This window comes from Carcharhinus amblyrhynchos, chromosome 14 (assembly GCF_965287045.1).
Source record: "Carcharhinus amblyrhynchos chromosome 14, sCarAmb.v2.hapA, whole genome shotgun sequence".
Taxonomy (NCBI): Eukaryota; Metazoa; Chordata; class Chondrichthyes; order Carcharhiniformes; family Carcharhinidae; genus Carcharhinus; species Carcharhinus amblyrhynchos.
Window position 1 is genome coordinate 28,271,752 of NC_137337.1, and position 124,214 is coordinate 28,395,965.

The 124,214-nt window shown below is 39.8% G+C and overlaps 2 protein-coding genes across 4 annotated transcripts; one reads left to right on the plus strand and one right to left on the minus strand.

Moving 5' to 3' along the window:
* Positions 1 to 5,117: 5,117 nt before the first annotated feature.
* On the minus strand, positions 5,118 to 66,291 carry wdr20a (WD repeat domain 20a). 3 transcript variants are annotated; one of them, XM_080202493.1, is made up of 4 exons: positions 66,023 to 66,291; positions 29,236 to 29,418; positions 16,385 to 17,668; positions 5,118 to 6,452 (listed from the first exon to the last, which is right to left on the minus strand). In XM_080202493.1, the coding sequence occupies exons 1-4, from the start codon at positions 66,269 to 66,271 to the stop codon at positions 6,399 to 6,401; spliced, it is 1,770 nt and encodes a 589-aa protein (XP_080058619.1). In that variant the 5' UTR covers positions 66,272 to 66,291; the 3' UTR covers positions 5,118 to 6,398. The 3 variants fall into 3 exon arrangements, with proteins under 3 accessions (XP_080058619.1, XP_080058620.1, XP_080058621.1); XM_080202494.1 differs by lacking the exon at positions 66,023 to 66,291 and adding an exon at positions 32,753 to 32,828; XM_080202495.1 differs by lacking the exons at positions 5,118 to 6,452; positions 16,385 to 17,668; positions 29,236 to 29,418 and adding an exon at positions 32,782 to 32,927.
* A 24,903-nt stretch (positions 66,292 to 91,194) lies between these two features.
* On the plus strand, positions 91,195 to 101,931 carry LOC145352527 (heat shock protein HSP 90-alpha). Its single transcript, XM_080202496.1, has 11 exons — positions 91,195 to 91,353; positions 91,836 to 92,000; positions 97,378 to 97,744; positions 97,970 to 98,103; positions 98,210 to 98,521; positions 98,605 to 98,770; positions 98,901 to 99,091; positions 99,767 to 99,914; positions 99,995 to 100,263; positions 101,120 to 101,453; positions 101,615 to 101,931. The coding sequence occupies exons 2-11, from the start codon at positions 91,836 to 91,838 to the stop codon at positions 101,725 to 101,727; spliced, it is 2,199 nt and encodes a 732-aa protein (XP_080058622.1). The 5' UTR covers positions 91,195 to 91,353; the 3' UTR covers positions 101,728 to 101,931.
* The last annotated feature ends 22,283 nt before the right edge of the window (positions 101,932 to 124,214 follow it).

Genomic DNA, 124,214 nt, shown 5'->3' on the forward strand with positions numbered 1-124,214 from the left:
GGGGGGAAAATTTTCAGACTGGAGGCCAGTTACCAGCGGTGTACTATACGGATCAGTGCTCGATCCTCTGCTACTTGTGATTTTTATCAATGACTTGGAAGAGGGTGGATTAGTAAATTTGCTGATGACACCAAGATTGGTGGAATGGTGGATGAGATGGAAGGCTCTTGTAGGCTGCAAAGAGATATTGATAGGATACAGAGCTGGGCCAAAAAGTGGCAGACGGAGTTTAACCCTGATAAGTGCAAGGTGATTCATTTTGGTAGGACAAACTTGAATGCGGATTACAGGGTCAACAGCAGGGTTCTGAGGAATATGGAAGAACAGAGATCTTGGGGTTCATATCCACAGATCTCTAAAAGTTGCCACTTAAGTGAATAGAGCCGTGAAGAAAGCTTAGTGTTTTAGCGTTTATTAACAGGGGGTTTTGAGTTTAAGAATCGTGGGGTTATGCTGCAACTATACAGGACCTTGGTGAGACCACATTTGGAATATTGTATGCAGTTCTGCTCACCTCACTAAGAAGGATGTGGAAGTATTGGAGAGAGCGCAGAGGAGATTTACCAGGATGCTGCCTTGCTTGGAGGGGTAGGTATTATGAGGAAAAGTTGAGGGAGCTAGGGCTTTTCTCTTTAGAGCAGAGGATGATGAGAAGCGACTTAGAGGTTTATAAGATGATAAGGGAGATTAGATAGAGTGGATGTTCAGAGACTAGTTCCTCGGGTGGATGTAGCTGTTACTAGGGGGCATAACTATAAGGATTGTGGTGGGAGATATAGGAGGGATGTCTGAGGTAGATTCTTTACTCAGAGTGGTTGCCGTGTGGAATGCACTGCCTGCTGTGATAGTGGAGTCGGACACACTCAAGCATTTATTGGATAGGCACATGGAACACATCAGAATGATAGGGAGTGGGATAGCTTGATCTTGGGTTTGGACGTAGCTCGGCACGACATTGACGGCCAAAGTGCCTGTACTGTGCTATACTGTTCTATGTTAAAATGGAGCAAGAGTTTTTTTTAATCAGTCCTATAAAATTATTCAGCTCGAGTGAAATTTCACTTTTCGTTTTATAAAATGTAACTTTTTATTGTTAGGTATTTTCAAAGAAATATTACAATATTTATAACTGTGCAAAAAGAGATTTTGCGTTTTCTTTAGGCTATAGTTCCTACATTGAGCGTTTTAATTGGCTTATTCCAGGCTGTGTTTGTGAAAAGAGCTACCTCCCTTAGTATTTCCAATATTTTCTCTCTTTAATAACACAATTTGTTGATCTGAAGAAAATGGCCACTTTGCATCTCAAATTTGGTACTTTAATTATGTACGCAGAAGTCAAGGCTGTAATTTTCAAAACCATGTTGCACCTGGTAAGATCCAGATAAGGATTAAACATTTTTAAAAATCTCAAGATAGACTCTCACCATTGTCAGGGCTAATGACAGTTATCCTGCAAATCCCTCCCAACTTACCTGGTAAATAAAGCAAATGGAAAGCACCAAGACCTGCACTAATCGAAAAAGAACAGTGAACTTTGAGGAAGTTAATTATAAAATCATAAATAAACCAAAGCATGACAACCATTGAAGGTAAGCTTGGTGCAATACAAATCATTAAAAACTACATCACAAGTTGTAAAAGAAATGTCGGGGAAGATTGATATTTTATAATTTACACTCAATAAGAATTTCCAATAATCTTGACATGGAAAAATCAGTCCACTGTTATAGCAATCTAATTGTCAACAGGGTTCAAATTGCAGAGACCAAAGCTCGAAGTCACAGAGGTTTAAGTACACTTAAAAAGAACAAGTTCAGCCATAACCATCTATAAACTGAACTACATATTTAATATATATATATAAAACAAAAGTAATGGGTGGACAGCCAGAGGACACATATTTAAGATAAATAAAGAACTAGAGGTAGCAATTTGTGATCAGCAGTTTTGGTAGCAATTGTCAAATTAGGGCAGTGTCACAGTTTTTGAATATTTTTAAAATACAAAGATAAATGTAGTTAAGTTTACAAAACTGAAGTCTTAAGTGTTTTCTTCCCTGTTGTATATGGTCTTAAATCTTCAGCTTTTTATTTGGATAATGTGTAATTATCAGTTATATATTTCAAAATAATATTGAATGTGTGATCATTTCTGCTTCAAAAATAGGATAAAAGTGAAATTTTGCTTCTGTTCAACTGTTCTCAAGTTCCTGTATACAGATAGATGAATTATTTTATCTTGTTTCTTCCTGTGGGTAGCAAGTTGGTTCAATAGTGATGCAATGATAAGTAGGAAAAAATCTGACAGAACTTCATTCTCAGAATTAAACTCTGTCCAATTATCAGACTTCATTTCCCATTTGCATTTCATAATAATTGGTCTCAAAGATTTTGCTGAATATAACAAGTCAAATTTTGACTTGATAGTTAATAAATATTAGTTGTATTGAAATCTGATTAGCAAGCTCTGTTTTACTTAATATGCACCAATCAAAATAAGACTGATAATGCATTTTGAGACTGTTTAAATTTAATGTGCAGATACTTGCAACTAGCAAAAAAATTCTCTGTACACACCTTTGCAAGGGCAAATTGTCAAATAAGGCAGCTTCTGGATTGCAGTGAACAAAATTTAAGAATCACTGCTATTAACATTTGAGATAGGTAGTCTTCTGTAAAATGCTGTACTCTCAATAAACAAAACAATGAGCAATAAAGTGTAGATAAGGGCTAGGTGTGCAGCGCTTCTATAATATTCTCTGTTTAGAAAATTGCTGTCAGGAAAGTATATTCAAAACACAGACTAGAGAATAATGCAACAATGGCCCACCCTACGAGCTAGCTAAACCATCATTGGTGGTCTATGATGACATTACACAGGATCACAGAATGGTTACAGGAGGTGGTCATTCAGCCCACCATGTCTGCGTCAGCTCTCTGAAGGAGCAATTCAGTTAGTGCCACTCCACTAACTTATCCTTGCAGGCATGCTCATTCTTTTTCATATAATCAGTTCCTTCTCAAATGCCTGGGCTCCATCACATTCTCAAGCAGTGCATCCCAGAAACAAACTACTCACTTTGTCAAAGATTCTCCTTGTGTCATCATTGATTCTTTTGCCAATTAATTTTAAGTTTGTGCCTTTTGATTCTCAATCCTTCCAATGAGAACCGTTCCTCCCTATCTACTCTGTCAAGACTCATGAATTTGAATACTCTTATCAAATCTTCATGCTGAAGGTCTCACATCTGTGCAAATAATGATCAATTTCTCTACCTGCACAGCAGTTTGAGTGTGTTAAATCAACAACAGATGTACTCAGCAAAGCTCAATGTTATTCAGGTGACTGGGCACGCCAAGTGTACATCTAGGTCATTTTCCACAAGAAATATTTAGACATGAATCTTGCACAGCTTCTAATATTCACTGAACAGACCATTAGTTTGTTAAAAATCTTTAAATCTCGTTAGCTATTCTTTGAATGTCTTGTGTCATGGGAAGAAATATATGAAGGCAGAAAGGAGGAAAGCTATACAGGAATAAGAAATAAATTAATACTAGGATTACCTAAACCAAGATAAAAGAACAGTGATTCAAACTCCATACTAATCTGTGGAAATCTGTAAGCTCAAATTCTGTATTCATAGCTTGATTGAGCTGCCACAATAATCTGTAGGCCTTATTTTGTGGACATCACTCAAGCACCAGACTGTTTACAGCTGTTACGATCAAGAATTACCATATAACAAAAGTTGTTTATCTGAAGATAGAAGAATTTAAGGGAAAAGGCACGGATGTGGAACAACTGAGTTCCTCTTGCAAAGCGCCGTCAAACATGACAGGCTGAATGTGATTGTAACCATTCTGTGATTCCAAGGATTGTGGTGTATGAGAAATCTAAATTAAATTTTGAATTCGGTTCTGCTGCTGGATGTGAAGGTCTTCCTGTTGTTTCTATGTACGGAAGTGAGGGGCTGCCTCAAAACTTTGAGGCTGGGGGGAGAAGAACTGACCTAAAACAAAGCTATAAAAAGTGAGTTTCCTTGACTGTAAATTTTCTTCCCTATAGGATTCAAGTAGTACCTATTTTTAGGGAAACTCTGAAGAACTTGCAAGGAATGAGAATGAACAACAGTAAGTAATTTGATACACACACACAATGATTTTAATTAGCAAATTCTGATTTTTTTTCCTCCTATGAAAACAATTACAATTTTGTTAAATATTGTATTGTCTTTCACCTCCCCCCACCCCCCGCCCCCCGCCAGTCCTTCGGCAGACGAAGCTAACTTTGCACAGCTCAACAGCCACAAGAGAATATCTGATGCAAGAGACACAAAGGTAGCATACTAACATTTCCTCACTAACTACAAATTCAACAACAATATGCAAGAAATAAAAAGAGAATCAGTTGGAGATCTACAGGATGAAATCAATGTAGCTTACCAGCCACACTGGTCTGTGGGCTGAGATATTACTAATTTAAGGCACACAGCACAAGTGCTGTGCTGGATGCTAATGAGGGCTGCTGTAAAAATTGCCAACATCTTACTTAAATAGATATGAATGTACAAAATAACTAATTAAAAGACATATATAGCAGTAATTTCAAATGAGTAGCTTTAAATTAATTTTGATATTTAAAAGGGATAGATTCAGAATTTGAAACAAACTGCAACAAAAAATTTAAACTTTAATGCTAATGTTCAGCAGCAAAGTACAAGATACTGTTTTCATATTTTTATTCCGCATGTCGAGTTTTCAAAGCCTGGCTATTGGAAAAAGCCATACTCTTTTTATGAAAGGGTTACTGCAGACCTTTATTGACAGCTAATTGCATATGTTCAAGCTTAAGTATGCGCCTCAAACTAAATGCATTTAACACCTCTATTTTTATCAAACTAGTCAATTAATACAATAATTTGTTGATTTTCACGGGTGCAAAGTTAGGACATTATAAATGGAACTGTGAAAACCAATGGTAGAAATCAGTGAGGTCATGATTTTCATACTCAACAGAAAAACAATGGCATGGCCTCAAAAACGTCTGGTCAGTTCTCATCACCGGAGACTTTAAAGTACATGTTAAATGGTCTACCAAGTGAAAAAAAACTGTCAAGTAGTATGCAGAGTATCATTTATTCAAGTTTTATCTGTCTTTTACATTCTTCCAAGAAATCAGCATTAATCTGTACAGCAAATTTATAATGTAGCATAACTCAACCCACAGTAATTCTGGGCTAGACTGCATGACAACTATAAAGTGTTTGGCACATCCTAAATTCTTTTACACTGATGAGGGTTATTATGACCTTGCAATTCTAACCCACAAGAAGTTGCCCCAACCAATTCCTCAATGCAACTGTTCCTAATCGGCATCTAATAAGGCCAGGTGTTAGTTTTTGGACCTTGGAGACGCATCAGCCACTGAAATACAAAGCTCAGAAACAAAAAAAATGCAATGCTCATGAGAACTCTACAGCTGAGATAACCTTAATTTTTCATGCAAAGATTATCTCTTGTACCAAACAGTTAATGCAAAGGATTAATTACAGTCAAATTTTTTTTTTACAACTGAAAATAAATGAACAGAAAAACTATATTCAAGATTTTATGTATATTTTCTGAATTAGAAGCCACTTTCATTAGAGGATTAAAATTCGACTAGTGTAAATGATTATTGCTCCGTGACAAACAGTATTTATACATATAGTACACAGTTGGTTTAATTTGAAACAATATTAAAATATGCTCAATAGAGAAGAAATATCTTCTTTGTCTACAAAATACTTCTTCTGGGAGTTCTTGCACATCCCATTTAAGTCATTCTCTACTTGCATTAAACTATTAAGTGCAACTCTTTCTTAATATAAATCTATGATTGCAACATCCACCTCCTGAATCACAAATTCAGGCCAGAAAGTAATGACTTAATTTCACTGAGTGCATTCCAGCTGCCTTTCAACCAGTTTCAATTTATAAATGAAAAACACAAAACAAAAATCAGTGCAAAATACACAATGAGATATTAATCTGCAGGACTATTTAATGTTTCAGTAATTTTCTTCATTATACATATGATCAAAATACACCAACAAAATTGAAAAGTTATGATTGATAAAATGGTTTTTGGTTTTTTTTACTGCTAATGCTGAAGAAATAAATTAGGATTCATGGAGTTAGCAGCCTTCTGATTTTACTTGAATAGATAAGCCCATGTCAAGAACTTACACTCAACATTGTTCCTCCAGTGTTAGCTCTACACAATACACAGCAGAATCCTGAACAAAAACACCACTATAATAAAACTGCTAAAGCTCTGTGGCTGAAGACCAGCTCCTGGCTCCAATGTCATTACTTCTTATCCTGTGACGAGGTTTGCTAGCAGTAGTGCGATGGCTATACTACAGTCCCACTCGGCGAATTGGCTTGGTTTTGGGACGACAATAAGCCCTGCAAATACAGCATTTCAAATTGTTATACCTTCTGTTATTTGGACTAAGTATTAGTTAATTTATCATTTATGACCCAAAAAATGTTTCAGGTTTTTCTGTTGATCCGTCATAAAGTATAGGTAAATTGGGAACCTTTTCAAAAGCAAGGAAATGTTGATAAATGCTTTTAGTAAATTACTTTGAATTCAAAATGAGATGAAATCTAAACTCATTCAATAGGTACAGCGCCAACAGAAAGGGCCAAAATATTAATATAGAAATTACTGAACCTCTGTTTTACAGATGACTCCAAATGAAATCAGATGGCTCAAGTATTTAGCACATAAAAGTAGATAATTGGAAAACATTTTATTTCAGGATGACAAACTATTATGACAAACGCAAAGCAGTTTGGAAAAGAAATACATTGTATGACTAAGCCAGGCAAAAAAGGCAAGCTCAAATTTTATATTTTCCAATTAGTTTACAAATACAAAAACGGATGTTTAAGTGGTATATTTCCAAAATGAATTAAAGGTGTTTGGCAATATTTACACCCTCTATACAGCCAAGTTACAAAGATTGTTCATTTCACTTAATGACTTCTAATACTGAAGCATCAAAAGGGCACAAAAATCGACACCATTATTTTGTGTGTGGTGTAAAAGAGATACGCACGTCCAAGAGAGATGTGTATAGTGCGTGGAAGAGAGAAAGATGGGGCGTGAGTGAGAAGGGGCGAAAGCGAGAAGGGATGAGACTGGGTTGCTGGGCACTGACATGCGAGATAGAGGGCACTCGAGATTGAGAGGGTGAGTGATAGTGGGTACTAGTGTGCGTGTATGTTAGTGAGCATCTGTGCAAGAGAGGAGCATGCATGAGAGACAGAGAGAGAGAGAAGGGAAGGTGCAAGAGAGAGGGGAAAATTCATGAAAGAGGTGGTTCCTGGGCACTGGCATGTGCAGATGTGCAAGTTAGAGGACACTGACATGAGAGTGAGTTAGAGGGCACGTGCACAGGAGAGAGTGGGGGGGTGTAAGAGAGATAGTTGGCACTGGTGCAGGTGCAGCAGAGTGTGTGATTTAGTGGGGACGAGAGAGAAAAATAGAGGGCACTCTGTGCAAGAAAGCTCACGTGGGCTAGAGAGCACTAAGGCAAGTGTGAGCACGGCCTCAAGGGCACTGTTGCACAAGAGGATGAGTTAGAGGACACTGGCGCAAGACAGAGTGAGCTAGAAGGTGCACGTGTGTGTGAGAGCACGAGCATGAGCTAAAGGGCGCTTGCACGAGAGCGAGCGAACTAGAGGTTATTTGAGTTCACATGCAAGCAAAAGGGTGCTTGTTTATGCATGAGTGTGTGTGCAAGCTAAGGGTGTTCGCATGCGTGAGACAGACAGCGAGCGAGCTAGAATGCACATGCATGGCTGCACATGCTACAGGGCATGAGCTATAAGGTGCTGGCGTGAGAAAGGGCTAGAGGGTATGTGCAAGAGAGAGCAAATTAATGGACCTACACAAGAGAAGGAGCTCGAGGGTGCTTTGTGTGCATGTGAGCGAACGAGCAAAAGTGCATTCACACAAAAGAGTGAACAAGCAATGAGCTACAGCATGAAAAGAGTGATCAAGTGAGCTTGAGGTGACTTACCCCTAAGAGACCGAGGGCATGAGCACACACCTGAGGGAGAGTAAGCTGGAGCGAGCATATGTTTGAGAGAGATAGCAAGCTGCACAAAAGTGAGTGCACTACAGGACATGATCTAACAAGCTTGAGGGCACTTGAATGAACGCAAGAGAGAATTAGGGAGTGTTTGAGTGATGCATGCATGCTATGAGAGAGAACAAATGAGCTAGAGGGGCCTGTGCATCAGAGAGAGAGAGAGAGACAGCAAGCAAGCCAGAGGAGACATGAGAAAACAAGCATGCTAGTGGGCACTTGCTTGTGCATGACAGACAGCAAGCAGGAGGGTGCTCACTCACTATAGTGAGTGCAAGTCAGAGGGTGCTCGCTTGCATGTGACAGTGCAAGCCAGAAGCTGCACAAAATCACAGTTGCACGTGCAAGAGATAGGGCTCAATCAAGACAACACGCAATTGTCAGGAGTATGCTCAGGAAGGGAGAGTGCGAGCACGTGGGCACTCGCATGCTACAAAGCACTCTTGTCCAGGAAAATGTGAAAGCCAGAGGGCACCAATGAGACTGACAGAGAGACAGAGTGTGAGTGAGTGAGTGAGCCAAAGAGCGTGCCCTCACTTATATGCAAAGCAGAGGATGATGGCGCAAGAGAGAGAGAACAAGCCAGCCAGAGGGAGAGAGATAATAAGCCATCCAGAGGCTGCTCACGCACAAAGGAGAGCCAGAGGGCACTTGTGCGCAATAGAGTGTCAGAGTGCACTTACATGCACATGAGAGCGCGCAAACCAGAGGGTGCTCACAAGAGGGACAGGGAGCAAGCTTGGGGCACTCACATGCATATGACAGCATGCCAGCCAGAGGGTGCTTGCATGAGAGAAAGGGAGGGGTGGATGGAGGGGGACATGTGAGTGAAACAAAGGGGGAGTAGGGTACGCGCGAAGGCGAAACAAGGGATGGCGTACGTGAGATAAAAATAAGGTGAAAGACAGTGTATGTGTATACCTGCATGTGTGAGGGATACATGCAAGTATCCCTGAGAAACAAGGGTGCATGTACATATGAAATACAGGTGTGTGCATGAGGACATCAGGCCTGAATGTGCACAGTATGAGAAAGAGGTGTATGTGTGCACACACATTGAGACAGCATGTGTGTGGGTGCATACATAAGATGCATGAGAGGGTGTTGTGCACGTGTGAGGGGAAAAGTGTGAAGGTAAGTGAGAGAGGGTTTGTGTGCCTAAGTGTGTCATTGTGAGCATGATGGTGCCTGTGTGTGCACGCGAGAGGGAGTGTGCTCGCATATCTATATGCATGAGTGAGCATGAGGGGCTGTGAAGAGTGTGTGTCTCTGTATTTCAGTGTGAGTGGATGTAAGTATGTCTGCACATGTGCACATTCCTGTGAGACAAAGGGTGTCAGTGTGTATGTGGGTGAGATTCTATGTGCACGTATGTTGGGTCTGTGCGCACAGTGTTGTTGGGGTTGTGTGCTGTGCACATGTTGGGATCCCATGTGTTTGGCATGTGCGAAGGCATGTGCAGGGTGCATGTGTTGTGTGCTGGGTCTCAGCACACATGCTGGTAATGTGCATGCATGCAAGAGGTTGCAAGCAAGGTCACGAGTGAGGGGGCCAAGGGTGGTTGAGAGGTCAGGTCAGTGTGTGGTGTGCAACAGATAGCGACCAGGGTTTTCCGACCTTGTTTTCAGGAATGGCAGAGGGGACTGAGAATCAAGCAGGAGTTCCAAAACAGCTTTTATGTCAGCAGGATTTCCCCACTAGATTGTCACTGCCCTCCCATCAATGATGTAAAGGTAGTCCCAACTTTAAAGTCAGATCCCCATTTACATCAATGTGAATTGCACTGTGTGGATTTTACACCTGATAGTTCTCCATGTTAAATTACCTAATGAATCACGACTGGTTCCCCATGACTGCAGCTGCTGAACAGGACTCACCAGAGGTGCACATGCTAGACAGTGAAAGTGTGCATGCATGCTGTGTAGGCAGGAGGTGCGAGGGCAGGACAGGGAATGAGCAGGGTGGGGGGGGGGGGGTGGCCACTTGAGAACAGTGTGCATGTATCCTGTGTGTTTGAGACAGAGGCTGGGATTTTCAGGCCCCATGTGGACTTGCTGTGGAAGATTTGGTGGCAGAGGTCCATTGACTTTCAGTGGGTCTGGACAATCCTGATTGCGGACCAGAGTGCATGAGCTAGTGCGTGAGACAGAGTTGGTAGCAGGCAGGCTTACAGTGTATTGGTAGTGCACAGTAGAAAATATGAGTGACATTTCACCAAAATTTATACTGTATCCCCAGACAATTAACACGGAGACTCATCCATAGAAGTTATCTTTCATTATCTATTCATCTAATATATGCACATTATACATATATACTACACACACCAGACTAAATTAAATCTAAACAATTTAATTAGCCACACACATTCCCAAATGACCATGAAGGATTGTGGAGGGCTTTCCAGAGGGGAAGGGTTAATGGACAGAAACAAAATCAGCCAAGTATAGAAGCAGACAATTATGGGACCAATCGTCTTATAGACACAAATATATTTACACACTACCGCAAGGATCTTAGCTCTTTCTTTGTGGAATCTAATGAGTTTCCCAAATTACCTAGACATGAGCATAAAATTACATAATTACAACATAAAATTTCCACATATACTCATCTACCGCATTTACTAACTAATCTGAGTATTTAGTCATATTTAGTCACAAAAGTAATGATTTTGCTTTCAAAGTTAATTTTCATTATAGTTTTCAGATTTAGTTTGAATTTACAATATTACACCAATATGAAATAAATAAATTTACATTAAATGTTAATGGAATTAGAAACTCATCACCTGATGCCAATAGGTGGGAGGATCTACTATTGGGTTTTCTCCAGGATTTCCTCAAGGTGTTGCTTAGCTAAATAAAGACTAAACACATCACGTGGTTAAAAATTCTTGGACTAAACCTTCCTACAGCAATGCAAGACTAACATATTACTTCCAAAAGCCAACCACAAAATTAAATGAATATTTCTGTAAAGCAACTTGAAAACAAAGTTTTCCAGGTATACCAATATGTATTGGTTAAATTAATCATTTTGAACTTGTGTTTGCGTGATTACTTTTTCAAAACATTAAATACTAAATTTATAACTCAAAATTGCAGTTATAATTTACGTTTTAGGTTCTAATCTGAGCCTCAATTAGCATTCATATTAAAATTTTCATTTACAAACAACTCTCGGTCAGTTATCAAATCTATCAGCACCAGGTCCATGTGCCATCCTGACTCAAGTCAGGCTGTTCCATTTTATGCCAAAAGAAAGAGCTGCTGCAACTGCTTCCATTCTTCAACAGTGCACAAAGTCTGCACAAGAAACAATGGCGAATCTTTACACGCACCTTCTCTTGTCTACGAAACTGTCTCCCGTGCAACCCAAGTTACCTCAAATGCTGTTCCCTGTACTTGACGTTGAAGAGGTGAACCATGGGTATCAGAATATTCATTAAGCCATAGAGAAACTTGTGAATTGCCCATGTCCTGTTTAAATTCTCCTAATCTGATCATTCCAACAAACACTTGCAGAAAACCTGTCCTTAAAGCACACTGGAGAGAAGGGCCAAAATCAAGTGCAAATCATTCACAGCAGCTTCCAACAATTGGATCAATGGCAGTGGATATCAATGTTAGCCTACTCACCAGCTTTTCTGCATGTTGAAGGATCAGCAGAGCATTTTATCTTTAGAAACTGCACACATACGCACAAAGCTTCAAAATGACTAAGCTTAAACATTTTAACAAATTGTTAATGTTTCACAGCAGTTTTAAATTAAAGATCAAATCATAATCATGAAAGCGTAGTGCAACAAAGCAATTAAGAGGAAAAAAACTGGGAAATTCCAATTAGTTACTCACCATTCATACTGTATTAACCACATTTTTTGTTCTATGCAATATCGGCGCACATTTCATCAAATTGTTGACTCGAACAGCTTTTGTTGTTTTGTTATATCTTGGAAAAAAGTATTTTGGAAGTGGCTCAAGATTTTTTTAAATGTCAAAAATTCAGCAAACCAACACTGCATGTAGTTCAGTGTTGAAAGTTGCGTCTCTCCATAATAAAGCAGTATGTATTGAGAGTAAAATGACAGATAGCTGCAGAATAACATTTTGAAAATTTACATTTTAAAAAATATTCATCAGATTTAGCTCTCCATTTCACATGCCTCAGATTGTGACTATCCAGTTCCATTTGTCAGTGTGAACTAAGTTATTTCTTTTCTGGACCACTAAGTAGAGCATTACCCTAGGGAGAAAACCAAATACCGGATCACTTTATTGAGACATGATCTTTTTTCTAACTAACAGCACCGGTGCCAAGAAATGAAAATACATGAGGCCCATACAGCTACGTAAACCCCCAGCTAAAATAATTATCGGCAGCATCTGCTATGGGGTTGAAGAGTAGAGAAAAGAGAATCAGATTTAAAATTTCCAGATCACCTTTAAAATTTATTTTATTGATGCAAGATGATTGCTAAGCAAGATAGATGGCTTTTACTTGAAAATTAGAATTATGTGCAGCTAAGAAGGAGTTTGTTCAGGTACTTTAGACCATTATTAAAAAGAATACCGCCACTTCTTTTAAGGTGGCAAAACCATGTCTGATGATGCAGCAAAGTTTTAGGGGAAATTAAATGCATAATTTAGCAGAAGGTGCACAGCACTACTAAATTTGTTAGTCCCAATTACACTTGTCAATTGAGAGGCAAATCATGAAATCAGAGTTCCAGCATTTCAAAAGAGATCAAGACTTGTTTTGATTTCTTCTCAATGATGGTCACTTGTTTTATGATGGACTAAAGCCCACTTCTTCTGTCAAGATTACAATATCTGAGCTTTAGCACGCCTCCAAAAAGTTTATTAAACTATGCAGTATTTTACTTCCTTTAACTGTAATTGACAATCCAAAACACATAGCATCCAACATTTTAGTGTTGTATTCAAAATGGATATTCACAGCCAGTTATGTAAACAATTTCCAGTCTCCTAGTGAAGAGAACGGTTTCTGTCTTGCCTCAATAAAAGGTGGCAACCTTTAGTGGGGCTGTCATCTCTTCTGCAATCACTGCTGATGTTGTTTACCACTGGCCTATTGAAAGCCTCCTTGAAAAGAAGAACGCTGACAATAGCACCTACTTTTAAAACTGAAACTACCTATGACCCCTGCATGGGGCGTACTTAGGACAATCTGACGGCAAGTAAGAGCGTCCATTGAAATTCACCATTTGAGACACTGGGTTATCAATTCCTGCCAGAACAACAGATCTGTGGTGCTCTGCATTATGTAAGCACATATGCCTCAGCAACCTCAGGTGCAGATAGATACATGGAAATGCAAAAGTTGCTGTCCAACTCAAACCTGTTCACTGTTAACTTCATAAAAATGGCATTTCGCTGTTTGCTTCCCTATTGAAATGCACTGAGCAGCAAAACATTGCAGTACTTGAGTAGGAGATATATACTAAATTTATCACAGAACATAAATATTTGTTCATTTCTGTCCACATATACTTTTGACAATGTGACAAGTGTCAATTACTGCTAAACCACTTCTCTAGCACTTAAAATTAACTATTGCAAATGTGGTGTCTCATTACTTCAGGTTTGAATTGATAGGAATATTAAAATACAAAAATATAAAACTTGTTTTTTCAAACACCTTTTCCTTAATCCAGTCTCTCTTGATATTTCTGTACCTGATTGAGGTGGAATTCAGAATCTAATTTACACTTTCTATTCTGTCTTTGTGTTGTTAATTTCACAATGCTTCAGTCTGATCCATTAGATATGTAGTTGCTTGTCTTGTTCACTCAGGTTACAAATGCCCAGTTTTCTTCATCGCAACATTATCAGCTCACACTCTAGCAGCTTGCGGATTAAAATATCCTACAAATTAAACGAGCCGTTCTAAGTAAAGACAGACACCATTTGATACCTTGCTACAGCAAATGACGATCTATTAAGATGCCTTTTTTCAAGTGAAAGAAACAAGGATGGATTGGTAATGGTATCAAATTTTACTTGTTTGGTCTTGCATGCAAATTGCTTATGGATGCAATTAGGTTACTGCCTAAAAACTGACTGTTCACCTAGAATAATCAATTTAGGAAACTGAAATGATTTCATAAAATGCAAGCTTCGCATTTACTTTGAAACTAGATTAAACATTTAAATATGTATATTTCAGACAACTTTATATTTGCATACATAATATATGCATCACCTATAAATAGTTTGTTGAATTCAATGTTCTTGTTAATCCATGAAATGATGAGAAATGTTAAATGTAGATTGGTACAGCCCGACTGTTTTGTGTTATAACAGATCACTGGTGCTACATTGCATGATTGCATGATAAAAAAAACTAAGAAATTCTTGCAGTATTTTCATGAATTCAGTTACAAATTACAAACATATTGCAATATAACACAATCAAAAACAATAGGAACTAGTTTCTCGTCTCGACTTTGTGAAAAACCTTAGAAAATAAAATGGGTCATGATATCGTGATGATGGTAACTCAACAATCAACGTAGATGGCAAGGTCAAAGAAGAATAGGTAAAAATTCCAGTTTTGTTTTTAAGAAACAAATATTTTCAGTCTGAAAGTAATGTTACAAAAACCTGAAGTAACTGTTGTTTAAGAACAAATAGTGAAAACAGTGCATAAAGCAAAAACATACAATTAAACAATCAATACTGCTGACACTTGTTCACCCACCAAAATTCACAGCATCAGAAAACACTTGTCGACAACAAATTGGGGATGACACATACTGGGTATTTCATAGGCTTTGTAGTAATGACTCGGATCGTGTAAGTTCTTTGGAAAATCAGTTTTAAAGAATTCAGATTTTGATTTAATATCTGTTCAAATTGTATAAGTTTTCATAATTTTCTCTAAATTTATCCATTGTGCCATTTTATTTATTAGTGAACATAAACAGTTAAATTATTGACAATTAAGATTTCTATGAAAAGCACTAGACCGTAAATCTATCTCAACATTTATTTAATTGTTTGTTACTGAATTTACTTAAATTGGAGAATTGTTGATTGCCAGCATGCTTCCAACACAAATAAAATTGAAACGGTGCAAAGTCATAATTCTATTTTGAGTTACAGGAAAAATAAATCTGAAATATTTACCTTTTAAAAGAGAAATAATTTTGCCAAGTATATTCTTCTCACTTTATGTACAGCAATACAAAGATTTCAAAACAAATAAAATGTACTTCTTAAAAAATGTGCCCAAAAGACTAGTGTTAATGATTGTATTGAGCTTGTTTTTTGATTCAAAAGCTTTCATTTTTAGATGTGACGACACTTATTGTAAATGAAATTGTGTTACCACAGTCAGAAAAACTGAAACAACAGCATTTATATACAGCATACATTCATTTAATATACACTAGCAGTATTCACTGGTCTCCTTGTCCAAACTGTGAATTAAAGAAATTGACATCTCACTGAATTCCACTGTAAAAATTGTGGACTGTTCTGGTACACACCAGATCATGAAAACATGCACAACTTTTTACAGAGATGTACAGTAGTAGTTAATACAGGACATGATAAATATACCCCATGTTTAAAGACATTATACACATTACTCCATTTAAAGAAGCACTTAATCTTCATTAGAAAAAAATTATCCTTTTATAAATGATGCTTTTCATATACAGAGATATATATCTCTATATTCACATACATATGTATATATACACATCTATAAATATATATATATACACACACACATACAACCATTTTGATACTTTATATTAGTGAAAGGGAAATATACCCTAATCACAAATTCTATTTGTGAAGGGAAATAAATCAAATGGGATACAATAATTCTGACAGACCACCCTAATGTTAATTAAAGGTGGTCAAATCTTTTCTGGAAATTATGTTGTAATCCCTCCACAATATGGACCTGAAATGGCAGGCCTGGCGAAAGAGATTACACCTTCTCATTTTGTAATTTAAAAAAATATATTTACTACATCTCATGGTTCATTAGTATTACGTCAGTGATTTTAGCATTGCTTTAAGAGCAAGTCGCTGCAGAACAATTAGTATCTATCAATATTTGGACTTAACAGTGGCTGTGAAAAGGAAATCATGATTTTGGTCAAAAAGCAGCTTTTTGAAAATAATTTATTTGCTCCAAAGAGGAATTGACTGAACTTAGATTTTTTTTTATAACTTAGGTCTAAGAGCTCAGACTTACCACTTTACCAGGCCTTGCCCATGTGCAAATAAATCCCTCTTGACAGGCAGTGACTATACAGTCTTCAAGAAATATTAACACAGTCAGCCTTTCATGTGCTATCTTTTTACAGATAAGAGGCTCTAACAAGGGCACATCATCCATTCTAGGGCAGAGAGAAGTTCCCAGAGTCTTAGCTGAGTCCATTTTAGTTTTGGTGACTAGGTTTAGTTTGTCGCTGCTTTTGCTGGAAATGTGACCCATGCTGTGGTTTCGTTTGTGATCCTTCTCATGGTGTCTTTCCTTGCGGTCGTGTAGTGATAAGGTTGCAAATTTACTGACTCCAGAAGCAATTGCGCCATCCATGACACTGCTTTTGTTATTGACATTTGTAACTGCTGAATGTGGAAGGCTATTCGATCGAGGAAGAGGAGGAGGTAAGGAGTTGCTAGGTGTTGTGATGCTGCTGTTACCATTGCTTCCAGTGCTGGTTGCAACATTTCCAGCTGATGGGCTTGTGGCATTCATCACATTTGTGTGTGTCCGAGCACGTGAAAGAGGTTGATGAGGGAATAGAATGTCTTCTGTCAGATCCCATAAACAGAGCTGCGTGTCTTGACCAACAGAGCCAAACCTATACGTGACACTTACAGGGCGACTGTCTGTAGAATTCCTTTTTGACAACCTAGATTGAGTACTATTTGCTCGATCTCTGCCAAAGTGTATTTGGTCTTGGAAGTCCTCATCACTCCCACTGAATTCCATAGGATCATTTTCTTCTACACTAGTGGTATAAGGATCAAATGCAACAACGCTGACCCATGACTTATGTCCATGTCCCCTGGCTATTACACGACAGTCTATAAAAGACCACACGGTCACCAGATCGTCCTCTCCACCTGTCACAATGTATTTTCCATCTGGACTCCAACACACACACAGCAGTCCTCCAAAGTAACTTTTCATTGTACCATGCAACTCCACCGAATCAAAATTAAACACACGGAGAAATCCATCCTGACTTACACAAGCAAGGTACTTCCCATCAGGAGAGAATGCAAACTCATTTAGGGCCCCCTCGCCAACTGTCCATTTGAGTAAAGGGTTTCTTGTAGATTTGCTTTTGCAGGTGTGAACTGCATAATTGTCTCCTTGTTTCAGTGGCTGATAATGTGGTGCTGTGGTACCACAAGAATGTTCCACATTATACAAGTACATATTGCCACTGGAATGAGATACTAAAAACAGGCTTTCTGAACCAGGCACCCATTTTACACAGGTTACTCGTGACTTGTCTATTAACCTCTGTTGAGGAAAAATACAAATCAATTAGTACTTCTGTACAATATCATTCAAAGTGCATTGAACCACATAATGGATAAACAGCTAACAAGGTTAAAACAAAATACATTAAAATTTTCTTTAGAGACAATTAAAGTTGTATTAAAAACGTATTAGCCTACTACAAAACAATGACAATGTTATTTTGATAACTAAAATAATGAGCCATATACTATTGAATGTTGAATAAAAAAGATCTAAATGATCAAAAATATATATCACAATAATGCCTGTTGAGTTAGTCATTTTGATCTTTTATAAATCAAATTGCATATACAGATAGTCACTGCATCATGTTTTAACGAGTGAATGGGACATCAAAGCAACATAATAGTGTAACTTCAGATCACAATGTCTTCAAGTTAACAATCCAATTTAGGAGTAACAAGTCAGACAAAAAAACTATTTGGCCCATGTCTAGTCAATAGTCTTCCATCTCATACATGGCACACTCCCTAGGCGACTTGTGCTACAGCCTAGATTTTGCTGTATTAATATTGGTGAGGCCAAGAGCACTTCCTACTATTACTGGACAAAACTGATTGCAGCCTCCAGCATTCATATATGCATGATTAAGTGTGGAAATCCGAAAGTGACTGAGTGATAACCCTGTTCTTTCAAAGTCTTTCCCAATGTAATTGATAAGAGTTCATGGTGTGAATTAAGGCTAATTATCCACTATTTTCACACTAAACATGATGAAAGGGCTAGGGCTTGCTCAATCAGGAGCAACTGAAATGTTAAAAAATATAGCAAAGAATAACTGAATAACCTTGTTGATCCTGAAAAAGTAATTTTAGAAGTGTGGAGTCTCATTCCCTCAGAAAAAAAAGTTGCAATATTTAAATAGTTTTTCTGTTCTTTATGTCTTTCACTTAATTCCATCTCTATGTCTCAATCTTATTTCACGTCATGATGCAATAATTTAAATACAATTTGCATGTCAAAGTTTTTATTTTAAAACAATTATTGTGTCTGCATATCTCAGTGAGAATTCTTTAATCTGACTAGTTGACAAGCCTCTGCGCTGCTTTCCCTGTTCACAGGTGCTATAAATTCCCAGTGAGTGAAATCTAAACCAGCATAGTTGAGTAAAGACTCCACACAAGCTCACTAAAAGTCTGTGAGCAACTGTACAAAGGATGAAGGACAAAAGCTGTTCCTTCATCAGTCACAGCAAAATGCAGACCACTGCCTTCAGTATTCCACTATTCTTAATTATTTTAAAGCATATTTAAGAATCATAGAATGGTTACAGTGTAACAGGGGATCATTTGGTCCATCAACTCGGCTAGTCCCATTCTCATACCTTTTCCATGCAGACCTGCAAATCTTCTCTCATCAGGTAATTATCTAATATCCCTTTTGGAAGTCACAACTGAATCTGCCTTCACCTTGTTCTCAGGCAGTGCATTACAGATCCTAATCGCTTGTTGCATAGAAAAGCTTTTCTTCACATTGCCTCTGGTTCTTTTACCAATTACTTTAAATTGGTGCTCTATGGTTCTCTTCCACCAATGGGAAAGTTCCTCCCTAAATATTGTCCAGATCCCTCATGATTTTGAATGCCTCTATAAAGTCTCCTCTTAACCTTCCACTTTATCGTGGTTTAATCTCTCTGCATCCAACTAAATTGCTTTAATTTTTTTTTCCTGATGAAAGCATAACATTCCAACTGTACAATTCCAACAGCAGTTGAATGAATTATTTCCATCTCCCGATCAATTAAAGTTTTAACATAATAAATCCATAGGCATTCACTGAGCATGAAAAAAAAAGTTTTGCAGAGGCTTTCAATCTGCCATCACAAATTTAGATGATGCCAAGTATTCAGCTGATTTCTCAAACATTGAAAGGAAAATGAAAATCTGTTACCTTTCCATATCATACATTAAATTATGCTTCAGAAGTCAATATGTTCCTGACATTAAGGGAATTTCACAGTAACTTAATTGTAGTGTTAATATAAGCCTTACTTGTGACTAATGAACTTTACTTTGACATTAAGGAACATAATTTCAGGTCAACTGGGAAAATTTCCTTTTCCTCAAATATAGCTCCAACGGGATACATGAATCTTCCATTACTACCCTTCTGTTATAAGTAATGGGTGAATGGAGAAGCAGGCCTTGAATAGCTCTTTTCTGTATTTGTGTGGGTGGGCAAACATCCTCAACTTGTACAATCATACGATATCCTGTACTTTCACAAAGTGGCTTGAGGATACTTAATGCCTTGTTGATGCAGAGAACAAGCAACATTTTCATCTCTACCTTAATACTTTGCTGTTACAGATTTCATCTGTTAACTTCCTAACAGAAGAAGTTGTAGTTTTATACCTGCATATATGTTTTTCCTATTATGAATTCCTAGCAGGATTTTTAAAAAAAGACCCTGAAAGCAAGATTATACATTTAAGATAGTTCCAGGCAATACAATGAAGATGATCCAATGGCTTGGAATGATATGGCCGCACTGGTGAATTGAAAGAGTACAATTAATTATGCAATTGGATGATTCATCTAGGTAGCAGTCAAAATTGCACTCCTTTGCAATCCAAAAGGATTGCACTCGATGCTTTGATTGAGCAGACGCAGCACAGATTCGTTAAGGGGAAGTCGTATTTGACGAATTTATTGGATTTCTATGAGGATGTGACTAGTGCAGTAGACAGGGGAACCAGTGGATGTGGTGTTTTTAGATTTCCAAAAGGCGTTTGATAAGGTGCCTCATAAAAAGTTGCTACAGAGGTTAGGGTGCACGGAGTTGGGGGTAAGGTGTTAGCATGGATACAGGATTGGCTGTCTAATAGGAAACAGCGTTGGTATCAATGGGTGCTATTCTGAGTGGCGGTTGGTGACTAATGGAGTGCCGCAGGGATCGGTGCTGGGGCCTCAACTATTTACCGTTTATATCGATGATCTGGAGGAGGGGGCTGAGTGTAGGGTGATGAAATTTGCTGATGACACGAAGATGAGTAGAAAAGCAAATTGTGTGGAGGGTGTGGAAAGTCTGCAGAGAGATCTGGATAGGCTGAGTGAGTGGGCGAGGACCTGGCTGATGGAGTATAATGTTAGCAAGTGGGAGGTTATCCACTTTGGCAGAAATAGTAGGAGGAATTATTATTTAAAAGGCGAAAAACTGCAGCATGCTACAGTGCAGAGGGACCTGGGGGTCCTTGTGCACAAGTCGCAAAAACTCAGTCTGTAGGTGCAGCAGGTGATCAAGAAGGCGAATGGAATGTTGGCCTTTATAGCGAGGGGGATAGAATATAAAAGGTAGGGAGGTCTTGCTGCAATTGTACAGGGTACTGGTGAGGCCGCAACTGGAATACTGTGTGCAGTTTTGGTGGCCACACTTGCGGAAGGATATACTGGCCTTGGAGGGAATGCAGGGGAGGTTCACTATGCTGATACCGGAGATGAGGGGGTTGGACTATGAAGAGAGACTAAATAGACTAGGTCTGTACTCGTTGGAGTTTAGAAGGCTGAGGGGGGATCTTGTAGAGACGTATAAGATAATAAAGGGGATGGATAGGGTAGAGGTAGAGAGATTCTTCCCACTTAGAAACGATAGCAAGACTAGAGGACACAGCCTTAAGATAAGGGGGGGTGGGGGGGGGGGAGCAGTTTAGATCAGAGTTGAGGAGGAACTTCTTCACTCAAAGGGTGGTGAATCTCTGAAATTCTCTGCCTGTTGAAGTGGTGGAGGCTACCTCACTAAATATATTTAAGTCACGGGTAGATAGGTTTTTGATAGACAGAGGAATTAAGGGTTATGGGGAGAAAGCGAGAAAGTGGAACTGATCCACTTCAGATCAGCCATGATCTTATTGAATGGTGGGGCAGGCTCGAAGGGCTAGATGGCCTACTCCTGCTCCCATTTCTTATGTTCTTATGTTCACTTCTGGGGAGATGGAAATAATCAATATGAATATAAGGTATCATTAAGAGAAGAGGGACATTTTATATCCAAGCCAAAATCTGTCATCTTTCTTATACAAGGGTATAGCAGAGAACCAAATCAGAGTTGCAGAGTTATGCTAGCATTCAAAATAACCTAGCCAACATTGAAAAACTAGGTTGGGCACAATGTTTTAGTACTAGTGTTCCAAAATGTACCATCCAAGAAATAACTAGAAACAACTCTGAAAAATTCAAAGCTTCAAAAGAAGTGTCATGAAACCACACTTGGTCTTAAAAAAAATTGTCCAAAATATTTGGTAGCTATGCTCTGGTTCATCTTCATATTGCTTGTCTTGATCCAAAACAAATTGCCATTGTAAAATCCATGTCTGGTGAAGAGGGGTGATGAGCCACGTGATAAACTGGTCTTACCCTTTTAGAAGTTGGAACTTTGCTCATGAAATTCTGCAACAGTAGTGAGTCTAAGTTACAAAAATTAGCATAATCATAGGTACACAGGGAAATACAGGGCCAGAAAAGGCAATGCAATCATCTTCTACTGGTGCCAAAACTAATACCTCAATAACTCATTTGTACAAGTAACTGTTAAACCTCAATTTTCTTTACCACATTATCTCCCTCCTAGGGTGATCCATTCCATTTTTTTCCCACCAGCCGAACAGTTTAATATGAACTAACTGTGCATTTTCCCTATTCTAAACGTAAACCTTTATGTCTTATATTTGAGGTTGTTCCAGAACTAAGAATAGGAATGGGGAATTTGCCCTCTCAAAACTACTTTGCTATTGAATAAAATCATGGATGATCTGTGACTTATTTCCATATACCAGTCTTTGCCTCCATATCCTTTAATACCATGACAAAATCTAAAATCTCAGGTTAACAAGTTCAATGGTGGAAGTACTTTCTACCTATCCAATTTGTTATTCTTATATTGAAAATGCAGTAAAATCACCCCGAACCTTCGAGAATTCTAGGGAATTTCAACTCTACAAATCGTCCAGTCCTTCATGCCTGCTCCACCATTTAATAACCTCAACTCTTTCTCATCTTTCCTCTATAACCATTGACTGCCTTGCTAATCAAGAGTCTATCTTAATCAGCGTTAAAAATACTCAATGACCCTGTCTCTAATGCTCTGTGTGGAGAGAATTCTACATACTAATGAGCTTCTGAAAGAAAAAATATTCTCATTTCCATCCTAAACAGAAGTCCATCTATTTTTAAATTGTGTCCCCTGGTTCAGTATCTCTTACGATGTGGAGATGCCGGGTTGGACTGGGGTAAACACAATAAGAAGTCTCACAACACCAGGTTAAAATCCAGCCAGTTTACTTGATAGTAAACCCACAAGCTTTCGGGGTTTGCCCCTTCATCAGGTGAGTGAAGAGTTCTGGTCTCAAACAGAGAATATCAGTATTTCTGACATCCTCTTGGCATCAAGAATGTCAGGTCCCATTAGTCTTTTATGTTCCAATAAGATAATTTCTCATTCTTCTAAACTCCAGTGGATACATGCCCAATCTGTTCATTCTTACTGAATGGCGGAGAAGGTTCAAAAGGCTGAGGGGTCTACTCCTGTTCCAAATTTGTACATTCATAAGTTCACCAAAACATGACCTCTTGTTTACTTGTCATTATGTTGTTAGTCACAACATGGGTCTCAACAACTGAATTCACCCTTCCCTCTTCAATATGCTTTCATGTCCTGAGATGTGGCACCAGCTAGGAAACTTATCATGTGGGCATTGATCTTGCTTAAAAGAATGCTATACATCTCCTAATTACTGAATTCCTTGCAATTAACATATTGTATTTTCTCTCTTCGTGCTCCAGATTGCCACAGCTCAAATTCTAGCTATCTCTTCTTTTCCTCAAAATGAGCAGGTATATTTTCTGCTGATCCTTGTATTCTATCCCACGAGTTCCCATTTCGCTGCACATTATCAGACATACCGATTCTGCTCTGAACCTAAACGTTTCTAGAACGTGTGACCAAAGTCTGAAGCAAACTGTTTAGATACTTGTCTCACTTAACATGTTGGAAGTATCTGCAATCCACATCCAGCTCAATGACTCAACTGGGGAGATCTGAGATGAAGACACTAAGCATGTTAACTTGAGGCAATCTCACTGACAAATCTGCACATATTGCAGTCCAGTCACACACACTGCTCTGCCAAATCTTAGTCTAGCTTTATATACACACATATATATCTATTAGTTTGTATTATGTACTTTATAGTTTGCCTTTTAAATTTTTTTTTTTACATACTGACTTGCACAAAGCTATTGAAACAAACTTTTAAATACTTACTGCCTCAAGCCAACAGGTACCAACAAATACAAATGCTGGAAGAAAAAGAAACATCTCCATCCCCTTTGCACAGAATTCTCACTCTCCCTAATCTCCCAAATTTTACAAGAGTAAGATACAGCAAAAAAAATTCTGCTTTTGTTTTGAAATAAAAGCAAAAAATGCTGAAAATACTCAGCAGGTCTGGCTACATTTGATTCCACTGCCGAACACATCATTTCCTCCCCTCAGCTTCAAGGCTTCTGGCACTGGCCAGTCTTTAATCATCTCCCAGTACAGCCTTTCCCTTTCCACAGCACCTTCCCATACAAGTGCAGAAGATGTAACACCTATCTATGCTTCTGCCACCTCCCTTTACACGAATCAACATCCCAAACATTCCTCACAGGTGAAATAACAATTTACTTCTTTCAATTTAGTGTTGCAATCACTTTGGAAACAGTCTGGTATCATCTGCAGACTTAGTTAACAGCTTTGCTTCTAATCATTTGTATCCACTGCAACAGTTTTCTTCTGGGGCTTAGTGAGTGATCTCTTGTCATAATAACATAGCTCCATTATAGCAAATTTTAGCTTTCCTGGTTTAGTAATTTTCCATCCGCTTCAAGCCTTTTCCTTGTGAATGTACTTGTGTAGCACTGTTCCAAACGTTCTGCAATCACATCTAGAGAATTCCTAATGTCAATAACGCCCATCATTCCCTTTTACAAATTGCTCTTTCAGGACAACATTCCTTTTTGGAATTGATGCAGAATGATAGTTGCATTGATATAATCAATTTTGTTGGCTACTTTAGGCATCCTCATGAAATCCATCAAGGCCTAAACCTCATCTTCCTTTAATTTCAACAGTTCCAGTGTCCCACTACCTCATTAGAAATTTCCATTTATGTTACTACCTCCTTTGCTTAACTACTGATAGCGTGAGACTGCCTAAAGTCTCCCTAGGTGAACACAGGAGAATTAATTTAGTCAGGAGCTAGGTATCAGATAGTAAGCTGGCTACAAAAAGTGTTTAAATGCAGCTCCTCAGGTTTGCAAAAGGTCTGAATTGATGCTCCACAAGGATCAGTGCTCGGACCACTGTTGTTCCTTATTTACATCAACAAATTGGAAGCTTAATTTCAAATTTTAGGGATGACACCAAATTGGAGAGCTGCAGTTAATATAGAGAAACATTGTAACAAAATAAAGAAAGGTTGTAATAAACTCGCAAAACAGGTACGTAATTGACAAGTGAACTACAACGTAGGTTAACGTGAGCTAGTACATTTTAGTAAAAATTAGGAAGTCATGCAATCCTCGGAAAACAAATGTCTAAATAAACTTTGAAATAATATAGAGGAATGGAGGGATCTGGAAATACAGATGCACAGATCACTAAAAATAGTGACACAGATTGATAAGGCACAAAGAGTAAACAAAGCATTCTGATCAGACTTTCTGAAGAGGTAACAAATAGGGTTGATGAGGATAATGTAATTGATGTGGTGTACTTGAACTTCCAAAAGGCATTTGATAAATACCATATTACAGGTTTGTCGGCAAAGTTGAAGCCCATGGAATTAAAAGAACAGTGGCAGCATGAACACAATGTTGGCTTAGTGACAGAAAACAGAAGAAGGGAATTGTTTTTTTTTTGGACCAGGACTGGACAGTGGAATTCTCCAGGGGTTGGTAATTAGGACCATTGTTTTTTTGTTTTAAATTCATTTACGGGATGGGAGCATCACTGGTTAGACCAGCATTTATAGCCCATCCCTGAGAAGATGAACCACCTTCTTGAACCACTGCAGTCCCTGATATATATCAGTAACCTAGACTTAGAAATGCAGGGCACAATTTTAAAACTTGCAGTATTGTGAACTGTGAGGAGCACCTAAATTTCCCATTTTAAACATCTATTCCCTTCCGCCTCAAATGCTTATTTAGCTTTTCCTCAAAAAAGAGTCCTAGCCTGTCAATCCTTTTATGTACATCCATACACTTCTGGTATCATCCTTGTAAACTCTGCATCCTGCAGTGCCTCTATATCATCTTTTATTGTAATATGGCAATCAGAACTGCATGCAATAGTCAAAGTATGGTCTACCCAAGATTCAATACGAGTTTAGCATAACTTCCATATTTTTCAATTCAACTGTTAAGAAAAGGTTAATTAGGCATATGGGTTCCTAGCTTTATAAATTGAAGCAGAGTGGATAAAAACAAGGAAGTATTGGTGATCCTTTATAAAACACTGGTTCGGCCTTAATAGGAGTAGTATGTTCAATCCTTGCACCACACTTTAGGAAGGCCATCAAGGCTTTTAAAGAGGGCGTAGAAAATATTTTCAAGTATTGTTGTGAGGTGAGGGACTACAGTTACATGGACAGATTGGAGAAGCTGGAGTTGTTCTCCTTAGAAAAGAGAAGGTCGACAGGAGATTTGACAGAGGTGTTCAAAATCATGAGTCTCGATGGAGTAGACAGGGACAAACACTTTCTTTTACACAGTGAGCAGTTAGGATCAGAAATGCACTGCTTGAGAGTACAGTGGAAGCAGATTCAATCATGACTTTCTATAGCGAATTATCTCAAGAGGAAGAAATGATGTGGGAAAAAGGCTGTGAAGTGGGAGAGCTAAGTTGGTTTTAGAGAGAACTGTATTTCTAAAGGGATAGAACTGTAAAGCTGAGAAGTTATGTTTAAGTTGTATAAAACAATCAAAATTTCAGAGTGACTATGGCCTGACTCTATTAAGGAGGGGAGGTGGTGGCAGAGTGGTATTGTCATTGCACTAGTAATCCAGAGATCTAGGAACTGGATACAATCCCACTACTGCAGGTGGATAAATATGAATTCAATAAAAAAAATCTGGAATTAAAAATTTAATGATGACCATGAAACCATTGTCAATTTGTCATAAAATCTCATCTGATTCACTAATGTCTTTTAGGGAAGTAAATTTATCATCTTTACTTGATCTGGCCTACATGTACCTCCAGATCCACAGCGATGTGGTTGATTCTTCAGAAAAGAAATGCTTTCTGAAATGGCCTAACAAGCCACTCAATCCAAGATGCCCACATCCAGTGAATTAAAAGTTTCTATACAAGTTGAACATAACTTTTTAACTTTTCAATTCTATCCCTTTAGAAAAAATGCTTTGTTTATTCATTTTATGGCCAACGTCATTTCACTTTAGTGATCAGAGACCACTAAAAAGGTATGGAGGCACTGAAGAAGATGCCAAAAAGATTTACTGAAATGAAACAAGCACAGAGGTTTATACCCTTCAGGGAAGGTTAAACAGGTTCTTCCTGGTAAAAGGAAAGCCAAACAGGCAACTTCATTAAGGTCTTGCTATTATGGTTTGATTAGGTATACTTTAAAAAAATGTTCCCCTTTGCAGACGAGAATAGAAATATGAGTCATCTAATAAAAACAATGGAGAAATCAAGGAAAACAACTTTACCCAGAGAGTGGTTAGAACATGGAACATGCGACTACAAGATGTAGTAGAAAGATGTGTTGATGGGGTTAGATGAAGAGGGGCAGGAGGCGGTTCATGCAGACAGAAACACCTATAGTCTTGTTGGGTCAAATAATCTGTTTGTGATGTAAATAATTTGTAGAATATTTGCTATCCCTTGATCACTTGATTTTGAGTAACCTTTTGGATGATTCAATAGTGTTTCAATTTGCTCTTATTTGCTTGTTGCAGAAATGCTTTAAAATAAATACTTGACATTTAAGATTCCCTGTGGCCTAAACTCATTTTTAATTTTAGGTTTTCTGACTAGCTCCTCGATCCCTTTCATCATTCTTTTTAAAACACTCATCTCGCTTCATTGCGCTACCCATTATGAACAATCTATCCTTTTGTCCTTTTTTCCTACATTACTTCAACTGTTGTCCAGACTGACCTTTTTTCCCGTCTACTAACCTTCATCTTTTCTGGAGTCTTTTCTTGCAGTGCTTAGTGTTCCTCAACACAAGCTCATTTTCCTTCAACGCTTTATACTCCAAACAGTGCTGCTCTCACTTCTTATCCTCACAAAATATGCCTTTTGTCATTTAATCTTTTCTGCCTTCCATCCTATCACAGACCTTCTTTGGTTCTCCCCACGATCTCCCCTTCGCACCCACCACCCAACCCTCACCCCTGCTTTTGTACTATCTTAAATGCAAACATTTTTCCAATTTTAGGAAACGAACTTCAGGAAAGATATGTTGCTGGCCTTGGGAGAGGGACAGCATTGATACACCAAAATAAGACCATACTATGACTGAACATGCAAATCATCTTTTTATGGTAAGTAATTTTAAAAGCTTGCAAAATCATCCAACGAAACCCCAATTAATTATTGAAAAAATACTGAGGCATAGAAGGGTTCTTTAGCTTTTAGATATCCATGACAGTGAGATGCAGCTAACTTATGAGCAAGAGAACACAGGCTGTGTATGCGATAAAGATGACGTTGACCTCTCAAGATTCTTGCAAATATACTATTAAAAAGTATGGTGTCTTGTGATTTTAGTCTTTGAATAGCCTAATTAGGACAAATAAAACTATTACCAATTTGCTTGAAAGGAAATTAAGTGTTCTAAACAACAACTTTTCATTCTTTGTTAACGTACACTCATCGTTCAGTAAGTTTCCTATACTGACATATCTTGTTTTTGATATTAACTTTTAGCTGCCATTCTTTAGCTTTTGAACACTTACCTCAAGGAGCCAAGTTAAATTACGCACAGACAATAATGCAAAAATAATTTATTTTTGCAGATATCATTATGCAAGATGGAATAGTTTTATTAGTGTCACAAGTAGGCTTACATTAATATTGCAATGGAGTTGTGAAAATTCCTTAGTCACCACACTCCGGCACCTGTTTGAGTAGATCGAGGGAGAATTTAGCATAGCCAATGCACTTAACCAGCACGTCTTTTGGACTTTGGGAGGAAACTGGAGCACCCAGAGGAAACCCACAGAGACGTAGGGAGAACGAGCAGACTCCGAACTGACAGTGACGCAAAGTCCCTGGTGCTGTGTGCTAAGTGCCATGTCAGAATAGGAGAGTTGTATCGTCATAATGTCAGAAAATTGTAAAAAGGGAGTCTGATTTTGCAATTACATTTTTTGAGAACCACATTTACGCCTGCAGTGTGCGATTGTTACTGAATATGGGACAATGACCAGTTTATAATTGACAAAAGCAAATATGGATAATTTTAAAAAGTGCAAACATAGGCTAACTAACTACTGCTGCATAACGACAAGATCAAGACCTCATATGATACTCACTTCCTCATTAAATAACTTGCTAGTTTCTTTCTTTACGGGGTCTATAAGTTGAACCTGTCCTGCAGAGAAGCCCACAAGTAGGGAGACACTTTCTGCTGTTGCTGTTAGATGGTTGAAGTCATGGCAGGTGGGCTGTGTTCCTTTGTATATCCGCTTGTCAATAGGTTTACTTAAATCTGCAGCCTAAGGAAGAAAAAGGGACATTCATCACATTTTTATTAGTCACTCAGATATAATCAGATTTTAATTTATAAATCTTCTAAATTTCCAATAATTTGAAAGCCATTTTGCCTACTTCAATTGCATCTCCAGCAAGTTTTGTTTTTAATCATAATTCTCTAACCCCTACATGTTCCTAAATCACAATTTTGTAATCAGAAGCTGAAATGTTACTAATGACAATCACAAAGGGTTTAATGAGGGAATGGGGGAGCAGTGCATTAGTGGAAAAAGAATTAAAATTGCTCAACAGTTATCTTGGATAGGAATTTGATTTTATATAGCACATAAACTTTAATGCTGCTTAAATTTTATGGACCATCACTATTCTTTCTTTCCCTTAATACACAATTTGGGACAAAACCAATTGTCTTGTACTGCAAATATAGTTTGCGTTTTCACTAAAAATGGCACAGGAATACACAGAACTTGATTTGTTTCTCTAGATGAAGTGTGTTCAGCCAAACAATAGAAAACATTTACACTTGTGGTATGTGAAACATTGAAGTTTGTCTCAAGTATCCGTGCCTTTGGGCAGGTCCAGAAATGCTCCACGGAAACTTTTGTTTTAAGAAAAATCTAGAAATTAAAAATCAGGCCAGATATTTAAAACTGTGCCAAATGTTTATCTCCTCAATGCTAAGACAGGCTTGTGGTCAAAGATATCTTTGTCTTTTATTGAACAAGTTACACAAAAATTAAGCTGATATAGTAAAACAAAGAGGAGTTGGAGTTTTACTTTGTATTTTCTTTCTCCCTGTCATTATTTTCAATTTTTACTTCAAACTGTGAGCTGTCATAAGCACCAGCCTGCAAAATATCTTCCAATGTTACTGAATTTCCATTGCTGAAAAGTTTGAATTCAAGAAACAGGAAATGCTATCATAATGGTGAACTGCCAGGTTAAAGAAGTGGTTAAAATAGTTTTAAAAAATTATTTATAATAATGCTGCTTAAAACAGCTAGAAAAGTATCAGATTTGTGAAGTGAAGATGCCGATGAGGCGAATGATCATTTATTTTCTCCAGTATTATGGTTAGCAGATTGAAGCAAATCTCCTTCATGACTGTGTTAATAGAACACATGGCTCCCAGAACTGAACTGATCCAGATCTTATTGAAGGTAACAATTTAATACACATTAAATATCTCTGTGTAGCTGTTGAAGTACTTACTAAGTACTTGCACATAAAAATACTTTGTATATTCTCTGGAATAAAAATAATCAATTTTAAAAGAATACCAGCCATACAGTTGTAATGTTTGTGTAGTAAACACCAAGCCAATTCAGGTCCAAATAACCTTGGCCACCAGCAGGCAAGTTTTGTTGATACTCAGTGATAAGCGCCAGGTATGTTGACTGCTTAGTGGCATATTATTCCATTTTCATGCTGAAAGAAGTATAAACCAGTTCCACTGAACTAAAAGAAAATCTTCTACTCAAATCTTGAAACCAGCAGTGGTGGCAGCAGTAGAGCAGTCCTCTCATACTAATGTAAAAACAAACTTACGAAGTGTAGCAGCAGAGTCTATAAGACAGGAATATCCATTTCACCCGAGTTCACAAGCAATTAATCCAGGGGTAAACTAAAGACTGCAGTCGAAGGTAAAATCTATTTATTTTTGTGGTGTGGCAACTAGGTTTGGCCATTTTCCCTTGCATTTTTTGGCATCAGACAACATGAATGGTATAACAAAAGTCCTTCCCACTTCAGAAAAAAGATTTCCAGGATTTTCTACTAGAATTCATTTTGCCCTCATCCTCCAATATCTAATCACTACGTGCCCATCACAATAAGCCTCTGTTTTCCAGTAGCAAATAAATTCCTTTGCTCACTGATTTAGGGCAGTATTTTTTTTAAAACACTCATCAACAAATAGAACTGCTGGGCAGAAATAATGAATGAACCCAGGATATTGGGCTCATTAAAAGGCCAGGCTTTGTAATGAAGAATTGATAGTTAGTATTCTAGCTGGTGGATATCAAATGGGCTGAAGAGCAATTTCCATTGAAAAGAATCTTGTCACCTTACTGCAGTTTCAAATAGAACAAACAACAAATTGAACTGTGACCCGATTTCAAAACAAAGTTTGGAATTTGTGACGGAAAATGTGGAGATACACAACATAAAGGAGTAAACATTTGCCTTGAGGGCATAGGATGTTACCTATTATGTTAAGGCTGCTCCTTGTTTCACAAATATACTGGCAGACTTTCAAATTTGCTTCAGTCCTGACATTTTGACTTAAAGCAAGAAAGTGAAGATGATGGTTAGAAAGCTGATAGAACCGCCGGAAATCACAAGACAAATGGTTACAGACCTCATTCTCTCTTCATAGATATCGCCAGGCTTGCTGAATTTTCCAGGAATTTTTGCTTTTCTTTTATGAAACCACAAGAATTGTACAATCACTCGCTTCTGCGCTCACAATTTGATAGGTTTAAGAAAACCCAATTTTAACAAGCATTGCATGTCAGTTGCTTTATATTGTATGCATCGTGCCAAGATATAACATCTAAAGAGTGAATATAACTCATGGGTGGAGGAGAAGTACGATCCCTTCATTCCCTCTGCCTACCCAATAGTTCCTCATATACTACTATTAACATCTCTACATAAAGGTTCCTCAGCCTTTTGGTTAAGATCAAGTGCAAGATCAGGTGCAATGCCTGTTCTTGTCTGCTTGGAATTAGTATCTCTCTTTTGTGGGGACCATGAGTTGAATTCAATTTGAACTTGGACTTTGGAGCAAGTGCAAGAAGATGGATTCGGGACTTGCCCTTTCTACTCTGCGCACTGGCATTGTAACTCAGAAAGGAATACTTCTTAAAAAAAAAAGATACACTACTTGAAAATGCAAAAACTCTCCACTGTTTTCATTGCAATATTAACAACAACGCCAAGATTTTGCATTCCAGGTTCAAACAATCATTGTTTACTGTAATCGTTCCATTCTCATGAAAGATTGGAAACTGGTGCGAGTCAGATAATTCTGGACCTGCTGTAGCACACACACAATTCAATAAAAATAGAAATTGAAAGAAATACCCAGCAGGTTAGGCAGCACACGTGGAGAGACAGAAACAATGTTGACCTTTCCGGTTGATGACCTTGAATCAGAAATGGGAAAAAACATATGTAGCAGAGGCAGGGCAAGGACCTTCAACATCCGTGTGTGTTAGGTATGACACCAACCAGTGGAGAGTTTTCCTTGATTCTCAGTAAATTCAATTTTGCTAGAGTTCCTTGATCTCACAATTGGTCAAATGCTTTAATGTCTAGGGCAATCATTCTCACCTCACATTTTGAATCCAGCTCTTCTGTCCATGCTTGGACCGAGGCTGTAATAATATATGGAGCTGGATGATCCTGTTGGAACCCAGCTAAGCATCAATGAGGGTGAGGGAGCGCCACTTGATCACACTGTCAACAACTTCTTCCGTCATTCACTGATGACTGAGGAGAGCATATCCTGAATAGTGAATACAATACACTACATGAAAAATAAATCACCATTCTACCAAAGACGAGTGTTTAGGGCTATGGACATTGGAATATAAGGAGGCAAACAGACAAGTGTTTAATTTCCTATGCTAGCAATGGAAGACACCTTGAGAAGAGCAAGGGGTAATTGAAGTGTGAGCTGGGAAGAAAGCTTTGGAATGTAGTGGAAGTGATAGATGAAATTGTGCTGAAGATGGTAGAAAATAATCCATTTACTGTGAAGGTTGGGCATGGAAATTGAGGACAAGGGAGTGCTAATATGACTCTTAAGGAGGAGGAAGATATGGGAACAAAGTGCAGAAATTTGGTGTTGGGGGGCGGCGGGGAAGAAATATTGGTAGCACTGGAATCAAAACATGTATTTATTACAAAATGCAAACTAGTAGCCACAGATCAATTACCATTCACTTCATTTCTAAGGTCATGAATATTCAAACACGTCAAAACAGTAATGGTACAATCTGTTTCATCAATACAAATGATTAAATTTTTTAAATATTTTAAACCGTGGATACAAAGGTAACACACACAGGAATTGCCACAGGGTGCATTTCCATTTGGAGCTCTACATAATAGAGAAATATTGACGTTATTCTTTGCATGTTCAGGAATCACAGCAATTGCAATTTCCTGCCAATGGCAAAATCACAATTTAGTCATCTTGATATTGTGAAGATGTAAATTGATGTAATCAATCCTAATTTTTTTTGTAAGTGACAGTGTGGCTATATTTCTATTCATCTGCAGCCTGTCCTGCATCAGCAAAGTATGTGAATCGTGGTAAGCCTACCATTAAAGCTGATCCTAAGATATCAGATGTAGGCACAACTGGTTGGATTAATACCTCAGTTATTTAGAATTCTAACATAATTTATTTCAACCTTTTGGAATATTATGGCAAAATTTAGTAATTATGAACAAAATTATATGTGTTGTACAGAAGAAAATTGTAACACAACACAGCATATTAAAAAAACTCAGATTGGAAGTGTAAATGGCAAATGAACTTCATTATACAAAAGTCTAATGTGCATTTCACTTAGAGGAGTTAGAAGACACCTACATCTTGGAAAATCAGTGTAAATGAGGTAAAGGAGCAAGCATGTAGCACAGGCAGCACAGTAGCACAATGGTTAGCACTGCTACTTCACAGCTCTAGGGACCAGGCTTCAATTCCCAGCTTGGGTCAGTGTGTGGGGTTTGCACATTCTCCTCGTGTCTGTGTGGGTTTCCTGTGGGTGCTCCGGTTTCCTCCCACAGTCCATAGAACATAAGAAATAGGAGCAGGAGTAGGCCATCTAGCCCTTCGAGCCTGCCCCGCCATTCAATAAGATCATGGCTGATCTGTCGCTGCTCAGTTCCACTTTCCCGCCCTCTCCCCATAACCCTTAATCCCCTCTCTTATCAAAAACCCATCAACTGCGTCTTAAAAATATTTAGCGAGGCAGCCTCCACCACTTCAACGGGCAGAGAATTCCAGAGATACACCACCCTTTGAGTGAAGAAGTTCCTCCTCAACTCCGTTCTAAACCGCCCCCCTTTTATCTTGAGGCTGTGCCCCCTAGTCCTACTGTCTTTTTTGAGCGGGAAGAGTCTCTCCACCTCTATCCTATCCATCCCATTCATCATCTTATACGTCTCAATGAGATCTCCCCTCATTCTTCTAAACTCTAACGAGTACAAGCCCAGTTTATTCAGCCTCTCCTCATAGCTCAACCCCCTCAACTCCGGTATCAGCCTAAACCTCCTCTGCACTCCCTCCAAGGCCAAAATATCTTTGCGCAGGTGCGGCGCCCAAAACTGCACACAGTACTCCAGCTGCGGCCCCACCAATGCCCCATACAGATGTGTGGGTTAGGTTGATTGGCCATGCTAAAAATTGCCCCTTAGTGTCCAGAGTTGCATAGGTTAGGAGGATTAGCAAGTAAATATATGGGGATATGGGATAGGGCCTGGGTGGGATTGTGGTTGGTGCAGATTTGATGGGCCAAATGGCCTCTTTCTGCACTGTAGGATTTCTATGTTCTTTCTATGTACTCCTATACAAATTCAGAAATGGCAATGCAGATTAATAAGGCCATATGAAGCGCAATGGTCCATTTCCAAAGGAACAGTATTGAAAGGCAGAGAAGTTTTGCTCAATTTCTTCCGATTAAACCATTAGACTGCTTGGTAGCATTGTGCACAGTTCTGATCTCCGTAGCACAAAAATGTTCTAGAACAGGTTTGTCCAACTCGTATCCCACAGGTCGCATCTGGTTCCTGAAGTATCTTTCATAGAAATCATAGAAACCCTACAGTGCAGAAAGAGGTCATTTGGCCCATCGAGTCTGCACTGACCACAATCCCACCAAGATGTGGGTCCCACCCCCACATCTTTACCCACTAATCTCTCTAACCACATATCTCAGGACACTAAGGGGCAATTTTAGATGGCCAACCTAACCCGCACATCTTCGGACTGTGGGAGGAAACCGGAGCATGCGGAGGAAAAACATGCAGACACAAGGAGAATGTGCAAACTCCACACAGACAGTGACCCAAGCCGGGAATCGAACTCAGGTCCCTGAGCTGTGAAGCAACAATGCTAACCACTGTGCTACCATACTGCCCAAAGTCACATAAAGTCACATCTTTATGTGGCTTCCGAAGCCAGCTTTCAAACTGCTGGTCAAACAGGTAAGTTAGAGTAGAAGATTCTGCAAGGAGCTGCTCTTCAAATCATAGGCCATTCCTCTCCCACATTTGCTCCTGATAGGCTCACATGGGGACGGAGAGGCTCCTTCAAGGGATGGAAAGGCCAGCAAATGAAAGCGAGTGTGTGGGAAGAGAGAGAGAGAGCGTGAGAGCGAGTGTGTGTGGCAGACAGAGGGTGAGAGGAAGTGTGAGTGGGGAGAAAAAGGGAGTGAGAATGAGTGTGCGTGGGAGAGGGTGAAAATGTGTGTGTGGGAGCAAGAGAGGCTGAGAGCGAGTGGCACGTGGCAGAAAGCAAAATGATGGGAGCGAGTGTGTGAGACAGAGAGCAAGATAGCACAAACACATTTAAGTTTTAGTTTACAATAATAGCCCATCCTATCGTCATCCGTCATCAAGGAGGAAATAGCGAGGCATCTTGAGAGGAATTGCTTGATAGAGCAGACACAGCATGGTTTCGTTAAAGGGAAGTCGTGTCTGACAAATTTACTGGAGTTCTATGAGGATGTGTCTAGGGCGGTGGATAGAGGAGAGCCGGTGGATGTGGTCTTTCTGGATTTTCAGAAGGCGTTTGACAAGGTACCTCACAGGAGGTTATTGCAGAAGGTCAGGGGACAGGGAGTTGGGGGTAGAGTGTTAGCGTGGATAGAGGATTGGTTGTCAAATAGGAGGCAGAGAGTGGGGGTCAATGGGTGCTATTCGGATTGGCGGATGGTGACTAGTGGAGTGCCTCAGGGGTCGGTGCTGGGGCCTCAGCTATTTACCACTTATATAGATGATCTGGAGGAGGGAACCGAGTGTATGGTGTCGAAATTTGCTGATGACACCAAGATTGGAGGAAAGGCAAATTGTGCGGAGGGTGTGGAGAGTCTACAGAAGGATCTAGATAGGCTGGGCGAATGGGCCAGGAAATGGCAAATGGAATTTAATGTTGGCAAGTGCGAGGTGGTCCACTTTGGTAGGAATAATGGTAGGAAGGATTATCACTTACGTGGCGAAAAACTGCAGCAGGTGACGGTGCAGAGGGACCTCGGGGTCCTTGTGCATGAGTCGCAAAAACCCAGCTTGCAGGTGATCAGGAAGGCGAATGGGATGCTGGCCTTCATAGTGAGGGGGATTGAATATAAAAGTAGGGAGGTCTTGCTGCGGCTGTATAGAGCATTGGTGAGGCCGCAGCTGGAGTACTGCGTGCAGTTTTGGGCGCCGTACTTACGCAAGGATATTTTGGCCTTGGAGGGAGTGCAGAGGAGGTTTACTAGGCTGATGCCGGAGTTGAGGGGGTTGAGCTATGAGGAGAGGCTGAATAAACTAGGCTTGTACTTGTTAGAGTTTAGAAGAATGAGGGGAGATCTCATTGAGACATATAAGATGATGAATGGGATGGATAGGATAGAGGTGGAGAGACTCTTCCCGCTCAGAAAGGATAATAGGACTAGGGGGCACAGCCTCAAGATAAAGGGGGGGAGGTTTAGAACGGAGTTGAGGAGGAACTTCTTCACTCAAAGGGTGGTGAATCTCTGGAATTCTCTGCCCGTTGAAGTGGTGGAGGCTACCTCGCTAAATATTTTTAAGATGCGGGTTGATGGGTTTTTGATAAGAGAGGGGATTAAGGGTTATGGGGAGAGGGCGGGAATGTGGAACTGAGCCACGACAGATCAGCCATGATCTTATTGAATGGCGGGGCAGGCTCGAAGGGCTAGATGGCCTACTCCTGCTCCTATTTCTTATGTTCTTAGGTTCTATCCACAGATAAAAGCAAAATACAGAGGATGCTGGAATCTGAAACAAAAACAGAAAATGCTGGAAAATCTCAGCAGGTCAGACAGCATCTGTCGAGCACTCTAACGAAGGGTCATCCAGCCTCAAAACGTTGGCTCTATTTTCTCTCCACAGATGCTGTCAGACTTGCTGGGATTTTCCAGCATTTTCTAATTTTGTTTGAGCCCATCCTACCCAACTGTTCAATACCAGTTTTTATATTCCAGACAAGCCTCCTCCCACCCTATTTCATTTAGCCCAATGAAAGCAACCTTTTCTTCCTTATCTAGTGTTTCTTCAAATGCATCTATTTCACCTTATATGTTCCTTGTATTAGCAACTTCCACATTATAACTGTACTCTAGGTGAAGAATTGTCTTACTAAAACAATTCATAGCTTCCCTTCTTGGAATCTTGAACCATGGTTATACGTTTTCCTTAAGAGATTGGAAGGACTGCTGATCCTGCATGTACACAGCTCAGCTGTCTGGCATCCAAATACCAATTTAAATTTATAACTTTAGGTTAGAGCAAATGGCATGCATGGTGCTTTTTTTTTTTAAACAGTTTGAAAACTTGCAAGATTGTACAATGCCAAATAGGATTTGTAATACACAGTTTTCAGGTCGGCAGGACCACATTTTAATTTGCCTTCCAAATGGATGCTACTGCAAACGAAACCGCAGTCCTCAATATTACACTGCAGTGTTGACAGATTATGTGCTAGTCCCACCATGAGAAGAATCTGACGTTTGCTTCACAACAGTTGCAGCTTTATTTGAATTGCTTTCATTTGATGCATAAATTAACCAAGCATGACTTGTCCCTAACCTTTATAGAAAATGTGAAGAGATTTCAAAGACAACATTACTCCAAGTCGAGTTCAAAGCTTATGTACTGGCAGAGGCCAGTATCTCTTTTCCCCCCACAATTAGCTGACTCCAACTTCAAAAGCAGGGGATTGACATTTCTAAACCCAAACTACGAATCTGGCAATTGCAGAGCTTGCATATATATTTGCAACAACTACTGATCATGTTTGGATTTGCTGCTATGCCACACATGCATAATGAATATTTATACAAACTGTCAAAGTTTGAGAGGTGTAATGGGTTAGCATAAAGTCTTAATTCTATGACTTGGGTTCAATGACAGACCAATGGTATGCCATCTCCTCCCTCGCCTATCAGAGTCAAGAGGGAGTGTACTTCTGAAATTAGTATAAGGCACAGTAAAAGAAATTTCTCTCTCCAGTCAACTTTTATTGAGTCAGGCACACAAATGCTTTACAGAGTATTAAGTGCTCCAAGTATAAAAAGGCTCCATTTCCCATCTCATATCTTATTAAATGTATTTCCTGTTAAAATCTATCACCTATAGCTCTCTTGGAAAGCAAATTATAGAAGCATGAATTCTCTAGAGCAATTACTAAGGGAGCAGCCTAATTAAGAGAATTAAATGGCATCATAAAGAAAGACAAAGTTCAAGATGTTAGTAAATTATTTGAACAAAGGCCAAACTCAAAAACAACAGGTGCAAATGAAGAGAGTTGGCATCTGACTCCTACTTTTATAAAAGGAAAGCTAGCATAGCAATTTCACACAAAGATATTATTCTGCAAAATATTAAGAACCAAATAAACTACAGTCCACTACCAATTTGAATATGTACATTGACCTTTGTATTTGAATACTGCTAGGAAGAGGCTGAATTAATCAAAGTTTCAATAATATCTTGGGGATATAATATCATGCAACTATACTGCTGCCACAAACATTTTTTTGTTATGCATCTGCATAAAATAAGCTTGGACAATATCCATAACGATCAAAAAATTATTCTAATTATTACAGGAAGCCCGAAATAAGATATATGTTGAACGAAACAGAGTTTGTGTTTGATGGTTTGAGTTATAAGGAGAGGCTGGATAGACTGGGACTTCTTCCTCTGGAGCGTAGAGGTCTATAAAATAATGAGGGGCATAGAAAAAGTAGATAGTCAATATCTTTTCCCAAAGGTAGGAATCTAAAACTAGAGGGCACAGGTTTAAGGTGAGAGGAGAGAGATACAAGTGTCCAGAGGGGCAATTTTTTCACACAGAGTGATGAGTGTCTGGAACAAGTTGCCAGAGATAGTAGTAGAGGCGGGTGCAATTTTGTCTTTTAAGAAGCATTGAGATAGTTATATCGATAATATGGGTATAGAGGGATATGGGCCAAATGCAGGCAATTGGGATTAACTTAGGGATTTAAAAAAAAGAGCAGCATGGATAAATTGGGCTGATGGGCCTGTTTTCATGCTGTAAACCTCTGACTCTATGAAACATAGGATCTAGTTATTTGAGCACCACTTCTCAAAGTCAGTCTAAAATCATTTTTAATCATTCTGGAGCATTTCAGTGTTATAACCATAGTTAAACTTAGAGCCAGACATCTAATTCAATCATATTCAGACAAAATAAATTCAAATATATTAAAGGATTTTCCTGAGTTACATGGCATGACATTTTTTTCTCTTTTCTTGATAAGGGGACAGAAGAGGGTTGGAGCTAGAGTGGCAGAGAACAGAATCCTGGAATACAAAACAGAAAATGACAAAAATACTGGGCAGGTTAGCATCTGGAGAGAAAAATAAAGTCAATGTTTTAGATGTAACCCCTTCACCACCTTGTGCTTACAATAAGTCACATTTACAAGTTACTTCAAAAAGAAAATAAGCTTTTCATGAAATAACATGATACTGAGCCATGCTGCACCAAGGTCAGAATTAGAGTTGTTATAGTGCAGGAGATCATTCAGCTCATCGTGTCAACGCCAGCTCTCCAAATAAGGTGATGACTTTGTGCCATTTTCCTGCCTTTTCTCCATACCCTTGCACTTTTTTTTATTCAAATAATCATTTAATGCCCGCTTGAATGCCTTGGTTGAATTTGTCTCCACCAGATTTGAGGCAATACATTCCAGATCTAAACCACTCGCTGTGTGAAAAAGTTTATTCTCACATTACATTTGCTTCTTTTGCAAGTCACTTGAAACCTAGTTTCTCCCTATCTACTCTGTCCAGCCCCCTCATGATTTTGAACAGCTTTATCAAGTCTCCTCTTAGCTGAAGTTTCTCATCCTCAGAATCATTCTTGTGAACCTCCTCTACACTCTCATTAATACATTCACATCCTTCTTATTGTGTAGTTCTGGGAGCCACACTATGAGCACAACCTTCTTGTTCTTACACTCTATGCCCTATTAATAAACCCAGGATACCGTATGCTTTATTAACTGCTCTATCCACCTGTCATGCTACCATCAGTAATCTACGTACATATGCACCTAAATTCCTCTTCTTCTGCACCCCTTTGAGAATTGTACTCATTTTATATTGTCTATGTTCTTTCTACCAAATGCATTGTGGAACACTTCCCCGCATTGAACTTCATCTGCCATCTGCCTAATCCAGCAACCTTTCCAAATTCTACAGTCCTCTCCTCAGTTTACAATAATTCCAAATTTCAAGTCATCCACCAACTTTGAAACTGTCTCCTGCACAACAAGATGTAAGGTCATGAATATATAATCAGAAAAAGCAAGGGTTCCAACATCAAGTTCTAGGAAACTTAACTACAAGCTTTCTTCCAGCCTGAAAAATATCCACTGACCATTACTCAGCCAATTTTGTATCTACATTGCTACTGTCCTTCTACTCCTTGAGCTATAACATTTCTCAAGCATGTTGTATAGCACTGTACTGAATGCCTTCTGAAAGTCCATGTACGCCACAGCAATGGCATTATGTTCATCAGCCCTTTCTATTACTTCCAAAAAGTTAGTTAAAGCGATTTCCCCTTTAGAAATCCATGTTGGCTGTTCCTAATCAACCCACATTTTTCCTTGTGACTACTACTTCAATCCCAAATAATTGTTTCGAGAAGCTTCCCCACCACTGAAGTGACTGACTTATTTCTGATTGCTGGGCTTATCCTTACAACCTGTTTGAACAATGGCATAATGTGTGAAATCCTCTAGTCCTCTGGCATCTCCCCAGAATCTCAGGAAGACTGAAAGATTTATGGTCTGCGCCCCTCCAATTTTCCCCTTCACTTCCTTCAGCATCCTTGGATGCATCTTAGCCAGTCCAATGCTTTGTCAACTTTAAGTATCAACAATCTATCCAACATTCCCTCATTATCAATTTTGAACACTTCTGGTGACACCTCTGTCACCATGGTGTGGGTAGCATTTACTTCCTTGGTAAAGACAGATGCAAAGTATTCATTTACTACCACAGCCATGTTCCCTGCCTCCATACAAAAATTCCCTTTTAGATCCCTAATCAATGCTAATCCTCCTCCTATCACCCTTTTACTATCTAGAGAAAACTTTGGATTCCTCTTCTCATAATCCTGTCTCTTCTCATAATCTGTTTCACTTCTCTAATATACTTTTTCACCTCCCCTCTGAACCTTCTCTACTCCTCTTGGTTCTAAATTATATTTTCTAATCACCTGTCATAAGCACACTTGTTCTTTATCTTAATTTCTATCCCCTTTTTTATCCAGGGAACTCATATTTGCCCTACTTTATCCTTTTGAGGGAAATAAACGTTGACAAGGGCACTTACTTACACAGTAACAGGTGGTTAAACATGCAATCACATTTTACAAATTCCTAATTGGCTAGTTATTGACAAATCTTTATTGTCAATGCTTAAAAACATACATAATTTTAACAGGACCTGGTAAGGATAATGGTTATTAATTGTAGAAGTACAAATTGCAAGTAAATTTGTGTTCATGTCCAAGCAACATCTAATTTATTTCATGGCTGGTCGAGAGGTAGAGCAAGTTGGTGAGAATATCAAGTTACTGAAATTTTCAATGTATTCCAGATACTTGTATATTTGCCATTTGAACACAGAATAGAAAACCATTGTTTTTTTAATGTAATGTGCTTACAAACTGTGGCACAAACTATAGAACATATGAATTAGGAGAAGTAGGCCATAAGAACATAAGAAATAGGAGCAGGAGTAGGCCAACTAGCCCTTTGAGCCTGCCCCGCCATTCAATAAGATCATGGCTGATCTGAAGTGGATCAGTTCCACTTTCCCGCTTTCTCCCCATAACCCTTAATTCCCCTATCAGAAACCGATCTACCCGTGACTTAAATATATTTAGCGAGGTAGCCTCCACCACTTCAACGGGCAGAGAATTCCAGAGATTCACCACCCTTTCAGTGAAGAAGTTCCTCCTCAACTCTGATCTAAACTGCTCCCCCCAATCTTGAGGCTGTGTCCTCTAGTCCTGCTATCCTTTCTAAGCTTGAAGAATCTCTACCTCTACCCTATCCTTCCCCTTCATTATCTTCTATGTCTCTATGAGATCCCCCCTCATCCTTCTAAACTCCAACGAGTACAGACCCAGTTTATTTAGTCTCTCTGCATAGGTCAACCCCCTCATCTCCGGTATCAGCCTAGTGAACCTCCTCTGCACTCCCTCCAAGGCCAATATATCTTTCCGCAAGTGCGGCGAACAAAACTGCACACAGTACTCCAGTTGCAGCCTCACCAGTACCCTGTACAGTTGCAGCAAGACTTCCCTATTTTTATATTCTATCCCCCTCGGTATAAAGGCCAAGATTCCATTCGCCTTCTTGATCACCCACTGCACTTGCAGACTGGGTTTTTGCGACTCGTGCACAAGGACCCCCAGGTCCCTCTGCACCGTAGCACGTTGCAGCTTTTCACCTTTTAAATAATAATCCCTCCTACTATTATTTCTGCCAAAGTGGATAACCTCACACTTGCTAACATTATACTCCATCAGCCAGGTCCTCACCCACTCGCTCAGCCTATCCAGATCTCTCTGCAGACTTTCCATACCCTCCACACAATTTGCTTTTCCAAATTCCACATTCGACCTATTGTGCCTGCTCTGCCATTCAAAAAGATCATGGCTGATCTCATTGTGGCTTCAACCCTACATTCTACCTACCCCTGATATTCTTTGATTCCCTTTTCAGTCAAGAACCTATCTACCTCTGCCTTAAAAATATTCACTAATCCTGCCTCCACCACTCTCTAAGGAAAAAGCTCTCTCTCAAATGGGAGATATCTTATTTTCAACTGTGCCCACTAATTCTAATCTCTCCCACTCTACTAAGTCCTCTCAGGATCTTGTATACCATTAGTGATTTAACATCAAAAAATAATCTAGTGCTTGCAAAGTATTTTGGTGCATGAAGGCATGATAAGGCATTGTACAAATAAAGTTGTTTCTCTCAAGCCACTTTCTAACCTTGAACAGTACGAGTTTAAATGAGATGCAGAATCAAAAATACCCAAGCTGTGAAAATCTAGCATGTACAGGAAAATATTGTATGATATACCACAAACATTGTCATACCCAGGCAGGAATTTTCCCAATTTGTAATGTACGTCATCTGATTTTGCACACACAAAAAGGCCTGGCAGCAACAATTTAAAGTGGGAAGGATGACAAGGATCACCCATAAACAAAATTAGACTCTTTGGTCAGAAAGATATTCACATCATTGTGCAAAGAAACAGGCAATGCAAAAATTATTCACAGTACACTGATTGCACTTGAGGCAAAAATTTTGGAAAAATATACTGTACTTTGAATAATGCCATGATGACTAAAGTTGATATTTCCTTAAGTACAACTTAAATGCTTTAATTTTAATACATCCCTTTTAATAAAAGGAGATGGACCAATTTAGAGAATATGTTTTTGGCATTTTTTTTACGATCCCAGTTGAAATTATAATTGACAAGAAGATCTCAGAACGGTACCCTAGCTCAATAGATCATAATGTTTTATTTATTTTAAGAAACGTAGGGGAACAGAGTCACTGGACCACTAATTAGTTTTAACAACAAGGAAAAGAATAAACGTGAAAAGTTTATGATACAATACTTCTCTACTCCCACCTTAGCGTCATAAATATACACAGGTTTTAAGGTTAATACGTTACAAAGTATATCTTAGCAATATATTGGTCTCGGTAGCACAGTCCCTTCAAACACAGGCTGGCTGCAGTAAGACACACTCCACTCTGAATCCAAGTGAATGTTTTTGGATTTCTCCTCGATATCCCCCCAGATGATTCTTATACAGTGAACGATCTTGTTTCACTAAACTCTGGCTTCCACATGCTGGATTTCAAATTCAGCTCTCACAAACACACCCTCTCAAATCTTCTTTTAAATACTTTCTTCAGCTGCCTTCAGGTCTCCTTTGCCTCGACTGTTGCACAAGCTCAATCGCTTTACCTATCAATTCATACACTGTATTAAGATGGCACCAAAGTTTTGATTTATCTCTGAAGTCTGTTTTCCCACTTTAAATCTGGTTACCGTAACTATCTCTAACTCAGAACATTATCTGCTATTCTCTTGATTCTCCTGAACAGTACATTGTTCAATTTCTTGGTGTCTGTTCCTTTAACTTCAGTCTTCATAAGACAATCGTTTTGTCCTAATTCCCTGGTTATCCAGACTCTGTCTGGTTCTTTGGGATGTCTGCCTTTTTTCAGTCCCCTTGTACTGTTCAGCTTTTCTTTTGGCAGACCTGAAAGATGATTACTCCTTGACACCCCATCTCCAACTGCCACGGCTTCCAGTTAAACTAACAAAGGAAATGTTTTCCCTCAGGAAAGTGGCCCTGGTTACGAAGCAATGACTTCTACCTCTACCACAGCTTTTATTCACTCTTCACGCCATAAATTCTTTAAGTACAATAGAAGCAGTTTGAATTGAAATCAAAACCCCACACATACAAACACCTTTGATCAGATTTACCCTTCCTTACACAGAAACAGTAAATTAAACCCATTTAAAACTACACCTTATTTCCAATATTTGCCAGTACAAATCCCTTAATTTGGGTTTATTTTCCTAGCACATTGCTGAAACTTTTTTTTCACGTGTATGAGCATCATTGGTGGGACAATCATTTGTTGCACATCCCTAATTGACATCAAGAATGTGGTGGAGAGCTGCCATCTTGAAATGCTGCAGTCCACTTAGTGTGGGGACACCGACAATTCCATTAGGAAGGGCATTCTGTTTTTTTGATCCAGCAACAGTGAAGGAATGGTGACATAGTTCAAAGTAAGGTTGGTGTGCAACTTGGAGTGAAACTTGTAAGTAGTGTTGTTCTGACATGCCTGTTGCCCTTATCCCTCTGGGTGGTAGAGGTTCGATTTGGAAGATACTGTTGAAGCCGGTGTGATGAGTTGCTGAAGTGCATCTTGTAGATGTTAACACACTATTGCCTTTGTACATCCTGGTGGAAGGAATCAATGTCTATAGTATTGATTGTGGTACTGTAATGACCTATCTCAGGGGCTGTGGGTTTCAAACAAAAAGGAAAGGTGTGGTTTGCACGTCGATTCAAAGTAATACACAACAGATTTATTTGAGGAGTTCTTGCCGATACAGAATACAAACAAACTAAAATAGCAACCTCTGCAACACCGTCATAACATTACCATTAAATCATGTGACTGGCTCGTAAAGCAATCATGCAACTTCTTAAATATATAAGATGTGCAAAGCAGGCTGTTTTGGTCTGAATTATGTTGAGATCCTAGATGTTGTTAGAGCAATAATCACCAAGGCACGTGGAGACTATTCATTATAATCAATAATCTGAATTGTGCCTTGTAGATGGTGGACAAACTTTGGGGAGGTGATTTAGTCACCAAAGAATTCCCAACCTCCAATCTGGTCCTGTAGCCACAGTATTTTTAAATGTCTGGTCCAGTATGTTTTTGCTCAATAGTAACACAAGGATGTTGATAGTATTACAGTGGAATATCTTGGGGAGATGGTCATTGCCTAGGATTTATGCTGCAAATGTTATTTTCCACTTGTCAGGTCAAGCCTGAATGTTGTCTTCGTCTTGATGCATATGGACACCAAACTGCTTTAGTATCTGAAGAGTCATGAATGGTGCTGAAATCCCACTTATGATGGAAGAAAGGCCATTGATGAAGCAGATGAAGGTGGCTGGGTCTTGACACTACCCAGTGAAACTCCTGCAGCAGTGTTCTGACACTGCGATAATTGGTTTCCAACAATCACAATGGTGCAGACTCAATGGGCAAAATGGCCTCTTTTGACATAGTAAGGATTCTATAAATATCAAAATGTATAGCAAAGGGATTCCTGATTCTCATGGCAAGAACCCCATCACTTCACTGGCAGCAGGGAGAGGACAATCAGAACAGAAAATTTTGAAAGCATAAAGGCTGTCTGAGGAATCTCTGACTCTGCCACCATTCCCACCCGCCAAAAACAGGAGTAGAAAATCCCACCCCCCCCACCTTTCACCCCATACTTTGAGAACTTTAAATTTCTCTCCTAATGCTTTTAAATTTATTTCTGTAAGCTTTCTTGAACTCACTGTTCCACATGTTTTCCTCAAATCTGTATGACATGTACTTCCATAATTAAATATGCCATGAAAATACAATTGTCAATTTAAAACATTTTTGTGGGCCAGGATTTTTCAGTCCCATCCCACTTTAAAATTGGAGACAGATCAAGGCAGGATAGGGCCCAGTGGGAAGCCTTCCAGAGAATTTTACACATTACTCCACCCACCCCCTATAAACCCCCTAATGGGTTTGTCCACTGATTGTGAGGAATTTTGTGCTGCAAGCCCACAATCAGACACAAATTCCTAGTATACTGTCAAACTCAAAAATCACCAGACAGAAATAGTCCGTGCTGATGCAGTCCTGAGGTGATCTTTCCAGTTTTGAGGTTAAAATATATTGTTGCAGGAGAGTAGCAGGAACTTGGGCTCAGTAATAGCAGTGAGAGAGAGTTGCACTGTCAATGGTGCTAACTTTCAGATAAAAGAGGTTCTCTGACTCAAAGTGATTTGCAAAATAAGCAAATGCAATGCGTGAGAAAAAAAAACAGCGAGTGGTTTGGGTCTGAAGTGTGGTGGAAGCAGGTTCAATTGAGGGACTCGAGGACATTAGATGATTATTTGAATAGAAACAATGTGAAGGGGTACAGGGGAAAGGCAGGAGAATGGCATAAAGACATAATGCTCATTTAGGAGAGCCAGTGCAGCCATAATAGGCTGAATGGCCTTTTCCTGAATCATAACAATTCTGTGAAATGTTAAATTGAGGGCCCACCTCACCTTTCACGTTAACATAAAAGATTCTGTAATACTATTTGAAGAAGAGCAGGCCATATTCTCCCAATTACTGGGAATTAATTTTCATTCAACCAATATCTATAAAACAAATGATCTGGTTATATTTAAGCTGTTTGTGGATCATACTATGGACAAGTTGGCTGCCATGTTTCCCTACTTAGTAACAGTGACTACACTTAAGTTGTAAAGTACTTTCAGCCATCCAGAGGTCATGAAAAGCTCTATATAAATGCAAGATTGATCCTTCTTTCTTTACCCTCCACCTATGTCTGATGAGAATGTTTGATGTAGGGACTAAAATAACGAAACTAAAACTAGTTTTAATTACCAGCTAATATCCCTTACCACAATGTGCACAAAAAAAACATCCAAAAAAGTTAAATTTTAGTACCATGTCTTTCAAAAAAAATCTAAAATATAGACAGGGAGCACAGAGCAAGTGGTTAGCATCGTTGCCTCACAGTGCCAAGTTCAATTCTGGCCTCGGGTCACTGTCTGTATGTTTACACATTCTCCTCATATCAGTGTGGGTTTCCTGCCACAACCCAAAAATGTGTGGGTTAAGTGGATTGCCCATGCTAAATTGCCCCTTAGTGTCAGGGGGACTAGCAGAGTAAATTCGTGGGGTTACAGGGATAGGGCCTTGGTGGGATTGTTGTAGGTTCAGGCTCAACGGGTTGAATAGCCTCCTTCTGCACTGTAGGGATTCTATAATGGTATGATAGACCTTGCAACTTGGTTTTATGAGTGTCATCAAGTAGATTCAAGTCAAGTACTTTCATTGATGCTGCTATTCCATTGAACACAAATCAATTTTACATTCCACTAGACTTGCAGTCCATCTTCACCCAAAAGCAGGGGCTTTTGAATGATAATTTTCAATGGTATTTTCAAGAATCAGGGTAATTAGAAGGAATACCTAAGCTCATACTGCACTTTAAAGAGGTTTACAGCAGACAAATATCTTGTCTTCAACAAATCCCATCCACCTTTGAGTGCTGTCCATCATATTCTAACTTGGAGGATATAAGGCACTAAGAACCAATCACATCCATATGTTTGTAAATCCCTTCATGGCCTTATTGCTCCTTATCTCCAAACAATTACAACACCTTTTCAAATTCTCTGCCACTTCTGACTCCTGCCTTTTTCAAAACTCACTCCCTTTGCCCACCACTGTACCTACATGCCATGCAGCCAATTTTCTGGAATTCCCTCCCAAAGCAATCACATCCGCACCTTTGTCTCCTCCTTCAAGATGTGTTTTTTAAACCCACCCCTTACTGGTCACCCCACCCAGTAATTCCTTTGCTGTACCTTTTGTCCTGATATGCTTCTATGAAGTTTTACTATGTTAAAGGCATTACATAAATCCAATTGCTGCTGTTTGCCAGAACTGAAAACACAAGTCAGTTAAACAGCTAGTTTTTAAGAAACTTACTGCAAACACTGAATTTACCACAGCAATTTCATGTGTGCATATATCCTTTGTACTAATATTTCCCTTCTTAGTTTTCCAGCTGTTTTTGTTTTTTTTTGTTCACTGCAAACAGGCAGCACCCTTAACCAAAAATGTGTGCACTGGCTAAATCCAAGCCATCACTTATGCTACTCAAACTGATCATCAGGATGTGAATGCAACCTTGCCAAGTTACCCTTCAATTTACCCTGCAATCTTGTGGCAAAGACTCTGTAACTGCACAGCAGTATGATGGATGTCCATAATTCAGTGTGGGAAACCATGGACATAGATCTTCAACTCGTCTCGTAAATGTATCCTCGCCAAGTGTATTTTAACAATAGCAATGCAAAGTAATTCTTCCAAACAGTCTACCTGGCCCATTGACAGGGAGAAAGGGGGAGAATTTGTAAGTAATTATCTTTTGTAAGCAAAGTATTGTATGAAAATTTAATCCCATCAGGGAACACACTAGAGCATGTACAACTGTGGACAATTGTACAGAAGTAGTCAACAGCTTAAAACGACCAGAAATTTCATACAAGGACTAACATAGATAGGGACACAGAAGTAGTAAGCCATTCAGCCTGTCAAACCAGCACCACACCATTCAAACAGTTCATGGCTGGTCATCTATCTCAAGCATTTTCCCCACTTTCCTCATATCCATTGATGTCATAAGCATCCAGAAATCTACTGATTTCCATTTTGAACATGTTCAATGATTGAACTTCCACAGCTCTCTGGGATAGAGAATTACAAAGATTCACCATGCTTCAAGTGAAGAAATCATCCTCATCTCAGTCCTAACTGGTTTGCTCCTTGTACTGAGTTCGTGCACCCCTCCCCCAGTTCTAGACTGACCAGCCAGGGTAAACATCCTACCTACATCTATCCAGTCCTAAGATGTGCGGGTTAGGTTGATGGGGCATTTTAGAATGGACATAGTGTCAGGGAGATTAGCAGGGTAAATGTGTGGGGTTACAGGAATAAGGCCTGGATGGGACTGTGTTCTGTACAGACTCGATGAGCTAAATGGCTTCCTCCTGTACTGTAGGGATTCTATGTTTCTACCCAAATTGTTACGTTCTGTAAGAATGTTGTAAGTTTCAATGCAATCGCTTCTCATTCTTTGAAATTCTCCTCATAAGACAATCCCACTATCCCAGGAGTGAGTCTGGTGAGCCTCTGTTGCATTCCCTCTGTAGCAAGCATATCCTTTCTTAGATCAGGAGACCAAACCTGGACACAACAATACAGATGCAATCTCACCAAGATTCCATACAACCGCAGCAGGACATCTTTATTCCTGCACTCAATTCCTGTTGCAATGAAGGTCAACATGTTATTTGCCTTCTTAATTGCTTGCTGCACCTGCATGCTAGCTTTTCATTGAATCACAGAAACCCTACAGTACAGATGGAGGCCATTTGGCCCATCAAGCCTGCACCAACAATCCCACCCACATATTTACTATCCTAGTCCCTCTGACACCAAGGGGCAATTTAGCAAAGACAATCAACTTAACCTGCACATCTTTGGAGTGAGGAAGGAAACCGGAGCACTTGGAGGAAACCCATGCAGACACAGGGGAACATGCTACCTCCACATAGACAGTCATCTGAGGTCTGAATTGAACCTGCATCCTTGGCACTGTGAGGCAGCATTGCTAACCACTTTGCCACCATGCTGCCCTTTTAGTAACTCATGAACAATGACACCCATGTCCAGTGAGACATCAATAGATCCCAACCTATCATTTAAGAAATACTCTGCCTTTTTATATTTTTCATCATGAGGACAACTTCACATTTATTTACTTCATATTTCTTGTCATGTTCTTGCTCACTCATTTAGCCTGTCCAATTCCCCTTGTATCCTTCTCACAACTTACACTTCCACTTAGTTTTGCATCATCAGCAAATTTGGAAATATCACATTTGGTCAGCACATTATTTCACAGACTGAATTGTGACTCCAGCACTAATCCTTGTACCATCTCAATAGCAAGAGTCTGCCATCTTGAGAATTACTCATTTCTTTCCACTCATCTGTTAACCACTTCTCAATCCTTGCAGTACATTACCCCTAATCCTATGTGCTCTAGTTTTCTTTACCAGCTTCCTGGGTGGGCCCTTATCAAAAGTATATCTGAGAATCCAAATACACCATATCCATTGGTTCTCTTTTGTCTATGTTACAGGTAATATCCTCAAAAAACTCCCAACAGGTTTGTCAAACATGAGTCCCCTTTCATAAACTATGTTGACTCTGACACCAGATTATTATTTTAATAAATTCTAATATTTTCCAATGACTAGCGTCAAAAGTTCTTCATTTTCTCTCTCCCTCCCTTCTTAAATAGTGGGGTTACACATGCTACTTTTCAGTCTGCCAGAGATGGCATAGTGGTTAGTTAGCACTGCTGCCTCACAGCACCAGGGACCTGGCTTCAATTCCTGGCTTGGGTCACCATCTGTGCAGAGTCTGCACGTATTCCCCATGACTGTGTGGGTTTCCTCCGAGTGCTCCAGTTTCCTCCCACAGTCTGAAAGGCGCGCTGATTAGGTGCATTGGCCATACTAAATTCTACTTCAGTATACCTGAACAGGTGCCGGAGTGTGGCGATTGGGGGATTTTCACAGTAACTTTATCGCAGTGTTAATGTAAGCCTACTTGTAATACTAATAAATAAACTTCAAATCTTTCCAAAATCTATAGAAATGTTGTATTTTATCTAGACGACAGACATTCGAACAAGGGGCTCTGATAAGAGAGAGTTTGATGGGAGTACATAAAGTTCTCTTAGTCCAACTCATGCATCAGTAATATGACTTTAATTCTATCAAAAAATTCTATTACAAAAATATAACAAGTTCCCTGTCAGTCCAGTCAGTATTTGAGGCACAGATCAGGAAAGTTCAGGTTCAATGCTCAGTATGTTTTGAGTTAGATCTAAGTGATAAAAGTAAAGGGCATTAAAACTAGCTTCAGTATTGCAGGTTGAGGGAAAGTGGTAACGGGGAAAGAACAACGACAAGGTTTGGGCTTCTGTGCCCTTTCAAGAATATCCTTCTAGGTATGTAGTCAGAAGTGAACTAATGTCACCTCCAGTTCAAGAATCTGGCTACTGTTATTCTTGAGGTTTATACATGAATAGTAGTCAGGTACATGAGTTATTGAATGATCCTGGAAACAAATGATTAGCACTTAAGAAATCAATGTATTAAGAAAGGAGAAGAAAAATAACCAAGAAAAAGATTGCAAAAATAATTTTATCTTCTCAAAGATTGGGTGAATTCTGCAAGTTATGAAAATAATCTGCATTCTCCAAATATTCTCTCCCCCAAAGATGCTTGCCCCTGTTTCGCACAATAAAGTTAGTACAAACTGGCCTTTTATATTTTTCTAGTCCCAACTGTCCTGCACATTTGAAAGACCCTATGACACCAAGTATTTGAGTGCTGGAAGGTCTAAGATTCTAGCTATTCATGTCACCCTTAGAAATTTTAGTGCTGTATCAGGAGGATTCATAATAGACTGTTTAAAGCAGTTTGATTGTGTAGGAGATTACTGTCTGTCAGCTTGAATACATTTTTAAAATACTGGGCTGTTGAAGCAAATAAGCAACTGGTTTATCAATAAGCTTAAATGCAATTTGCTCAAAAGCATAGTATTTTCATCAGCGGCATTGTCCGAATTCAAACTTTCTTTTTCTCAGGACATGTGCTTTCCTCTGTTAGGGAGAATTTTTATACAGAAAACCTCAGCAAAACTTGCCACAGGTAGAGGAGCAAAAAAAAAAGAATTGGGTGTTTAAGTAAACTAAATGCTTCTGAATTTGAAACAAGCAAAAAGGAGCCAGAACAGCTCCACAATCAGCAGAAGCAAGAGTCTAAGGTTTTTAAAAAGACAGGTGGTCAGATGGGTCCTGAAATCAGATCTCAACTGTAAGATGAGCCAAATGGGTTGCATTCCTTCAGCAGGATTTTTTTCTTTTGTTTGATTAAAAAAATCTTCCTGACACCTGAAGGTTGAGCCCTCTCTCTCTCTCTCATAAAACTATTTTTATTTTCTATATTTTAAAAACAAAATCTTAAATCAATGGTTGAAAACAACTTCATCCTATGAGAAATGCAAAAATTCTTACGCTGCACTACAGTTAATATTCAAAGAAGCTTAGCATAAGAAAGTTTAATTTGGGTGAATAGGTCATACTGAAGGGTGGGTACCTTTCCTTTCCCATTTCTGAAAAACAAAGCAAGCAGAAGTAACACGCAAGCCTTCATGCCTGCAGCAAAAACAATTTCCCTGCTTTCTCTCACTCTCAAGGGGACTCAGGAAATATTTGATACAATGCTGTATAGAAAGAAGTTGTTGTACACCTGTTGATCTTTAAAAGTAAACCTGTAAAATTGTTAGGTAGGGCTACATTTGGCACAAAGGGAGATTTGAGCTTCCTTTTGTAAGAAAATAATGACAGGTGGGTCATTTTGTTCCAGGGTGGAAAATCCCTTTGTAATCACTTTAACTTTATCTCGAACTCAAAATTATACATATATGTAGGCAACACTCATCAGGTTAATACAGTTACCATAACACAATTTCCAATACCACATGAATGGCGGCGTAAGTCTTTCAAAAATGGAGAACAGCAAAGGTGAAAAAGGTGATCAAGAAGGCGTAAAGACAATTTCCTTTGTTGGCCAATGCATAGCGTACAAGAGTAAGAAGGTTATGTTAAAACTGCATAAAACGACAGTTAGAGCACGGCTAAAGTACAACATACAGTTCTAGTCACTGCATTAGAGGAGTGAAGTGACCATGTTCAAGAAGGGTCACTGTCTGTGAGGAGTTTGCACATTCTCCTCGTGTCTGCGTGGGTTTCCTCCGGATACTCCGGTTTCCTCCCATAGTCCAAAGATGCGAGTCAGGTTGATCGGCCAAGCTAAGAAATTGCCCCTTAGTGTCCAGGGATGCGTAGGTTAGCGGGATTAGTGGGTATAATATGGGGGTAGGGCCTGGGTGGGATTGTGTTCAGTGCAGACTCGATGGGTCCATTTGGCACTGTAGGATTCTACGATTCTATAAGGTACAAGAGTTGCACAGAGCTTGCCAAGAATGGAGAACTTTAACTATAAGGAAAGAATGAAATTGTGCAGGCTTTATATAATGAGGTGTATAAAATTACGAGGGACCTAGATAAAGTAGGTAAGGAGGATCTATTTCTCTTAGCAGAGAACAAAGCTTTAAGGAAATTAGTAGAAATTAAGGGGAGTTCAGGAGTAATTTTTTTTCACTCAGAATGTTGAGGGTCTGAAACACACTGCCTGAACAGGTGATTGAGGCAGAAACTCTGATCGCATTTAGAAAAGTACTTGGAAATGGACTTGAGGGCTATGGTCCAAGAGCTGGGAGGTGGGATTAGGCTGAATAGCTTTACTTTTGGTCAGCATTGTCATAATCAGAACTCTGTTGTCTATACTCAATGCTGCAGCAGGTCCCAATCATTCATCACGCCTGTTTATGGTCACTCACATTGGCTCCTGGGTATCATAACACCTCCAAATTTAACACTTTAATGTCTTCAAATGCCTTCACAGTCTTACTTCTCCCAATTCTGTAATCTCTCCAACCTTCCACCATCTTCACAATTCACTATTCTAACCATGTTGCCCCCTTGGCACCATCATGGATGATATTAAACCCCCCCACCCCCACCATAGCTTCTTCTTTGGTGCAATATCCATCATTGTCCAAGGACAAAAATAATTTATGCATTAATTAGCCACTGCACTATTTTTACCAAATGAAGCAGCAGGAATATTTTTCTACCTTCAAGGCTCTGTATAAATACAAGCTGTTATGTCTACATACATGATAAGAATTGCATTGCCTTTCATGCTATCTACTTATGGTGTCACTTCTAATGACAAGCATGTGCAGACCTCTGCTCTAAAATATTACAATTTAAAATGTATTCCTTTTCCTAATTTATAAAAGATAGCTATCCGAGAAGCTCCTGCCATCTATTTTTAAAATGTATGTGATGTTTTAATAAATTTATCAGCCCCCATATCAGGTAGTTCAATGAAGAGTGCGGGAGGGCACGTCAGGTGCAGTACCAGGAATACCTAAAAACGAAGAGTCAACCTCGTGAACCTACAATACAGGAGTACTTGAATGTCATCAGATGCAGCATTCAATTGGCAGAACTAAATAATCCCACAATAAACAGATCAAATCAAAGCTTTGCAGTCTGCCACACCCAGTCATGAATAGTGTTGGACAGCTAACAAGAGGAGGCACCACCACCAATGTTCCTTTCTATAAGAATGGAGAAGCCCAGCACATCTGTGACACTGAAAAGGCTGAAGCATTTGCAACCAACTTCAACTAGAAGTGCCAAGTGGATAATCCATCTTGCCTCCTCCTGAGGTCCCCAGAATCTCAGGTGACAATCTTCAGCCAATTTGATTCACTTCTTGTGATATTAATAAACGGCACTGAATACTACAAAGGCTATGTGCTCTGACAACATCCCAGCAATAGTACTGAAAACTTATGAAGAATTCGCCACGGTTTGGAGTCAACGTAGCACAAAGGAAGGTAGTTGTGATTGTTGGAGGTCAATCATCTCAGTCCCAGGACATCACTACAGAAGTTCATAAGCTAATGTCCTGGGCCCAATCATCTTCCACTGCTTCATCATGGCCTTCCTTAAAGATCAGAAGTGGGGATGTTCATTCATGATTGCACAATGTTCAATACTATTTGCAACTCCTCAGATTCTGAAGCAGTCCATACCAATATGAAGATATGGACAACATTCAGGCTTGGACTGATAAATGGCAAGTGACATTCACACAACACAAATGATCATCTCCAACAAAAGAGAATTAATTCACCACTCCATGACATTCAATGGCATTAATATCACTGAACCCTGCATTACCATTAACCAGAAACAATACTGGAGTTGCCATTTGAACACTTTGACTACAAGAGGTCAGAAACTGGAAATTCTGTGTTACTGCACACCTCCTGAACCTCCAAAGCCTATCCACCATCTGTAAGACACAAGTCAGAATTGTGATGGAATTCTCTCCACTTGCCTGGATGAATGGGCTCCAACAACAGAGGAGAAGCTCAATACTGTTAAAATGTTTCATCAGTACCCATCCATCAAAGTAAACATTCACTCCCTCCACCACTGACACAGTGACAGCAGCGTGCTTCATATGCAAGGTATATTGCAGCAACTCACTAAGGTTCCTTCACAGCACCTTCAAAACCCATGTCCTCTGCCACCTTGAAGGACAAGGGCAACACGTGCACAGGAGCACCCACCACTTGCACACTCCCCTTCAAGCTACACACCATGCTGACTAGGAACTATGCTGCCATTTCTTGATTGTCGTAGGGTTATAATCCAGGAACTTCCTTCCCAGCAGCACTGTGGAAGTACCTGCACCAAATAGACTGCAACATTTCAAGAAGGTGCCTCACCAACACCCTGTCAAGGCAATTAGGGATGGGCAACAAATGACATCCATATTGCATGAAAGAACGAAAAGAAAATCTAAACATTTACAAAATAGATGGTATAAATGGAAATGCTATGGTCCAAGACAGGATATCGTCCACCATAAAATTCCATTTCAAGTTTAAAAAGGACAGCTCAGTTATCAGTAATTTTGTTTTGTATGTTATTCCAATTTATTATTTTATGCCTTTGATAAAACATATATGCTTAAGCACAAAGTTCGATTCAGTTCTTTGGTGCTCAGATGGTTTGAACAGAGCGGGGCAGGCCAACAGCCATTTCTTGAAAAGGCCTCAGTCCAAAAATAGGTTAGATGGATTGGCCATGCTAAATTGCCTCTTCATGTCAGGGTAAATTAGCAGGGTAAATATGTGGGGCTGTTGGTGCTGCAGGCTCAAGGGCCTCCTTCTGCTCTGTATGCATTCTATGACTCTAAATGATGATCTAATCTAGCCTGGAAAAAAAATTAACAGGAGAGACAAAAAACAGAGGTGAGTAAGTTTAAGGTGGTTAATTCCAGAGAATAGGGTTGAAGCAGCTGATGGCTTTCAGTCATCAATGGGTCATCACGAACATGCATTGAATACATAAAAGGCCAGAATCAACGAATGGAATATTTGGGAAAAAATAAAGGGGGAAATTGCAAAGAATGGGGCAAGATCATGGAGGGAGGTGCAGAAAAGGTCAAGGATTTTGAATCAAATGTTGTGGGGATTAATGGTGAAGATGCAGTTAAGAAGTGAGCAGTGCTCAGTGAGGGAAAGGATCTTTGTGATATGTGTGTTCAACTTAATATAGAGTGGAGGGTCAGAGATCAACAAGGGAAGTAGTCAAGTCTGGAGATGATAAAGGTATGTGTTAGGGTTTTAGTGGCAAAGATGTTAAGGAGTGGAAAGAGGGCAACAATGTTTTAGAATTGAAATAAGTGGTTGTACTGACAGTTTGGATGTGGTGTTGAAAACAAACTTCAGGGTCAAATAGGTTGTCAAGATTACAACAGCTTAATTCTGCCAGACAGAATTGGCAAGGGGGATCAATGATAAAAGGGCAGAGTTTGTGGTGGTGGATATTGGCTTTGATCATCTCACTATTGACCCAGAAAAGCACATAACTCATGACAAACAGTCTGACAGCACAAAGGGAGGCACAAGATTGAGACATGACGGACAAGTATGGGACCATGCAACATAATTGAATGATGGAGGAAGCCATATACATTTAATTGACACTTTAGGGAATCAGACTGCACAGAAAATTCAGGCAGTTGATAACCATGGTTCAGTTAAGAACATTCTCATCTGAGTCAGAAGGCTGTGGGTTTCAGTCCCACTCAATGGCTTGCACACAAAAATCATGGCCAGCCCTCAGAAATGAGGGAATTTGGCGTTGTTGGGTTGCCAACTTCCCAATGAACCTTCAAGTGAACACAAGAGATCCCACAACAGCACTTCAAAAGAACATGGGAGTTATCCCCACTATGTTAGACAATATTTATCCTTCAGTCAACATCTCAAAACAAAGCTGAATTTTAACCATGGTGCGCTGTTCCTGATGCCAGAAAGAAGATAATGCTACTTTCAATATCCTCTCTTTTGCAGTTCCCTCTCAATTATAATTAAAATGTATAATGTCAGCAGTGTGCCCAGGAGTCACATGTAATCCTTCACTTTATATGAAAACAAACTGGATGCCACGAGGTCCTCGTGCGACACTAGCTTTATATATTTTTTAAATATGCTAATGAGTATTCATGGCACGCATATGTATTGAAAGTGGGAGTCCACCATAGGATAGCATGAGGTTCGACCCACCACAAACACCGTGCCTTAGCACTGCTGCTTCACAGCTTCTGGGTCCTGGGTTCGACTGCTGGCTCAGGTCACTGTCTGTGTGGAGTTTGCACATTCTCCTTGTGTCTGCGTGGGTTTCCTCCAGGTACTCCCGTTTCCTCCCACAGTCCAAAGATGTGCGGGTTAGGTTGATTGGCCATGCTAAGAAATTGCCCCTTAGTGTCCAGGGATGTGTAGGTTAGAGGGATTGGTGGGTGTAATGTGTGGGGCCTGGGTGGGATTGTTTTCGGTGCAGACTTGATGGGCCAAAGGGCCTCTTTCTGCACTGTAGGGTTCTATGATTCTAATAAACGTACCACTGACTTGATCTCTGCATCACAACCCACCAACGAGAGATCAGGAAATTCAGTTGTCACCTAATTCAGTCATCCCAATGAAATCAGATCCTCTCCCCAATTTGCCAGATTATCTGGTCTCCCTCACAATGTTATTGGTGGTGGGATTTTTCACTGCACAACTTGGCTGCATTGTTTCTAACATTACAATACTAAGTATGCTTCAAAAATATTTAATTGGCTGTAAAGCACTTTGAGATGTTCAGTGGTCATGAAAAGCACTATATGAATGCAAGTCTTTCTATTAACAGTAGAAAATCTGGTCATCTCGAGAGCCTGGTGATAATGCATAGCTAACTTACAGGAAAGCAAAACAACTGCAGTGACTCTAACATGTATAGTTCACTGATAAATACTTAAAGACAGATACCCTAACAAATGCAGCTTATTAAGCCCTCCATTTTACCAACCACAATTCCAGGGCTTTCGGTACTGCTGCTCCACAATCTCTCTCAGCATGAAGCACGAAAATCACACGAAAAGGCTGAAACTGATTCTAATAACACAAATAATAGCAACTGGAGAAAATTCTCAAGTCCCTTTGTACTAGATTTTCTTCAAATAAATGTTAATTATAACATCATAATGAGGAACCACACTAAAATACACTGTGATGCTCAATTCTTGCCACAGGATGGCAAGGCACTTGCAGTTCCCTCTGCCTCCAGTCCCACCCACCTGGTCTTATTGCATCTGGTTTGGGAGAAGACAGGAAATGGCAAATGCTCCCACTCCTGATCAGAATTCAGCAACCCTTGCTGAAAGTAGCATGCATGCATGGATACAGACTACGGTAAGATCACATTCAACTGTAATAAATTCCCACAGATAATCTAAATTCATATATGAATGACAACTTGGTCAAGTTAACTGCATGTGTGATTTTCCATTGCCCATACTACCATTAGAACATAAAATGCCTACTGAAGCTCAGCTCTCTAGTACAGCACTCTCTTATCATGGCATTCAATAGTATATTAAATAATAATAATTCTTTGCTTTTATTACTTTGCTTGACAGATTAAAAATTAGTTGCATAAAGTTTTACTTTTAATTTATTAATTTCTATTTACATCCTTCAGTCCAACTTTTTTTGGTTTTACTCATCTATATCATTTATTGTAGTGCTCCTTGTATCATGACCCTCTTCTAAATTTGATCCAAGCTTTAGCATATCCTCCTGTTCTGTCTACTTAGGCAACCATTCTGAGTAGCTGTTTTAATTGCTTCTTCATGATACAAAATCATTTCACCTCTCTGAGCAAGATTGTTAATTAGAGAGTAGTTCTACAATACAAGTGAATGTTCAGGAGGATCTAGGTTAAGATCGCCAAATTCATTTCACAAAGCTTTGCTTGACTTTCATTCCATCAATCTCGGCTGGATTTCAATCCATGTTGCAAAGTTGATAAGCCAATGTCTAAACCTCTGCATTCTGGCCAAATACCTATCTTTTAATAAAAACTTCATCAAATTTAAAGACCCAAAAGTTTTAATAACTTGTACCTATCCTCTTTCCTTCCAAGTGAGCTTTTAAAACAAAAAGAAAATCACAAAGATGTTCTTAGAAAAGTATCAAATATTTCACCAAACACATCTCGAATGTAATTCACCTAAATCAAATATTTTAATGACAGCAGAAATTTTCTCACTCTTCCGTGAAAGCCAAATTGATACAAGGAAAAGAAAATTCTTGCTGTAGCAAACAAATATCTAGAAAGTGTTGTTAATACTGTTGTGTCCATATATGGCACCTTTAAGTAAGACTGGAATGCAGCTTCACCATAACAAATTTTTGCTGCACTCTAAACCCTACAGTGAGTTATTTTTCATTTGCAAGACTAGCATTTATTGCCCAATCCTAATTGCCTTTGAGAAGGTGATGGTAAGTCATTGAATCACTGCAGTCCATCTGGCGCAGGTACACCCATCATGGTGTCAGAGTAGTTGTTCCAGGATTTTGACTCAGCAATAGTGAAGGAAAGCCTTACATCAATGGGAGGGAAATAATTGGAGAGGATTCTTTGAGACAGGATTTATTCCCATTAGGAAATAAGTGGACGTAATAGTGACAGGCAATATGGTTTTAGAACATAGAATATAGAACAGTACAGCACGGTACAGGCCCTTCAGCCCTTGATATTGTGCCACGCAAATGTTTGATATTTGTGGAGGAAGTGACAAAGATGATTGAGGGTAGGGCAGTGGATGTTATCTAAATGGAATTCAGTAAGGCCTTTGACAAAGTCCCTCATGGCAGGCTGATGCAGAAGGTGAAGTTGCATGGGATCAAAGATGAGCTGGCAAGGTGGATCCAAAACTGGCTCAGTCAAAGAAGACAGTGGGTAGCAGTGGAAGGATGCATTTCTGAATGGAGGGCTGGGGCAAGTAGCATTCCTCAGGGATCAGTGCTGGGACTTTCACTGATTTGGAGAAAAACATAATTGGTTTGATTAATAAGTTTGCGGACGACATAAAGGTTGGTGGATTTGTGGATAGCAATGAGGACCATCAGAGGATATAGCAGGATATAAATCAGTTGAAGACTTGGACGGAAAGATGGCAGATGGAGTTTAATCCCGACAAATATGAGGCAATGCATTTTAGAAGGTCTAATACAGATAGGAAATATACGGTAAACAGGTCCTTTAAGAGTATTGATAGGCAAAGGGATCTGGGTGTACAAGAACACAGGTCACTGAAAGTGGCAATGCAGGTGGAGAAGATAGTCAAGAAGACATATGGCATGGTTGCCTTCATCAGCTAGGGCACTGAGTTTAAAAATTCACAAGTCACATTGTAGCTTTAAAGAACCTTAGTTAGGCCACACTTGGAAGATAGTGTCCAATTCTGGTCACCACACTACCTGAAGGATGTGGAGGGTTTGGAGAGGGTGTAGAAAAAGTTTTCCAGGATGTTGCCTGGTATGGAGGGCATTAACTATGAGGAGAAGTTGGAGAAACTTGATTTGTTCTTATTGGAACGATGGAGGTTGAGGGTGACCTGATAGAAGTCTCCAAGATTATGACAAGCATGGACAGAGTGGATAGTCAGAAGCATTTTCCCAGGTGGAAAAGTCAATTACTAGGGTGCACAGGTTTAATGTGTGAGGGCAGGATTAGAGGAGATGTACAAAGCAGATTTTTTATTTTACGTAGAGGGTGGTGGGTGCCTGGAACTCATTGCTGGGGTAGGTACTAGGAGCAGATATGGTAGTGACTTTTAAAGGGCATCTGGACAAATACATGATGGAAATAGGACGGGAATAGAAAGATATGGTCCCCGGAAGGGGAGAGGGTTTTAGTCAAGTCAGGCAGCATGGTCAGTGCAGGCTTGGAGAGCCAAAGGGCCTGTTCCGGTGCTATAATTTTCTTTGTTCTTTGAATGGTGGTATAGTTCAAAGTCAAAATAATGTGCGGCTTGGAGGGAAACTTGTAGGTGGTGTTCCCATTTGTCTGCTGCTCTTGGTCTTCTAGGTTGTAAAGGCCGCACGTTTAGAAGGTGTTTTCAAAGGAGACTTTGCGAGTTGCTGCAATGTATTTTCTAGATGCACATTTATATACTGATGCTTGAGAGACTGAATGTTTAAGGAAGGTGGATAGGGTGCTGCTCAAGCAAGCTGCTTGGTCCTGGATGGCGTCGAGCTTCTTAAGTGTTGTTGGGGCTGCATTCATCAAGGCAAGTGGAAAGTATTCCATTACCCACCTAACTTGTGCCTTGTAGATGGTGGACAGACATTAGGGAGTCAGGAGCCAAGTTACTTTCTACATAAAAGCAAATTATTGCAGATGCTGGAATCTGAAACCAAGAGAAAATGCTCGAAAATCTCAGCGGGTCTTGTGGCACCTGTAAGGGGAGAAAGGAGCTGACATTGAGTCCAATTGACCCTTTGTCAAATCTGCTGAAATTTTCCAGCATTCTCTCTTTTAGTTTTACTTTCTATATAAGCTAGAATTCCCAGCCTCTAACCTGCTCTTACAGGCACAGTGTTTTGTATATTCTTGAACTTTAGCAATTTTTTTCAGTAGAAACATTTTTACAATAAAAGAAATTATCTTAAAAGCATTTTCTTCACAGTGTTAAATTATTTACAACCACCATAAAGGATATCAATGTTCTATATGCCGCTCAGCATCTTTGTTGCTATTACATGGAAATCTATTCCCAAAACCACAAGAACTATTCTCATATTTCGCAAAAATCTTTTTTTTTTACACTGGAAGCATTATTCTGAAGTGCAGTTACGAGGGCAAATACACTTAGGTAGACAAACGTAATAGGCATTTTACACAAAGCTAGGTCCCACAAACAGTATTTAAATGAATACTAGTTACTTATTTTGAAAGTGTTGCTCGAGGAATGGATGTTGATGAGATACCTGGTGGACTCTCTTCTATTCTTGAGTTACGTCATTGAAACTTAATATCAACATTCATTGGGCCTGTAAAGCTGAACCTCAGTGTAATGTCCCATCCAAAAGATGGCACTGCTCCCTCAGTATTTCATTGAAGGGTCAACTTCATTATTGTGCTCAATTTCTAAAGTGTGACTTGAACCCATAACCTTCTGACCCAGAAGGGAGTGTGTTTTGCATCAGTCATTATTTATTTGTATTCACAACTGGTTTTGTAATTTACTAGTAATCTTACAGTATAGGTTTTACACAAACATATTTTTGATTAGATTTCAGGCACCAAGTCAGACTTATGTTTTCACACAGCATAGAGGGAAGTCTTTCACTTTGGACTGTTCTTGCACACCATTTAGTCATTGAATTTTCTTTTGGTCAGCTAGGTGCCTGACATACAAAAAGCTCCTCATTCTAAATTCAAATCTCCAAGCGAAGCTGCGGAGAAATCCAGTAGTGGAGTGTCTCTTCATTCAGTATTGAGTATATACTTTATCCTTTAGGAGGACTCCTCACTTACCTAAACCCAGCGAACTTCAATGCAGACTTACAGAGCCACGGTTTAGGAATTGCAACCCATGCATTGCACCCACCCATCCCCCCCCCAGTCTTTAAATATCCACCAGGTAACAATGGAGTTTAGTCAGCATGAACCACATCATCTACTAGCACAGAGTACTGTTCCTCCATTCAAGCGCACTGTATACATAAGGTTCGGTGTCTGGAAAACTAGGAAGCATTTCAGATTTGAATGACAAGCCTACCTCCCCAAGTACCAGTTAGTAAGCCAAATTAGCTGATTGACCAACTGTGCTCTAGTGTGCTTCAGATCTGATTGTCTCAGAGATTATTTCACTGAGTCTGCTACAGAAAGTTAACTTGGCTATGAGCTTCTGGCAGAAGGTATCATCTTGATAAACATCTCAACCCAATAAAAATCTTGCTTACTTGCACACCCACCAAACGAGGACACAACAATATCAAGTAAAACATTATCATGGTGGAAATCACCTGCTATCAGCGGAATGGTGTATGCTTCAAGGAGACACAAGTAAGTTAAAAAGTGGGAAAAGTAAGTAAGCTTATATATTTTACATTCTTGAAACCTATAAAATATTTAAAATAAATCAGGACATGGCAAAAGTCCACCTGGTAGGATGTAATAATACCTAGTGGATACAGGTTTGTTTAGTTATTGTATAATTTCTAAGATCAATCACATTGCAGCAGCTCAATCTTAACATCCAAAATATATGGAGGGGAGATTACAAATCATCTGAGAAAAATGGGAACTATTATGCTTCCACAACCAATATCATGTACAGATTTTAATGATTGTGATCAAGTCAAATACAGCAAACTGATTACCAAAAATGGTTACCTTGCTGTTTATGAAGTCTTTATTACAAAGCCAATAAACAACTCATGGTATACTTTATTATCAGCTTTATAAAATATTTGCTATAGATTGTTTTATAATGTATCACCCTACAACTGTCTCTCTCAATCTGCGAATTTAAATGTTCAAATCCCTTTCTATAAAAATGCAATTGATGAAATTCTAATTTCACATTTTTAGTTTGTCCAATGTTCAGATCCTTCCCCGTCACCATTTCAATACAGCAATTGTATGTTCTCAATAATTCACCACATCCTGCAAAGTCCTTCTGCATTTTCTACCTTTTTTCTCAATAATTAAGTAACTCTGGTGCTGTGAAACAATCTTTCTTCCAGGTTGCTGTCTCCCACATACACAGAGTAATATTAATACAAATGTCAAACTCACTGTTTCAGATATTGTAACCTCAAGAAATGCACTCAGTATTTATTTTCCCTCACTTTTTCTTATTGCCTCACTTTCTTTTAAGAAAAGGCAAAGTCGACACATTCAAATGAAGTGACCTGTCTCTTCATCTCATTCTCTGATACTCTATATACATGAATTATATTAAGTGAATATATTCTGTTAATTAAAAAATAAACAACTGCATTTGAACCTTGGATTAGGGGAACAGTTGAACCCTGTAAATAACCATATATGCAAGGTTATATAATCCTATCAAGCAAATTGCAATATTTATAAAGCTGTAAGACATTCACAGCATGCCACCTTTGGAAAATGGCAGAAAACATGTCAAAATTGAGTTTAATGTCTGATGCTTGTAAAAAGGTCAGACATTGAGACATATAGCCTTACTGGATGCATCTGCTAACCTTCCTACCCACTCCCACACAAATCTACTTAATTCACATTACATTTTGAAAATATACTATGTTTAAAATCAGTGACATTATTTTTGTTCAACTAAAGTTTTAAAAGATGCTAAAGCAAATCCCAGATGGTTTCTAATCTTAAACCCATTATTTATAGAATTAAACTGCGATCTTTTGACATTTTAGAAAACGATTTAAACCACAACGACTACTTATTATTACTGTTTTCAATAAAATAAGGCTAAAACGCTCAAGGAACTGATTAAATATTCGCATAAAGCAAAATACATTAAATACGCAAAATGAACTCTGTTGAATATAAAGGGAAAGGAATCTCTCCAGACATTCAATTACAAATCCATGGCACTGATCTAAACGTGTTTGCAAACTGAACACTACTTGCATAACTGTTTGGGGGCGGGGGTATAGGTGACAAGCTAGCCTAAGGGGTGAGCTCCCACCCTCAACACCCGCAATAACAACTGATTGCCAACCAGGTACTGTACACTATCACACCTATGTACACATACTTTTTTTTAAGGCCTTGCTCGCCATTTGCTTCCCCGCGCCCAAACAAACACATGCAAAATACCCCGATGTTTACCTTCCTTATGCCTTTGTAAATGTAAAAGTACAACTCCCGGCCCACATTAAAACAGATTCTGTCCCCATTGCCGGACTGGTCGTTCACATTTACGAATGACACCTTGACTGGATTGGATCCTTGGGAATTAAAAGGCACCCTATTCGGCCGGCTGTACTCGGAGTGGGTCAACACTTTATAAACACCTTCCCTGGTAGTAAACTGAGTTTTGATTTCGTTCATCTCCTTCCCTCCTCCCTCGGTCGCCATGTTGTAATTTAGGATTCATCCTACCCGAGCCCGGATGTAACTCACAGCGCCTGCGTAAACCACTGGCTTTCTAGGGCGTGGTGACGTTCTGCACGCACGGCACGTAGTGACGTACATGCTCCGGAAATGTTACTGGATGACGTCACAAGGCAAAATTCAGGAGCGCATTCTTGCTGGATGGCTGTAGAATTGTGCTGAGAAACTGATGCACTGAAATATTCTCGGAGTGCGGGAAATTTTGTTTTATATTACTTTTCCATTTATTTCAAATCAGTATCAGATGTGCTTGTACAGACAGTCCCGTTTGGTTCCATTCACTCTGCAGCCCAATACCGATAATTGCCTTTTACTCTATCGCACATTAGGCTGATCTTTCTCCTCATCCTATCGGTAACTGCAACACTACATTCTGCACTAGAAGGGCATTTTTTCACACACAGGATGGTGAGTGTCTGGAACGATCTGCCAAAATTAGTAACAGAGGCGGTTACAAATTTGTCTTTTAAAAAGCATTTAACAGTTAGATGGGTAAGATGGGTAGAGGGGGATATGAGCTTAACGCAGGCAATTGAGACTAGCATAGTGGTAAAAATTGGGCAGCATAGACAAGTTGGGCCAAAGGGCCTGTTTCCAAGCTGTAAACCTCTATGACTCTGAACCAACTTCTGCTTTCTCCCCTAAGTACTCTATGAACAAAATGTTTTCTCTGTACAGCTGACAAGAAACAATAGTTGTATCCCAATACATGTGACAATAATAAATCAAATAAAATCAAACTCCAGTGCACCAGTGAGGGATCGTGAAATGTGCCATCCTCTGGCTAAAAAGTTAAATCAATGAGTAATTTCCCTGCTGGTGAGGTAGGGTGAAGGTCCATGACATGAATTCCATGTATTGCCCACCTGTTTGCATTTTACATGGGCACACTGTGTTTGGAAAGAATGCATGTGTTATCCATGTCTATACTTGAATTGCATCTTGCAGACCCAATCCTTACTCTTAACTGCTGGGACACCGTGCTGTTTCAACAACAAATTATTTTTACATACGTCTTTAAGAACATAAGAAATAGGAGCAGGAGTAGGCCATCTAGCCCTTCGAGCCTGCCCCGCCATTCAATAAGATCATGGCTGATCTGTCGTGGCTCAGTTCCACTTTCCCACCCTCTCCCCATAACCCTTAATCCCCTGACCTATCAAAAACCCATCAACCCACATCTTAAATATATTTAGCGAGGCAGCCTCCACCACTTCAACAGGCAGAGAATTCCAGAGATTCACCACCCTTTGAGTGAAGAAGTTCCTCCTCAACTCCGTTCTAAACTGCCCCCCCCCCTTATCTTGAGGCTGTGCCCTCTAGTCCTGCTGTCCTTTCTGAGCGGGAAGAGCCTCTCCACCTCTATCCTATCCATCCCATTCATCATATGTCTCAATGAGATCTCCCCTTATTCTTCTAAACTCTAACGAGTACAAGCCTAGTTTATTCAGCCTCTCCTCATAGTTCATTCAACCCCCTCAACTCCGGTATCAGCCTAGTAAACCTCCTCTGCACTCCCTCCAAGGCCAATATATCCTTGCGTAAGTGCAGCGACCAAAACTGCACACAGTACTCCAGCTGCGGCTTCACCAGTGCCCTGTACAGCTGCAGCAAGACCTCCCTACTTTTATATTCAATCCCCCTTGCTATAAAGGCCAGCATCCCATTTGTCTTCCTGACCACCTGCTGCACCTGCAGGCTGGGTTTTTGCGACTCATGCACAAGGACCCTGAGGTCCCTCTGCACCGTTGAATGCTGCAGTTTTTTGCCATGTAAGTAATAGTCCTTCCTACCATTATTCCTACCAAAGTGGACAACTTCACACTTGCTAACATTAAATTCCATTTGCCAGTTCCTGGCCCATTCGCCCAGCCTATCTAGATCCTTCTGCAGACTTTCCACACCCTCCGCACAATTTACCGTTCCACCAATGTTGCTGTCATCAGCAAATTTCGACACCATACACTCGGTTCCCTCCTCCAGATCATCTATATAAATGGTAAACAGCTGAGGACCCAGCACCGACCCCGGGGCACTCCACTAGTCACCAACCGCCAATCCGAATAGCACCCAATGACCCCCACTCTCTGCCTCCTATTTGACAGCCAATCCCCTATCCACGCTAACACCCTACCCCCAACTCCATGCCCCCTAACCTTCTGTAATAACCTCATGTGCGGCACCTTATCAAACGCCTTCTGAAAATCAAGAAACACCACATCCACCGGCTCTCCTCTATCCACCGCCCTAGACATATCCTCATAGAACTCCAATAAATTCGTCAGACACGACTTCCCCTTAACGAAACCGTGCTGCGTCTGCTCTATCAAACAATTCTCCTCAAGATGCCTCGCTATTTTCTCCTTGATCACGGATTCTAACATTTTACCTACAACAGACGTTAAACTAACCGGCCTATAATTCCCTGCCTTTTGCCTGCCACCCTTCTTAAACAACGGCGTAACATTAGCCGTTTTCCAATCTTCCGGCACTTCCCCGGAATCCAGCGAGGTTTGGAAAATAATCATCAAGGCATCCACTATCACCTCCGCCATTTCTTTCAGAACCCTTGGATGCATTCCATCCGGTCCGGGGGACTTGTCCACAATCAGTCCCTCCAGTCTGTCGAGCACTGCCTCTCTAGTAACAATAATGTCATTCAGGCCCTCCACTCCTACCATCTTTCCATCGCTAACACCCGGCAAACTATTCACGTCCTCCTCCATGAAGACTGAAACAAAAAAGTTATTCAAGGCCTCAGCCATTTCCCCATCCCCTACCACTAAGTCCCCCCTCTCATCCTCTAAGGGTCCAATGTTCACCCTCTTCCTTTTTATATATTTATAAAAACTCTTACTATCCTTTTTTATATTTAGTGCTAGCCCAGCTTCATAGTTTATCCTACCCTTCTTTATCAACTTCTTCGTCATTCTTTGTTGATATTTAAACCTCTCCCAATCCTCTTCTAGCCCACTACTCTTAGTTACTCTAAACACATCCGCTTTTAATTTAATACTCTCCTTTACCTCCTTCGTTATCCACGGCTGATTATCTCTCCTCCTACGATCCTTTTTAACCATCGGAATAAATTTCTGCTGAGCACCAAGAAAGATCTCCTTAAAGATCCTCCACTGTTCCTCAGCAGACCTACCTTCCAATGCGCTCCCCCAATCAACATTCGCCAATTCCTCTCTCATCCTATCGTACTCCCCTCTGTTCAAACAAAGGACACAGGTCCGGGAACCCACTTTCTCCTCCTCCATCTGCATCAGAAACTCCACCATACAATGATCACTCTTCCCAAGAGGATCCTTCACCACAAGGTCCCTAATTCTATCTGCCTCATTACATAACACCAGATCCAAGATAGCTTGCTCCCTCGTTGGCTCCAACACACACTGTTCAAGGAAACTATCCTGGCAGCATTCCAAGAACTCTTCCTCAAGCCCAGCGCGTCCAGCATGGGTCAACCAATCAATATGTAGATTGAAATCCCCCATAATTATCGTCGTTCCATTCCTGCACGCCGCATTTATTTGCACATTAATAGCCCGCCCCACCTCCAGATCATTATTTGGGGGCCTATAGACAACACCCACCAGCGTCTTCCTCCCTTTGCTGTTCCTAATCTCCACCCACAACGATTCCACTTTCTGCTCTTTGGTTCCTATATCATCCCTTACTACCACCCTGATGCTATCCTTAATCATCAGAGCTACGCCTCCCCCTTTTTCCTCCTGCCTATCCTTCCTAAACACTTGATACCCCTGTACATTTAGCTCCCAGTCCCTGTCACCCTGCAGCCACGTCTCTGTAATGGCCACCAGATCATATCCATTTGTGCTGATCTGCGCCACCAGCTCATTCACTTTATTCTGAATGCTTCGTGCATTCAGATAAAGTGCCTTCATCCCAGCCTTCACCTGTACCCTATTTGCAGGAACGCCACCAACCTTACTCACGCCCCCTACTCCCTTTATTATTGCGACATCCTTGGCCTCTTCCCGTACCTGTAACCTCTCCTTTGCTTTAGACCCTGTAATTTCACCTACCCTCACACCCTCCCCCCCAATTAGTTTAAAGCCCTATCTACAGTCCTATCTACACGATTCGCCAGGACTCTGGTCCCAGCACGGTTCAGACCGTGTATAGTATAGTATAGACTAGTACATAGTATATACTTTAGTATAATAAATACTAATCATGGTGCTTATCACAAGAAAACTAAAATTTGCTACATCGAGATATTAGGGCAAGCTGGTTGGTCAAAGTGGTAGCTTGAAGGAGGTGGAAAAAGATAGAGACAGTGAAGTTTGAGGAGGGCACTGCAGAGTTTAGGGTCTAAGCAGCTGAAGACATGTCTGACAATGGTGCAGGAGGCCAGAATTAGAGAATTGAAGGGTGTTGAAGAAGACAAAGAGATAGGGAAGGGCAAGGCCGTGTTGGGATTTGGACACATGCATGAAAATTTTAAAATTAAGATGTTCCTGGACCAAGAGGCAATATAGGTCAGTATGAGTGATTGGTGAATGAGACTGTGCAAGCTAGGATATTGGCAGCAGAGATTTGAATGAGCTCAAGTTTATGGGAAGGATGGCAACCAGGAACAATCACAACTGAAGGTTTGAAAAAAAATACGAGAGTTTCAACTGCAAATAAACTGAGGTCAGGGAATGGTTGATATTATGGGGGTGGAAGCAGGCAATCTTGATGTGATGAATGTAGAGTTGGAAGATCAGGCTCAGGATCAATGAGAAAGTTGAAGGTGCAAACAGCCTCAGTGTTCAGCAAGTGGTTGACAGCTTCACTCGGATATCTTATGTTCTGAAAGACTATTTCTATAAATTCTTGCTGGATCCAAAGTACAGTGTGACTTCACATGCATGATGCTGAGAATGTAGTATTGTCTGAGTCACACAGAACCTCTTGTGATTTTTCAGACTTTGGAAAACAAAATACTTTATCAATTTATTGCTTAGGTTAAAAACTACACAATAGGCTTATTAGAATAAGCAACAGATAATCACTAGCAATTAACAGAACAATAGATTGAACTTTTGTGAGTCTTATAAACAAAAATAATAGAAAAAAAATGACTTTTCACATTCTATGCTAATTCTAAACACAGATGAGCACATCTATTGTAGTTGTTATATTTAAATATTCATAACGATTACTGGAACTCTACAAGATCTCTCTACATGAGTAGTAAGGGTTTGAACTTTTAAACTGAGGGATATGATCAGGAGATGATGTTGTCAATTAATGGGTGGCACAGTGATTAGCGCTGCTGCCTCTCAGCACCAGAGACCAGGGTTCAATTCCCGGTTTGGGGTCACTGTGTGGAGTTTGCATGTTCTTCCCAAGTCTGTGTGGGTTTCATCTGGATGCTCTGGTTTCCTCCCACAGTCTAAAAATGTGTAGGTTAGGTGGATTGGCTATGCTAAAGTGACCTTTAGTGTCAGGGAGATTAACAGGGGAAAGGCATGGGGTTGTGCGGATAGAACATGGGTGGGACTGTGGTCGGTGCAAACTTGATGGGCCAAATGGCCTTCTTCTGCACTGTAGAATTGATTCCACGATTCTATAATTCCCTCACTCAAATTATTTCCTCATCAAAAATGGTTACTTTCATGAAATATTTAATTTATTTTCTGGATAAGGATAATCAAAACAGTTGCATAAACAAAAATAGATGCAGCACATCAGGAGGCACAAGATTGGTCTCCAGTCAAACTAACAAAATGATCAATAAGGAATCAATCCACTGAAAATTATTCAGATGACATTAGGAGACTTTGTTGCAATTTAAAATATTTACAAAATCCGGGGCATCTAGTCTGGGCCCAATTTTGTTTCCTGCCATTATGCTGTCACAATTTTCGTAGGATGTACTTCTCCTTTGAGCTGGCTTCCCAGTTTCAGGGTCATTCAAATATTTGCACCAAGCTCCTGATGAGATTTCCACCTCTGTCAGAAAGTTTGTTTAAAAGATAGAGAAGTAAATCACTGCTCCATGACTCAGATCCCTACAGCCAAGTTGCCTGCCATTGGGAAGGCAAAAAAAAAATTGCCTTTAAAAATATTTTGTAAAATTGGAGTGGAAGGAATGGATACAATCCAGCCTCACTGCTATTGCAACAGGAATTCATGGCATTCCTAGTGTTCAGCATTGCTTTAACATAAACATAGGAGATATAATGATTTCCCATCATTTGTAAATCAGGAAAATATATGCATGAATTGAATGCCCATCATCATTTTCAGACAGCCCAGCAACGGGAGCTTGTTGGTGGTAGGATTGAACACCACATCTTTGTTCTATCTGATTCCACCTAAGAACAAGGCAATCATGGAATACCATAGCTGATCATACATATAGAATTTGAATTATAGCATTTCACAGGATCACAGAATCATTAAAGTGCAGAAGGAAGCCATTCAACCCATCATGTCTCGATTGGCTCTCTGAATGAGTATCTTGCCTAGTGCCGTTCTCCTGCCTCTTCCCATAACCCTGCACATTGATTCTGTTGAAATTATCATATAATTCCCCCTTCAATACCTTAGTTGAACCTACCCCCATCACATTCTCAGGCAATGCATTCCAGACCTTAACCATTCGCTGTGTGAAAATGTTTTTTTCTCATATTGCTGTAGCTTCATTTACCAACTACCTTAAATATGTGCTCTCTGTTTCAGGATCCTTCCACCTATGGAACAGTTTTCCCCTATCTAACCTGTTCAGGCCACTTGATTTTGAATACTTTTTAAGAAGCTCAATAATAGGTTTGTTAAATAAAGACAAGCCTGAAGTGATTAAAATATCTCAAATAAAATTCACAATACAACATTCAAAACAATTGTTTAAGCAATGGTGCGCAGAAGTCAGGAAAGGTATTTGTCTGATCCATAACATTTGCTAAGATGTAAGGTGAGGCCAGCAATACAATTGCTTTATGAAAGAGAGAGATAGGTTACAAATCATGGCCGGTATTTAATGACATTGCTCGGGTGAGGCTTGTAAAATCCCGCCTGAGAAACAGAATTCCTTTCTGCGGGGCAGGCGTGGCGGTAGAATTCTGGCCCATGATTCTACGATTCCATGGAGAAAACCAAATATCCGTAGTTTCAAAGGTAAAGCACAATTTCACTGCACCATGCAATGCCACATTGCACATCACTACAAAGTATCTTAAATCTTGAAAATTATTGACTCTTTACATCAAAAATTAAGATTTGGGTAATTACCTTAAATGTAAAACTTTCAAAGATTGATGCAACTCACCCATGCTATCCATGTGTTTTTTTTCACTGTCTCATCTGTATGTTTTCTTTAATTAATTCTTGGGATGTGGGCTTCACTGACTAGGCCATTTATTGTGTTGAGGAAATAATGGTGAGCTGCCTTATGAGTCATTATGAAAAATGCTGTGTAACCCTGGTTTGCTTTCTGTCAACAGCACATTTGTTGATTGGTGTTTAGCACAGAGGCCAGTTGCATTGAGACTCTCCACTTCACAGGGGTCCTACGGTTGTCAACTACCAAGATGAGGAATCTTTAATTGACCTTGCCCAGTTTTCATAGAATTAGCCTTCATAGCCTTAAAGGGATATTGTTTCATCAAGCAACAGAACAACACATTAAGCATTCTATATTATGATATTCCTGTGCTTATTTTAAAAAGGTTTCCCATGAGTGAAAATATAAAATCAGTCTTGCATGTTTCACCTATCACACTTCATTATAGGTGCAAAACGATTTTAAGAAGGAAAAGTTAGCTAATTAGCTTCTTACCTGCAGGGTGCTTACACCAAAAATACCATACTATCCATTTATGAGGAAAGCCACAAGAAATTATCTAATAAATAATAAACATATTAACGTTTTGATGCAAAGTAACATGCTGAAATTACAACCTCAGTAACTGTTAATAACAACTGGGTCACAATACATTATATGCAAAATATACATTAAGAACTGCTTTGGTTTTCTTATCAGCTTGCATTTCATACTGTATTTCCTTGTCGTTCATATAATAAACTGATAAAATTTGTATTGAAGATTTTTATTGTTAACAGAGAACATTTGCTATATTTTGTAATTACAGTTTGGAAATTACAGTTAGAGCAGTAGAATTGTAAACAGGGTATGAGGTATAAATCATCCAGGTAGATTTCTGAAAAGTAGATTGTTCTAGTTGTTCAGAAGTTGTGTGGCATGGAGCATCAACGTATAAGAAGTCCACACTTTTGTATTTTCATGGACTTTCTTCCCTCCTTTGTTCTCCGAAAGTCATTGACTCTGCCCCTGCTGGAGCTTCCAGAATGGGCAGGAACTCATAATGTTGCTAACAGAATTTTTTTTGTTGAAACTAACCCAGCACTGCCTAAATCTGGTACATTCCTTGTCTGTATGGCCAAGCTACTAGGTGGATAAACTCAGTGGGTCAGCTTTCGAATCATAGCATCTCTACAGTGCAGAGGGAGACCATTTGGCCCATCGGGCCTGCACCAATGAAAATCAACCAGTCCCTACTCCCATAACCCCACATATTTACCCTGCCAATCCTCCTGACACTAACGGGCAATTTAGTGTGGCCAATCAATCTAACCCACACATCTTTGGAGTGTGGGAGGAAACCAGAGCAGCCGGAGAAAACCCATGCAGTGGACTGCAAACAAATGGCAACTCCAGCTGTTTTTTGGGTCCGTATTTGCCCAGACAAGAGGTTATGCGTGGTATGTTGTTATCAGTGAGATATCTGAACGGTGCAGCACCCTCTAATAGGGACCCATGTCAACAAGTCAAAAAAAACCATGCACCTCTGCAACCAATCAGGTTGAAGAAGAGTTAATAAACAGTGCAAAACTTGAACTAGGAAGTATAAATTAAACAGTGAATTTAACACCAACTCAAATATAGCAAGTGAGATAAAGGGGAAAAGATTAGATTAAGAAAGGGAGATACAAAAGAAACAGAAAAAACTCTTAATTTTTAAAAAATTTAATCTTAGCAAATCTCCAACAAATAAAACTCTTAAGAAATGAGATTTCACAATTGTTAATTTTCAGTGTCAGAGGTTGTTTGTTAACAATTAAGAATTGAAAGCTGTTAAAAAGGGTACTTAGACTACATTAAGAGTGAATGCCAGTAGTATAAGAATCTCATGTGGGCAAATACATTTCAATAGGAAACTAATCAGCTGAATGCCATTTTTGCACAGCTTAAGAATGTTGAACTGAAGATGTGTCCTTGCCAGAAGTTGCTATCCAATTTGCATGTAAATAAAAACAAGAATGTAAAATGGGCGGCACGGTAGCACAGTGGTTAGCACTGCTGCTTCACAGCTCCAGGGTCCTGGGTTCGATTCCTGGCTCGGGTCACTGTCTGTGTGGAGTTTACACATTCTCCTCATGTCTGCATGGGTTTCCTCCGGGTACTCCGGTTTCCTCCCACTGTCCAAAGATGTGTGGGTTAGGTTGATTGGCCAGGCTAAGAAATTGCCCCTTAGTATCCAGGGATGCATAGGTTAGAGGGATTAGTGGGTATAATATGTAGGGATATGGGGGTAGGGCTTGCATGGGATTATGTTCGGTGCAGACTCGATGGGCTGAAGGGCCTCTTTCTGCACTGTAGGTTTCTATCATTCTATGAGAACCATTAATTGTGTCAATGCTTGCCTCAACCATTCCAAGTGACAGCAAATTCCACATTCCCAGAACTGTCTGAAATTACTTCTAAATTCTTTATTTTGGTTGCTTACTGGTTATGCTATATTTATGTTGTCTCACAGAGCAAAAGATTTTCAACCTTTCTTTACATTGATACTGCTATTTCCATAGCAAAGCTCATCCTACTAAGATAGTTGGGACTGAATCTTCTGAGCAGCATCAATGGTGGGTACATTGCAGCTATGTGTGAAGATCCTGGTGAGCCACTGCTGCTGCAGATTTCTTTCAGAATCTTCCAATCCTAGCTGACATAGAAATGTGCAGCACAGAAACTCCCAGGGAACTTCGTCAGAATCGAGTTGAGGGAAGAGACGACAAGCCTCCCTTTTACATCACTAGTTGTCATATCTGTCTGATAATCTTAAATGTCCAATCTTTAGATTGTGAGTTGGTGAATGGAGTGAATGGGTGAGTGGATAAATAGGTGAGGGAGGGGAGGGGGTGCTTAGTGGTGTTCATCCAGTAGTAAAGATACTTCAGTTGCAAGCAATAGAAGAACTAACTTCACAAAGTAAGTCAAAGAAAAAGGCTTAATAAAGAAACATCATTATTGAGACCATTCCCTAGACCACACAAGCTTCCTACATTTCCCACCTGCTTTCTATTTATACCAGGTCAACTGACCATCACATCATTTTGCCATTGGTTACATTGTCTACTGGCCAGCTGACCCTCACAGCATTTTACCATTGGTTACATTATAATAGATTCTAATATTATTATTGGTTACATTATAAGAAGTGGGGAAGAAATGATGTAGTATAAGGTTCTGGCATAAAGAAGGTTAATGTGGAACTGAGTACAGTACCATTCACAAAATGATGTAAGAGAGTACACGACCAGCACTCAAGAGTTAGTGTGGTTTTGGACTGAGCCACATGCAGACCTAAGCATGGAGACTTGTACCTTGATCACACTCTTCTAGTAGTTAATAAAGATTTACAATTAACCTGCTAAAGACTTTATCAAAAATACTGATGTGTAACCTGAGCCCCAGAACAAGGTGGCAGCTTGTGGAAAAATCCAAAACCTCACTAAAATGCAGAGACAAACCAAAATGCTAGAAGACTAAGGTGAAAAAAATCTAAAAAGCATTCTGACCTGAAAAGATATTCCAAAAGAAGAATTGCCTAGAAAAGTTCCAAAGAAAGGCTTGAAAGCTGAAGGCAGAGATCTAAAATTCCTCACTGCAACAGAAGACTCCACTGCAGCACCTTTGGAAACCCAGCTTCAAAACCCAGACTTCAAAACCAGCTGGGTGAGTTTAATCTTTTATAATTCCAGGTGACAGAATGGACTGAGAAATCTTTAAATAATTCAATCAGGAGTGCCGTTTGAAAGAAGTGCAATTGCTAAAATCCAATGTGATGTCCATGCTCACTTGAAATGGAGAAAATAATTAATTACAGAATCTGAGGGAGACCACAACTTCCAAATTCAGCTGCGAGAAAGCAAAGGCCAGGATTGGACAAATTTGTGACTTTAAAGTATAACACTGGGCAAGCGAACTCTATAGGCAGTAAGTAGATGCAGACATCATTGAATAATCTTTCAAGCTGAGCACCATCACCTTTGTTGTGGAGCCCACCAAAACAGGCAAGCATAGGACAATCCTTTTTTTCCCAAGCGAATGGCCATGTTAATTCAGATAACTCTTAAAGCAGAACATACATTTCTAAAATTTAGAACATGGATCAGAATTCCTCACTTCAAAGGTAATTCAAGCTAATCCAAGGCCCAAATCAATCACAAGATTGAGAGCTTTGGAGGAAACAGCTCTTAATATACAGCATTGTTTCAGGTTTAAATAAAAAATCAAAAGAAGAGTGAGTGAACATGCTATTTACTCAGTAGGCCTGATGCGGACATAGTAGCACAGTGGTTAGCACTGCTGCCTCACAGTGCCAGGGACCCGAGTTCAATTCCCAGCTTGGGTCACTGTCTGTGTGGAGTTTGCACGTGTCCGTATGGGTTTCCTCCGGATGCTCTGGTTTCACAGTCCAAAGATGTGTGGTTTAGCTGGATTGGCCATAATAAATTGCTTCTCAGTGTCTGGGGGACTAGCTAGGGTAAATGTATGAGGTTATGGGGATAGGGCCTGGGTAGGAGTGTGGTCAGTGCAGAGTCGATAGGCTGAAGAGCCTCCTTCTGCACTGTAGGATTCTATGACGTTAACATTATTACAAGACGGGAAATTAATGAATCATCTACAAAATTCAACGTGGTACTAAAATTACAATGTGGTTCAACATTTATTTTAATCTTAGAAGCAAAAAAAACTTGAAAAAGCTAAATTTAACAAAAGTCCAAAAACCAGGAGAACCTGTTGATTCATTCATCAATGATCTGTGCATGTTTGCAGAAAGTTATGATTATGGAGCTTTAAAATTGTAACCCATCAGAGATGGAATAATAGTATGAGCACTGGATGAAACACTCTATGACCCCCTGAAATCAAAGGAAGATCTAAACTGGAAAAGATGATTCAGGTAATTAGACAGTCAGACCTCTGCAAGCAGCACAGGATTATTTTAAGGGAGAGAATAAATCATGGTGCAAAGGCCAACCAACATTTCAACTCGTTAGGCAACGAAGGAACGGACACTTCAGGCCATCGAAAGCAATACCCAAACCAGCCAGTAGAGCAACCAGCCAATGTTATGGAACAAAGCACTCCCACAGGTAAAATCAATGTCTTGCAATTTCAGACTAATACTTTCAGCGCAATAGGATGGGATGCTACGGCACACCACTTAGAGAAATCCAATTTCAAGTCATCGGCATGATTCTGGAACCACTAAGGTATAACAGCAACAAATCTTCATGCTGATGTACGTCATCTTTTTCTCTCGAGCAGAGGTGTCTGTTTAGCTCTGAATCTTCTCAAAATGGCAGAAGATGTCAAGGCAACCAATATCATTAATCATACAGAACTGCAAGTTCCAATGTACTCAAACAACGAAGAGTCTCTGACTGGGTCTTCAGCTGTGAAGGTTTGTCCCTTCTTGTTACACATTAGTGAGTGAGGGGTTTTGGTCGGCAGTTGTGTCCATTCGAGAATGGTCGTCCGATGGTATTTGGTTTGTTTACAGGGTACCTGGTGGAAGTTGGGTGTTGGAGGTGGGGGAGTAATTGGGTTGGTTGGGTAGTCAGGTGGTAAGGGGCTAGTTGACTGGGGGATGGGGGGGTGCGGTTTGGTTGTTATCCAGGTGTTGAACTAAGATTTTAAATTAACTGTCTGCACGTGTGGGTTTCCTCTGGATGCTCTGGTTTCCTCCCACAATCTGAAAGATGTGCTGGTTAGGTGCATTAGCCATGCTAAATTCTCCTTTAGTGTACCTGAACAGGCACCAGAGTGTAGCAACTAGGGGATTTTCATAGTAACTTTATTGCAGTGTAAATGTAAGCCTGCTTGTGACACTAATAAATAAGTGTAAATTTATGTAGTCTGCTGAAGAGTATATTCCCATATTCACCATCTGCATAGTTAGGTGATAGGATTGTTTTCTTGTCTCTTGTACTTATGCCCATGAAATTAAAAAATCTCCTTGTAACAGACAGTTTTCTAATAAAATATTGGATTTCATATTCAGTTTTTTAGTCTCCAAAACACATGCCATGTGCATACTTAAAAAAAATCAACTTTAAACCATAGAGTTTCTGAAGTAAGTTTGTAATCTGTTATTTGAAAATACAGCAAACTGATATTTTGGCTCTTCTATCAACAAATGTTTAATTAAGAACACACTTAATTGTAATGTTTATGCTCTCACATGACTCTCAATCAAATAGCGCCATCTACTGATCACTTGAGATATATGCAAAATGGTAATGTGTTATTTTAATTAGCTCTGCATTCACGCTACATTCCCTTCTTATGCTCTTCCAACTTATTATATCTCTTCCTGTCTTCAAATTTCCTAAAAACTTACCTTTTCAATTACACCCTTGGTCACCTTCCCAAACTCTGCCCACTTCCCTTGAAATCCTAAAGTAACAGCTAAGGTGCAAATAATTGCTTGTTTTTGAATTAAATTTAGCAATCACCAAAGATGTGGAGATGTGATTGTGTCTGACAAAGGAGCAGGCTCCTAAGCTTGTGATTTCAAATAAATCTGTTGGACCATAACCTGGTACCAAAAGAGAAAATGCTGGAAAATCTCAGCAGGTCTGGCAGTATCTGTAATGGGAGAAAGGAGTTGACATTTTGAGTCCAGATGACCCTTTGTCAAAGGCATAGAAAGTGGGAGATATTTATACTGCAGGGTGAGGGAACGGAAGATGAGTCATAGCCACAGAAACCAGGAAAAAGAGGTAAAATTTAGAAAAGGGGAAGCAAAGAGGGAGAAAAGGCAAAGGAAGGGTGATAAAGTAAGGGAAAAGAGTGGGGGTGAGTTTTACCTCTGTACCATTCATTCCCCCCCTCCACCCACATTTTCATCTGTCACAGCTTACCCATGATTTTAGCTTCTCTGCTGTTTGGCCATTCACACCCTTTATTCTCTCAATGGGCTGCTATTAGCAGTCTTTTCCCCTGGTTTCTGTGGCTATGACTCATCTTTCATTCCCTCACCCTGCAGTATAAATATCTCCCACTTTGTATGCCCTTTAGCTTTGATAAAGGGTCATCTGGACTCAAAACATCAGCTCTTTTCTCCCCTTACAGATTTTTTTTTATTTCAAAAATGTTCATAAGAAAACTCTCAAATAAACTATTGCAAAACGACAGATCCAAAAATTACAAACAGTGCCAAAAAAAATCATTTTTCCAGTACAATACTATGCTTATTTCCATGACATTACATTTCATTACTTAAAACTATATACATGCCTCAGATTTTACTGTGTGCTGTTATTTTTCAGTTTTGTACAGTTACAAAGGCCAAGGGCAGGTGCTGCAGTTACTGGGCCCTCGGTCTCCCTAGGTTGAAAGGCTTTTTTTTATGAATAAAGTATATTTTTGAAATAAAAAACAATCTTTTCTCCCCTTACAGATGCTGCCAGACCTGCTGAGATTTTCCAGCATTTTCTCTTTTGGTTTCAGATTCCAGCATCCGCAGTAGTTTGCTTTTATGGACTATAACCTGGTGTCATGTGACCTCTCATCATTAAGCTCAGAATAGACAGATATGAAATTGAATTTTAAGCATGCAAAACAATATCAAATGCAGTCTTATATAGATCAGATCAAATAGAGGCTTCCTCAAGGACAATAATGTCATCTGTCAGGTGTCAACCAACAAATTAGTTATTGAATTCAACTTCATTACTTGGAGCTTGGAGCTTGAACTCACAATCTCAAGATTATTACTCCAGTAAACATTTGACTACTGTAGCCCCACATTATAATCAGCTGGTACATGCATTAATAATAATGACATTTCTTTGCTTTTCGTAAAGATTACTGCATATTACAATATACATGAAGGTTTTCAAACTATTTCCTTTTGATAGGGGGATCCTAATTCAATGGAACATGGCAACAGATTGCCTGCTAACTCTTACTGGCAAAACTAGCAGTGAATCCTCTTTCATGAGGTATACCTGTTCTAGGTTTCTGGGTGCCTCTAATGATTAGTAATGATACACAATTACTCAACAGTATATAGATTACATATTTATTTATTTTCTAAAAACGCATCCAGTGACAACAATGTTATCAATAAAGGTTTCTAAACCTAACCCAATTGCAGTTTTTAATTTTAATCCTTAAATCTTTTGTCTTAAAACTATGCAGTGTCAATAACACAATACAAAGCCAGTAATGGGGTCAAAAGTTGGTAATGCAGGTTGGTCACAGTGTCAATAGTTACTCAAGTATATGCATATACATAACTCATTAAAAAGATTATGCCTGCACATTCTTTTTGTCTATAAAACCTTACTTCTCACATGTGAAAATGTAATTCTTGTTGGTTGGAAGTGTTGGATAGGGTGGATGTGGAGAAACCATTTTTCTACACAGTTGAATCCAGACCCAGGCCACAAATATAAGATAACTAGTCACCAACCAAATAATTTAGAAGGAATTTCTTCACATAGACAGCTCTGGGAATGTGGAGTGGTTGAAACAAAAAGCATTGACATTTAATGGGAGATTGATACAAACATAAAAACCATAAAAACTAGGAACAGGAGTAGGCAATTTAGCCCCTCAAGCCTGCTCTGCCATTTAACACGAACATGGCTGATCTTATCTCAGCCTCAACTCCACTGTCTGCCCATTTACCATAGCCCTTAAAACCCCTACTAATTAAAATTCTGTCTACCTGTTCCTTAAATTTAACTCAGTGTCTCAGCATCCACTACACTCTGGAGTAATGAATTCCACAGACTCATGACCCTTTGAGAATGAAGGGCAAACTTGGTGCAAGATGACAAGAGTCATCTTTTGAAAGGTAGAATCCTCATGTGGAGTATTAACACTGGTATGCAGTTAGGCTTGTTTGCGTGCCATAAATTCTATATAATTCTATGTGACATAGTTTTTTTCAAATCAACTTTTTTCCCCATTATGAAATCCTTTGTCCATACTTAAAATGGAAAAACGCAGCACTACATATAATCAGTGGATGGTTTGCATTTGATCCTGATTTTGGTGTCAAAATGATGATGAGACTAATGACTCATCTTAATTGTACATTAATAAATTATGCTTCAGGCAGGAGTCAATGTCCAAAAGTTGCTGGTTAAGTTGCACACTTCAGCTTTTGCTTCTCAAAACAGCCTCACCAGTGACATGCATTGAACGTCATGAAGTTTTCATGATTTGCATGATGGATACAAACTAAGGTCATTGCACGCTAGTAACCAAAGCCTAAGTACCCTTTTAACAATGTTAAATGTGTTCTTCACTACCAATTCACCTCTTTGGCACCAAAAACTAATTACTACAAGTATGGAGTATCATTTCTTCAGGTTGCAAATTATTTTGGGATATTCTGAAAAGTAAAATTTTAAACTAATTATTTTCTTCCTTTTCCTTTCTGGTGCATCTTTTTCTCTATTAGTACAATATTATCTCTTTTTGTACCTGATTGCCTCTGCCACTCAAGATACATTGTGGTAATGTCTTCTTCCCTGATGGTGTACAATATATCGCAAAAACAAATGGATGGATTTCAACAGAACTTGGTACACAGATGGGATATGGCCCATGGACCAACTGATTCCTTTTTACCAAAGATCTGGATTCTGTGTTTTTTTTAAGTATATGTTAACATTGGGAGATAAAGTGAATTGACTTGTTTTTTATAATGCTATGTGTTGTTTTACTTAGAACTTTGTTGATTGTTTTGGAATGTTGTTGATTGTCTCAGCTGCTATGCTGGAATTTGTCACAGCTGTCAAAACTTGAGCAGAGTTTTCAGAGTGGGTTGTTGCATATGGATTGGCTTGAAGCTTCCTCCGTGGGATCTTAATTTAAAAAATCATTTTTCAGCTTTGTAGTTACAGAGCATCACTGAGGCAGGGAAGAGTCTCAAGGAAGAATAATACATAATGCTGTCGAGTTAACACAGCATGGTAGAGCTATTCATTCTACTGAGTGCCTTCTTCACTTGTTTGATCATGATATTCCCAGATTCCCCAGCCAAGGGAAACAACCTCTCAATGTTTACTCTGTCAAGTCCTTCATAATTATGTCTGTTTCTATGAGATTCTTGTGAACTCCATGGAGCATAGCCCAACTTATTCAGCATCTCGTCATTGGACACTGCTGTCATCCCAGGAATCAATCTAGTGAACATTCGCTGAACAGCCTCCAAACTAATATATGTTTATTGAGAAATGGAGACCAAACTGCACATAATATTCCACATGTGGTCCCACCAAAGTCCTATACAATCAGGTACAGTTTATAGTGAAACACAAAATACACCCTGCCTGCAATGGGGCCCCAAAACAACAGGAGGCCCCAAAATAATTGCGCTACTATCCTCTATGATTGAATCTCACATGATGATACTTGTTTTCTTTACAAATCTGTGCTTTGAATGCCATAGAAACCACAACATATCGCAAAAATAAGGAAATAATATCAGCAAATGTGAAGTTCTCAGTTCTGAGATCCATAAATTCATCCAAAGTGCTTAGTGGAATCATTGTTTCTAAGTTCATTTGGAGACCTTGCATTTAAGGGATGACCCATTGTCACCTGAAGTTCTGATACTGAGAAACCGAAAGCCATAGTGCAAGATGCCAGGGAGAGGAGAGGACTATCCCCAGCACCTCTAACGGCTACTGGCAGCGAGAATATCTCATTTGTGATGCTGCCCCGAGTACAAACAAATCCCAGCCAATTGCCGGCTTACTCGCCTTCTTTTTCAGTTGTGAGCCATTCCAGTTCTCACTGGCAGCAAATCTGGGCTATGAAATCTGGTCATCAAACTGTCATAAATGCGTTACAAAACAAGGTGGATCCAGGAAAAAGAAGCTAACTACAAAGAGGACCTCCTGAATCTTTCACTGCTCGTCTCTTAGAAGTCATATGCATACCACTCTTTGTCAGTTGGGTTTGAGACAAATATGATTTCCCACTGGCGTGATGCTGGATTGGAAGGCCTTACAGATTGTGGTGGCAAGTTGTTTTGATGAGCATCCATGAGATGCAAATGAATACAAACACCACCAGACCAACCTACCACTGGGAGAATTGCAACATTTTTTACACCAGTGGATTTCTGACTTTATGGCTCCTGCTAGATACTAGATCTGCCACCAAACTGTCACAAGTGGGATGGAAGTATTCTGCCCATAGTGTCTAATGAGTCTATGAAATGCTTCAAATTTCAGAAGCGCTTAATTGCCAAGTATTAGAAATATAAGGACATGCCACTTTTTTTTGTAATTGTATAACTATATTTTATGCAAAAAGAAAGTGTTGTCTGACCTTTCATAACATGGTGGATCCTCAGAAACAGAAGGGTTGAGAACTCCTGCACTAGATGTTCCACTTTATATTTTAAAAAAATTTACTCCATTCTTAAAGTTACAAAGCTAAAGCTCAGAGTGGATCAGCAAACCCAAATCCATCTCCTTGCTTGCTCCACAAACCAAATTCTAATTGAATACAATTCATGGTCTCTACAAGACTAAGAAGATCCAAAATATGTCATTGCATCCCATCTTGAGCTCGATTCAACACTTGAAGTTAGCCAAAAGGCTGAGAAGCGATCTTCCATTTTCATATTATTACTAATGGTTCTTCCATTTTGCTCAGGGTATATTGCAGGATATAATGTCTGCTTTACCAGTCAGTGTCATCTTCATAGTGGTTGTATATCTGGTTTGATTGTCTCTATTTATTCTGTTGTTTTGTGGTTCTTTTGCTTGTCTCTTTTGAAAGTCTGTGTTTTAACCTTTTGACTTTTCATGTCACTTCATTTTTCTCTTGTTTCTTTTGGATGGAGTGATGTATGGAGGAATGCATGATGGGCTGGGGATGCAAGCATTTGGGCCAGGTAGCATGGCAGTAGCCAAAAGTAATGTGAAAGTATAACTCGCATTCTTTCCAATCTTTCTGTTGTGCGTGGTAAAACTGAAAAATAATGGTTCCAAGTGCAATATCCTTCTGTGTCCTTAGTATAGCAACAAGGTTAAAAACAAGGTTCCAGCTGGAGTTCAGTTTGCAAGAGAGGCTGTAACTTCCTTGCTGCCTGTTCAACCTACTCTTTAACTGTAACTGATAAAGTGGGGTTTGCCGGTCATGCAGTTAACTCAATTCGCTTGATGGCTCGCTTGTGGATTAGACTAACTTCAACATCATGGGTTTTCTTTTACCCCATTCTGGCTGAGATAGACTCAGGGCCTGCCTCCTCACCTCACCAGTAATAAAGTATCATGGTACTTCATTGAGGGTTAGTGAATAATCACCAAGGATCTGTCTTCGGGCAGAGAAGAACCAATAACTGATGCATTTAAAAATATGGGCCCTTTATTTTGCACAACTACACGTTCATAGTAACTTAAGAGACAGATATGTGCTCAGCCTTCATGAGAAATTGTCAGATGGCAGAGAAAAAGACATTGTGTTAGAATTTTGCTGTGGTCATGGGAAAGGTAAAACTGAATGAATGAGCCCTGAGTTTCATGGGTGAAACCTTTTAATTGATATGAAGATGAGTTTGGCGGTCAATTAACTTGTCATGGATGTGAGAACAAAGGTGGGACAATGAAGTACAGGTTTGAGTTAAATTCACCACAATAGCCATTACTGTGACCACCATTTTACAGCTGTAATCGGAGAATGAAGAACAAAAAGCTTTGAGTACGATTTTTCATTTTAATAACATCTCAGGAGAACCTGGACCTCATTTTTCAGATGCCAACCTGGAAGGAGGTTTCTTCACCCAACGATTGGTGAACGTGTGGAATTCCATTACCACAGAAAGTAGTTGATGTCAAAACATTGAATGTATTCATGAGGCGGCTAGATATAACACTTGGGGCGAATGGGATCGAAGGTTATGGAGAGAAAGCAGGATTAGGTTATTGAGTTGGATGGTCAGCTATGATTGTGATGAATGGTGGATCACGCTCACAAGGCCAAATGGCTTCCTCCGGCTCCTATCTTCTTTGTTTTTATGAGGTCCTCTTTCTGCATGGTGCAAGGAGGAAGTCTCCCACACAGATTAAGCAGCCTTAGGTGGACAATTGTTGTCACTGTCAGGAAGAAGCATGGTAAGAATTTGGATCGAGTGCAGGAACATGTTCAACAACCTAATACCATCATGTGCTTTCCTCAAATCCCAGGACAGGCCTCTGGATACTCAACCTTCATCAGACACACTAGTTCAGGAACCACAGAGCAAATGCAACACAAGACCATGGGAGTCCTATGTGTGCAAAGAAATTACTGACCTTTTATCTGCGCCAAAGTGCTGCTGAGGACTTGCTAATATTGAAACATGCATCCTCCAATGAATTGAAGCAGCTGTCATTGATCATTGATCAGAGGACAGCAGTGCCTTATCATGCCTTCTTTTGTTATTGCACAGGAAATAGGTAGAAAATAGCCAACAGAGGGTCCACACAGGAGGGGAAGAGTACCCCTAACTTCAGATCATCACACCAATGGAGAATAGAGGAATGGAATTAGTCAGTGCCTGGGGATGTGGACACACGGTGGAGGTGTTCATAACTGAGAGCGATACGATCCTGTCCAACCGCATACCAAAATGCCTCCTCAGTACTGCAAAGGAATCTGCTTTCTAAGATTGTCATGATCTCTCTGTGTGCCACAGTGCAGACATCCAACCAAGATCTTCTCCCTCTTGAACATCAGGTCAAGATCGGAATAAAGTACTGTCACATCATATAAGTGCACTGTCCACCAACAGATATGTTTAGATAGGATGGCACTGGGTGAAGAACAGGACACTAATGTGCAGGTGATGCAGCTGTGGAGTTTCCCTTGGAGGATGGATGACAGACAGAGCTCTGCAGCTTGCCACAGATGAGGATGCAGGGTCTTAGGAGTTACTAGAGGAGGCTCCACCAAGACCAGCAACAGCTATGTTTCCACATGGCAAGAGTTCCCTGAAGTAGTGTAGTATCGTGGACAGAAAATGGAGGAGCCATCCAGCTTAAGTTGTCATAATAGCTGAGGGCTATGAATACATAAGCTCCTCCAAGGAGACAGGGGCCAATCTCATGGAGAGCCACATTTGGAATGCATGCAGAAACTGCACTTATGTAGACAGGATGCATACACTCTATAACTTGGGCTGGTCATCAGTGCTGGTAGCAGAAAGGTTTGGAGCGAGTGCCAGTTGCGCCCCCCAACTGGTTCTCCAGCCATCAACGGGTTAACAATGTCACCAAAGATGATGAAAGCTCCTCAGGGCTGCCTTCATCATCCTCAGTCTCTTTGGTTCCTATAAAAGTGGGAACATCTGCACAGCAAAGCCCAGCTTCTGAGGTTTCCCCTTCAGTGATACAGGTACAACAGCCTTTGGAGATGTCCCCATAGGCACTTCTATCCACCAACCTCATCTCAGATGCAAGCTGACACAATTGAGCAGCCTGTCTTCATCTCTTCCAAGGCAATAAGGGAAGCACCACACAAAAGTGGCTGACTACAGCAGCCACCTTCTTCCACAAAGCAGAATGGTCGCTGGCATGTCTTCTTGCTGTAACTGTGCAGTTTATTTTCTGAGCACTATGTAAATAAGAACATTTTAAGTCACATGTGTGAGTCTTACTGCTGTCATGTTGGTGTACCTTTAAGGGGTCTTTTTGAAATCATGGTCACAGCCTTAGGTGATGTCATTGGCAGGAGGAAAAAAAACTGTGCCGATCAGGTGACAAGGGTTGTTTTTAATTTTGTTTTGGGTACATTGTTAGAGACAGTCTTAGAAGCAAGCTGGAAAAGAAGTCCCTTTCTCTGTTTTACTTTGAAAGTTTTACCAGTTAACTAAAAGAAAGGCTTGTTGTCATGCTGCAGTAAAAAAATTATGTTTTGGGGAACTGATGATTACAGGCTGCTGAGTTTTCAAGATCATTTGAAATCAGTATTCAACGCAGGGAATTGGATTACAGTATCATATGAGCTTTAGCCTGTGCAGTGATAAATCTGTGTAAAGTGTTTTATTGACTGGATATTGGTTTTGATCATAACATCTGATATATATATATATACCGGTTAAGGGTTATACATAATAGTGGTTTTGTTTCTTGTTTGTAATTGATAAAAATTCTTGCTCATTTTCTTACTATACATGTTAATTACATTCTTAAATAAACTTTGTTTGAGAAAAGCTCTCTCATGGGTCACTTGAATTATACCTGAAGTAAAACACCTCATGCTTATACAAGTCAAAATTAAAATGCAAAACTTGTGATTCAGGGCTTCATAAAACACTTTAGTTTCTGACCTGAACCATAATACCATGGAGGAAGTCATGAAGACTTGGGAACCTGGTAAAGTTAGCTGCGAAATACCGGGGACAGTTCCATTACGATTGAGGTGATAGTTGTATTAAAACATATGGATGTGGATAAATCTCCTAGTCCTGACCAGGTATATCTAAGAACACTGCGTGAGGATAGATTAGAAATTGCAGAAGCCCTGGCTGAGATATGTGCATCATCGTTAGCCATGGGTGAGGTTCCAATAGACTGGAGGGTAGCAAATGTGGTGCCCTTATTTAAGAAGGGTTGCAAAGAAAAACCTGGGAATTATAGACTGGTAAGCATAACATCTGTGGTGGGTAAGTTACAAGAGAGGATTATGAGGGCTAAGATATTGACATTTGGAAAGACAGCATTTGATTAAGGATAGTTAGCACAGCTTTGTGCATGCGAGATCATGCCTTACAAATTTATCGGGGGAACAAAGAACAACACAGCACAGCAAACAGGCCCTTCGGCCCAACAAGCTCGCGCCGCCATTTTAACATTGTGAGTGCCCCCTTCTACCTATGACCTTTGTCTACGCCAATTGGACTCCACAGTAAAGGTGTGCAAGTTTAGAGAATTATAACCAGATTGTGGGACGCCTAATTTAGGCACAATTTGTGAACACCAATCAGCCTAAGAGCATGTTTTTGGGGTGTGGGAGGAAACCGGAGCACCTGGAGAAAACCCACGCAAGCACGGGGAGAATGTGCAAACTCCCACAGACACTGGCCCAAATCCATGTATCTGCACAGCAAACAGTGATAGTCACTGAGCTGTCATGTTGCCTGTCAGCTGGTCCAGTTTAAGTGTACACTAACGACGTGAAGCACTAGGCAACTCTTGAAGCGACATCCAACAGCAGCCCTCGCACAACCCATCGCACGTATGCCCCTTGTTGGACAACAAGGCGGACCGAATCACCTGTGGATGTTAATAAAAAGACATCAATCAACATACAGACATTCACGGAATCCCCAGAAGCTCAAACGTAAGAGCCATAAAATATTTTGGACTTATTGTAGAACTGGTCTTTGTCAGGGGAACCCTTTTTTATTCAGAATTTTTCTCAATTGTTGTATAGGAATGGTGTGTTTTATTTTCCCACCTAGGCATCTGAAAATCAAATGGGAAAACTGAGAGGTTTGTACATTCAAAATTGTAGTTACACGTGTGCTTGTTTTAATCTAACCCATTTTTGTTGTTTTTACCCAGAAATGTTTTCTTACATCTTTTTATTGCACAACATACTTGCTCAATTTCTTTATTTAATTTTTAAGATGTTAATTAGGTTTATTCTTGGGGATGGTCACCTTGGGTGGGGTTGTGCTCATATTGTGCAACTGAACACTAGAAGGTTCTCGGTTGGAGGACATAATCATATCAATTACACTCCAGCAGCAGCTCCTTTCATGCTGAATGTTACCTCCTGATCCTGAAAGAACGTTCCAGAATCGGAAATAAAAACAGCAATAACACATTTGCAATTGGCATAGCTATCCTCATCCTCCTCCCTTCACTATCTGTGGTATGATCTATGGTGATACATGCTTACATTACACTGCAACAAAATTACTGTGAAAATCCCCTTCACGACGTGCTTAAAACTTTCGCGGCGAGTGGACATCATGGCGTTGGATGAATTAAAGCATTAAATTCAATCAAGATTTGTCGACTGAGACAATCAATCCAACGGGAGAGAATAATCGATTATATTTTGATTTTTTTAGAAAAGCTTTTGAATAGAAGGACTAATCCGGACCACCAATCGTTTTAGACAACTTATTCACAATCGTAAGACATTTCTAACAATGAACGTGTTGTTTGAAACGCGGTCTTTTTTTTACAACAACAAGCGGGAGGGACATAGGTTTTTGACGGTTATCTAAATTCAAACAATAAAATTGCCGTTACGTATCTCAAATTATATGGTGGCTGTATGTGTTGTTTGTCACGAGATGCGCTATTTTCGCTTTTTTCCCCTGTTCGTTGGTGTTCGCTCGGCGGTAAAAACGCCAGCTCACCCGCACCTCACAAACGGCTCAGAGAAAATTCCAGCAACCCGAGAGGCGGTGACTCATTCACAGGCTTTCCGCAGCGCCGGCCCAGGTCCCCGCCCCTCCCCGCCGTCGATTGGCCCGTTCCGCACCGGAGCGCCGGTGGCTCTGCTTTTCGATAGGCCGAGGCGGCTGTCAATCAGTGCGCTGCCCCCGCCCCTACCCGTACGTCCAAGGTTCGAGATGTTTCTGGAACTTCAGCTTCGGCGAAGTCGAGGCGCCGTATAAAAACCGGTTCGCCGCCTTTTCTCCTCGCATAAGCTAAGGTGTTTCTGTAGGGGAAGATTGTGCGGTGGTAGTTGCGGCATTTATTTTCGTTAAAGCGAGTATCCCCCGAAGGAAGACAAAAAGTTGAAGGCAGGTTTGGAGGGTGCTGGTGTGGCGATTAGCTCAGCACAATGCTGGATCTTAATTTTAAATATTATTGTAAATCCCGATTGGGAAAGGGTGGTGTTAATTTGATGAGTGATTTCAAATCGTTGAGTCGATTGACTGGAGGGATGTTCTGAAACGATGCTGTGTTTTGTTTCGTGGGGGTTTGTAACTTAACGGCGAAAAAAAATCAAATTCATATAGTTGAGGGGAACCTGATTTTTTTTTCCCTCGAGCGATTGCTTATTGTCAAGCGCTATTAACCGCGCTATGGCTTCTGGTAACTCAGACTTTTCTAGAAGCTTGTTCTCGGGGGTGGAGTCAGCCTGCGCATGTGGAGCCACCGGGTTTCTCTTAGCCCCTTTAAAAAAAATTATTAGTGATCACTTGTTATCGTTTTCTGGTTATTTTACCCCTATTGATCAAACCTTTTATTGCTTTTTTTCTTTATTTCGCTGTACGAACAGATGCCTGAAGAAACTCCGGTTGCTACACAGGATATGCCCATGGAGGAAGAAACTGAGACCTTCGCCTTTCAGGCGGAAATTGCTCAGTTGATGTCTTTGATCATCAACACATTTTATTCCAACAAAGAGATTTTTCTGAGAGAGCTCATTTCCAATTCCTCTGATGTAAGTCATTTTTTTCAAGTGACTTGTCCCGATCTAACTTCCCTCCTTTTTCCACACGATTTTAGCACCCCTAATAAAGGTTCAGTGTCGTTTGTGGTGATTTCTGAGATGATGCAGTAATGCATTTTTCTGATTATATGTCGATTATAACGTCAACATCAAACCAATTTACTGAGTACTGGTAATAGTGCCAGATTGTTCTAGAAATTTAAGTAGGTGGGAAATGAGAAGTATTAATGTCTTGGTACACTCAGTGAAACAAAACCATTACTAATTGAAACAATTGATGCACTTTACAGCTCAGTTTGACTCCAACCATATACTAAAATCAAGTTTTGGTGGGGGGGAGGAATTGGGTGAGGTGGCTTTTCCTGCTGAGTCTGGTTTGTGACTGGTAGAATTTTTTTAGGATTCCAATCCTGTTGGGGTAACTGAAGTTGATATACTTAATACCTCCTAAAATTGCAAACCACTGTTTCAGTACAGTAACACTGGCATTGATGAATTGGGCTCAGACAAGTCATTTGGAGTGTGTAGCATTTTGCAACAGCTTTCCCACTTTGGATATAATTTTGAACTAATTTGAGTAAATCTTCAGTCAATTGAGACTAGTATCTGATGCATAGCCATTCTATATTTAAGAATGTTAGTGAAGAAATCTTAACTACATAAGTGATCCCAATGAACTTGGAAACAAAAAAATTTAATATTTGGTTTGAACTGCTCCCAGAAGCTCTGGTTTTAAAAAAAACCATGACATGAAGAATCAGAACTAATGTTTGGTGTTGATTTGAGGGATCATTCCTCTGGGAGGAGGAACTGATGCAGGATGTAAGTCTTTAAGAGGGCCATTGCTTGAGCCAAGACTGGATCTGCTTGCAGCAAAAGCAACCATGTGCTAGCAACTCGCTAATATCTTTTAAAAAGACTATCTGTAGTTGCCCTTGATAATGGATCATCTTTTTTGGTAAGTTTCAGGCTTTTGACCACTGACAAAGATCCATGTCAAAATGGTGTTTTGATACACCTGCCAGTGTCAGTTCTTTTTAAATAGTGAGAAGTTAACAAAAGCTTAATTTTTGCTGTAAGTGGAGAAGCTTCAGCATTTTGCAAGTCAGTCTCAATCATAATACCCATCCCTGTCCCCCAAGATCTTCTCTAGTTGTCATGGCAATTGTGGGCCTTGTCCAGTAGCTCCACCCATCAGAAATTGGTGGGGGAATGTTGATCAAATGTGAAAATGGTCTTTTTGTAACTTGCTGTATCCTAACAAATAGCCACTAGTGTGAACTGTTGTAAACTATTTCTTCTAAACAAATTTACAGACTTTAATGTCTTGTTTGCCATACTTGGGCTTTTTTCCAATGAGGTATTAAGCAAAGTGCTTGCAAGCAGACCTAACACCATGAGGGTCACCATAAACCTCAAGTCAAGCTGACAAAACATTAATTTTGCTATTTCAAACAAAAGTTCATTGGTTTTCATCTTGTGCAAATAGATTTGGGAGTTTTCAACAAAACTGCTTGCTTAATCATACTCCACTGATTTATAAAATCAGTAATTGCAGTACAAATTTTGATGGTGACCACCTCAGTCATGTCAACACTGAAAATGTCAAGCATTGATTTTATTTAAACTTCAAGCTTTTTATAAACTTAAATTCATTAACATCTTGCCCAGTTCCAGCAAGGTTTCCTGTTCTTTGACAGCTAATTAATTCTGACAAGAACTGTTATCTGTATAGATGCAACATCTTTAATGGTGCAGACTTCTGGGAAGGAACCATTTCTTATCCTTTAGCGCTGTATGGATACCACTACTGTTGGTACATGGTCCCAGATTTTCTTAGTCATTACTATAGAATATAGTAACTGTACAACTTTGCCTTTTCTGGTTTACATTGGAGTCTCAACATCCTCTTGTAACGATTGCAGCCATCTGGAAACTGCATGATGTCACTGTGTCCAGGGAGTTTACTTCGATTGAACTCTGGATTGGAACTTGAACTTGTGCTAACATTGAGCTACCGTTCACCTGGTCTAAATTAGCACACTTGCTGTTAAAGCTGAGGCAGTTGGATCATTTCATTGCACTTCTTAACTCCAGAGCACAAGAGCAAGGGGTTCTCTCTCACTACTTGCCTCCAACAAACTGGCCAAAAACTAATTGATCAGCTAATATTGTCCAATCAGGTTATATGCACACTATGATTATGGGCATTCTCTGCTCAGTTCTAAGTTAGACCAAGTATAACAAAGTAATATAGTTCACACACATGGATGTCACTAGTTAGGTGTTTTATTCACCTTGTGACAGTAGTGGTGTGCCCACTGTTGGAGCTCATAAATTTTGACCCAGGAATGGCAAGATGGTTCCAAATCATGATGGTGAGTGGCTTGGATGGAAATCTGCAGGTGGTGGTGTTCCCATGATCTCCAGCAACCACAACCATTTTCCTTTGTGCCAGGTTTGACCACCTGTGGGCTTCATGTTGTGACACTTAATTAAATTCTGACTTGATGTCAACAGCAGACACTTGTTTAGATCAAGGCTGTAAATGAGGTCAGAAGCTGAGTGGCCATGTGTTACAATCATAGCTAGGGTGGAGAGAAAGATAATTGAATGCAAAGAAGTCCAACAACAGTGGAGAAGAAACTGCTTGTTACCATCTGTGGTTCATGCCAGGAATAGAGGTTTTGTGACCTGATATGCTGTATTGAGGGTTGACCTCTGTCCCCCAGAAGTGGTTTTCACCTTGGAATGGTCCTGCATTGTTCACATAGCTCACGTAACTACTATGTAAAGTTAACACACATGGGATTACAGGTAATGTTTTGATGGGTTTAAAAAAACTTGAGCAGAGAGGATGCAAAGAGTTGGCATAAATTGGTCTCTGCCTGTCAGTGGGATTCTACAGGGATCAACTGCTAGGACTCCAACTGTTTACATTATAAATGATTTGGCAGGCAGGACTGAATTTACTATCTCCAGATCTGCAGATGATACAAAATTGGGGATGGTGAGATGCTTTGGACAGGCTGTGGGCATATGCATAGCAGATACATTTATCCACATTATACTGCATGGTTATTCACTTTGGTAGTAGTAAGAGATTTACACAGCGTAAATTGAAAGGTGGATTCTCAGTGAGACCTTGGTGTCCTTTTGCATCAGTCACTGAAAGTAAGTGCACAAGTACAGCAGGCAGTGAAGAAGGCAAATGGTATGTTGGCCTTTGTAGTGAGAGGCTTTGAGTATCAAGATGTTCTGCTGCAATTGTATTGGGTGTTGGTGAGGCCACATCTGGAATATTGTGCACAGTTTTGGTGTCCTTATCCGAGGATGTCCTTACTATGAGGGAGTACAGCAAAGGTTTACCAGGCTGATTCCTGGGATGGCAGGTCTGTCATGAGACTAAGTCGGTTAAGGTTATATTCACTGGAGTTTAGTGAGAGGAGATTTCAAACTTCTAAAATTGTCTAGGGTAGATTCAGAAAGAATGTTCCCCATGGTGGGAGAGACCAGAACTAGGGGTCATCCCTTGAGGATAAGGGATAAACCTTTTTAGAACTGAAGTGAGGAGAAATTTCTTCATTCAGGAGAATGAATGTGTGGCATTCGCTCTAACAGAAAGTAGCTGAGGCCAAAACATTTGATTTCAAGAAGTTAGATGTAGATCTTAGGGATCAAAGGGTAGGGGGAATCAGGCTGTTTGATTTGATCAAAATGAATTTCCATGTGCAATTAGGGTTTTAGCTTTCCAACCCTCTTGTGCTGAGTCCCAGGTCAAAATTCTACTCCCTCATCAATATCTTAGCTATCCATAATTGCACTTTTTAAATAAAATTGCCACTAAGAACCATCCCAGATTGTTTCTACTGATAAGATTGCAGTCATATCCTTCCTGCAATGTGGACACCCAGTACTCAAACTTTGGTGTAATTAGTGTTTCACATGCAATACTTTGAGCAATGATTAACCATCTTCTCTACCTCCTGCCACTTCAAGGCTGTGAATAAGCACTCTTGTGTTGCTCTGTTTCTTTGGAATCTATATTCCTTTGCCCTTAGCTGTTCTTCCCAAATGCATTGTTTCAAATTTCTGGCCAGTCTGTTTGTATCTTCCTGCTGCATTCTGCTTTGCATTCAACCACATGACCAAATCTGCTCATCAGAGGTCCATTACTATGCCCTGCAAGACCCTACTTGAAATAGTCTTCTGGCCACAAACACCAGTTGACCACAATCCTTTGCTTTCTACTTACTGATGCAGTCTAAGAATGTGTATTTAATCTTTTTGCTTAAGGTACTGGAAAAAGACAGGCCTGAGGAGAGACTCAGTTTAACTGAGTCCAGTATGATTTTTAAACTAATATTCTACCACATTGGATCTTTACAAAAACCCCAGCAGTTTCTGTTCACAAGTCAGATGAGAGTAGCACATCTGACATTATTTTGGATGGTGGTAACAGGGTCAGTTGAGTCTGACAATCTTCAAAACAAATCTGTACAGATTGATTGATTAATCCATGCAATAATAGTGACAATGGCATTGATGATTCTGTATGCTTGCTGCCCTTGACCCTCATGCTGAAATTTTAATACTATAAAGCATATTCACCTGCATTCCATACACTTTGGGAAGCCTATGACCCTGTGCAAAGAAAGATGCCTCTTTCAAGTTAGTTATAAGATTTGAGTAACTGCAGTGGATCACAAAGAAACTTTGAAGAACTGAGATGTTTGAGGCAATTTTGGCAGCAGGCTTTTTGTAATGTCAAAGGATCCCATCCTGATTTGATGATCATGTATTTGTATAGTGCACCCCACAGCCTGTGAATGCTGTTACTGAAAATTCTAATGGATGGCATTGTTAGAAGTCCCACCACATTATTGAGGGATTGGTGATAAATAGCAAAGCCACCATATTCTAAACAATGGAACACTTTTTTTGTTGCATGGTGTCTGACTGCTTTAAAGCCTTGTGAAGATAGTATGCAGTGAGACCAAATAATGAGAACTAATACCCAAATTTAAGTTTGACAGTGAGTAGCAGAGAACATTTTAGATTGGTCTGGCTCCTAAGATGGAAAATAGTTGCTTCAGTCTGGTAGCCAGAGGAATTTAACATAGTTGATAGCAAATCTCGGATTTTTTAAAACCTTGCAAAACCTGAAAAGATGACAACAGTTTCAGTAGTGCCTTTTAGTGGTTAAATTTTTGGATGGCCTTTATGTTTTAAATATAGTGCACACTCACTCTCTGGATGGCTTATTTTAATGTTATAGTCCAGTTCTTTCATTGTGATTCAGTTGACTTGTTTCCTTACTGCTTTCCTTTCCTCTTTTTCTATAATTGAGTTTTTTTTATTTTTAAAGGCTCTTGACAAAATCCGTTATGAAAGTTTAACTGATCCAAGCAAACTCGATTCTGGCAAAGAATTGAAGATTGATATTATCCCAAATCAAAAGGAGCGCACTTTGACCATTCGGGATACTGGCATTGGAATGACCAAAGCTGACCTCATAAATAACTTGGGTACAATTGCCAAGTCTGGAACAAAAGCCTTCATGGAGGCCTTGCAAGCTGGTGCAGATATATCAATGATTGGGCAGTTTGGTGTTGGTTTCTATTCTGCTTATCTGGTTGCAGAAAAGGTAACGGTCATCACTAAGCACAACGATGATGATCAGTATGTGTGGGAATCATCTGCTGGAGGATCTTTCACAGTGAGACTAGACCATGGTAAGTAAATGATACAGAATATTTATATTAGAGATCCAAGTTTGAATCAGCTAGTTTTCTAATTGAACCTAGTTCAATGTTACTTGAAAATGGAAAGATATTACACGATAAATAGTAATGCACCACTTTCATGCAAGAGGCTTTTGTAACCAATATAAGAAATATTGTACAAATTTGCATAAGGCCACTATATAAACATCTATTTTCTTTGTTTAACTTATCAAGATGAAGAAATTGGTCGTGGGACTAAGGTAATCTTGCACTTGAAAGAAGATCAGATGGAATACATAGAAGAAAAAAGAATAAAAGAAATTGTGAAGAAACACTCCCAGTTCATTGGCTACCCTATTACTTTATTTGTAAGTATTTTTCTTCATTCAGTGTTCTGCCTTGCAGCAATTTTGATGGCTGGTGATGATTAATAATCCATAAGATTTCCTTCAGTGAAGTTTTTTCCTAAAACAGGTAGAGAAGGAGCGAGATAAGGAGATCAGTGATGATGAAGGGGAAGAAAAAGAAGAGAAGAAAGAGGATGATGTTGCAGAGGAAGATGATAAACCAAAAATTGAAGATGTTGGATCAGATGAAGAAGAAGATGAAAAGAAAGAAACTGACAAGAAGAAGAAGAAGAAAATTAAGGAGAAATATATCGATCAAGAGGAATTGAACAAGACAAAGCCTATCTGGACAAGAAATCCTGAAGACATCACCAATGAAGAGTATGGCGAATTCTACAAAAGTCTGACGAATGACTGGGAGGAACATTTGGCAGTGAAAGTACGTGTAATATTGTTTGCTGTTTAAGGTTGAACTGATGACAAATTGCTTGTACAACAAACTAATCACAAATGTTTTTGCAGCATTTTTCTGTTGAAGGCCAGCTGGAATTTAGAGCATTGCTCTTTGCTCCAAGAAGAGCACCCTTTGACTTGTTTGAAAACAGAAAAAAGAAAAACAACATTAAGCTGTATGTGCGCAGAGTCTTCATTATGGATAACTGTGAAGAACTCATTCCAGAATATCTCAGTACGTATTCATTTGGGCAGGAATAACCTAATGCAGAAGTGCACTTCTGTAAATATTTAATATCAACTGGATGTCTTATTTGAGGTGCACATTTTCTTTGTAATTTAATACACTACTTTTTCTCTCCAAGATTTTATTAAAGGAGTAGTGGATTCAGAAGATCTTCCCCTCAACATTTCTCGTGAAATGTTGCAGCAAAGCAAAATTCTGAAAGTTATTCGTAAAAACCTGGTGAAGAAATGTTTGGAGCTCTTCACAGAATTGTCTGAGGACAAAGAAAACTATAAGAAGTTGTATGAGCAATTTTCCAAAAACCTCAAGGTGATCATTTTTGTTTTTCTTGCCACTATTTGAAATAATTTGATAGTCTGCTTGTCTGTGTGATTCTACCTTGATTTTTAATACTGTTAAATAGCTGGCTTTTTATGGAGTAGTTGCTGATTTGTTTCTGTTTTAGATATAAAACAGTGGAGGTGCTTCTGCTTTGCTTAATTTTCTTTAAGTCTTGGAAGAAGCTTCGTTACAGGAAGTGCATGTTGGAATCAAGGAGGATGCCAAGAGTTTCCTCTTTGAAACTTGTGATAGTATACACTCAAATGACCTATAAATGTCTATCTTTTAACACATGGGCAAATGTTTTCACTGGCAAGATATTCAACTACATGTCAAAATCAAATCTAAGCATAAATGGCAGTCTTGCTCCCAATCTGTTAGCTCAACAAGAGTTCTACAATAGACTTTGACATGAGATTTGGCGAGGGGAAGATCAGTTATTCCAGTTTGGTGGGTTTTTTATTCCAGACCTGTTTTTTTTTTGAAACTTAAATTTGACATGGTTTGTGTGCTTTTATATTTCAGGTGTAACTTTCATTTTGTGGCAGCAAAAAATGCTTGTTAACACTTGATATTCTCACAACTAAAATTAAACTTTGTGCACATACATGACATCAGAACTGTGGCCCTAATTTCCTTTTTTCCTTTAAACCACTTCCGCAGCTTGGAATCCATGAGGACTCCCAAAACCGCAAGAAGCTTTCAGAATTGCTCCGGTACCATACTTCTGTGAGTGGTGATGAAATGGTATCCCTGAAAGATTATGTCTCCCGTATGAAAGACAACCAGAAACATATCTATTATATTACTGGTATGTATATGTACAATTATGAAATTGCTCCTAAAATATATATAGGCATGTATGGTCATTCTGAACTGTTTTATAATCAGGTGAAACCAAGGACCAAGTAGCCAACTCTGCATTTGTGGAACGGCTAAGAAAACATGGTTTGGAGGTGATTTACATGACTGAGCCAATTGATGAATACTGTGTGCAACAGTTGAAAGAATTTGATGGAAAAACTTTAGTCTCTGTAACTAAGGAAGGCTTGGAGCTTCCAGAAGATGAAGAGGAGAAGAAAAAGCAGGAAGAAAAGAAAGCAAATTTTGAAAATCTGTGCAAGATTATGAAAGACATCCTGGAGAAAAAAATTGAGAAAGTATGTTTAATTATTCCATGAATAATAGAATACAGTGCAATGAGAGAAAGCTAGCATGAGGGGGCATAGCTTTAAATTAAGGGGTGGTAGATATAGGACGGATGTCAGAGGTAGGTTCTTTACCCAGAGGGTGGTGAGGGATTGGAATGCCCTGCCTGCTGCAGTTGTAAATGTGCGTAGTTTGGGGGCGTTTAAGAGATCCATGGATAGGTTTATGGATGGAAAGGGATTGGTTTAAGTTAGAGGGTCATTGCTTTTTTAATTGGTCGGCGCAACGTCGTGGGCCGAAGGGCCTGTTCTGCGCTGTAATGTCTATGAAGTGATTTTTTTTCTGCAAATCCTACTTCAGCTGATTTTTCTATAGCTAAAGCTGAGTTGCACATTGTCCACTCCTATCTGTTGCAATCATAAGTGAAATGGGTAACAGTAGATCTTTGGATATTTTGGTTAAATACAGACTAGTGCATTACAATACAGCTGAACCATTTTGTCCACTAATGAACATTTTGAAAGGCTTAAAAGTGTCAGGATGCATTTACCAGAAGTAGGGTTAAAATTCCCAGTTTGAAGAGAGAATCTAATGAAAGATCAGTCTTGATGAATGGACTTGATTTGAGGCAATTGCACATTCAAGTGTTAAGATCTGGAATGTATTTTGAAAGTGGTAGAAGCCCTTCAGTAGTAAGTTGTAAATGCACTAGAAAAATAATGAGGATGAGTTGGGCAATTGGAAAAGGGCAGACAGTGGAACTGTTTGTTATCTGAAATAGTTATCCATAGACAATTGGCTAAATAGTCTTCTATAATTCATTGTTCCATGTTGCTTTAATTCTGTAATTGCATTTTCTTTCCCCAGGTAACTGTTTCCAATCGTTTGGTTGCTTCTCCATGTTGCATTGTTACCAGCACCTATGGATGGACTGCCAACATGGAAAGAATTATGAAGGCTCAAGCACTTCGAGATAATTCAACAATGGGTTATATGGCAGCTAAGAAGCATTTGGAAATCAATCCTGATCATCCAATTGTTGAAACATTGAGGCAGAAAGCAGAAGCTGACAAAAATGACAAGTCAGTGAAGGACCTTGTCATTCTTCTGTTTGAGACTGCACTGCTGTCCTCTGGTTTTTCATTGGAAGATCCACAGACTCATGCTAATCGCATTTACAGGATGATCAAACTTGGTCTTGGTAAGTATCTTGACCAAAATATATCTTTTATGGGAGCCATAGCATTCTATGCAAACACTAATGAAATTCTAACTACTTTGGTTTCCAGAATCTGATTTTATTTTTCCCCTGTTCTTTAGTAATTGGTCTTGAAGGAAAAACTGCCATTTTGTTTTCATTAGGTATTGATGAGGAAGATCCTGTCATGGAGGATGCAGGCCCAACAAATACAGAAGAGATGCCACCACTAGAAGGTGATGATGATGATACATCACGAATGGAAGAAGTTGATTGAACAAACTACAACTGACAGCAATCCATTTCACTCAATTCTGAAGAACTGTTGCAGTCAGTGCTTAAAACTAGTAATAGACAACTGTAAAAGTATCACACTTCTTCTGTGAAGCACAGTTGATGCTGAGTTTCTGTAAACTTGTCAGTACTGATAAACAAGTTTAACAATTGAGCATATGTTAAAATAAAAATTTAGTTTAAATTCTTCGCTGTGTTTTTTCTGAAGGCACTGTAAATATTGTTTAGCTTATTTGTCACTCCTTGGCCAAAGCCAGTACTTGATATTGAAGTTCTTATGTTTCCCTTATTGCATGTGGATATTACATAGCAATAAGTTAAATGTTAAGTGTCTCTCCAACTATCCCATTAAGTTGTGCTTGGGGGAGGGAATATTTTTGATTTTGGGGGGGGGGGGGGGGGTGTTTCTGGCTTAACACGTGTGAAACTTGTAGACCAGAACACTTTGGGATCATTTCTCAATCGTCTTAACATGACTACAATCCTCAAAGGAGGAAAAACCCTTTAACATTGTCAATGGGCTTGCTAGTCCTCTGGCTGATGTCTGTCCTGCCTTGTGCCCCTTTATCTTCCCATTTAAATTAAAAGGATCACTTCAAAATTGATTACTTGTTGGATGCTGTTGTTAAGATCTTGAGCGTTCAATAAAAAATAATTCAAGAAATTTGGGCTAGATTTTGTGACTTACTTTGGTATTGATGTACTTTTTTTGAAAAATGTCATTCACTCTGCATTCATTTTCTGAAATGGAATATCCTGTAAGGTTTGTCATGTGTAGCAGGCCAATATATTGAACAGTAAAATTGATTAGTAACAAGGGCCCAAAAATGAGATTTGCAGTGACCTAAAGTGGAGTTTTTGAAAAAATTCATTTTCTTACTGTCATTTTGCTAAATGAGGAACATTTTGGCTTGCCATTAAGACATCTTTTTTGCATATTGTGCAAAGTAGTGGAGGTGCTTTTAAGGTTCAAACTGAACTGTGGCTTTTTTTTTGAATGGTGTACTGATTGTAACAAAAATTATCTGTGCAACAGAAATTTGATCTACTGGCCATATTCAAAGACTAGCTGCAAAAACGTCAGTTTTTAAATGCAGAGACTAACCAAGATGTGGAGATGACAGCATTGGACTGGGGTAAACACAGGAGGTCTGACAACACCGAGTTTAAGTCCAACCAGTTTATTTGATAGTGAGTTTACTATCAAATATATTGGTTGGACTTAAACCTGGTGTTGTCAGACTTTTCTTACTGTGACTAACCAAGCCATTGTTTGTTTTTGGTGGCAATAATTGGTGTTCTCCAGCAGCATATCATTTGGACAGAACCATGTTATTGCAGTAACTCTGGATATTTTGGATATATCTAACCAGGTTACAGGCTAAAGAACAGGTCTTTTGACTTCATGAGTTGTATTCACATACCTCTCAGGATGAGAAGTGGTCTTTTTATATAACTTTTCACCACAACATTTTGGTGCTGGACCATGTTTTTCAGAACCATCTGAAGATTTATTGACTTTGGCCCATAGAAGCTTGGTTTGTGATTTTTTTTTTTGTGATCTGGTGCAGTTTCTATTCAGAAACAAGGCCCACTCTTCTAAACTGATCAGAACAGGAGCAATTCAGAGGGCTGGCTGAAGACTCCTTCTTAAGGAAGACTTAAATGCCAAATAGCAAGTTGCACATTTTTGGCCATCTTTTTTAGAGTAAAGAATGGCTGCCTGGGTTTCTTTTGTGAAGTTGTATATTGGAATGTTGCAAACTTCCTGTCAAGTTTTGACAAATAGGACAGGTGGAATTTGGGGGGGTGTGCATTTTAGTAGAAAGGAGAAACTCATGCAGTGTTAGCGTGGACAGGGGCTTGTGTTTAGAATCACCAATGATTATTGGGATACAGCAACTTAAGCTGGTTGAATTATCAGTTATTGCAAGGGGAACTAAATACAATTCCATTATGTAGGACAATGGTAACTCCAACTGGAGTACTGTATACAGTTGAGAAGATTTTCTAGATTAGTACCTAGAGTGGGAAAGTTGAGAAAAGGTTGGAATAGCCTAACTTGTAGCCACTGGAGTTTTAGAGGCTACTTGATTGAAGCACAAGATCTGATGGAGTCTTGACAATAGATGTGGAAAGATTTCTGTTGCAGGAATATCTAGAACTAGGGATCACTCATTTAAAATGAGAGATCTGTCTTCTGGTTTGAGCCTCAAAGGTGGTGGAATCTGCCTTTGAATATCTTCAATATTCTGGATAACATGCTGTTTTGGAGAATCAGGCAGATGTGATGGACTAAAAGGTTATTTTTCTGTTTCGAGATCCCAAGTGCAAATGAAATTTACCTAAACAGCTCAAGTTAAATTGAGGGGGGGGTTGTAGGGAGGAGATTTGGTAGAGGTGTGCAAGATCCTAGTAGCTCTTAATATGGTAGACAAAGCTGTCCCCATTAGCCAATGGCACAAGGTCCTGGGAGATGAAGATGATGAAAGTCAAGATGCTTTCAAAATGAAATTGCATTGATGTGAGGGGAAATAAACTTGCTGGACTATAGGTATTGAATGTGACTAAGATGCCTTTTGAGAGCCACAATGAACTTGAGTTGGTTGGTCTATTTAGTGCCATAATGATTGTTTAAGAGCTTTGACAAAGACTCAACATTAGCTCTTTTGTCCTTACAGATGCTGCCAGACTTGCTGAGATTTTCCAGCATTTTCTCTTTTAGATTAAGTGCATTGAGCTCACATCCTATTGTCACTTATCTATCATGTTTGTAGAAATCTGTCAAATTACCGATCTTGAATAAAAGCCCTCCTAATTTTTTTTCTCTCCAGAATAAGAAACACTAGGCTTTTAAATCTCTCGTCACAACTTGCTTGAAGACCAGCAATAGTTTGGCTGCCTCTATTGTGGTACAATGACTTAAGTGCTCCCAAATATCATGGTACAAACTGCCTTGTATTATGCATTCCTGGATCCAGAATGCTTGCTGTTTTTAAAATCAAAATCCTGCAGATTTTTCTCCTGTGTGCTATCATCTGTAACTAATTGCTGTTTATTCTTACCTTGATTTCTTCTTCGGTTTAAATTGAACTTGTTGATAAATGACGTATGTTTATCTCTCCAGCTCATTTCCACTCACCATTTTTATTTTGCCTATAATTTGAACTCTTATCTCTCGCTTCCCCAATCCTATCCTGATGTCTTCAGTCCTCTGATTCAAACCATTTTTACGTAATGAAGCATTGTCATCATACAAATATGAATTGCTGTAGTGAAAATTTTTAAAGCCAATGTGATCAAAACAAAATTACGGTAACTGGGGAGCAATTGCATTTTGACAAAAGGGTCCAAACTTCAAATGCTAAAGGCTTCAAGTTGCCTTAAAGAGGATAGACTAGAATCTGATGACGATGAACAACTAATGAAGAGATGCTGTTGAGAAATAGGAACCAGCCTATTTTGCCCATCAATAAAATCAAAAAGATACAAATTGTGCAGTCTTGCAATGATTTTCAGAAGACCCACTGCAGCAGTTGACCAGAATATTGAAAAACATCTTGATTTTGAGGATTAGGAGCCAATTTCCCTTGGTTCCTGAATTGTGATCCCTAAAACCAGCTTGTAAGATTAGCCATCCAATAAAACCAATTGTGATTTAATGTCAATTACAAGTTAGAAAATTGTAAAGTCTGGCTGATTCTTGACTTTTTGAGCCCAATGGAAAGCTCCGTGCTTTATTTTGAAATAGCCATCCTCAGCACAAAAATCAAGTCTGGCAAGAGCATTGCAGTATTGGTGCCATCTTTTGGATGATAAACCAAGACCCCTTCTGCTTAGATGTAAAAGATCCCATGGCCATTATTTATACCTCTCAAACAAAAAAAAATCTGGTCATCGTCGTCTGGAGGGTTTGCTGGGCACAAATTAGCTGCTGTGTTTCCTACATAACTACGCTGCAGCCACAACCAATGAAGTACTTTCTTGAAGAGTTGTCAATGTGCTTGGAGACATCCAGTGGTCGTGAAAAGTGCTATATAAACACAAGTCTTTAAGATTTACAGTGCACTACCTGATAGGATGGTATTTATGTAATTCAGAACTAGCCTTCAAGATGAAGTGTGATAAATATTCCAAGGATTTATTTTAGTACTGCTAAATCTGAATTTTATATTTCTTTTAGTACTTCATTCAGTTCAAATTTAGTCTCTATGCTGAAATTTGCAGGTATATTATGAGCACAAAATAAAAGTTAATACTATTCCTAGATTATATCACTTTTGATATCTTTTATAGTCTGACAGTTTTCCATTTTGTGTGCTGTACCTTGGTTTTTATATTCATCCTCATCCATTTATATGCTTTAAGTCCATTTATTTTGCTTTTATTCTCCACGTTATTTGTATTAATGACCACAACAATCTTCTCAGTGCTACTTTTGTAGTAGGCATTTATTTTTACACCGGCACCATGCAAAAAATACTTTGTCGGTGCTTTTCCCCTCCCTGTTACTCTGTTGCCCACTCTAATTTCTTAAACATTAATTTTATTTTCCATCACAAGGTTCAATTCTATGTGGTCAGTGGTGCGAAAAATATCCAACGAAATCTTAATTATTTATTCTAGAAAACCTCTTATTCACATTATTAAATTCAATCTGCCAGCACTGACACAGAATAGGAGTCATGATCGATGTATGTTTTGACCACATGGCCTGTCACCCGACCATCGACACAATATAGAAGCTGGTCTGAACTCAAGTGAAATTAGTTAGATGTCCTGCCATGCAGTAAGTAACAGGATGACCTCATGAACCAGGGACAATAGTAGGAGAAGAATACTCTGGGTAATTGTCTCTTAATGAATGATAATTAATCAAAAATATACAATTTGAATGAATCGTTGTGATGAAATAATCGACCAATCCCTATAATTAAAGTATATGATAGGGCTGGAGGAAACAACATGGACAGAGGAGGAGAGCAGGCTCTTTATGATTGCTAACATTTGTTTTTGATTTGATTTATTATTGTCACATGTATATGTATACAGTGAAAAGTATTGTTTCTTGTGCACTATAAAGATGAAGCATACCATTCATAGAGAAGGAATGCAGTAAATGCAGGATGTAATCTTACAGTCATAGCTAGGGTGTAGAGAAAGATCAACTTGATGTGTGGTAGGGCCATTCAAATGTTTGTTGGCAGCAGGGAAGAAATTGTTCTTGAGTCAGTTAGTACGTGACCTCAGTCTTTTGTAGACTGAGAATGTGGAAAAGAGAACGTTCAGACTGCGTGGGTCCTTAATTATGCTGGTTGCTTTTCCCAGGCACTAGGAAATGTAGACAGAGGCTGGTTTGAATGATGCACTGGGCTTCATTCACAACCATTCGTAGTTTCTTGTGGTCTTGGACAGAGTAGGAATCATACCAAGTTATGATACAACCAGAAAGAATGCTTTCTATGTTTAACACTCTGATCACCTAAATACGTGCAAGAATTGTTACAGCGGGCAGCAAAGATCCAGCCATTCTGTCCATTCATTCTGAGATGGTAAGTCTTCTCCCCTGTCACAGGTTATTTATCTCCCATATCCATTATGATTATGTGTAGTATTTGAATGGTGACTTCTTAATAGACCACTTTAAATAGAACCATGGCACTTAGGAATAAATTATTACCCAGCTCAAAATCCTACACTTGTCAAAGTGGCACAGTGGTTAGCACTGCTCCCTCACAGCAACAGGGACCCAGGTTCAATTCCAACCTCAGGTGACTATCTGTGTAGAGTTTGCACATTCTCCCCATGTCTGTGTGGGTTTCCTCCCACACTCCAAAGATGTGTGGGTTATGTTGTTTGGCCATGGTAAATTGCTCCTTAGTGTCAGGGGGCTTAGCAGGCTAAATACAGGGGGTTACAGGGATAGGGTGGGGTGGAATTATAGTTGTTGCATGATTTCATGGGCCAAATGGCCTCCTTCTGCACTGCAGGGTTTCAATGATTCTATCCCTGACTGACTATCTTACAATCTTTTGGTGATTACTTAATAGTCAACACAATAGTGCTCTCCACCTAATAATCCAATATTGTGTCTAATTTCATGTTTTCACTTAAACTCCCTGAATAGATTTCTTAGATTGTTTCAGGTAAATTAATTTATCAATGACAGCTATTTATTTTCTTGTTTTAGTCCCAAAGAAATTGGTCTAATCTTCCTTCTGACCCATTTGGTTAATACATAGCAGAAAACTGCAGCAGGTGACGGTGCAGAGGGACCTCGGGGTCCTTGTGCATGAGTCGCAAAAACCCAGCCTGCAGGTGCAGCAGGTGGTCAAGAAGGCTAATGGGATGCTGGCCTTCATAGCGAGGAGGATTGAATATAAAAGTAGGGAGGTCTTGCTACAGCTGTATAGGGCATTGGTGAGGCTGCAGCTGGAGTACTGTGTGCAGTTTTGGTCACCGCACTTACGCAAGGATATTTTGGCCTTGGAGGGAGTGCAGAGGAGGTTTACTAGGCTGATTCCAGAGTTGATGGGGTTGAGCTATGAGGAGAGGCTGAATAAACTAGGCTTGTACTCGTTAGAGTTTAGAAGGATGAGGGGAAATCTCATTGAGACATATAAGATGATGAATGGAATGGATAGGATAGAGGTGGAGAGGCTCTTCCCGCTCAGAAAGGACAGTAGGACTAGGGGGCACAGCCTCAAGATAAAGGGGGGGCGGTTTAGAACGGAGTTGAGGAGGAACTTCTTCACTCAAAGGGTGGTGAATCTCTGGAATTCTCTGCCCGTTGTGGTGGAGGCTGTCTCGCTAAATATTTTTAAGATGCGGGTTGATGGATTTTTGACAAGCGAGGGGATTAAGGGTTGTGGGGAGAGGGCGGGAATGTGGAATTGAGACATGATAGATCAGCCACGATCTTATTGAATGGCGGGGCAGGCTCGAAGGGCTGGATGGCCTACTCCTGCTCCTACTTCTTATGTTCTTACCTCATATCTCTCGACTCTATCTGCCGGATTTCTATTTTATGCACACTCAACTGTTTGGGTGGTACAGTGGTTAGCACTGCTGTCTCACAACACCAGGGACACGGATGCGATTCCTGGCTTTGGTCACTGCCTGTATGGAGTTTGCACATTCTCCCCGTGTCTGCATGGGTTTCTCCCAAAGATGTGCACACTTAACCGTTTGCAATTGGAATTGTCATCAACCAAACCCCAGTTTTGTTATGTAATATCTAGTGCATCTTTTCTGCATGTCATTCATTCATTTTCTAAGTCTGCTGTCTTTCATTCCCGCTCTATTTTCAATATCTCCTCCACCTTACCTACCTTCTTTACAAGTGGAGCAAGAAGTGATTCTGAGATTACTACCTTTTACTCAATATTAGTGTTGATACGTAGCCAGAGCTGTAATGCCAATCTGTTGGCTGCATACAAAACAAAAACTAAGATCTTAAATACTCAAAACTTTACAGACCTTGTGTAGTTACTTAACAATGTGACCAGATACATTTGTAAGAGATAAACATCATTACAATCGCATAAACCATTTTTCATACAAACTTAAGAAGAAACCTACTTTAAAACCTCTTGTAAGTGTTCCATGTTTTATTAACACAATTGAATAACGATGGAAATAAAATAGGAAAGTGAAAATTAGCGGACACCACTGCTCAAAAAACAAAATGGAAGTGGCAGGAAGTTCTGCTCCAGTTGGTGCTTAACAGCAATCCCATGTTTATTTCTCTTTTGGAGCGGGAGTGTCCATCCATTTCCAGCTGTTTCTCTTTAAGTGATAGAAAGGGCCACTGCTCCCACTTCCCCTCCAATTAGATCACTCCCCGTATAGAGTTGTCCCATTGGTGATTGGCGATCCTAGGCTGGTTGGGTTGAATGGCACCTTCCTCTGGCAGTGACGTTGAAATGAATCAAGTCTGTTATAAAAACTAAAATTAAATTAGACACGTTTGGTTTGGTAGTTTGCTTTTTAAGGAAGGTAACCAACCATGCCAGGCAGGAGGAGAAAGAGGAGACTTCGTTGCTATGCTCCAGGTAAAGGAGGGTGTTGTGATTTGACTGGAGTTGTCTCGTTGAGGTTTTTGTTTTCTTTTTTCCACAAAGCCGACTAGATTTAGATGATTTAATATCTAACCGGACTGTTACAAAACGGCATCGCGTAGACGGAGTACAAAGTATAGCATTATTAATTGGTTGTTGGTACTTCTTTTTTGTTTTATTCGAACAATACTTACGTTCTTTAATTTGATTATATCCGCTATGGAACATCAGCCTGAAATCGGCTGTTGCAGAAAACGCATTTACAGCCACTACTTTAGTTTCGCAAACATGCGCGTTGTTATGTGTCAAGTGGATTAATTGTTCTATTAAAGAGGAAACATTCAATTTTTGCATCATCTTCTTTGGAAATAAGAAGATTAATCTTCCTGAATATAATAACCCAGTGTTCCAAGTTAATTTGTAAATGATGCACAAGTGATCATTCGGCCTTGGTCATATCTGTGTCACTCGAAATTGGTGATTAAAAGATACTAGATATTGGTTGTTAAAAGTTGATCTGAGACAATTCGACATAATAGCTTCAGGAGTATTTAAGGTGCAGTTATATAAATGAGGTGAGTGAGAGAGATTCCTGGTCAGGCATGTTATGGGAAAAAAATTAGAGACTTGACCATCTCTTTCCATCGTTCCAGGCTACAATGTACTCTGCTACAGCAGCTGAGACTTCATGGGGTGGGGAGAAAGGATCTAGTTGGCACAAAAACCATTGTGGGTCAGATTAAATGTCTGAATGACATTATTGTTACTAGAGAGGCGGTGCTTGACAGACTGGAAGGACTGATTGTGGACAAGTCCCCAGGACCGGATGGAATGCATCCAAGGGTTCTGAAGGAAATGGCGGAGGTGATAGTGGATGCCTTGGTGATTATTTTCCAAACCTCGCTGGATTCCGGGGAAGTGCTGGAAGATTGGAAAACGGCTAATGTTACGCCGTTGTTTAAGAAGGGTGGCAGGCAGAAGGCAGGGAATTATAGGCCGGTTAGTTTAACGTCTGTTGTAGGAAAAATGTTAGAATCCGTGATCAAGGAGAAAATAGCGAGGTATCTTGAGAATTGTTTGGTAGAGCAGACGCAGCACGGTTTCATTAAGGGGAAGTTGTGTCTGACGAATTTATTGGAGTTCTATGAGGATGTGTCTAGGGCGGTGGATAGAGGAGAGCCGGTGGATGTGGTGTTTCTTGATTTTCAGAAGGCGTTTGACAAGGTGCCTCACAAGAGGTTATTACAGAAGGTCAGGGGGCATGGAGTTGGGGGTAGGGTGTTAGCGTGGATAGAGGATTGGTTGTCAAATAGGAGGCAGAGAGTGGGGGTCAATGGGTGCTATTCGGATTGGAGGTTGGTGACTAGTGGAGTGCCCCAGGGGTCAGTGCTGGGGCCTCAGCTATTCACCATTTATATAGATGATCTGGAGGAGGGAACCGAGTGTATGGTGTTGAAATTTGTTGATGACACCAAGATTGGTGGAACAGCAAATTGTGCAGAGGGTGTGGAGAGTCTGCAGAAGGATCTAGATAGGTTGGGCGAATGGGCCAGGAACTGGCAAATGGAATTTAATGTTGGCAAATGTGAGGTTGTCCACTTTGATAGGAATAATGGTAGGAAGGACTATTACTTACGTGGCGAAAAACTGCAGCAGGCGATGGTGCAGAGGGACCTCGGGGTCCTTGTGCATGAGTTGCAAAAACCCAGTCTGCAGGTGCAGCAGGTGGTCAGGTAGGCAAATGGGATGCTGGCCTTCGTAGCGAGGGGGGATTGAATATAAAAGTAGGGAGGTCTTGCTGCAGCTATATAGGGCACTGGTGAGGCCGCAGCTGGAGTACTGTGTGCAGTTTTGGTCGCTGCACTTACGCAAGGATATTTTGGCCTTGGAGGGAGTGCAGAGGAGGTTTACTAGGCTGATTCCGGAGTTGAGGGGGTTGAGCTATGAGGAGAGGCTGAATAAACTAGGCTTGTACTCGTTAGAGTTTAGAAGAATGAGGGGAGATCTCATTGAGACGTATAAGATGTTGGATGGGATAGAGGTGGAGAGGCTCTTCCCGCTCAGAAAGGACAGTAGGACTAGAGGGCACAGCCTCAAGATAAAGGGGGGTCGGTTTAGAACGGAGTTGAGGAGGAACTTCTTCACTCAAAGGGTGGTGAATCTCTGGAATTCGCTGTCCATTGAAGTGGTGGAGGCTGCCTCGCTCAATATTTTTAAGACGCGAGTTGATAGGTTTTTGATAGGCAAGGGGATTAAGGGTTATGGGGAGAGGGCGGGAATGTGGAACTGAGCCAGGACAGATCAGCCATGATCTTATTGAATGGCTGGGCAGGCTCGAGGGGCTAGATGGCCTACTCCTGCTCCTATTTCTTATGTTCTTATGAGCACCAACAACAATTCCGTATGCGGTAAAATGTCCCAAGGCACTGCAGGATGGTTGTGAAATTCCAAGCCCCTGGAAATACTGGGACAAATAACAAAGAGCTTGGTGAAAAAGGTACATTTTAAGGTTTGCCTTGAAAGAGCAGAGAAAGGTTTGGAGAAGGAATTCCATGATGTAAGGAGCCAAAAGAGAAAACGCTGGAAAATCTCAGGTCTGGCAGCAAATGTATGGAGTGAAAAGAGCTGACGTTGTGAGTCCAGATGACCCTTTGTAAAAGCTGAATTTGAAACGTCAGCTCTTTTCTCCCCTTACAGATGCTGTCAGACTGGTTGAGATTTTTCAGCATTTTCTCTTTTGGTTTCAGATTCCAGCAATTGCAGTAGTTTGCTTTTATCCATAGTGTGAGGTCTATACAGCTGAAGGCAGGTCTGCCAATGGTAGAGGAAAGGAAATGGGATGCAAGACAATTTATTTAAACGTCTTAATTTTATTGACCAATTGTTTTTTGCTTGTCCTATATCACAGTAATTTATTTTAACTAATGCTTGTTTTCTTTCAGAATTTGCACGTGCAAATGTACACAAAATTCCAGACTGCATGGAAGTGTTGGCAACGCAATACAATGTAATGTAAAAAGTATTAAACACTTAATCTTATGAAAAACAGGATAAATAGATAAGTAAACATGTTTTTTCTCTCCCCCCACCCAACCCCACAAGGAAAAATGTAAAGTAGAATCAAGTACAGAATCTGAATCTGATGCTTGTACAGCTAATGAGGTAATTTTCCTTTTCACTTAAGAGGCTAAAATGTTATAAATATTTTTAAAATGTTGCTTTATTTATCCCCTACAGGCACCGATGAACCCAAATTTAGCTGATCCTATAAAGGACCACAAAACAGTGAAACAAGTAAGTATCTGAAGCTTAAAGTAAATATTGGCATCTCATTTCATGTGTCTAATGTTGCTGCTTTACATGACAAGGTTTGTCCCCTGGCTTGATTATAATTGCAGAGTGGGGATATGTCCGATCATGAACTAACGTACTGTGGTTGAATACAATTCTTCTATCACTGATGGCCTGAAGTGTCTTATGGGTGCTTAGTTTTGAGGTTCTCGATCTGTTCTGAATCTATCCAGTCTGGCAGATATGACCTTCAAGCGCAGTTAGTGGTTCAGTAGCATCAGCATTTGGTAATGGACATTGAAGTCACTCCCAACTTACATTTCAGTGTCCTTAGTACTCTCAGTGCTTCCAAGTGATGCTCAGCATTTAAGAGCACCAGGGGAGGGCAGAGGTGGTAATCAGGAGGAAGTTTGCATGGTGCAGCAATTATCATGGGGGATTTTTATTTACATGTTAATTGGTCAAACCAGGTCAGTCAAGGCAGCCTTGAGGAGGAGTTCATAGAATGCTTCCTCAATAAGTTCCTTTGCATACTGTTCAATGAAGTTATGTGGGAGCAAGCTATCCTAGATCTGGTACTGTGTAATGAGACAGAAATAATTAATGTTACAGTTAGAGATCTTAACGAAGAAGTGATCACAATATGGATGAATTTAAAATACAGATGTGTGAGAAGGTAAAATCCAATACCAATGTCTTGCGCATAAAGGAAACTAAAATGGGATGAGGGAAGAGTTGGCTAAGGTAGACTGAGAGTAAAAACTTTATGGTGGGACAATTGAGGAACAGTGGAGGACTTTCAAAGCAATATTTTTCTCTCCCCTCCCCCTGTGATCAAAGGACTGTAGAAAAAGAGAGAATCAGCTATGGATATGTAAGGAAATAAAGGAGGGTATCAAATTGGGACCTGGGTGTCCTTGTGCATGAATAGAAAAAGTTGGTTTGCAGATGCAGCAGGTAATTAAAAAGGCAAAAAGTCGGTCCACCTTGTTGTCCAACAAGGGGCATACACGCGATGGGTCGTACTAGGGCTGCTCTTGGATGTTCGAGAGTAGCCTAGTGCTTTATGTCGTTAGTGTGTGCTCAAACTGGACCAGATGTTGGGCAATACGACAGCTCAGTGACTATCACTGTTTGCTGTGCAGACACATGGATTTGGGCCAGCGTCTGTGGGAGTTTGTGCATTCTCCCCATGCTTGCGTGGGTTTTCTCCGGGGGTTTCCTCCCACACCCCAAAGATGTGCTATTAGGCTGATTGGAGGTAATAAATTGTCCCTAAATTAGTTTTCCTCAATGTGGAATGCCATAATCATAGATAGGGGTCATGGGTGGAGGGGGGACTGGTAGTGTTAAAATGGCGGCACGGGCTCGTTGGGCCGAAGGGTCTGTTTCCCGGGCTGTTTTTGTTCTTTGTTCTTTATCCTTCATTGCTAGAAGGGTGAGTTTAAAAACCAGTGAGGTTGTGTTGCAACTGTATAAGGTGCTGGTGAGGCCACACCTGGAGTACTGCGTACAGTTTTGGTTTCCTTACTTGAGAAAGGATATACTGGCACTAGAGGAGAATCACTAGGTTGATTTCAGAGTTGAAAGGGTTGGCTTATGAGGAGAGACTGAGAAGACTCAGGCTATATTCATTGGAATTTGGAAGAATGAGGGAAGAAACATTGAGGCATTAGATAAGATAGAAGCAGGGAAGTTGTTTCCACTGGTGGGTGAAACTAGAACTAGGGGATATGGCCTCAAAATAAGGGGGAGCAGATTTAGGACTGAGTTGGGGAGGAACTTCTTCACACAAAGGGTTGTGAATCTGTGGAATTCCCTGCTTGGTGAAGCAATTGAGACTACCTCATTGAATGTTTTTAAGGCAAAAATACATAAATTTTTGAACAGTAAAGGAATTGAGGGTTAAGGTGAGCAGGTGGGTAAGAAGAGCTGAGTCTACAAAAAGATCACCCATGATCTTACTGAATGGCGGAGCAGGCTTGAGGGGCCAGATGCCTACTCGTACTACTCCTGGTTCTTATATTCTTATGTTTCTTTGCCCTGTGTTTAATGTGATGTCATAAGATTTCAGGTACTCTGGAGTGAATATTGAGGACTCCCAGGACCATCCCCTTTAGACTGTGCCATTGTGCTATCACCTCTGGTGGGCCCATGCGAGGGGAGAGACAGGGCATAACCTGGGATGGAGATGGAGGAGTTTTGGGCATCGGCTGTAAAGTATGATTTGGCAAATATATCCATGCCAGCTGCTGTTTGGATAGTTTGTCTGGCAGCTGTCCCAATTTTGGCACCAAATCCCAGTTGTCAGTGAGGAGAACTTTGTAGAATTGATTGGGCTGAGTCCACTTTTGTCATGTCTAAACCTGATACCTAGACCAATATTGGTAGTCTGTCCAGTTTTATCCTTGTAGTTTTTGTAATGCTTTGATAAAACTGAATGGCCTTCCAAGCTATTTCAGAAGACTGATGAGAATATTATGTTACTACACACCAATATTTTGATTGTAATCAATTCTTCTATAAAAATCATTCATAATTTTCAAAGCTCTTAAATTTCCTTTTCATCACCTTCTCTGGCCCAGTGGCAATCATTCCAGTATCTATAGCTTCTCCTCTTAACTATAGTTTACAACCCTTGATGTAGTTCTAGTGAATATATGTTCTACCTGGATTTATTCCCTTTTCTCCTGAAATTGCACACTCCATTCTAATTGGAGCTTAACCAATATTTTGTAAAATCATTACTTTCCTATTTCTAGAAGCCAAATTTCTATTGGCTTTTTTAAATCTTGCTTGTTTGAGGGGTTTACATATTTGAACCCTGATGCCTCTGTCGTCTACAACTTCAAGCACCTTTCTATTGAGTGTGTTACCTTCCGCTTCGCATGAAATGGAATCTGCCATTTGACTGCCTTTCAAGTCTTTTCAAATCCTCCTTTATCGTTTGCTATACTCACTAACTTTGTATCAAAAGCAAATTTCAAGATTTTGTTCCTTTATTTTCCTGTCCTCAAATTGTTTATATACTGAAAGGGATCTCCAAACTAACCCTTCTCAAATCCAGGAAACATCTATTTGCCCTTACCTTTTTTGTTTCTTTGATGTTATCTAAAACTCCATCTTTGGTACCACATTTCGCACTGAACTGTGTTTGTATTTTTTTCTTGTATGCCATTTGAGACACCTTTTTTTTGTATTGAATGATTATTTTAAAATCCATATAGGAACAGGAGTAGTCCAAGAGAATATTTTCTTATTCAGTAAGATTGTGGCTGAGCTGTACTTAATTCCATCAAACTGCCTTTACCCCATTATCACTTAACACCTTTTTGACTAACGAAAAATTATCAATCTCAGTATTAAAACTTAACATTAAATGTCACTTGTGGAAGAAAGCTCCAAACCTCCTCCAGACTTTTATGTATGGAAGTGTTTCCTAATTTCCCACCTGAATGGTTTAACTCTAATTTTAAACTCTGTATTCTGGGCCTAGACTCCCTCTCTCTTTATTCTCTGTTCCCTCAAAACCTGATGAGTTTAACCCAGGAATACAATCCTGTTTGTGTAATCACTCCTCATTATTTAACCCTTGGAAATCAGGCATCATTCTGTTAAATCTACACTACGTTCTTACCAAGGTCAATCTAATCTTCCCTAAGCTGAGATGCCTAAAACTATTCACATTACGCCAGATATGGAATAAATAATATAAACTGGGCTTTGTAAAATTGAAGCATAATTTCTATTTCTATATATTCCATCCATTTGCCCTCGATTTATTTCCAGTTCCTGCCATTTTAATGACCCATGTACCTAGACTCCCTCCCAGTCTGTTTGGAATTCTAGTTTCCAGCTTTCACTATTTCAGAAAATTTATTGCATTTCCTTTTATCTATCCAACAGTTACTACTTAATTAATTTGTGAAATGCAGCCTGCATTTGGTGACAAAAGCAAAATGCTGCAGATGCTGGAAATCTGAAAGAAATGGATGAAGGACCACCAGTTTTCTCCACAGATACTGCCAGACCTGCTGAGTAATTCCAGTATTTCCTCTTTTTGTTTATAGCCTTTAAGGAATCTGCTGGCATTTCCTGTTAGTCTCAAGCATTTCCAAATTCTTACTAATTTGATCTGTAATTATGGATTCTAAGAATATCCGTAACGTGGTTAACTGACCTATAAACCTTCTTCTATTTTATCCTCCTTTCCCTTTTAGTTAAGGAACTACTCCACAGATATTATGCTGCCATCTCCCTTAATGGCACAAGGTGCAGGTTTGAGGAGGATTTTAAAGTGTGGTCAGAGTATCTCTTGGGTCTACTGAAGGACAAAGGAGAGAATTTATGCATGGAGTCAGGAAGTGGGTGAAGTCCTTAACCAATATTTTGCATTGGTGTTCACAAGGGAGAAGGACATGGTGACTGGTGAGTCTAGAGAGATATATGCTGATATTCTAGGGCATGTTGATTTTGTGAAAAAGGAGGTATTGGGCCTTTTGAAAAGCATTAAGGTAGACAAGTCCCCTGGACCTGATGGGATTTATCCCAGAATACCGAAGGAGGAAATTGCTGGGGACTTGTACAAAATCTTAACCATAGGAGGTGTCCCAGAAGACTAGAGAATAGCCAATGTTGTTACTTTGTTTAAGAAGAGCAACAGGGATATTCCAAGAGATTATAGGCCAGTGAGCCTTTCATCAATGATATGGAAATTATTGGAGAAGATTCTTGGGGAGAGGATTTACTCACGTTTGGAAATAAATAAACTTATTAGTGATAGGCATCCTGGCTTTGTGCAGGGGAGGTCGTGTCTCTCAAATTTGATTGAATTTCTTGAGCTGACAGTCTATTGATGAAGGCAGCATAGTGGATGTTGTCTACATGGACATTAGCAAGGCCTTTGACAAGGCCCCTCGGGGCAGTCTGATACAGAAGGTGAGGTCACATGGGATTGTGCTGAGCTGCTAAAGTGGATACAAAACTGATTTAGTTATAGAAACATAGAAAAACTACGGCACAATACAGGCCCTTCAGCCCACAAAGTTGTGCTGAACATGTCCCTACTTTAGAGATTACTAGGCTTACCTATAACCCTCTATTTTACTAAGTTCCATGTACTTATCTAAAAGTCTCTTAAAAGACCCTATTGAATCCGCCTCCATCACCATTGCTGGCAGCCCATTCCACGCACCCACCACTCTGAGTAAAAAAACATACCCGGCACCTCCTCTGTACCTACTCCCCAGCACCTTAAACCTATGTCCTCTTGTGGCAGCCATTTCCGCCCTGGGAAAAAGCCTCTGACTGTCCACTTGATCAATACCTCTCAACATCTTGTACACCTCTATCAGGTCACCCCTCGTCCTTTGCCTCTCCAAGGAGAAAAGGCCGAGCTCCCTCCTTATAGAAGACACAGTAGGGGTGGAAGGGTATTTTTCTGACTGGAGATCTGCGACTCGTGGTGTTCTACAGGGATCAGTGCTAGGACCCCTGTTGGCAATATATGTAATTGATTTGGATGGGAATGTAGATGGTTGATTAGAAAGTTTGCAGATGACCCAAAGATTGGGGGAGCTGTGGATAGTGAGGAAGATTGCAAGAGGATAAAGCAGGATGTAGATAGACTGGGGAATTTAATCAGGACAAATACCTTTTGGATGGTCTAATGTAGGAGGGAAGTACGTAGTAAATGGAACAACCCTAAGCATTAACATAGAGGGATCTAGGACTTACCTTGCATTAAGTTGATCTTCCTCTACACCCTAGCTATGATTGTAATACTACATCCTGCATTTGCTTGTTTCCTTCTCTATGAACGGTATGTTTTGTCTGTATAGCATGCAAGAAACTATACTTTGTCACATGTATTAACATAGTGAAATAATAAATTAAATCAAAAAATGTACAGGTCCACAGTTCCTTAGAAGTGGCAAAACAAATGGATAAGGTCATCAAGAAGGCATATGGCATGCATCAGTCAGGGCATGAAAATATAAAAGTCAGCAAGTCACATTGCAGCTACATGGAACATTTAGAACGTTGTGTACAGTTCTGTTCGCCACATTACCAGAAGGATATATGGAAGCTTTGGAGAGGGTCCAGAAAATGTTTACCAAGATGTTGCCTGGTTGGAAGGTATTAGCTGCAAGGAGCGATTAGACAAACTTGGTTTGTTTTCACTTGAATGTTGGAGGTGGAGGGCTGAAAGAAGTTTATAAAGTTATGAGAGGTGTGGATAGGATGGAAAAGGAGTCTTATCCCCAGGTTTGAGATGTATGTGCGTGGTTGTGTGCGTTCGTGTACAATCTGAGAACAAAGAACAGCAAAGGAACAGGCCCATCGGCTGACCAACTCTGTGCCAACATAGATCTCTAATATTTTCTTGCCTCTGTTGTCCATATTCCTCTATTCCCTGCCTATTTATGTATCAATTCAGATGCCTCTTGAACATTGTTATAGAATCTGCTTCCACCACCTCGTCGGGCAGTGCTTTCCAAGAATTTGCCACTCTGTGTGGGAAAACCTTCTCGTGCATCTCTCAAACTTCCCCTTTTCTCACTTTCAACTTGTACCCCCAAATAATTGACCCTTTGAAGTCTTGTTGAGATGCAACATGGTTTTTTGATTCCTATACTCAATGCCCTGACTGACAAAGGCGAGTATGCCACATGCCTTCTTGACTACCTTGTTCACCTGAGTTCCACCTTCAGGGAACTGTGGATCTGCCCATCTAGATCCCTCCGTATGCTAATATTCCTAAGGGCACTACCATTTACTGTATACTTTCCTTCTGTAGTAGACTTTCCAAATTGCATCACCTCTCATTTGTCTGGTTTAACTCCATCTGCCATCTTTGGCCCACGTCTCCAGCCAATTTATATCCTGCTCACTCTTTGCTATTCCCCCAGTTTTTGTATCATCTGCAAATTTACTAATCAGACTACCTACATTTTTCTCCAAATTATTTGTACATATTGCAAACAAGAGGCCCAGGACTGATCCTTGTGGAACCCTGCTTGTCACAGACCTTCAGTTAGAAAAATACCCTTTCACTGCTGCTCTCTGCTTTCTATGTCCAAGCAATTTTGTCTCTCGTACCAGCTCACCTTGGATCCCATTTACCTTTTGTATCAGCCTGCCATGAGAAACCTTATCAAAGGCTTTACTAAAGTCCATGTATACAACATCCACTGCCTTGCCTTGGGCAAATCTTCTTGTCACTTCCTTCACTCAATTAATCTTGTAAGACACGACCTCCCCGTCACAAAACCATGCTGCCTGTCACTAATAAGCCTTATTCTCTTCCGGATACAAGTACATCCTGTCCCTAAAAATCTTCAATAATTTCTCTACCACTGATGTAAGGCTCAGAGGCCTGTAAGAACATAAGAACAAGGAGCAGGCCATCCGGCCCTTTGAGCCTGCCCCGCCATTCAATAAGATCATGGCTGATCTGTCGTGGCTCGGTTCCACATTCCCGCCCTCTCCCCATCAAAAACCCATCAACCCGCTTCTTAAAAATATTTAGCGAGGCAGCCTCCACCACTTCAACGGGCAGAGAATTCCAGAGATTCACCACCCTTTGAGTGAAGAAGTTCCTCCTCAACTCCGTTCTAAACTGCGCCCCCCCCCCTTTATCTTGAGGCTGTGCCCCCTAGTCCTACTGTCCTTTGAGCGGGAAGAGTCTCTCCACCTCTATCCTATCCATCCCATTCATCATCTTATACGTCTCAATGAGATCTCCCCTCATTCTTCTAAACTCTAACGAGTACAAGCCTAGTTTATTCAGCCTCTCCTCATAGCTCAACCCCCTCAACTCTGGAATCAGCCTAGTAAACCTCCTCTGCACTCCCTCCAAGGCCAAAATATCCTTGCGCAAGTGCGGCGCCCAAAACTGCACACAGTACTCCAGCTGCAGCCTCACCAATGCCCTATATAGCCGCAGCAAGCCCAGTAATTTCCCAGATTGTCTCTTCTGCCCTTTTTAAACAGAAGAACAATGTTAACTGCTCTCCAATCCTCTGGTACCTTGCCTGTGGCTAAACAGGATACAAAGATTTTGGCCAAGGCCTCAGCAATTTCTTCCCTCGCCCCTCTCAGTATTCTGGGATCGATGTTATTCTGGGGACTTGTCCACCTTTTAATGTCTTTCAAAATCTCCAATACCATCTCCCTTTTTGTTTCAACATGTCCAACAGCTTCCTTTCTACCATCAACCACATCCTCCTTCTTTGTGAATACTGATGCAAAATATTCATTAAGGACCTCACCTGGCTCCACACACATTCACTTCACTGTCCTCAAGTGGACGTATCCTTTCCTTAGCTACCCTCTTCCTCCTTACGTAAACATAAAAAGTCTTAGGATTCTCTTTAATCGTGCCTGCCAACGTGAAATTTAATCCTGCCTGTCCCCTGCATGGTATAAACATATTTCCTGTTTATACAACAGCACATCCTCAGTTACTGAGCAGTGTTACAAGAGATTTGCTAGTAATTACTGAAGTACTGAGAAGCGATGAAAATAAATCTCAATACCAATCTGAGTCATCACGTGGGCTAAATTAATTTCAAACTCCTAACGATTAATAGGTTGAATCTGGTAAGGCTGGGTGTAAATAATTAAATACATTGTAGTGGGATGATAAATGAGTCCTTCATAGAATGCTGGATTTTGGTTCCAAGACTTAATATCAAAGATTTAAATTAATATACTGTCATTTTGCTTTAATGGTGTGAATGTATTAATGGTTTTATCTTAGAAACTTTTATTATTTTAACTGCATCCTTCAGCGATTTGAGTTCAGTGGAACTGCTGGATGACACAAAACTTGAATCTAGAGAAGGAAGATGATTGTTGGGTTTTGTATTGTCAGTAATTATTTCTTCTAATAATGGCTTTCCCAAAATGTAGTATTTGGATCCATACGATGGAGACTTGGAAAGTACGTCAAGTGAATCGGATAGTAGTAGAGGTTTTCTGGCAGATGTTTACACCAAGGAGATAAATTATCAGTCCCATACCATTGGACCAATTGATGGAAAGAAGTTATCAATAAAATCATACAAACAATCATTCCAAGCAACATTTGAGCCTCTGTGTAATTATAAAGAATTAAACTCCATCCAAATGGAACCTATAACCACTGATGTGCTTCTACAATCTTCCAGTGAATCAGAAGTATTTCCCACAAATGGACTTGTCTTAAGTACCAAACAGAAACAGCTTGGATCATTAGATTTGGGGATGTTGCCTGACACACCTGCTAGAAACTTGAACATTGGAGAACGTGGACTTAACATGCTAGTTCTGCAAAACCCTGGTGGGAAGCATTACCCAAGACACCAGAATTCCCATCTGTGTTCAGGATGCGTTTTAAAGGTCTCTCATGAATGTATTGAAGGGAAATTTACACCGAAGAGAAAACTAGGAAACTCTTTGAATGATATAGGCAATGACCGGATAAGTAAAAAGAAAAGCAGTGTAATTAAAAACTGAGGTAAGCTTTTGTCTAGTGAATTTGCTTCTTTGAACTGTAGCATTACCTAAAATCTATATTAATTAACTTTAAATTTGTGTGCTCAAACTTTTGCTAGGCAATGAAATTGTTCCTATTTCACGCATCCAGTGTTAAGGCTCCCAACACTACTAAAATACCTGTCTCTGTCCAAGCAACATATTTGATATGGAATGTTATTTTCAAACTTCTTTGACATTTTGTGGGTGAGAGTAAATATATTATCAGTATTGCAAATGCCAATGAATTTTGGCAGGTTGGGAAAGCAGGAAGGTTGAATGCCTCCATCATTCTTTATAGGGCCAATTGATGTAGTGGCTACCTCAGTACAGAACAAGTCTCAAACTTGGAATCCTTTGTTCTATATGATTTAATATCAAACCCAACTAGTCATTTGTCTGTTAAGACATTGTGCAAGCTCTAAGCATTTGTGAAACACAAAACTTGATTTCCATGATGGAAAGCTGCTTCTTGATATGATCTTTTAACAGTTGAGTCTTGTTGATTTTGAATATTTTTGGTGCAATTTAAAAAATAAAAAGCTATGGATAGGTTTATTTCTTTTGCACTGAGTAGTTTCTGGCAAAATTGCTTATGGCACATCCTTAATTCCACTGGTATGATCTCCTTCTAGAGGGAGAAGGTTTTTACAAACTGTGTCAGTTCTAGTCCACTTCAATGGGTGTTAAGTCAACAAAAGTATGAGATTGAACTTGTATCAGAGACTGGCCCAGACAAAAGGTGGAAGATGCCCTTCCCTGAAGTGTATTAAATAAATGACAGGCTAAAACTTTTTTTCCCCCTCTACATGGAAGTCTTAACAGTATAAACAGCCTAATTTAAACTGTGCACCGAGAAATTGATATGCTGTGTAGCTGTTTCTTTTCTCCACTATTTTTAGGGTTCATTAGAAATTTATGATTAGAGAAGGCAGCAAACCTGGTAATTTTCTCTATTATACCATATTCTGCTATCACATATCCTTTCCACTTTTGAGGCAATGCTTTTGCTGAATAAGTTATTTAACAGCATGTCTGAAAATTGTACTTGCTGGGAAATATTTCAGAATAATTGCCTAGTGACAAAGATAGGATATGCTACCTTGATTAGTAACAAGTAGAAAGAAGCCACAAATTAAAATCAATCTGGTTTGTTTTAACGTCACAAGTAACACTGCAATGAAGTCACTACACTCAGGTGCCTGTTCACTGACAGAATTTAGCATAGCCAGTACACCTCACCAGAACATCTTTTGGACAGTGGGAGGAAACTGGAGCACTGAGCATGGATAGGCTAAACAGCTTACGTATTTAGTATATACCATACAATCCTATATACAAACATATGACTCATTCTATTTACATGAGCCACTTGATGCACACTTGCAGGAGTACCAACTCAGTATCTTACCCAAGTCCTTGCCTGCATTCAATTTCCCCAAAACCCCACATTTCCATGGCTAATCCCCTTATCCTACACATCAGGGCAATTTTGCATAGCCAATCCACTTAACCTGCACATCATTGGACTGTGAAAAGAAACCCAGCTCCCTGGCACTGAGGCAGCATTGCTAACCACTCTGCCACACCTATTCATGAA

Excerpts from the sequence above, each read along its gene's own strand:
- wdr20a (XM_080202493.1), bottom strand. The coding sequence starts at position 66,271 with ATGGCGACCGAGGGAGGAGGGAAGGAGATGAACGAAATCAAAACTCAG. Across the intron at positions 29,419-66,022 it reads TTTACAAAGGCATAAGGAAG|GCTGCAGATTTAAGTAAACC; the intron begins GTAAACATCGGG and ends TTTCTTCCTTAG. Across the intron at positions 17,669-29,235 it reads GCAAGTTATTTAATGAGGAA|AGGTTAATAGACAAGTCACG; the intron begins GTGAGTATCATA and ends TTTCCTCAACAG.
- LOC145352527 (XM_080202496.1), top strand. The coding sequence starts at position 91,836 with ATGCCTGAAGAAACTCCGGTTGCTACACAGGATATGCCCATGGAGGAA. Across the intron at positions 100,264-101,119 it reads TGGAGAAAAAAATTGAGAAA|GTAACTGTTTCCAATCGTTT; the intron begins GTATGTTTAATT and ends TTCTTTCCCCAG. Across the intron at positions 101,454-101,614 it reads GATGATCAAACTTGGTCTTG|GTATTGATGAGGAAGATCCT; the intron begins GTAAGTATCTTG and ends TGTTTTCATTAG.